Genomic DNA, 144179 nt, shown 5'->3' with positions numbered 1-144179 from the left:
TATTGAGAAATCAGAAGTAGCAGTATTATGAAAATAAAAATTAATTTACAATAATAAATTAACATATTTTAGATTAATGAAAAATGCTATTCTATTATTTGAGCTGAAATTACGTTCTCGAAAAATTTGTATTTTTGTATTTTGCAAACTTTTTATATGTTATAGAAAATATAAAAAAATACAGATTAGAAGAGGAAATAAAAGAAATATCTCCCCACTTCTATCACCCAATGATGATCTCTGTTCACATTTTGGCATGGCTGATAAAATCTACTTATATGGTTCATAGTCTACTAACTGTATTTTAGCTGGCCCTTAACAGTAAATACTTTGCATTATTGAATAATCCTTATATAGCATTGATTTTTAACATCATTTTACTTTCTGGTTTATTATAATATATTTAGCCATAACTCCAGATCCTTAAATATGTGTGTGTTTATATACATACATGTATGTTTATATATACTTGCATGTATTATGCATGGATTTTATTTAATGAAGGACCATTGGTTTATCTTTGTTAATATTTTGACAGTATAGAATTCCCCCTGGTCATCTTTGCTCTCCCACCACCAGTCTTTCAGTATAGTTCATAGTGCTCCCTCTCTGCTCATACTCCTGCCCCTGTGGATACTTTAAATCTATGACCAGCTTTCAAAGGTTGCTGTTAATATTTGGTTTTGTCTGACTCTGTTTGGTTTCTCTATATTCCACAAATATTCCACCATCAATATTTATCTTTCTCATTTTGGTTTATTTTCCATAGCATAATCTCTACCAGCTCCACCCACATTGCTGCAAATGGCATGAGTGTATCATTTTTGATTCCTGAGTAGTACTCCATTGTCTGTATGTTTTTTTTTGACCCACTCATCTGTTTTAGGATATTTAGGTTATTCACTTATCTCAGCTATTGTAAATAGTACTGTAATAAACATAGGAGGGCAGGTTTCCTTTCAAATCAGTGTTTTGTGTTCTTTGGGTAGATACATAGGAGTGAAAAGACTGGGTTTTATGATAAGTCCATTTTTATTCTTTTGGAGAACTGCCACACTGCTTTCTGTAAGGACTAGACCGACCTACATTCTCACCAACAGTGAAAGAGGGTATCTGTTTCTTCATATCCTTGCCATCACTCGTTGCTTCTGATCTCATTAATACAGACCAGGCTCACTGGTTTGAGGTAGACTCTCATTGTAATTTTGATTTGTATTTCACTGAGAAAGACATAATGAACATTTTAGTAATGCACCTGTTAGCAACTATTTGTCTTCTTTGGCAAGGTGCCTATTTAGTGCTTCTGCCTATTTTTTAAAATTTGGGTTCTTTGATTTCTTCTTGTTGAGCTGTATGAGCTCTTTTTGACAGATTCTTAAATATTAAGACTGTATATTGGGTGCCATTTTGGGCTGCACATCATCACTTCCAGTATTTTTGGGTAACAACTCCCATATTGTTGTTTGAGGAAATTTTGCAAACATATTGAGAGTGTTTACAAACAGTTCTGTCCATCTAATCCCAAAATCAGGTGTGCTTTCGATTAATAAATTAAAGTGATGAGTAGTGAGCATATCATCTACAATTTAATAATGACTCAACAACAAAAATAAATAATGACATGTTTTCTTACATCAAAGCCATTGCTCTTTCAAAAAGTGTAAACTTTGATGTTATACATGATGTCAAGCTAAGTGATTCATAGATTTCTTTTAGGATTCATACTGTAGTTTACTGTGGAATAATTTAGAGAAGTAGAGAAATCCAGGAAGGCAGGCAGAAATTGAGACGGAAGGAAAAGAAGAAGGTCAGATAGGACGGAACACCAGGAAAGAGGAAGGAAGGGAGGGAGGAAGGGAGAAAAGGAGAGAGGGAGGATGATAGGGACGGAAGGAGGTAGGGAGGGAGGAAACAGGAAAGACCAAATGAAAGATCAAAATTCATTAACTAACTTTGTTTCAGAGACATACCTTGCAAAGCCAATGTACTTCCTGCCCTGTATCCATCCCTTTATTCTTATACCTGTTCATTGTTTGAAACTGTCTTAGTCAAATTCATGAAATAAATTTAAACTTCATGAGCAGATAAGAAGTTCATGGTAATATTCTTTGTTATATTGTGCCTCTTAAAATAAAGCACTAGCTTCTTTTTATTCATTTCTAAATCCCAGTGTGATATTTCATTTTAATGTCTTCAAATTATACTGAATAAAAAGGCTTTGGTATTCTTCCCAAGATCCTAAATCTATTTTTATCATGCAGCTACAACTTTTTTCATGCCATTTTATATATCTTAAATGGTTATTGTGGTATTGGCTTTTTGCCAAACAATACACTAAGTACTGGCAAACTCCCAAGTGTTCCATATATTTGTCCCCTAAATTTTATCTATTTTCCCCATGAAAATGTAATCAATTACCATATTTGACTACTATGCTCTCATAAATAACCCATCATATAGGTGGCGCTCATTGTATTATTTCTTGTGGGTATCAGAAGAGGTAGGGCAATATTGCATCATACTCTGAAATGCACAATTTTTAACACAAAACAGCAAAGGAACTGAGAGAAACTAATGCTCAGTATTTCTGGGTTTTGCTGAGCATGGGACAATAAATGAGATTAAATATTCAACAATTATTATTGCAAACCTAGTTTGCCAGGAGCCCAGAGACAATAGTATTGAATATATATAAGTGATAGTGATAATAATATTTTACCTTATTGAGATAACAGTTTAAAACACTGCAGTATATGTATTAGGGGAACAGCTCATACCTTTTCAGATACATATTGGCATCCCACCCACATCCTTTATCCTAGGCCATCTGGGCACATTCCCTCCTTTGCTCTCAGTCAATCCTCCCTACCCCTGTAGAAGCCTCAACTCATCAGTCGTGTTTCTAGGGTTTATTTTGGGTGAGGTTTTTCAGTTCTAGTTTTTTTCTCCTCCATATTACACATATCAGTGATGTCTCTCTGTATTTTTCTTCTAGTTTTTTTGTTTAGCATATTACCTTCTTGTTCCATCCTTGTTACTACAAATGGCAAAGTTCATCTATTTTCATTTTTTAAAAGATATATTTTTATTATTTTTATTTATTTATGCATAGAAGAACTAGGGTATAAGCCAGAGGTGAGGGGAGTGAGACAAATCATCAGAGTAGAGTGGGGAGAGGAACAGGCAAATAAATGTACTGAAATACAAGGCTAAGGAGAGCAGCAGGTGAGACAGGTCTGCTGTGCCATGTGGGTCAGATCCCTGGAAAGGGATTGAACTCAGGCTGCAACAGTGATAGCATTATAGCTCCAAGACTGACCAATGAGGCCCATTCAATCTATTTTCATAGGAGAGTAGTAGTCCATTGTGCATACATACCATATCAACTTAATTCATTGCTATAGCACTAGGCATTTAAGTTGTTTACATAATGTGGCTATTGTAAATAATGCTGCAATGAACATAGGAGAGCATATCTTCCTTACATTTGTGACTTTGTATCTTCTGGGTAGATACCTATGAATTGGATTACTAGATCACTTAGTAGATAGATTTTTAATATTTTGAGAAACCTCCACAGTTTCCATAGTGAGTCTACATTCCCACCAACAGTATACCAGAGTGCATTTTTCTCCGTATCCTGCCAACATTTGTTTCTGAGTTTTTTTTTTGTTTTTTGGTTTTTTTTTAATGAGTCATTCTCACTGGAGTGATGTGGTATCTCATTGTGGTTTTGATTTACATTTCCTTAATGACAAGTGATATAGCGATGAGTTCATGTGCCTGTTGGTCATCGGTACATCTTCTTTGGCAAAGTGATTATATAGCTCTTCTTGCTCATGTTTGCCCTGGCTTCTTTGTTTTCCTTTTGTGGAGTTATATGTTTTATTTGTAGATCTTGGATAGATGACCCTTGTAAGATGTATGATATGCAAATATTTCTCCATTCATTAGGATGTATTTTTGGTTTAATGAGATATATTGCCATACAGAAGCATTTTAGCTTGATGCAGTTCCTTGTTCATGTTTGTTTGTTTTCTTTGCTATTGGAATTGAATCCCTAAAGACATCATTTAAGCCTAAGTTGTGTAGGGTTTGCCTATATTTTCTTCATTAAATTTTATGGTTTCTGTTATTATAGTCAGGTATTTAATCTACTTTGAATTAATTTTTATGTATGATATGAAAAAGTGGTTATTTTTCTCCAGACTGCATCTGCGGCAGTATTTGTTGAAAGACGTTCTTTATTCTATACTCTCAGTTTCTTTGTCATACTGGCTATATAAAAGTGGACTTATTTCGGGCCCTCCCTGGTGGCGCAGTGGGTTAAAGCACAGCACAGAGAAGCTTAAATCACTTCCGCATGGGTTCGATTCCTGCCTGCCCCGGAGGTGTTCCACATGGCGAGGCAGACCTCTCCTGACCCGCCCGCTGCTCCCCTCAGCAGTGTACTTCATCGATCTGCCTGTTCTGTACCCCACTCTGTCTCTGGTGAATCCTCTCACCCTCCGCATCTCTGGCCGGTACCCCAGTTCTGTATGCACAAATAAATAAATCTTAAAAAAAAAAAAGTGGACTTATTTCTGGGCTCTCAATTCTATTCCACTGGTCTATGTGTCAATTTTTAATCCAATACTATACTGTTTTGATCACTATAGCTTTATAGTATAGCTTCAAAATCTACAAGCATGATGCCTCCATTATCTTTTTGGTCAAAATTGCTTTGGCTATTCAAAGTCTTTTGTGGTTGCACATAAATGTCAATAATGTTTGCTTATTTTTTTGAAGAATTCCATTGAAACCTTGATAGGATTCACATTGAATCTGTATACTGCTTTGAGTGAGATATACATTTTAATGTTAATTCTTTCATTTCATGAGTATGGAATCTTTCCATTTCCTTGTTGTCTTTTATTTCTTTTAACAATGTCTTATAGTTTTCATTGAAAAACTCTTTTTCCTCCTTTGTTAGGTTTAGTCTTAGGTATTCAATTTTTTTGATATTATTATAAATATGATTGTCTTCTTGATTTCTTCCTGCTCTAGTTCAATATGTGCATATGGAAATGCAACCAACTTTGTATATTAAATTTGTAGCCTATCAGTTTACTGATTTTTATTGAAATAAATAGTTTTAAACCTTTTTTTTTTTTTTGGCCTCCTGGTAGCCTACAGTTTAAGTCTCAGTACTATCACCACATATGGTGCAGCAGAACTCTCCTGTCAGTCCCCCTTTTCTGCAGTGTATTTCAGTCAGTCCCCCTTTTCTGCTCTCCACTCTGTCTCTGGTGAATTCTCTTATCCCCCACACTTCTGGTCGACACCCCAGTTCTATGCAAAATAAATAAATAAATCTTTAAAACATTTTCTGAGTACAAATTGGTGTTCATAATGTAAAAGGAAAACACTAAGAATTATAATACATCCTCCACTCCCGAATGAAATCAGAATCCAGTATATAATAAGCAATCAGCTAACTAAAAATGGACTATGATAAACACCATGGGATGAGTTAATAAGTTTCTAGAGTGATCAAAGGAGGGAGTGAGTACATTTGCTGAAGGCAAAGAGCACAGCATTCATCAACAGCATGACCCTGTGTGACATAGATCCAGACTTAAATCTGATCATCTAATTTTACATGAGTGGTGAGGTTTTGGATTTTTATGTCAAATATTCTTTCACGATCTTGGAGGTTTGTTTAAAAAAAAAAAAAAGACCAAATCATCAAACAAATTTACAGGTTGAATTTGGCACACTGACCGTCAGTATGATCTCTGTTTAGGAAATAGATGAGACACTATATTTAGAAATAGTTTTAGAGTAAGTAACACAAATTTTAGAATGTGAAAAAATTTGTAGCACTTAGGATTTTACCCTTAGTAGATAAAATATAGAAATGGGGAGGGACAATTGAGAGGCTGTTAAAAGAGACATGAAATGAAATGACTAAAACATGGTAAGAAAGCTCAGTTCTGAAGTTCAGAAGCAGTATACAGGTGGGTTGGAAGAATGAACTGAAAGGAAAGTGCTGCAGCAGACCAATGAGAACATGATCCATGGCAACTACAATAAAAATGGAGAGAAGGAAGCGGTATGGTTGCAAGAACACAGAAATGCACATGGCATTCATACCATGTGCTTTGTTAACTATTTCTTCCAAATACAATGTAATTCCATGTTAACATTCATACTTTGAAAACCAAGCTAATATAATATACAAGTGAAAATAATTCTTGGCATAAATGACTTTACAATAAGTGTTCAACTATTTAAATACTAACTACTGAAATAGACATTCACTTTTTTTTTAATTTATTTATTTATCCATACAGAACTGGGTACAGGCCAGAGGTTCAGGGGTGGTGAGAGGATTTACAGAGACAGAGTGGGAAGCAGAACAGGCAGATGCACTGAAATACACTGCTGCAGGAAGCAGCAGGTGAGTCAGGAGAGGTCTGCCCGCCATGTGGATCACCTCCACGGCTGGGGATCGAACTTGCACTGGAGCAGCTGTGCTAGCTTGCAGTGCTGCGTCCTAACGCGTTGTGCCACCTGGGAGGGTGCCGCTTTTTTTTTATAGCATATACCCACTGACTTCCCTAACCAAACCTCGTCACCTCCCTCTTTAAAATTGCCTCCTCAAAAAGTAAGACTTCAAATTACATTGTGCCAACATTTACTATCTGGGAGATAATTTCAGTTTTAACCAAACCCTTGATAGGAATACCCCTTGGTAAGAATTACTTCATTGTCCTTATAACTTTGTTTATAATTATTAACTCTTACATAAGGAAAAACAAAACCTGCTCCCTATTAAACACATATGTATATATGCATATACTATATGCATACTATAATTCTACCATAGATAAAATATGGCTACCATTCTAAAGCCTATTATTTATTAGTCATTGTTTATTAATCACTGACTGGCATACTCAGGTAATATAAAAAGGGTGTTTGAAGAACTATCAGAATTCTTTGAACTCAGAAAATTTACAGTCTAACTAATTGAGACAAAACTATCCTACAAGAGACAATAGTAATCAACTCAAGACAACTATAATGAAACATCAAGGAGTTACACATTGTATATGCTGTGGAAATTTAGGCAGGAAGTGGTTTAGAAAGCCAAGGAAAGAGAAGGCTTGTCATGAAAATGAAATCTGAAAGATAAATAAAATGTGACAAAAGATAGTGAGTCAAATCTTCCAACCTAAGGTAATGTGTATCGTGTTGGAGGAGTATAAATAACCTGTCTTATTTTTTGAAAATGAAGATATCAAGTCTGACAAAAAATTGAGCATGTGTGTTTGGAAATACTAATATAAAATATTGGTAGAAAAAGAGCTTACAGTACACAGTAACACACAGTACATTCCTTGAAGAATGATAAATAGAATATTGACATGTAGTGAGTCCAAAATGAAAAAGAACAGCTAGGAAGGAGTTGTAGTCACTAATGGGGTGTTCAGGAGTGAGAAAAGAGACAGTGTCAAAGTCCAATCTGCAGATCTAACTATTAAATGATTTCCTCATTCATCTTCAATCAACGTAAAGATATGTCTAGTCTATCATCTTTGGATCCAATGACAAGATCTTTCAGACACTAGATGTCACTGTTCCACTTAAGCAAAATACAATCTCATTATTTCTGAAGTCACAATCCTAGCTACCTAATTACATCTAGCTGTATGGTGATCTAAGTGTGATCTATTTGGTTGAGATCAATTCAAAAGGCAGCATGAAGAATTTGTACTTAGTATAGTCTGAAGAAAAAACAGCCCTGAAGTTCTCTTTCACATTTTATGTCTTTTTATATAAAATTAAAAAAAATAATTTAAATCACCAGAACAATGAGAGGAAATGAAGCATATATACTGCTGAGAAACTGGAGAACTTCTACCATATATGAAAAGAGTTTGCTAATTTTTAGCAAATGAAATAAAACAAAGCTAAAATTATTTCTTGAGAATGTGTCTACCTACCTCCAGTGTATTTTGTGAACCTATAAAGAATGATATGTAATTTTCTTTTCTCTGTCCACCATCCCTTAAGTAGACATTTGATCGCCTTTTTTGAATTCTTCATTGGGCCTAAACAAAAAGGTTGAATCAGTCCCACACCAAAAACAAAACAAAAAAAAAATTCCCAAGGAATTAATTTGGGATTTTTGATGGTTTAGGTTAAATTAATTGGATACTCTGGGAAACTGAAATTTAAGTGATGAGATCAGGGGTCTTGCTGCAGATATTTCTTTAGAAGTGAGTGTGCTAGCAGACTGTGTTCCTGTGAAGGGGTTGTCTCTACACTTGTAGCTGCTTGCTCTAAAGCCCCTGTGATTCCTGGGTGTTCCTAACCTCCAGCTTCTTGGTGATTCCATTACAGCCTCAACAACACACACATACACATAGACACACACACATACCAACCTTGAAATAAATTTTCCTTTCCTTAGGATCAATTTCTATAGCTTGTAATTATACAAAACAAAACAAAAACCTAAATCTACAGCTTATAAAACAGTATATACCAAGATATTATTAAACTGTCAGCTAAGCCATGTCAGGTTCATACTTGCTGAATCATTATAGTTGGGAGAAATACAAAAGAGGTACAAGGAAATTGCTTTCTCAAGAAAGAAATCTTGTATGTGCCTAGTTAAAAAATACCCTTGATCTGAACCCTAGCAATCTCTTCTAGAAAAGTCCAAGCCCTTACTAGTCGTCAACTTCTAAGAGTCTAGTATTAGGACATCAGTTTCTGAAACCTTAACCTGGTATTTCCCTGAGAAATCTAAAGAAGTTGAAAGACAAAGCAACCGCCTGCTATTTGGCAATGCAGTCTGCTATCAAAGCATCTCCAGAAATTATAGGAATGTCGGTTGTAGTTCTAGAATTGACCCAAGGCCCAGCGGCAGGGAAAGAAAATTGGCTTGGGAACAGTTTCTGCCCCAATACTATATTTTATATTTCTTTATCAGAGGTCACCTGATGTGCGAGAAAGATCATGAACTTTCATTACAGGCAGAACAGAGTTCCAGTCCCAATTTGGCTATTTGCTGTTCATAATAACATCAGTGCTTTACTAATTCTCCAATCCCTGTTTTCTTTTTAGCAATAGGAAACTAATGCGGCTTCTCAGGGTATTCGCAAAGTAGATGTTAAGTTCCTGGCAAGGAGTACACTGGAAATGTAATTTAACTTCCTTTTTTCTGTTTCTGCCCCTAATTCAACCCACCTCAAGTAACCCGATATGAAGGCTTCAGATGTGGATATCCAGAAATAGATGACATAGTGAATGGAGAATGAAAAAGAGTCACACATTAAACATCCTACTAAAGATACAGAATTATTAACTTTTAGACCTTGAGAGAATCGTATTGATCTTTCCCATATGAGGAATACAGAAAATTTTAAGCTTTTTTTCCAAGGTCACAGCTAATAAATAACTAAAAGTATTTAAGTGCCTAATGTTACACATATTTCCAATCAATATTTTTACATTACTAAAATACATGATCTGAAAATCTGACCCATTAAAGGGTATTTGTGGCATAATGACCCTTGCCTAGAGCATTTACAGCTTAAAATAATGACAGAGATAAATACACATATATACAAATATATGTAATATTTGTGTATCATAATTTTTTCCCATGAAACACTCTTACTTTTTCTCAAACAACAAAATGTAGGTATCCATCTACTTGGATAGGTATAACTAGTTGAATCTGTGGAAAGTAAAAAGAGAGAAAGGCTTATTTATCTTCTTTTTATGTTAGTTGGTTGAGGAACTCAAAAGTACAGAAAAATATAATGAAGAATTGCTTTATTTCCCTAATTCCACTACCTAGCAATAATAGCAGTTAAATCATGTTTTCTCTTAGTCTCATATTCTCTCTTCCTTGTGCTTTCCTCTTCTAATATGATTAGTTCACAAAAAATCTGATCACATATGGCATGGTTCACAATCTTTCACACTTTAGAATTATGGAAGACTAAATATGAAGTAAATGATAGTCATCAAACTCATAGCATTTCATAATTTAAAAGTACTTTCTGGTACATTATTGCACTTATAGCTTGTGTCTTTAAAAGTGGGACAGCAAATTATATAGAGGAAAAATAAAGCTGAGTTACATCAATAAGTACATGTCCTTTCTATCCTAAAATGTCATTTTGCAAAAGAAAATACTAGCAAATTGCAAAGAGAAACTCTTTGCTCTTTACATCAAAAAGTAAGATGCCCCTCCCCAAGAAAAATCAATCTCTTAAGGGAAAAGACCCTTAAAATATATGCTCAGGTAAAGGTTTTCAAGTATCAAGCAGAATTTATAAAGCTACAGAATCTTGCTCTCTCACTGTGCTGTACAAATGCGATATTAAATTTCTACAGTAAAATAATATTAATAGTTTCAAAAAGAAGAGTAATTTTAACTCTTTGATGCATACTAATTTAGAAAAGTAGAGGGTAAAAAGCAGGAAGATTGAAAGTCAAAGATATTAATAAAATTTTAAGTATTAAACTATGTCTGGTTGATTACTGGGGTAGGTAGGTCACTCTTTACTTCTGCTTACTGAATCTGTCCTTTAAAATGTGGATCTATTTGAGGAGCTCAGGAATCCCAGTAGACCCATGCAATGGGGTATTTCTCATATCTCTGTGTGTTTTTAGCTCCCAGCACAAGCTGCAATGAAGGAGATACATGATAGTTGTTTAACACATATATTTGACTCAACATTCTCACCAATTAAAAAGAACAAAAGTAAGGCCCTCCCTGGTGGCACAGCAGGTTAAAGCACAGCACTAAGAAGCTAAAGCCACTTCAACATGAGTTCAAACCCTGTCCACCCCAAGGTGATCCACATGGTGTGGCAGACCTCTCCTGACCTGCCCGCTGCTCCCCTCAGCAGTGGACCTCGTTGACCTGCCTGTTCTGTTCCCCACTCTGTCTCTAGTGAATCCTCTCACCGCCCCTGCACCTCTGGCCCATACCCCAGTTCTGTTTGCACAAATAAATAAATCATTAAAAAAAAAAAAGAACAGAAGTAGCTCAAACAGTCCATATTCCAAAACTTAACATATTTAAGACTGAAATGAATTTTTAATTTTTTAAAGCAGGTATTAATAATGAATATGCAGTTGTAATACTGAACTTACAATTGTGATGAACATAAAATTGCTTTGCTTTCTGTTATGGGATATGTAAAAGAAAAACATATTTCTCCTGTCTTCAACGAGCACATTCTCTAGTAGAGAATGTGTCTGAGATGCTGAAAAGTGCACATTTGAAAGCATGTCATGAAGCCATCTTGAGAAATTTCTCAGTTTGCTTCTCAGTAATGGGCATTTTCCTGATCTTAACTTTCTCTGGGATTGTATGACCATACTCTCAGCTTATTTAATGTATAAAAGCTTTAAATTTTTGTTAAAGGAATGTTTCCAGGACTGCAATGGAAAGCTGCATGAACTATTTATTCCAAATGGAACACAAACTTATGATAAGGAAAGGATGGATAAAAACACTGTCTGATGTATATTGGGGGCACGGAGATGCAGGAGCACAGAGAAAATAGTAACACCATACATATTCACTTACTTGGTGATCAATGTGTTTGGATGAAACAAAATGATATAAAGTGCCCAAGGATTTTAGCTGTCACACGGTGCTTGACAGGGGAAATGTGGAGAAGGTACTTTTTATGTGTATTACATAAACTGTTGAAAAAGTTTAGGCTTAGGAATAATTTTGAAAGTTTTTTAAGATTATAGGGTTTCTCATCAATGGAAATTTCTTCTAGCTTTCCTTTTTTTTTTTTTTTAAGATTTATTTATTTATGCTTACAGAACTGGGGTACAGGCCACAGGTGTGGTGGGTGAGAGTATTCACCAGAGACAGAGTGAGGAGCAGAACAGGCAGATCAACGAAGTACACTGCTGAGGGGAGCAGTGGGAGGGTCAGAAGAGGTCTGCCATGCCATGTGGGTCAGCTCCCTGGCCGGGGATCCAACTTGTGCTGCAGTGGCTTCGGAGAGCTTCATAATGTGTGCTTTAACCTGTTGTGCCACCTCAGAGAGCCCACTTTCCACTTTTTAAAAATACATTCATTATCGGTTAGGCTGTGTAGAAGAATAAGCAGAGTACCTAATCTTTTTTAATATAGTTAAGCACTGATGACTCTAAAGTAATGGATTTTTTAGGTACAGTAGTTTGTACTAATTCAGCTCACAGGTAGGTAAAGCTTTGGAGGAAAGTTGATGGAACTTTTGCAGAAAAAAAAAATCAATGTAACAGTGTTATGACACACATTCCTCAGCACACAGGTAGTACAAAGGTCAGATAGATCCTCAGCCAAAGTGAAAATTTTAAAAATTTCCTGAAGGAGCAAGTTCAACACTTAGTTTTAAAATTAAATAGATGGTAATGCCAAAGACTTCTATAGGTTCTGTCAGTGGATATCTCTGTAAAGACAAGCACGGTCAACTAGTTGGTTCTGTTTTATCAGATCTCTTGTTTAATCTATTTTGTTTTAAAATTTTTAAATAGAAAGAATCTCTTAAAATCCAATTTTATCCATGTTCCGAACAGTCCTTGTTGTTTTTCTGTGATACATCTGAAAAGGTGTGAACTTATAATTCCAAATCATATCCAGTGCTATGAACTCAGTAAGTATAATACTATCAAAAAGAAAAATTAAGCATAAGAAATAGTTCACTGCTACTTCCCATGTATAAAAAGTCAGGTCATTATGAAAAACAAATGAGTTAAAAGAAATGAGTTGAATGAAGCCAAAAATATCCAACTGTAGAGAAATGAATTTTGTCCTTGAAATGGATCTTAATGGGGGATAGAGAACCTGATTCTGGCTTTTCCCTCCTAACACTCAAGCTATGTTTAAAATGAAAACTGCAAAGTTTCTATGAAACATGAAAAAAAAAACCCAGCAATGACAAGTCACTAAAATTGTCATGTGAAAAAGGGATAAAAATGTGTATGTTTCATTCTAGGATTCTGTCATATACATGTTCTCATGTAGAGCTGTAACCCTCAGTTCCCTAAACATTCTTCTACCTCATCTTTTTCATCAATGTTCCTGAGTGCAACAATACTAATTTCTAATGAGTTTTTTTCTACTGGGCTTCTCGCCTGATCCAATTTGTCCCTGTCTAACACTGGGATTACAAATATTCTGCTTTGGGTCAAGACACTGCTCACAAGCAATCTACTTCCAGACGCAGAAATAAATGGCCAGGACTACAGTAGGGAAGGATATAGTGACATAACCCTCCAGGGCCCTTAGAGAACACAGACAATACAGTCCTCTGATTCTATTCTTCTCATCCCAAGTGAAATTCTTTACACACTGGAAAATCCCTAACGGGCCAGGTGGATTATCTGGTGTGGTAATCTTTGAAGAATTTAACTGAGGTCAACTCAATGACAGACTTGATATTTATTTATTGTAGACAAACTTCAACATTTTGAAATTAATTGTGGTATCACTTTCAAATGATTTTAAATAGAATGAAACAAGAAGACACCAATCACCATTTATTGCCTATAATGTTGCTGCTGGACACTAGAGCACTAAATATTGGCATAGATTCTACAATATTGTCCGATATGTATACTTACAACTCCCATGTGAATTTTTGATTCTTGTTAAACACATTGAACCTATCATACATTTAAATAAATCCAAGAAACTTGCAGTTCTAATACCATGTTGGGATTTTGTAGTTATGAATAGCTGGTAAATGGGTTATTATGAAGGAATGTGTGGTGAAGAAAATCAGTGGAAGAAATAAGCACTTGTTATTATCCTTTTAAGAACATGCTAAGAAGCACATTCAACCTTTTGAATATATCAATAATTAATTTTGACAACTATTCTTTGTCAGAATTTGAATAATAATCAAAAAGCTTTTTCTCAGAACTCTGCAGTCCTTATAAATGACAATAGTAGGTATCATTTAGTGAACACCTATGTCACAGATAGCACTTTGTATAAATTTATCATATCTTGCTAATTCTCAGTCTTCCACCCTCTAAGGAATTTATGATGAAATACTTAATGTGGTTTTCAGCATTCATTGAGGAAGTCATGTTCTAAGGGGCAAATATGAAAACAGTAACACTGCCACATCAATTGCTAATCAAATGTCACCGTAGGTACTGTATACAACAGTAGAATAATAAAACTTGGCCTTTGCAAACCATAAAACATCTTTTGATAGATTAATCTCAAGTTAGTAAGGACCTCTGAGATAATCTAATATTTCCATATTGCAGATGGGAAAACTAAAGTCCAAAGTATTTGTTTGATTTACACAAAATCAAATAATGGGTAAGTGGTGTGAGATTAAGCATTACAGCATGAGTTCTGAAACACTGATCATTTTCAATGCACAACTTTTTCTTCAAGACTAAGATTCTTCTTTTTATTTAAAAAAACTAACTCAGATCCTCAGAAATTGCTTTCAATTCAATTGTTTTTGTTTGTCAGTGTGTGTGTGTGTGTGTATGTGTGAGAGAGAGAATGGGGGGGGAATTTTACTGTTCATTGAGATCAAAAGTGTCACCAAAAGAATAAAAGGATCATATGTTAGAAAATGTTCTCCTTCAATTTGCTGATACTTTTGAATAGTTAATCAACAAGCTTTTTCTCAGAACTCTCCCCGGGGGTGCAATGGTTTGGGACTTAGCACCGCAAGCTGGCCACAACTGCTCATTGTGAATTCGATTCCCCACCAGGGAGGTGGTCCACATGGCACAGCAGACCTCTCCTGACTTGCCCGCTGCTCCCCTCAGCAGTGTACTTCATCTATCGGCCTGTTTCCTCCTTACTCTGTCTCTGGTGAAGCTTCTCAATGCCCCTGCACCTCTGGCTTGTTCCCCAGTTCTGTATGAATAAAAAAATAAATCTTTAAAAAGAAATCTATTGAAATTCTCTTTGAAGTCTACATTCATCACTATACATACCTAAAACAAATTATATACCTACATAATACTGAGTTCATCAGGTAAAAGGAATACCAAGTATGACTTTATTTCCTTTACAGCCAAATGTATAATTTTAATGTTCATTCAGTTTATAATTTTATTTTGAATGACTGATTGAGGATGGCGGTTTTTTCCTTAGCTAGTTTCTTTGTCTCTTTGTAACAATAAAAGCTTTCTTAATTATCTGATGAGGTCTTCAGCATTACAGTGATTGCAAAGTAATAACAATTTTGTTTTCAAGAAATATGTGAATCTATTAATTCAGCAAAATGATTAAAACAAAACAGCAATAAAGTACAGTGATATTTATTTCTTCATAAACAAATGAAAGTTAGATGGAGACTCTGAAATGACTGATAAGCTATACAAGTCTATTTTATCACAAAGGAAAACATGTAAGCATTAAGTTATCAATGTAGTTATTTCTTTAAAGTGAGTCTTGAGGAGGTATACTACCAGCTTGAGATATTTTTAATGTAAGTAAGTGATAATTTTATAGGCAAGATGATGGTGAAATTCTGTCTTAGGCTGCCTAAAATAAAACTCTTGTTCAACCAGTTGTTCACTGTATGACCTTATACCTGAGCTCTCTATACCTCTATTATAGGATAACACAAGCAACTATTTCATTTATGTGGAGTATGAATTAAGAGCAAACCATTTAGAATAGTAGCTGGCACTTTGTAAACAGTCAGTAAATGCTGGTAGTAATTGTTATTTTTAGAATATTTTCATTAGTGCCCACAATAACATGTGCAATGCTTGACTAAATTTTACACACATTAGAATAACCTGTGATTCACTAGCCTAATGGTGTTTACATTTGTTACAAATAACTTTGAATAACTAAATTAAAAATTGGCCAAATCAAAATTAGTAAGTAATTCAATACATTTGCTTCTGCAACTTTTGGTAATGGTGGCAAGAAAGGTTTTCCTTTTGAACTGGACACATTTTTCCAACTTCTAGGATCCTGGCTTAAAAATTGCTTGTTTTACCCAAGAGCCTTGTCATACCAAAAAAGCTAATCAATACTGTGTCCATGTGCAATGAGATTACTGTCACATTCTTTGAGATTTACTGATCAGTGGTTGTTCTTTCTGGGTGAAAAGATCACTGCAAATTTGGTCATTGACTTAAGGCCTGCGAGGAAACTTCAAAAATTGTTTTCATCTCATCTTTCCAGTTTTTCTAGTAATAAAATCATTCCATCCATTTTCTTAAAAGAATCATAATAATTAATAGCCATCAAAAGCTGATGTGGTGAAGAGAAAAAAAGGCCTGGCTGGCTTTGATGTCTTCAAATAGCCATGAGTATTTTGAAAAAGAAAATTAAACAACAGATAGGAGTGGAAATATTCACAAGAAAATATTAAATCTGTTCTAAGTGATAAGAAAACACTAAAGAATCAGATAAATAATAATACAAATAGAAAGTGAATCACAATCATTTTAAAAAGTAACTTCCGTCTAGCTAAGGAAATCAGAGTTAAAGCAAGATACTCTTCACTATAAATTACTAACGAGCTTTAAGGGTACTACTTTTGAATGTATAGATTTAATAGTACCCATGTTATAAAAGTGGTACCATCAATAGTACCTGGCACACAGCAAAATGTTTTCAAGAAGAAGGTTTTTTAACATACTCTTAACATCAAATAATATATCTATTTCAACCTTGTAATTCCACTTTAAGGAATCTATTTTAAGATAATAAAAAACATGTAGTTAGTTATACATGTAGCATAACATGTAAGTCATACGCAAAGAGCCATCACTGTGACACTTATATTCACCATCATTGTGCCACTTAGATTCATCATTGTAAGATGACACCATCTATTTAAGACCTCTTGCAGCTACCTAATATCTCAGAAAATCTTCCCTTATTTAACTCTACAGTAAAATTTTTTTTTCATGGCATTTTTCTCCCTCTAACTTCGTATATAATTATTTATGACCATTGTTATGTCACTCTGTATCAGAATATCTGTTCTATGACAGCAGAGATCTGCATTTTATTCATGTGCATAACCAAGAATCTAGAAAAGTACATTGCTCCACATATATCTCGTTGATGAATGTGTGAAATACTGTGAGGATAATATGTACAAGATTTGGGTGAGTAATTGGGTATGACAAGTGGACATAGCATGTAGAGTTAAGGAGGAAGGGAGGAAAATATATTTTTGTTGACAAGTGGACATAGCATGTAGAGTTAAGGAGGAAGGGAGGAAAATATACTTTTGTCTTTTCTTATGTTTTTAATATAGAACACTAGTGAAAAACAACATATTCAACTTGTCATGTAACTCAACTTGTCATGTTTATGCTTAGAAATAAAATACCAATAAAATTTTAATCTCCTGGTTAAATCTGTTAGGTTAATATATAGAAAGGATTGATGAATTAATCTCAAGGTATTGAGTTGGAGGGAATCACTAGATAAAACCACGCAGGAATGCTGTTTAATTCTTTTGCACCCCACCCCCATTTTGTACTTCACTCAGTCCTAGAAAGAGGTAGGGACATGTTTTAATTTAATATACTTAATTTCAAAATTAAAATAAAACAACACATAATCTCTGCTCCTCATACTTTCTCTCTACTAGAAAAGACAGGTAGGCTGAAGCATGGTAGTAAGAACACATATGCTGATCTCATAACATTTACTAGATGGAGAAAATATAAACAAGTTTATTATTTTATATTTATATTATTTTATTGAGAATTAGGCACATTAATTAGTAATTGAGTTTCTGTGTGTATGTGTATGGTGATTTAGAAGACTAATGACAGCAGGGATTAAAAGCAAGGGTCTGAAAGAATCAGATAAGAGAGAAAGTACCTTACAGGCAATACTTATGCCTATGCTGTTATACTGTTATCTGCACCAAACATAGGATAGCTTACATAATAAGAATTTAGAAGACATTTATTGAAAGATTGAACAAGAATTGAATTAATCAGAGTATAGAGGTAGTCATATTGACTTCAAGGCCAAATGTCCTCAGGAAGACTTTAAATAACAAATTTAGGACACTGGTGAGGCTGTTTTATGAGGGCAGGGGTATTAGTTTTATTAGTCAGAGCTATTCTTGTATAGCACAGCTTGCAAAGGTATTAAATGAATCAATATCCCAGAAGAAAACATATTGAAGCTTACTAATTGAAAAGTGTTTAATAAAAAAGGATTAAGTATGAAGGTGTGGGTAGGTTTATGAAGGACATTTACAAGAGACAGTGAAGATCCCCAAGGGAACTATTATCACTCTTGGGCCTGAGGGATCTGAGGATGTAACAGTTACTGGAAACCTGGAGGGAATAATTTTCTGGAGAAGACAGCTTGATCGTTATTGTTCCAGGTGATCTGGAACAATAAAAACCCTAAATTTTTGTTCTCATGTTCCCATCGGCTGCCAGTGTCTTCCACTGCTTAAATGCAATTGGAAGCCATGAGCAATAAATAACAGGCATTGGCCTGAGGGCTCAGGACAGGGAGTACTGGGTGGAAGATAAACTGAACTGTCAAATGAAAAGCATCAAGTGGTAGGAAACCACTCATTTCACTAAATATAGTGAGGCTGGGAAGCAGTAATTCTTAGGTCACTGAAGAAAGAAATTCAGTTTCATTGATAAATGCAAATAACCACTATTTCATTGACAACTGTGCATACAGTCTCCAGAAAATGTCCACATGAACCAAAAACCACATTTTTACAATGATAATAAAGCACAGAAACTGCTCAAAGATAATAATTAGAAGCCAAATGAATGAATAAAATCATTTCATATTGAAAATGGGTGATGAAACACTTCCATGAATTGCTTACTATTCTGCATTTCTACAAAAACCCCATTTCCTATAATATCACATGAATATTTTAGGGCTAATTTCACAATTGTAGTTCTATTAATGTGTTGCTTATAATGCTTTCCATTAGCAGAATTCATTTTATGTGAACTGCATTAATGTATTTTCATTTTACTTGTATGCTATAAAACCTTTTTCCCTTATACTCATCTGAATTTTATTTACTTTATTTGTCAACCTGCTAAGTATCATTTAACACATTGGTTGGTTTAATTACTCTTCATAGTACTTTATTCCTCTAGTTTTATCATTGCAGAAATCTCATTTATAAGCATGCTGATAATAAAGCAGTACACAAATACACATATTATTAAAACAAAAACAAAAACAAAACAGTAATGTTTTGGGCCACCCTGCTGGCTCAGGGTAAAAGACACAGCACTATCAAGCTACTGCCACCCACTATAACATAAGTTAGGTCTCTGGATGGCCAGGTAGCTGACCCACATGGCACAGCAGACTTCTCCTGTCTAGCTCATTGCTCCCCTCAGCAGCGTATTTGCATAGATCTGCCTGTATGGCTCCCTACTCTGTCTCTGGTGAGTCCACCCATGCCACACCACTGGCCTATACCCCAGTTCACATGCATGTGTGCATAAATAAATAAAACTTTTGTAAAAACTAAAAAATTAAAAGAAATCAGTAGCTATTACATTGTCTTTGATAATGATGATTTTGTCTATCCTATGGCCTGGATTTCAGGAGCTAAAAGATTAGAATTAAACCTCCATGAATTGTTCCCTTTAGAATCCATCAATGAGAATCTCTTACATAGGATTATAAGTTTAAATTAGAGCAAATTGCAAATTATTGTTGCTCCAGTAAGAAAGAACTGAGGATTTTGTCAAATAGGAGATTTTATAGAAGCTTCTGAATATTCTCTAATAATTGCTCACATTGATGCCACAGTCTCCTATGATCACTACTAGTGTTTCCTATGAATGTTGCAATCCATGGCCTCCTTGAAAAACATAAATTAACACAAAGTTTAGGAGCAGATTTCCATCCTATTTTTCCTTTATATTTTTGAGCACTAAATTTATTGTAGAAAATAGTGTTTTATATTTTGAAATATACCCTGCTTGAAATACTTCAAGTTGTTCCTCGTTTCCTGACAAGATCTACAATGATATAAAAACCAGTTTAAAAAAATAAAGGTTACTGCCAACATAAACCTAAATTATGTGACAATATTTGAAGGTGTGCTGATGGGAGGTATAGCTATTTTTATCACAGAAGTTGCAAATATGGTTGTGTGGTAGATAAATATTTGGTTAGACATGTGATAAGTTGGAAGATGTATGTATTTTAGCTGGAAGAAAGCCAGAAAACTATTTTATTTAACTTAAGTATGGTCTTTCATGCCTTTTAGCAAATCATTTGCTTGTAGGTTTTCGAACTTTGAGCCTATGTTTATCTGTAGAGTTTTCACATGGGTCTCCTAGAGAAAATAAAAAGTTGGATTTTGTTTTATGACTCTGCCAGCCACTCTATGTCTTCTGATTGGTGAGTTCAGACCTTTGACAATTAGTAAAAATATTAGATTTAAGTATTTATCATTGTCATTTTGCTATCTGTTACTGGTGTATCATTTTGCAGTTTGTCTTGGTTCTTTTGCCCTCTTCCCTTACAGTTTCAAGGGTACATTTTTTCATTGTTCTTAGATTCTATTTTTATCTACTTTGTTTCTTCTAGGTCTTTCTTTTCCCCCCAAGGTTATCATGTAGCTTGTATAGATAGGTCTGTGTACCTATAATCTATCTTAAATTGAAATCAAGTTAATCTTAATTTGTTCCACCAGTCTCCATTTTTACTTTCTTCCTCTCCCTTCCACCACCTAATTTCTGTATTTGGAATCTTGCTCCTTGTAAGTAAGGTTTCTTTTCATTTCACAAGAAGCCCTTTTATAGGATCTGAGTTTGTGGAGATGAATTCCTTCAACCGATTAAGAAGATGCAAGACTGGTTCAGAAGATATGAAATCCTTCAACTGCTGTTTGTCTATAAAGATCTTTATCATTCCTTCCATCTGAATGTTAGCCTTGCCAAATAAAGAATCTTTATGTGGAAGCCTTTCACTTTCATCACCTTCCATTCTCCTCTTAAAAAAAAAAAACAAAAAACAAAAAAACAAAACAGAAACAGAGAACTTCATTGCAATTGTCTTGCATCCCCTCTACCACTGAAGAGTGGGTGTGGGTATCTCATTTATCAGCATCTAACCCAGCTTTTCTTTTTTTTTTTCTTTCATTTTGTGCCACAACAGCCTAATTTTATTTTTATTTGTTTTTTAAAGATTTATTTATTTATGCAGCCTCATTCTCATGTTAGAAGTGGCAATGCAATCCAAGAGCAGCAGCTGAAACCAGTTTGCAGGTAGTTTAACCCTCATTAAACCAACTTCACTGCATTTCCTATGAAATACAACAACAACTGAGAAATGTCCTTTTCTCAGAAGTTGACAGGCTAGCCTGTTCCGGCCCCATCCTCAGAACTCAGAAACAGAGCTTCCCATGGTGCAAGGAGTTAAGTCTCACGACTATGAAGCTATCACCAGCCACTGCAATACGAAGTTGACCCTCTGCCAGAAAGTTGACCCCCATGGCACAGCAAATCTTTCCTGTCTCTCCCACTAGTTCCCCTCAGCAGTGTATTTCAGCAGATCTGCCTGATCTGCTCCCCATTCCATCTCTCGTGAATCTTCTCACCATCACCACCCATACTTCTGACCTGCACCCCAGTTCTTGCATGCATAAGTAAATAAATCTTTGAAAAAAAGTAAAGATCATATACTTTTTAAAAAAGGAATATTGTTATTTTACCTAGCCTTTTACCCATGGTTCTGTGATAGCACTTTAATACTTACATTATACTTACATATGCCTAATCCTCCTCTAACCAAAGTGCTCCCAGAGGACAGGGTTGATACATTTCTTTTCTTTTATATATTCTATTCTTTCTAGCACTATGTTAGGCCTCAAAAATATTCATTCAGAGAATGAATATACTCTGAATATTAAAATGTTAAAATCCAGTAATTTTAGTAAAGGAAAAGCCACAAACTAGCATTTGTTCAGAGAAATAAAGGCAAACGCAAAGAGGTAAATTATTTTAATTCATAGTCTATGTGTACTGGTTCATTATGGCTATCAAAATTATTGATCAATTTAAATACTTTTCTTTAAATTAAAGTTACATTATAAAAACATTTTTCCATTCTAAACAGTGATGATGACTTAGGCATTGAAAGCCTAAGAAAAATGACCATCAAGAATTCCAGCTAGCTATCAGTTCACACAGCTGATATATTAATTGGAAACAATAGTGAAGTGTGCATTAAGACCTCAGCACAGAAACAAAAGCAAAGAACATAAGCCAAGGAAACAATATATCTCTGAGCACATTAAAACAACAACAACAATAACATTAGGAGACTTATAAGAAAGTACAAGCGAGCTTATCTGAAGGTAGTATCTAAGGTTGTTAATAAACTTACACTGTGAGTTCTTAGTCAGTTTGCTATACAGAAGTACTTTCAAAAACTCACTAAAAATACTTTATATAAGGAAAGGGCTAAATTTTAGTGCCATCTGAAAAAGTAAAAAGTCCAGTAATTTAACAACGGGAAGATTTTGTATTTTGTCATAAACTAGGATATTGAAAATGCCTTCAAGAACTTTTCATTCTTAACATATGATAAAAAATGATTTGAAGAGAAAATTAATTCAAACTCTTGAATTTCTAGAGAATGTAGGAGCACTATTGCAGTGCTTACATAGTCAGTAAAAGGAGTCATTTTCCCCTAACAATTTTTCTGTTTCCTGGTTAAACAAATAAAAGCAATACTTACTTAGTTTCTATTATGTGATTATGGTTTTCAACAGAAATCTATGACACTGAACTTCATTTAGTGTTGTTATATAAGGTATGTAAGGTGATATTATTTGTGACAGTAGAAAAAAAGTAAGGGAAATGGTATATACACAAAGAAAAAAATGTTGAAGTATTAAGATACATTAAAAAAAGAAATTACATGGTTTTAAAACACACTAGATATAATTTATATGTAGGAAACAAAGCAATATTGAATCTGAGAAAATTCCTTCCTTTATCTGGGCAAACCAGAACAACCACCTTTTTTTTTCTTTTGAAATGAAAAGAGTCAGAGCAGTTGAACACATTTTAATTGGTAAATATTTATTCAGTATTCACAAGAAATGAAATGCTAGGAGAGACTTTGGGGAAAGATCTTCTATGAAAAGGAGTAATGCAATTCATTTGAGATTCTTAAAAATAGTAACACAAATTAAAAATAAGTGAATTTTACCAAAATGCAATAAAAATATCTAGGGGTACTTTCAGCATGCGAGAGACCTGTTTTTCAAGTCACTCCATCTCTCTCTGAACTCAACTTTTCTGTCTATGTAAAGGGGAAGGAATAATGGCTAACTGATATAACCTGTGCAAACTATGTGAGAAAACAGATACATTCTTTGGACTATCATCCAGAATCAATTTCTTTATAGAACTCATGTTGGTTTAGGGTATCTATATTTGATAGAACATACATATTTCTCAAATTAATATTTTTGGCAGATATTTACAAAGAAAAAAAGAAAAACTACATGCCCCAAACTTGGTATTTTAAACAAAATAAAGTGCAGGAAAAGTCTTGAAATAGACTCCAGTTATAATTGTGAGGACCTCAGAATCACATGTGGAAATTTTGAAAACCCAGTGTCACCAGAGGGAATATCCAGTCTTTTTTGACACATAGAGAGAACTGTATGAGAACCGACATATTGATTGGTGACTGTTAAGTGTTTAATTATCTAACTTCCTAAGACAATTGTATTGCTTTCATGTAGCAAGATTGTTTTGTCCTATTTACCTTTTAGGAAAAGGGGACTTTGGATGGACAAGTAACATAATAAAATATTTCACATCTTAAAATATCGGGAAGTAATCTCCCAGTTAGCATTATTGTTTAAAACATCAGATTTTCATGAAATGTGCCACTGAAATCAAGTGGGTAATACATATACAGAGTCACCATGACTGTCAAGTACTAAGGAGTCGAGTATGTGAGGAATCTTACAGTAAACCTAATAAAGAGAAAACAGGTTCTTTATCACTACCTACTTTTGAAAATGTTGTTGCTAAGCAAGTATAACAGTTTATTTTCTAGAACTGTCATTAAAAGAATCCCATGCTCAGAATTACAATGTCACTATTTTTAAATACAATATACATACTTAAAATTCATTTTTTATTTTTAAGACATGTTTTGTCAAAACTATTTTAAACTCCTCAATATTATTGATGGATATGTATAAAACACAATCTTGTGTTATTTTAGTTGTCTGGAAATAGCTTGTGTTCCTATAGAGCTGTTACATTTTCATTTAAGATATTGCAATCTGTTGTCTGATTTTATTACTCATGTGTATCAGCTGTGATTGCCAAGCATCATTTCAATAAATGTTTCTCAAAGAGAACCATACCATGCTAAGAATAACACACTAAGCTAAACAGAGGCTGAAGATTGTAACTGCAAGCCAGTGGTTTTCTATTTTTGGAAATGTTAATGATCACCTTATAATTAGGTTAGAATGTCATTCATTTATTTGTGGTTTCCTGGAGTATTTTGTGATATCTAATCTATGTGTAGTAGTTTATGATATTATATTATAGAATTTTGGTTAAATTTTAAATCATTCCATATATGAATTAATTACTTATTATTCTTAATTATTAAAAATCATGTATTCCCCCTCCTACAAAAATGAAATTTTTACTTAAAGCTTCTCTGAAAGTAACATGAAGAAACAGATTGAATGATAGCTAATGAAAAGAAAAAGTAGAAATGTGATCTCAAGCAATAAAAGATAATCATCAATTATAGGAAGAAGTCCAATATTTTCTAAGCCCCAAATTCCTATTATTTCAACATTCATTGAATCACATCCACTTACACTTTATATAATTATCTTTTTGCACAAATTTTAAGCATTTGGAAATAATGGAAATACATGATGGAATTTAGAAATGGTATGCCATTTAATGATCACCAAGATATTAGTTTTATTCATCTCAATACTTCATAGTAAGTATTTAATCATATTTTTTGGTAAATATGTTAAACAAATCTAGCTCTTGTTCCCTAGTCATTTTTTACCTGTTTTCCTTCAGGAACACAGGAAAATGGTTAAAGCATGCATTCCTGGGTAAAAGGAAGAGGCTACTCATGGCCTAGAGCCACTGGACAAAAGGTCCTGGCCAGCCTACACTCTGGCCTACTACCTTGAGGGCTAAAGCGTCACATCTTGATATACCTATAGCTCATTCTTGGCATACCATGTAAGCAGCTCACAGCTAACAATTTTGTAAAAGACCTATAAATATGGATGATATGCTGCTGGCCAGTGAAACCATGAGAAGTTAGAGTAAAATAGAATGGGCTTTTAAAAGAGAAAGGTATTGAAAAAAGGTACATGAAGTTCAAGATATTGCAAGACAAGTATCTACAGCTATTATTTATATGCCCAGGATAATACTAGTCAAGAGATAAAATTGGCCAGTTCATGGGTCAGCTGTAAAAGGGGCAGCTGAGAAACTAGATTTACCCTGATTCATGCTAAAAAGAAAGAAGAGTGGATCACCCTCATTCCAAGAAAATCTACACATTACTTTTCTGCCAAATATTTCACACATCTGGATGGAGAACTTGAAAAGATGTCCAGTGTCCATGACACCACGGTTTCCAGTGGCATCATGGCTTCTAGTATGGGGCTTTGCACACTTCTTCAATCACCAGCAACCTTCACATCCCTTTATAAACCAGGGACTTTGTAAATAAAACCAAGATTATCACATACTTGTGTATCTCCAATGTCACACAATTACTTTATAGGCAAGAAAGCAGGCTAGAAGAAATAATTTGCCTAGTCTATTCCAACCATTTAGTGGCAGGAGAAGAACTGGAAGTCAGATCTTCTAAAACACAGCTCCAGAGAGGAACTGGAAGAGACAATCACAACTATCCTGCAAAAAGTAACACCACTTCCAAAGATTAGAGTTCTAGATACTCATTTTTTAATATGTTCTATGGAAAACTTAACCAAAACACTAGAATGAAAGTATATTTTTTCCAAGTGACTTAGAGATATTTAAGTATTTACACCCAACTGCCCCAAAATAGATAACTGGATTAAGAAGATATGGTACATATACACAATGGACTATTACTCAGCAGTCAAAAAAGATAAGCTCACACATTTTGTGACAGCATGTATCGAGCTGGAAGGGATCATACATAGTGAAATACAACAGAAAGAAAAAGAACAATACCAGATGATTTCACTCATAGCAGGAGTGTAAGGGATCAGGAAAATAAAAGCAATTGTAAAAAAGTAAAAATGAGGCCCTCCCTGGTGGCACAGCAGGTTAAAGCACTGCACTGAGAAGCTAAAGCCACTCCCACATGAGTTCGATTCCCGCCTGTCCCGGAGGTGACCACATGGCGTGGCAGACCTCTCCTGACCCGCCCGCTGCTCCCCTCAGCAGTGTACTTCCTCGATCTGCCTGTTCTGCTCCCCACTCTGTCTCTGGTGAAGCCTCTCACCGCCCCTGAGCCTCTGGCCTGTACCCCAGTTCTGTATGAATAAATAAATAAATCTTTAAAAAAAAAAGTAAAAATGAAAAACAATGAACAACTATAAACCAGAGACATTGTATGGGAGTAGAGAGGAGAATAGGATCAAAACTGGAGTGGGAAGGGTGCACAGGACTATGATGATGGCACACAGGTGAAGTGGTGGTGGGAAGTCCACGGGGGTTACAACCAAGATGAAAAAATGCACAAAATGATGATTATATAAAAATAAATAAATAAAAATAAATTTTTAAAAAGTACTTATATATTGTGTTCCTGTAGAAATTAGCCTTAATTTATACCCAAATATATCTTAGTTATTAGATGAAATCAGAGATATCTTTGGCATGTGCTTGTGAGTACATAATTCCTTTAATATCACAGGAATTTACTGTGTGATCTGGCTGCCATTTGACTTTTGAGTATCAGATATACTCCCTGGATGTTTGATGAGATTCTGTTTCACACCCCAGATTCACTGTTAGGACCTTACTTACAACCTTACGTACTTAACCAAATTAAGTAGCTCATGCTGTGTTCCATGACTGCTAGAATTGAATTTAGGGTCGTCACAATATTCAAAATTTCATATTTTCCTTGGAGTATTTTTGTTCAATAATTGGAAGCATCAATTTATCAGTAAAATAAATAAGACTCCTTCGCTAAAATTCATCAATCATCATTTATGAACAAGGCATAAGTCATTGTTTCCTGAAATGAAATTTTACATAAGGGTGTTTCCTTTATTATATTAACATTTAAATAATGTGCTTTCTCCATATAATCATCAAAGACAAAATCAACATCTAACATGTTGTCAAGCTTGCTGAGCAATTGTGAAATTATGCATGAAAGTATGGAGTGAAGCACTTACATAACAGGAGATAATTTATCAAATATTAAATCAGAATATTTGTGGCAAGGGTGGGAATCAAGTGAATATGAACTGGTTTGTGAGGAGGGGAAATAAATTAACTAAGAAGGAATCAGTGGAACATCTTGGATCGGCAATATTCTGACTCATGTTACAAAAGAGAACTTCCTAATTCTCACACTCCACCCTTTTCCCTCAATCATATACCACAGTAGATATTACGTGGAGTTAATACATTGATTCATTTTTTTTAAAGATTTATTTATTTATTCATACAGAACTGGGGTACAGGCCAGAGATGCGGAGGGTGAGAGGCTTCACCAGAGACAGAGTGGGGAGCAGAACAGGCAGATCAACGAAGTACACTGCTGAGGGGAGCAGCGGGCGGGTCAGAAGAGGTCTGCCGCGCCATGTGGATCTCCTCTGGGGCAGGCAGGGATCGAACTCATGCGGAAGTGGCTTAAGCTTCTTAGTGCTGTGCTTTAACCTGCTGCGCCACCAGGGAGGGCCAGATTCATTTTTATTTAATGAATATTACTCTCTATTATGTACTCAGAAGCTACTAAAAAAATAACAAAGTTTGTGTGGTTATGAAGTTTTTGTCCTAAAAATGTAATATGCCAATTGATGATAAAGAAAAATAAAACACACTAAAGGAACAGAATGATACGTAAATGTGAGAAATTGAAAAACTTGTCTTCCCTTGCTCAATTTTTCACAGGAAAAAAAAGCATCACAAGTATGGAGGAGAGAGAGACTGCTGGAAATTTGAATATTAGGAGAAAGTGAGAAGATGTAAAATAACTGAATTGACTTGTGGGAAGCAGGAAGGTTTCTGGACAACCAGGAGGACCCACCTCATGTCTGGGATCATTTTCAACTATGTCCCGTCAGAGGACAACCAGGAGTTGTTCTCTAGTCACATGAGTTGTTCTGGTGCAGATGGCGTTAGGCAGGTTTGCAGTTGAGGGTAAGAACTGCGAGAGAGAGGAACAGGATGTGAGGGTGATTGTAATGCCAGATCTGAAAGGGGAGACAAGGAACTGAGAGTAAGTAGGGGGGCTGGTGAAGAGGAGATTGGGCAATGGGTTAGAGACCCTAGTAATCCCAGAGCATTGTCTAGGGACTTGAAAAGATAGCTGGAAATTCTGTGCCAGAAATTTCAGAATTGGCCTTGAGAAGGTTTACTCAGTATAAACATGGCAATAAAGTCTTTCTCATGAGTACTCTGTGAAAACTCAGGAGAAGCAAGCAAATAAAATAAACAAAACTGCTTTACCCAGAAATATATATATGCTTTGTGCTGAGAGGCTGAAATAAAAAAATTTACACTTAGATTTCCGGGTGAAAATTCCTTCAACAATGAACTAAACTGTAAAATAGTCTCTGCATCTTCATTCTCACTATAAGTAATTGTTCTGGGCAGATAACATCAGTGAGCCTGATGGTTGAAATTTCTTATCCAGACTAAAATATCATTGTTTGTTTTATATCACCTAACAAAACAATTTTCGTCTTGTGATTATTGGACCCTGGCAATGGAAGTTTATCTTTTTTTACCTCGTTTAAGTTTTTTCTCAAATTTTATGTCTTGAAAGATAATTCTGACATCAAGGTTTTGTTTAACAAATGGAGGTATGTCTCTGAAACTAATGAATAAAAATAAAAAATAGAATGTATGTTTAATTATGATTATGAAAATGAGGATTTCTGTAAACATTCTCAAGTTGGGTGAGATACATATGAAATACAATAGAACAACAGGGGACAATTCATCACATACCCAATTCCTCAAATAGATAACTTTAAAATAAGATGTTCCTCTGAAAGTTGGACTAACTGTACAGAGTGAATAACCCAGGTTTGACTAAACATATGAAGCCATAAGGGTGAAGCCCCTAAGACAGGATTATTGCCTGTAGTAAGAGACCAGAGAGAGTGTCTTCTTTCTCTACCCTATAAGAATACAGCAAGAAGGGGCCCTCGCTGATGGTACAGCAGGTTAGAGCACAGCACTAAGAAGTTAAAGCCACTTCAGCATGAGTTCGATCCCCACCCCGGAGGTGACCCCTACGGCGTGGCAGACCTCTCCTGACCCGCCCGCTGCTCCCCTCAGCAGTGTACTTCATCAGTTGGCCTTTTCTGCTCCCCACTCTGTCTCTGGTGAATCCTCTCACTGCCCCTGCAACTCTGGCCTGTACCCCAGTTCTGTATGCATAAACAAATCTTAGAAGAAAAAAGAAATAATACAGCAAAAAGGCAGCAGTCTGCAAACTAAAATGAAGGCCCTCACCAGACACCAGGCTTTCTTAACTTTGGGTTTCTCAAGTCCCAGAACTGTGAGGAAATAACATTAATTAAGTCACCACCACTATTAGTTACAGCAGTTTGAACTAAATAGAAAGGAACATATTTCTAATTCATTCATTCATTTTTTTTTAAAGATTTATTTATTCGTACAGAACTGGGGTACAGGCCAAAGATGTGGAGGGAGAGAAGATTCACCAGAGACAGAGTGGGGTGTAGAACAGACAGATCAATGAAGTACACTGCTGAGGGGAGCAGCAGGCGGGCCAGGAGAGGTCTGCCTTGCCATGTGGATCTCCTCCAGGGCAGGCAGGGATCGAACTCATACGGAAGTGGCTTTAGCTTCTTTGTGCAGTGCTTTAACCCACTGCGCCACCAGGGAAGGCCCTCATTCAGTTTTTAATTGTTGTAGTATAATACTCCTTATTATGAATAAATCACTATGTATTTTTCATCCTTTATGATTAGTGTTGGCAGATTTGGCAATTCTACTTCTAATGGACAGTTATATTAATTACACATTTTTATACTTACATTGCTTTAGCATATACATTCTTTCCACCATGACTGAATTAGTTGAATGTAGAACAATTGTTAAAAAAGAACAATTGGAGGGAAATGCACGGGACTATCGTGGTGGCACAGGGGTGATTTGGAGATGGGAAACCCGCGGGGATTACAATCGAGATGGAAAAAAAAAATGTGCAGAATGATGTAAAAATAAACTTTGTAATAAAAAAAAAAAGAACAATTGTTCAGGTGGCCTTCCTGGTGGCAAAGCAATTAAAGCCTCAATGCTATCAAGCCATCACCAGCCACTGCAGCCAGTGAGGTGACCCACATGGTGCATCAGACCTCTCCTGTCTCACCTGGTGCTCCCCTCAGCACTGTACTTCAGTAAATCCACCTGTGCTCCCCACTTTGTCTCTGGTGAATCCTCTCACCCTCCCCCCTCTGTCCTAAGCTCAGTTCTTGCATGCAAAAATATAAAATCAATCTTTAAAAGAAGCAGACAATTATTCAGTTTTCATATGTTAATATCTTACTAAATATAAATTTATCAGTTTAAGTATATGAATTCCGTACACTGGGTATGACAAAACTGTTCTCCAGAGTGTTTTTAAGTTATATACTAATAGAAATAGTTCAGGTTCCTATTTCATGATATCTTTACTAACAGTGATGTGAATATATTATTATTATCATTGTCATTAGTTTCCATCCTATTGGACTTGCAAAGGTAACTATTTTACTATTAGTTTGTCCTCCCTTGGCTGTTAGTCCAAATTACACTTACATAAATTGATGCATTAAGTTGTTCTTAGTAATAATTGCATAGGATTCATATCAGCATGTTTCTCAGTGGTTCCTTTATCACGTGAGTGTTGTAGTGATTCTGGATGGAGAGAGAAAGTCATTGTCTCCAAGCTTCAAGTTGGCACTGAGGTTTTGGGGATGATGACTAAATGAGAACCTGAAGAAAAGAATAAAAATATAATTATGAAGATTCCTTCAACTTCCCTAATAACTTCAAAGGCCTTTATGACAGTGTGAATGGCCTTACTGAATTAATTCCCAGGTTGTACAAACTATTTGACTAGTCTTATTGCAAAATAAACATTAATAATAAATGGACTGCTACTTTGGGTTATAATAATAGAGATTCTAGAAGAGGACAATGGGCTTTTACAGTTTACCAAGACATGGCACACAGAAGGTGGTCAGTGTGTGGGATGCCATCCATATACCCTGGCTCAGTCTCAAGTTCGATTTTGAAGATTTTGTTCTTATTAAAGTCAACAAGTGTGCCTATATATGAGTCATAAAATGGATGCCCCCTTGTTAGCCAACTAAATTGTCATCTTAGTTTCCCTTCTTTTTCTAGCCACTGCAACAGAGACTAAATCTGTAACATAGGTGCAATGAGGTCACACCATATATCAAGTCGAGAGAGGTGTTTAGCTTTATATTTTGCCAGATGGTGACTGCTACATATAGTTTATCTTCCTCAGAGTCTACTGCTGCCCACTTTGGAATTATTGGCCACCTATTTAAAAAAGCCATCAGCATCATAATTATCATCAGAAATATACAAAATGTTGACTTTTCTAAAAATGAATAAAAGACATGTTTTTTACTCAGTAAAACAATTAGGAGTTTTCACTTCATGTGCTGGATTTCGCTTCATATTGTTCACCTTTCTTTCCACTTCATTTTTATTTTCCAGTTGTTTCTATGACATTCTAAGTTAAAGTTTAATCATAACTGACCATCCCCCATGGTGCTGTCACATGTTAATAACTGGCTTCCTTAGTGGAAACAAACAAATGTACAATAAAATAAATAATAATCCCAGTGACATGATATGATATTTTAAGATTGCTACAAAATATGCCAGTGGGTATGGGTAGGAATGGAAGAATCTAAATGAAGTTAGATCTGACATTTATTGACAATGGTTAAACCTGGGTCAAAGGGTACCTAGAGGTCCATCACTTTTTTATTACTGTTGAATATGTTGGAAATTTTCTACAAGTAAAAGTTAAAACAATATTTTAACTTTTAATAACATTTAATTTTGTTTGGAAATAAGAGCTTTATTGAAATCCTTGAAATAATTGAAGGCCTACTGGAGTGTTGCAAAACAAAGACTGAAAATTAATGTTGAAGCTTGTGAAACAATTGTTCACAATAAGAACTTAAAAAAATTCTAGTAGTGAGTAGATAGAAGAATGCTTTTTCTAGAGATTGATAGGAAAATAGTACCAATTTTCTCATCACTTTCAATTTGTGATAATTATGATTAATTCCAAAGTCTTCCCCGGGTGTTTCCGAGGTGATTTGACAGCTAAACTGAACTCAGTCTCAGATACAGCCAGTTACCATGGGCAACAGCTTAGCTGTAGCTTGGGTTTTAGCTCTCTGAGAAGGCCCTGTGTTGGACAAGGCACACATGGGTAGAAGAGTGCTGGAATGAGGTGGAATGAAGATTGTCTGTGAGAGAGAAGTGTATCACTGAGTTCAACTGGAGGAAGTCAGTGTTCAGAGGCATCCCAACAAACCATAGTGCCTCTGCTTGTGTTGGAATTTCTTGTTGTTAGCTTACTTTCTGTGTCACAGGTGTAAGTTACTTTTCTTCCAAGTCTTTTTTTTTTTTTAATTTAAAATGAAATGAGAACACATATTACAAAGAGGCATTATAAGGGTTAAGGATTACTTCTGCAACATTCCTGGAACTTACTAGGCAATACAGCAAATGGTAATAATTTATTCTAACATATATGCTACTCTCTCTGAAATGGGCTAAATTATGATGAGTTAAGTTCTGATTCCATGAAGATCATAGATGCAAGTAATAGGAAAACTGGCATGCTTTTACAAAGTGAGTGTTTTCAAATTACAACTATCCCTTTAGCAATAACTGAGTGTACCGTGTTAGCTTAGATTCAATCAGGCAGGTTCAGAGATAGCTGGGATGATGTCTAGCTATGAAACTTTTGGATGGTTTAAGTAGAAATAATTATTGAATTTAACTAATACACAGATATTCAATCAAAAGTATCTGAATTTTACAGAAAAAAATAAGATCTGTAATCATACACTTGCGCTACACTGGTCATTTGAATTCTGAAAATAAACAAAAAATAGAGTTTTCCAAGTACACTGTACATTTGAGGGAAGCTCTCATTTAATGTTTGATTCCCCAACTTTTATAAATATCTTACAGAAAGTACTAAAAGTGCTCTAATCTCTCAGCATGTTTCCAGTCAACATAAAAATAACTTAATAGAAAGTTGGGGAAATAATCATTATTCAATAATTATGATAATACAAATGTGTACTTACCTACAAGCCTCTATATCACACTAAATGTTGATCAAATAAACTAATGAGGTCTTTTTCTTATTAGAAATCAATAAAACTGGGATCTTTTGACTACTAGTTTTTAGAATTTTCTAACATCAATTAAATTAAACTATCACCTCGAAAATATGGTTTCTAACTTCAGTTCTGCTGCTACCTAATACCATCATTTTGAAAAAAATTCATAACCTGGGACACAATCTTCTCCTCTACAAAAAGCAGACATTAAAAATCTGATGTGGGTTTTGTTTTGTTTTCAGTTGTAACATTCTTTGCTGTCTATAGAGAATGTTGGTTCTCAATTTGGAAAATTACAATTCACAAATTCCCATTGAAAATGTATTTGTTGTAACCTGACCAGATCTACAAATAGTTGTTAGACTGTCAGATTAGATCTACTTAATTATGTTGAAATATATCATCCATGAAAATGTATACCACAGATATGCACTACAAGAATGTATGGAATATGCTAGAATGTGCAAAACAAGACTACTATTTGACGACTAAGCTTAAGCTTAGCTTTACCTTTTCCTCCCTTTCTTCCTCTCACCTCCCTCTCTTCCCTTCTTTTTTCTGTAATAATTAAGCATCTACTCTATGACATCAGGGACTTAGAAAAACCGAGTATTATTAGGTAGTTCGAGAATTTATCTGTTGTTTGCTCTGTCCTGATGGAATGTTAACTCCAAGAAGGCAGGGATCTTTGTTCAGTGATGATCTCTGCTGACGCCTTTGTAACTATGCTTTAATGGCTTATTTCTTAAATTAGTGCCATGAGCCATCTTCTCTATGAATATCATCATTTCTTCAAGTTTCAAGGATGGCTTTAAGGCCACATCACCAACTTCCCAGGTAACTGCTATTACTCAGATCCAAGAGTCCTTTCCCATGACTTCCTTACATATAGGGAAAATTCCTAGCCAAATTGTTTTTATCCACTAAACTATCTCTTTTTATTATTGGGTGGTTCTTAATATTTTAAAGGTCGTTGTTCACAATGCTTAACATTTAATTAACAGTTTGGGTTATATTCCCAGAAAATGCATATATTCATATTCATACACACACATACATGTTGGCTTTTTTTTATTTCAGGGATTCATTGAATGCCAAAAATCTCTGTACCATGCAACTAGGATTAAGAAGTTCTAATTTAAAAGTACTGCTTTTATTCTGTTGAACACAACAGAAAGAATTTTACAACTTGCACACACACACACATATATAAAATCAAGGTATATTACTTTCATCTCATTGTATCAAATGTCTCCTGTTTCTGATATAAATATAATGTATATTTGTAAAAAATATATTTATAATATAGTAACATAAAATCACTCCTTGAAGAAAGTAAAATTGTTCAATACATATTTCAACTTGGACATCTAAATAGTTTAGAAGAAGTAACTGTTAACATTTACAGTTAAAAGTTATATCTACATCTGCTTTGACGGATGTGAGACATATTTATAGTTGCACAAGTATGAAAGTGATATTGTCTGAGATGCTCTGTTGTACCATATCCATTTAGCTTGAAGCTGTTTCCTTCTAAACTCCATGTTGGACACCTGTAAATGCTTCTTGTATGATTCTAGAATGATACTCCATCTGCTCTAACTGATGATAACAACAGTAACAACAACATAGTTACCATACAGTAAGTTTCTCCTGTTGTTCAGCCAAGGTGTGCTGATGTTTTCATAGTAACTTTCTCCACTGTTTCCATGTTCAACCATCCCCACCCATTAATGGTACAGTGAAATTCTTTGCCTTATTAATACTATCCTCCTTGTCCTTACTGATTTTACTGGCTTTTCTTTGTTTTTCCTCTGTCTTTCCCTGTCTTCCATATCCTGATCTCTTTCTCATATATCTCTGTTCCCACTTGGGTACGAATTTGTGTCCCTTCTTAGCCACAAATGCTATTGCCTTTGTCTATTTTCAGACAACAATCATTATCTGATTATATAGAAACATGTTTGTAATAATTATATCAACAAATATTTAAATATTATACATGTTAAATAATATAGCTTCATTTATATATGTATATGTATATACACATATGTATGTATGTATTCAAACTCCAGCAGAAGTACAATCATCTTAAAACCAGTTTAACTAGCAAAGTGATACATCATTCATGAAGTCAGATTGTCATGTTGCCAGGGAACCTGCAAATATGACCAAACTCAAATCAAAGGATTTGAGGAAGCTCAGGAAACACTACACATGTCATCATCACCTCCTGTAGAACCCAGTTAAGTGTCATTCAAAAAATGACATATACTTTGGTTAAGATCAGGAACTTATGGTAAATTATTATAAATTTGCACTCCTCAATTTCACTTAAACCTTCCAAGAAAAAAGTGATCAAATTTGATAGAAGGTTAATACATGAGAATTGTCCATCCTGGTGAAATAGTAAGATTATAATTATAAGACTGATATAGAAGTTACACAGCAAAGGAAGTTATAACTTATTAAATTTTAAAAGCTACTGGTAACTTGTGGGTTGTTTTGCCTGATTAATATTTTAAATTGGCTTGTGTAATGATAAGATCAGTGGGTATTTGCAATCTATAGAGGCAGTGCTAGAGTAAGTTCTGAATTAGTAGACTTATTTCTTAAATTCAATGAAGCTTCAAATAGTAATACATAATGATCATTAAATGTTAAACAAAAGTAAGCTTTGATAAAATTGAAATTTTATTACTAGACTTCTAATATTATGCTTTTCTTCTGAAAGGCTACAATTTATTGATTCAGAAGGTTTTACATGCCCTATTTTTTGTGGTCTAAAACCTTCTCTTTTTACATTACCCAATCCTTTATTTCTGATGCCTTTATTAGCTACTGTATTGACAGAATAAAAATTGCATTACAAATCTTTCTTCTTAAAGAGAATCTCTTCTGTTTTTTATCATCTCTAGTATGCATTGCACATCATATCTCTTTGCCAATAATTCTAGTATAGCTTTGACTATTCACTTTCTCTTTTCCTGTTTCTCAAATTGATCCCTTAGCACCATTTCCTTGGTCCTATGAAAGAACTGTAATTCAAATAACAGTTGGTGGATTCTCTCAAGACAGACTCCATCTTGTACTCTCAGGATCCCATTAATATGGATTTGTAGCTGAGCTTCTAAGAGTTTGTGGGTGAACTTCAACAGTCCAAAAACATACCTTGTATCATATATTAAATTTTAAGTGTATGCTGACATATGCATTGTAGTGGCAGAAAGAATGGTACCCCATTATCAAAGGAGGTATAGCGAGAGGAACACATCTAGGACTTTAGATAGAATTGCAAAGCATTCATGGTAAAGTAAAAAAAGCTGATTTTGTGTCAAAAAAGCTAGCTTTAAAATGCCAAGTCTTTTTTTTTCCATTACAGTAACACATGTGAGAAAATATATAGAAATTATGTATCCTATTATAAATGTTAGACTACACTAATGATTGATATTCTGAAAAGTGAAAATCATGTACCATGCTGGTAGGTGTGGTACTGTAACATACACCTGAATAGGTATAGTCTTGGCCTTCCCTGGTGGTGCAGGGGTTAAAGCCTGAGCATTATCAAACTATGGCCAGTCACTGTGACAAGAGTTTGACTGGCCAGGAAGCTGACCCACAGGGCACAGCAGACCTCTCCTGTTTCACCTGCTGCTCCCCTCAGCAGCATATTTCAGCAGATCCATCTGTTCTGCTCTCCACTCTGTGTTTGGTAAATCCTTTCACCCCCCAGCAACTCTGGCCTACATCCCAGTTTTTGTATGCATAAATAAATTAAAAAATAAATCCTTAAAACAAAGAGTTGGGATGATATGTGTGTGTGTGTATGAATCATATACAGTGTTTTAAAACAAAACTACACTAATAAAAATATTTAAAAACTAAATGCAGTAATTCAACTTAGAAACTGCTGTTGGTATACATAAATTGCTCCATAATATCCCTCTTAAAGAACTAAAAAGAATTATTTGTTTAAAGGGAAAGTATTGTCTGTAGGAGACAATAATAGGAAAAATTAATTTTGGGGATGAGTGAAACATTTAATATGTCTTTTTTTATAGGTATTTGGAAAAGTCCTAGGTTATAAACTTTAACAAACTTCTTACATTACAACATGTGATTAGCATTAATTGGGCTTATCAGGTTCTCAATAAACAAAGGTACTCAGGGATCATCAAATTAGGTGTTGTCTCCCTTCACATGATAAACTTCTTTGGCACACTTGAAGAATAATTTCTCTCTAGGTACAGAATGAGATTGCATTTCTCAAGTAAATGAAAATTTTCTAAAATATTCCTACAAAATACCACACTTAGATACTAAATCAAAAGAAAACCATCCCTAAAATTTGGTGGTATCTCAGTAGATAACTTAAATGTGAAAAAAATAAGTAGCTAAGGAGAGAGAATGCCCAAGAAAATGATCAGTCAAGGAGAAAAAAACACATTGTGGAAATATTACTTATATATAACAAATATTCCTCTGAAATGTTTATTTGCCAGACTATTAAGTTAATGTTTTGTGCAGGTAATTCACCACTAAACTTAGAACTCCACACAAATAAATGGAAGTAGTTTGGAAGGAGAAAACTCTTGTCTGCGATCCCGGGGACTTCCAACACCTAGCTCAACACGTCTGTAGGGGTTTTAAGCACAAATGAGTGACTAAAATTTGAAGTATGGTGGTTGGCATTCATAGGAATTTCCAAAAATCCCTCTATGCCATTACTAAACCCCAAGGTTTTTCTATTACAGTAACACATATGAGAAAATCTATACGTATTTTGTGTCTCTAACATGCTGGGAGTCTTTTACACATAAAGTATTGTAATAGGTGCTGATGATATAAACATTTACCACTATATGTCACAAAAGTCTATGTGAGGCAGAGCTGGAAACAGAAGGAAAACTGGATACTGAGAATCCCATTTACTAAACAGAGCTGGGCAGGGAGACTGACTTTGTGGCAGCCAGCACATTTGGGGTGGTTGACTCAGGGGCTGAGTCAGACTAAATTAGCTCTCTGCTGGAAAATCCTGACAAGAAGTGAAGACTGAGAAAGCATGGTAATGGTGCCAGTGTTCCAGCTCGGGCATGACAACTCAAGCTAGCCTGGGCTGAGAAAGATAAATACTTGATCAAGGGGACTGCAGTTGTAAGAGAAAATCAGAGCACAACAGACCAAGGAATAAAAGCAGAAGGCATTGGGTCAAGACGCACAGGGAGAGTAAAGAGAGGATGTAAGTTTTTGCAGCCAGGCATGTGGTCAGCTAACATTCAGTGCAGCATTCTTAACAGGGAGCAATCATACACAATGGAAGTCCTCCTTGTCTTAAAAGAGCCACTTTGTAAATGCAAAAGGCATCTTTACACAAATTTCTAACAGTCAATCGTCAGTGCCTTTGTTCTCAGAGAACAAATCCCAGAGATGAGATAAATACATTAAAGCTCAAATGAAAAATGTTACTGAGCTTATATAGCATATAAGACATCATATTAACCCTCACAAAATACACAAGGATGAGATTAACAGGGTCTTTTAACATTGCCCTTAAAAGCTTTTGTACATTAATGAAAAGATACATATAAAGACTAAGTTCACAGCTGCACAGAAGTACCAGGTGAATAGAAGTATGAGGCGGGGTCGAAAATGATAGAACTGTGGACCCGTAGGTGACTATCATGACACTTAGATCACAATGGCAAACAGTACCTAACACAGGGTTAATCATTGCAAGCAAATGTTTCCTTCTGGGAAAGGAAAGTCCTGCCAACAGCAGATGGAGGCCTGAAAAGATCGCCCATTTAGTTAAGCAGTAATGGAAGCCAGTGCTGTTAACACATCACCTGAGTCACACCTACACCAAGAAAAATGACACCTGGGTACAGTGTGAAAGAAGCACGCGCGCGAGTGAGTATGTGTGTGTGTGTGTGTGTGAGAGAGAGAGAGAGAGAGAATATTCTCAACAAGTAACAATCTTCTTTAGATACTTCCATTCCTATTCTCATTATTAATTTTTTTTTCTTAACCTCTGATTTTAAGAAGTAAATGTCAGTCTTTTTTTCTTAGAAGGAAAAAATTTCTACTTGAAAAATCAGAAGTCAATCTTCCTTGCTATTTCTCTACTTCCACCAAGGAAAACTATCTTTCTCTTCATTAAAAAAAATACGTTCATTTATGCATATAAGAGAAGTGTAGGCTAGAGGTGTGTGGGGAGAGAGGACTGAGTGGATTCACCAGAGACAGAGTGGGGAGCAGAACAGACAGATCCACAGAAATACATTGCTGAGGGGAGCAGCAGGTCAGCTAGGAGAGGTCTGCTGCACCATGTGGGTCAACTCCAAGACCAGGGATCGAACCCATGCCTCAGTGGTTGGCTATAGCTTAACAAAGCTGAGACAACCCCTGCACCACCAGGGAGGCCCTGTCAATAAAACTGTAATGTACCATATGAAAATAAATGGTGTCTAAATAAATAGTAAGTTCTAAACAAAAACTGTACTTTCCTGCTGGCTTTAAACTATACTAGTCAACATTTATTAAATAAAGGTTGGAAACTGGTAAATATGATTATATTTAAATTACTGTTCCTTAAAGATTAGTCTTTAGAAAAAGAGTCCTAAGAAATTGAGTGACAGCAGTTGTGCTATTATCAAAAATTCTTCTAGAATATACACATAAGATGGAGAGCATGAGAAAAAGACCTAGAACTAAGTTAACAAAAAATGAGTGAGTTGAATTAACTTTCATAGTGATATATTCACATTTACTTCCCGCATTTAGCTAACGTGCTAACGTGCTTACCAACTTCCAATTCGTACCTCTTGAACTTTTATTTAAATACAAAGATAAAATTTTAAATCTGAGTTATCTCCTCTTGGTCTTATTATATGAATTTTTTGTTTAAGTAAAGGTACATCTATAAATAAGAATAGATCACACAGAAATATATTTTTAAAATATATTCCTTCAATCACGTTGTCATCCAATTATATCAATGAATGATTAAGGGTGGCTGAGTAAAATGACATTTTTTTTCTCAAGTTTTATAATAAAGGAATATTCTTAAAGTAACCGAACAAATTACCCACATAACTTTACATTCTTCTCAAATACCCAATCATTCACTGACACAATACTAATGTAAAGTTAGGCTAAAATAGGACAGTGAACAGTCCGAACTTCTTTTTACTTGAATTCAAAAGAGAAGGTTGCTTAACCACATAGAAGGTAGAATGGTAGGTTAGCAACATAAAACCATAGTTGGAACATTTGCCCAATGCTGGGCAACAAAAATTTGGCATTTGATATTGACAAGATAATATACATGATTGAGAACGGACTATATTGTATAAGAAATAATTTATGAGATTGATGTCTAGAAAAGGAATATAAGAACTATCCTCAGACATTGAAGAGCTATTTTATGAGAGCTGTCCAGCTTTTTCTGGCCCACACCCAGGTGCCCAGGACATGAGGTCAGAGTATTGGATCACTGGATTCTGTAAAAACAATTTAGAATGTAGTACTAAAGTTGATATAGACAAAATAAATGTTTCCAAAGCTTAGAAATATAGATGGGCAACAAGTACATGAATAGAAACTCAGTATCACTAATGATCAGGGAAATCAAATTCAAAATCACAATATCACCATCTACTTGGTAGACTGGCTATTATCTAAAAGGTAAGTGTGTGTGAATACATATATATTGGCTCATAAATGGTGAACTTGAGGAGATCTGGGGTAAAGGACAGCAAAGGGAAGAAAGAAAAATTACAAAAGACAGGCTTTATATAAACTTCACCATCATAACCTGGGTAGATTCCCTGAGCAATGCAGGGTATCTTTCCTTGGTAAAATAATCACATAAAACAAGACAATGAAGCACCACATTAAAAACAAAAATGTCACGCCCTCCCTGATGGCGCAGGAGGGTAAAGCACAGCGCTAAGAAGCTAAAGCCACTTCAGCATGAGTTCAATCCCTGCCCCAGAGGTGACCACATGGCATGGCAGACCTCTCCTGACCCGCCTGCTGCTCTCCTCAGCAGTGTACTTTGTCAGTCGACCTGTTCTGCTCCCCACTCTGTCCTGATGAATCCTCTCACCACTCATGTACCTCTGGCCTGTACCCCCAGTTCTGTATGCATAAAAAAATGAATATTACAAAAAATGTCTTCCACCCAGAATTAGTCATCAGCACTGGTAGAATGCTGGCAGCAAGACAATTTCAGGGTGTTTTTAACTGTTCTTTTAATTGTTGTGTTTTCTGTTTGATATCAATTTGGGGCACTTTTTCCCTTTTTATCTATTGTTCTCCTTAGGGTACTTGTGATCATAGAACCATCCTCTGACCAAAATCTCCCCTCCCCCCCAAAATATGTTGTGTAGTTTTGGGGCAGGAAGATACAGATATTAGATATTCAAGAATTATGAAGGAGGAAAATACTTTGTTAAATAGCATAAAAAATAGTTTAAAAGAATTTAAGTGAGTCTTTACAGCCACTGATGTGGCTTCCAAAGATGCCTGTCTTTGGAGACATTTAAATAAAGTCTAATATAATAAGAAAACCTAAGAGACTAGCTTACAGGGTATATTAGTTTAGGAAGGATAGGCAGGTAGAAACGACTTTTCAGCTGCAGCTAATTTTAATATGAATTCTGAGACCAATGGAAGAGATTAAATTATATACCGTTAGGTTTATGGGCGGCTAATCTTTGACAAAGGTGCAAAGAAGATACAATGGAACAAAGAAAGTTTGTTCAACAAATGGTGCTGGGCACACTGGGAAACTACATGTCAAAAAATGAAACTAGATCACTACCTCGCACCATCCACAAAATCCAATTTGAGGTGGATTAAATATCTAGCCATAAGAATGGAGACCATAGAATACCTGGAAGCAAAGATGGGTGAAACACTACACGGCATACACCCCAATAACATCTTTGAAGATACAGCACCCAACACAATGTAGTGAAGGAAAGGCTAAACAGATGGAACTATATCAGATTAAAGAGCTTCTGTACAGCAAAAGAGACATTACAAAAAATAAACAGATCTATCCCATTGATCGGGGAAAAATTTTCTCACACAAAACTAGCGATAAAGGATTTGATCATAAAAAGATCAAAAAGATATACAAAAAAATGATGAAACTCAACAAAAATAAACAACCCCATCAAAAAATGGGCAGAAGAGCTAAAAAGACACTTCTCCAAAGGGAAAATGCACATGACAAACAAGCATATAAAAAAATGTTCAACATCACTTGTAATAAGGGATGTGAATTAAAACTTCAAGAGATACCACCTCACACCAGTGAGAATGACACATCTTAAAACAGCTAGCAATAACAAATGTAGGCAAGGATGTGGAGAAAAAGGAACTCTCCTGCACTGCTGGTGAGAATGCAAACTAGCACAACCACTATGGAAAACTGTTTGGAGGTTTCTCAAACTGCCAAAAATGGAGCTTTGATATGATCCAGCAATCCCACTCCTAGGTATCTACCCAAAAGATACAAAAACACTGATTCAAAATGACACCCACACCCCCATGCTTATTGCTGCTTTATTTACAATTGGAATCAACCCAAATACCCAAAAGTAGATGACTGGATTAAAAGGATGTGGTACATATACACAATGGAATTTTACTCAGTGATCAAAAAAGATAAACACATGAGCATGGATGGAGCTGGAAGGGATCATGCTTAGTGCAATAAGCCAGAAAAAAAAGGAAAAATACTGGATGGTTTCACTCATAGCAGGAGTATAAAGGACTAGGGGAGAAAAATAATAATAATGATGAACAACTATATACCAGAGATATTTTACGGGGATGGAGTGGGGAATGGGATAAAAAATGGTAGGGTCGCGGGAAGTGCACTGGACGATGATGGCACATGGGTGAACTGGTGGTGGGAAGCCCACAAGGATTACAGCTGAGATGGAAAAATGCACAAAATGATGTAAAAAAGAGTAAATGTATACCCTTGGCATTGTGCAAAAAAGGGTCATATTCATTCTGTATGGTCAAACTGAAAAAATCCTAGCCTACTAGGTGGACATTATAAAAAGGCTGACTTTGATTAATAGAAACAGCTTTTATAATTATGGAATTAGAGCCTGTGGATTTTAAAGACCAACCCATTCATGGTTTATAGGCTCTGACAATCCATAGTCCCAATTCTAGTGTTTTATCTCTAACAAGTCTCCAGAGGAGAAGTTCAGAAAATATGGGTCCCTTATTTATGCAGGCAGAAATATTATAAGAAGCAATTCACATAAGTGTGTGTGTAGAGGCCTCCCTAGTGTTATTTCATTGAGACCGTGGTGTTTAAAAAAAAGAAAAACTATTAAGGTCTGAAAAGCTTTATTTAGCATTAAAAGATGCTGGTCTAGATGAATTCCATTAATGTCTATGCTTCAAAGACAGATGATTCTGATAGTTACTTTATAGCACACTTTATAAACTTCAGAACTTACATTTAAGTTTAAAGTGCCCCAAAGGGTGAACTATAGACTGATTTCACTTATGGCTACTAATAAAAAACTCTGAAAAACAGCTCATCAGTAAGTTGAATCTAGTGGTCTATAACAAGGTACAAGATTAAATAAGGTTTTCTTGGGATTATAGAAGTATTTCAGTATCAAGAATTTATCAAAATTATTCTATAATAAAATTACAAAGAAAAATCAAATGAATACATAGCTAGATGTTGAAATTAGAAAAAAAAATACAGCAGGTTACTCAATATAACTGAAATAGAAATGCGATTATTCTATTACAAATGAATATATGTTAATAATAACTAAATAAAAATTGTTTTCACTGTAAAATGAAAAAAAGGGAAATGTAATGAAATTACATACACATGAGCCATATTTACACACTGATCTGTTGGAAAATTCCTTATATTTATAGTATTTGCTCATATTTATCCTAATTATCCAAGATTTCATTACCTAGTAAAAATTCAGAGAGACAATATATTTTCCCATTTACCTCAATTTTAAAAGGTAATAAAACTATAGAGGGGAGATGCTATGTTTATGGAAAGCCTGATGTGATACAAATAAAAAAAAAAGACTAATGAAAGTCTCAGATGTAAAAAAAAAATCAATGAGGGTTATAAGTATTCTTGTCTTGAGGTTAAGATGCAATCCCACGTGAAATAAATATCCTTGTATTAGAATATCCCCATAAATATATGTGAACAACCTTGAAATCTTTTCTAACATTTCCCTCTCATTAACTTCTAAGAGTCTTTGGCATTAATGCAAATATGAAGGACTGTCACACCCGGTGCTCATTCTATAGCCATTGTACAAGTACATCCAGGAGGGCAAAGAAACCTGTAAAGTACTTTTATTAAACCGTAGGAAAACCCTCTTGTCAATCCTAATGCAATTGAATGTGCTGCTGCTGGTGCTTAATTTAATTCAATTTTTTCTTGACTGATTTTTGTTCTATACCACTGGTATTTTGATGAACCACTGCCATATGAAATAATTCATAATCTGAATTCTCAGCAAGCTCACAGTAAAAGCTTTTGCTTTTATTCCCGCCCCTTAGCGAATAAACGAAAAAAAAATTCTTAAAGTACTTATGTCTATAAACACACACAGACATACACATACATACATACATAGAAACAGAGACATTTCTAAACTGGATCACTTAGCTAGCCAAACACACAAGTTAATGGAATTCTTTTCTACCTACATTCAAAATTTCTAAATTATGTTAGGTCAACAGGAAAGCAAAATGATGTAACTAAAACCCACATGTAAAGAAAAGCTTCTGGGTTGTTGGCATTTAAAATGTGTATTTTCCAGGCCTCCCTGGTGATATAAGGGGTTAGCTCTGGGACTGTAAAGTTATCAGCAGCCACTGCCTGTCCATCCCCAGCCAACAGGAGACCTGTCCTGTCTTGACCTATACTCTCCTCAGTAGTGTATTTCAATCTGCCTATTCTGTTCCCCACTGTGTCTGGTGAATCCTCTCACGCCCCCTCCCCTAACAACTCTGGTCTACACCCAGCTCTTGTATGCATAAATAAATAAAATAAAACTTGAAAAAATAATAAAATGTAGAGCCCTCCCTGGTGCATCGGGCTAGGACACAGCATTGCAAGCTAGCGGCAACGAGAGTTGCCGCTTCAGTGAGAGTTCGATCCCTGGACCAGGATTTGACCCACAGGGCGCAGCAGACCTCTCCTGTCGCCAGCTGCCCCCCTCAGCAGTGTACCTCCTCCATCTTCCTGTGCTGCTCCCCACTCTGTGTCTCGTGAATCCTCTCACCACCTCTGCATCTCTGGTCTGTACCCCAGTTCTGTATGCATAAATAAATAACTAAATCTTTAAAAAATAATAAAATATATATTTTCAACAACTGTGAAAAATAAATATTAACTTGTGAATACAAATGCCAAAGCTCCAAGAATGATGTTGGGAAAACAACAGCACTGTTTTCATTATAGTCAATAGATTTTCTTGCACTCTTAAGAAAAAACAAGGTTTGGATATTCAATTTTATGTAGAACTTTTTAAAGTATTGCCTTTGTTACATTAATTTATACCTACCAGTTGGAAAAAAGTATGTCAGTTTTGCTTCAGAAAATCACCTTTCTTTTTATTACATGTTCATCTTATTGTCAACTGAACTTGCTCAAGAAAAAAAGCTTTCAACACATTTATTCTTAAACCACACAATGTATTTTTTTTTTCAACTGGACAATAAGAAATCCAGACATAAACATTCTGTGAGAATTAAATTACCCATTTGTGCTGCCTAGTACAAAGTTTCTATTCTCTAATGCTGACATGCAGATGGTGTTCTTTTCTGCTTTCTTAAGGATCACTGGTGTAGGAATAATTCTTTTTAAGAAGTATTTTAAGCTAAATACTTTTATGATACTCAGAACCCTTGCAATAACCTTGTGAATGGGGGGAAAAAACACCAGGAAACAGAAAGGAATCTTTGAATCCTATTAGAAGGATTTAAGCTTTTACTAACTTGATAGTGCTTTTCAATAGCTAGTATACCGCCAATGACTAGAAGACACTGCCTCCTTCCTAATAACCACTCATTAAATGACAGCTATTATAGTTACCATTTGTTGAGTACTTATAATGTACTACTGTATTACAGAACACTGCAAATATTTTAATTTTGCTCTTCCAAACACTAGTGTAGGACACCCCTATTGTATCTTGTCTACATAAAACAATAGAGGCTAAAACACAAATTGTTTGAAATTTCACAGAAAAATTATGGTTAACTCTAGAGTCCTAACACAGATGAGATTACAGTTCTTTTCGTATACAAACACATGATAAGCTAAGAATTAAAATGATCTTAGGTGATAAAATAATTATTAGTCTAACCATGATCTATTTTTGCTGTTGTTGTTGTTATTTAAGGTAATTTTTCTTGTGAAATATCAACTTCTTTCATTTAGGAGATGAGATTGAGACTAGACTTTTGATACAGAGGGCTTGGACCCAAATCCTTGCTCTGCCACTTTGTGACTTGGACAATATTGAACCTTGTGGTGACTTTTGTCTCCTGGGGGTAATAATATTATATTCCCTATAGTGCTGACAGAGAGTTGACCAGTATGCCAAGTGCTTAAAGTACTGTGGAGCAAATAATAAGCCCTGGATAAGCATTACATAGTACTACAAATACTTAATGTTGTCCTATGTTTTGGGAACTCCACCTGTCCCACCTCCCTAACCAAACAATTATTTTGCCTGTATATAATCCACCTGGAACACTAGTCTCTCATGTAGTTATCTGGCCTGAGATGATTAGTAGTTCAAGATTCTGAGGTATAGGAACTCTGGAGAATTACTGTCATTATATAATGATTATGGGATCAATACCTCAGGAAGATATAACATTCATCATCATAATTCAGGGAACTAAAGAATAATGGTAAGAATAGGAAGTTAAAGAAGATAAGCATTGGGTCACTTGGTGCAAACTATAGTGTAATATTCAAGATGTATGAAAAATGCATGAAAGATATACATGCTGCTTTGGTCTATTAGAAGGCATATACCTATAGACCTCATTCAAGTGCATGTGTATACGCTGATAATAATTACTCTGCTCATTATTTTTAGTTTTTAATTAATCTCTATATATCTACATATCTATCTATCTATATGATTTGTTTCAATGTACAAGGATATATACTTATGTTGTATTGCAAATGGTCTTCTGTGCTTTCTCCAGATCCTAGCATGGCCCCAAGAGAAAGAAGAGAAAAAACTGTAATCAGCATAAATAGATGAATGTCAATCATTTTACTTCAGACATTCTTGGAAAATACTGTATTTAAAATAGATTTCAAAATATTCACAAAATTGCAATCTATGAACTGATTGTCTTTTGCTTTAAAAATGAGCCTTCCAATTTCTCTATTTTGTATCATTCAAACTGATTCACATCAAGATGCTTCAAAAATATTTGACATCTCTTTTAATTCTGTGTGTCCACTAAGTTGGGCAATGTTTCACCTCACTTAAGCCAAAACTACTGATCTCTCCAGTCATCATCTTGGAGGAAAGCCACTCACATGGAATTTCCAATTGCATATGCAGTTCTTAGAAGCCATTCTTCACTTTACTCATCATTGCTGAGCTCAGAACTACCCATATATTATGTGGAAACAGAAGCTTGCATACTTATTAAGCACATGTGTCAGTGGAAATATTTCCAAATTCAACTACCAATCATTACTGGAAGTGACTTCTTCACACAGCACAGCCTGCCTTCTGAACTTGCCTTTCGAATTTGCGGAGGTTTAATGTTTGCAAACTGTATTTCCAGATTCTACCCAGCTAGAGTCTCTTGGTGAGAGAAACTCTTATGAGAATTGAAAGTCAGGAGAAAAATAGAATCCGTGGTTCTTAGGTGGCATTTGCTGTGGATGTTGTCTATTGGAAGAGCTGACAAGGGTTTTGTCCATGTTTTCTTGGCAGTTTCCCAAGGACCCCAAGTTGGTTACTGCAGGCAGCTGAGAGTATTGGTCCAACTGCTCTCCACTTCTGACCTTCCACATTACCTGTTACATCTCCTTCCTACTGCAAATCGCTAGGATGACTTTTGCTTTTCTTAATTCAAACTAACTTATACATTAAACAAACAGTCACATGTTCAAGCAATAATTCAAATAATGTTCAGTTTTCTTATATAATATTACAGTACATTTTATTAATTAATATACAGATTATATATTATACAGATATGATGCTGTACATTAGATCTTTAGAACTGAAAATTTGTGGCCTTTAATCTACATCACCCTATAACCTGGCAACAACCATTCTATACTGTTTATATGAGATAAGTTTTCTTTTATCAGTCTACATAAAAATAATACCTACATTACTTGTCCTTCTCTTTCTGACTTATTTCACTTAGCATAAAACCCTCCAAACCCATTCATGTGGCAATACTATATACTTAAAAGAAGCTGAAGTATTCTCACCACACAAAAAGAGTTAGGTATGCTAATTATGTGAAATTATGGATGTGTTAATTACCTTGATTTTGGTAATCATTCTATAACACACACATGTATGTGAATATATGTGATATATATATATATATAGAGAGAGAGAGAGAGAGAAGTCTACATTTTAAATATATACAATTATATATATTTATATATAAATACATGCAATAATATTTGTTAATTATTCCTACTTCAACTGACATATATCACAACATATCTTCATTGAACTTTAAATATTCCTACCAAATATATGTATTTGGTATTGATTGCCTTATTTAACATGATATATCTATATATATAACATGATATATCTAGATAAATGTCTAGATTTATCAAGACATATCTGTGACATTAAGAAGGGGTGTAATTCCTTTCTAAATATACGTTTCTTTCCTTTCTTGATGGTGTTCCTAATAAGTAAAAACATATAAATTGCAATTCAACGAACAGTCTATCATTTTATCTAAGTTCTATTTTTTAATCACTATGAACAACCCCAACATGGGAAAAACCTCTTTAACTAATTTTCCTTTAAGTAACTCACTGGGTTAGCTTTAACTAGTAATTTTCATGTCTGTAAATAGTGACCAGTATGCACTGCACACTGAGTGATCCAGGAGCCCACAAGTTATGTTTTTCAATGATCACTTGTGTCCATTTTAACCCTGTTTTACCAGCTGCACCTGCTATTAGAATTATGTTGTTTAGTAGCTATTACATTAAGTAGCCAACATTTAGGAGCATTTACAATGTTCTTGGCATTGTTACATATGCTTTTTTTTTTCATTACAAAAGTTTATTTTTACATCATTTTGTACATTTTTATTTTCCATCTCAATTGTAATCCCCGCGGGTTTCCCATCACCAAGTCACCCGTGTGCCATCACCATAATCCCGTGACATATGCATTTTTTAAGCAATTTTTTCTTTTTTTAAAGATTTATTTATTTATGTATATAGAATTGGGGTACAGGTCAGAGGTGCAGGTGTGGTGAGAGGATTCACCAGAGGCAGAGTGGGGAGCAGAACAGGCCGACTGATGAAGCATACTGCTGAGGGGAGCAGCAGGCTGGTCAGGAGAGGTCTGCCGCACGATGTGGATCACACCCCGGATGGGGATCGAAGTCAAGCTGAAGTACCTTTAGCTTCTTATTGCTGTGCTTTAACCCACTGCACCACCAGGGAGGGCCCTATATATGCTTTTTATAAAGTAATTCACTATATAACAATTTTATAAGGTATTTTTACTATCTCGTTTTATAGGCGAGAAAACTGAAATAAAACAAAGTAAGGACTGAGTTCTTTTCCAGGCACACAAATAGTAGGTTGAGGATTTCAATGTAATCTAACTCCTGAATCCATTCATGGCCTTAACTGCTGCCCAAATTGGGAGTGCAAAAGGAAGGTGCTATTTCTATTAATCATAAAAAAGTTAAACAGAAATGTTCAAAGCAACACTATTCATAAAAATCAAAAGTAAAAACAATCTAAATCTCTATCAAGCAAGCATGAGAAAAACAAAATATACCAATACAATGAAATATTATCAACCATAAAAAATCATGTAATACAGATACATGTTACCATATAAGATAAACCCTGAAAACACTATGGTAAGTGGAAAAACTAGGTACAAAAGTGACATCATATAACATTTATATGAACTCTCCAAAATAGGAGCAAATCCACAAAGACAAAAAGCTGTGGTTTCTGAGGGCTGGAGGCTTAGGGACAAACGGGGAATGACTGCTAATAATAAGGATGGGAATTCTTTTTGGAGTTGTGAATGTTAATTGATTGTGGTGATTATTGCACAATTCAGTGGACATAATAAAAGTAACTATATTTTAAAAAAATACCAACTAAATTAATTGCTTTGGAAAGAGTCAATAGAGATGAATTGTTAAAAGAAATACAAAGAAAAAAGACAAAAATCTTTAGAGAATTCTGCAATTGGAATATTTCAAAAGTCTTCTTGCTTCTTGTGTTGCTTGAAAGAAACTAAAACTGAAAGCCATAAATGTTGTATTATGGGTGTAAGTAATACAGGAAAGGAAAATCAGAAGTCCAACAGAGCTGTACACTAGGCAGTAGGGAAGCCTTGCATAGGGAAGTGGAGGAAATCAGGGAACATTTCAAATAAAGAGAAATACTGGGATTCAGCTGTCATCTAAATAGTGCTCACCAGACACTGAAACATGCAGATGGTTTACCAAGCAGCAGTATGAAAGCCACAGGAGCGTGGTATGGTGAAAAGCTTTCTTTGTGTATTGGGGTTATAAGACAGAGGAAGAGAAGGAAAGGCAAAGGGGTATAACGGAACAGGTAGGTCAAGCTGAAAATATCTTGCTAAGGACTCTACACCAAATTTTGTTAGTTAGGAGATGTGACAAAGATGTTTAATTAAGGAGCAAACAGTGATGTGAACTCTTCTATATTGAGGAGCAAGGACTCAAGGCAGCTGGAGACTGATTGGAATGGGAAATGACAGAGGAAGAGACACCAACTTTGGTGTTATTCACGATCAGAGCAGAAAATGTTGTGAACCAAATCACAATGGCTGTGACTTCTAATCAAGTTCTTTTACCTGTAATTGTTTCTGAAGGGACTTTTCCAGCTGTGAGATGCTTGGGTGAGGATCTGAATATTCAGCCAGGGACTCCTTCTTTAATATTTTTCTCATAGATGTAACACAAATCTAAGAGTTCCACTACAACTCATGTCCTACTTAAATCATTTGTTCTCAACATCAACAGACTAACAGAACACGCATTCATCAAATAATTTTATCGACTGTCTACTCTGTGTTAGCAATTGTGTTGAGTGTGTTAGTGACAGAAGTAGGTAAATCAGGGATCATTGGGAGAAAGTACAAAGCAAGATCACAGCTGCCACTGTCAGCCTCCCCTATGTCTTTCATCCATGTATCACTTTCAAGTGTCTCTACATACATCTCCTCCATTTCCTCCATGTCTCTTTCAAGTCCCCAAAGTCCATGGTGCAAGTCAAAGTTGAGAAACAAGCAAGTCCTTCTTCTCTCCACTCCTCCGCATGAGTTCCCTGTGCTTGGTGTTAAATGAATTCATCTGGCCACTCAGCTCCACCCCACTAAAGTGGCAGCTGTGTGTAGGAGGGTGCTTTACCACGATGCCCCTGTAACAAATAAAGAGAAAGATGGGGTAAAGAAGGAAGGGAAGTACAGAGTCCTTCGCTATACTATAAAAACATAGATTAGAGGAAGCAAGAATAAAAGGATGCAGGCACAAACAGGAGACATTAAATATTCCAGGCTAAAAATGAAGATGATCTAGAGAAAGGAATACCAGTGGAGATGAGAGAATTAGAATTTAATAAATGTTTTGGAGATATAATTGACCAAATATGCTGATAGATTACTGGAACATGAAGAGAACAAGATAAAATATTCCTAGGTTTTCTAGCTTAAAATTTAGATTTCAGGGCCCTCCTTGGTGGCTTAGTAGGTTAAAGCACAGCACTAAGAAGCTAAAGTCATTTCAGCATGAGTTCGATCCCCACTGGTCCTGGAGGTGACCCACATGGCTCTCCTGACCCGCCTGCTGCTCCCCTCAGCAATGTACTTCATCAGTCCTGTTCTGATGCCCACTCTATCTCTGGTGAATCCTCTCACCGCCTCTGCACCTCTGGCCTGTACCCCAGTTCTGTATGCATACATGAATAAATCTTTATTAAAAAATCAGATTTCAGCAACATCTAAAGTTCCAACAAGAATAAATTGCTGTCTACAATTTATTGTATTCTGCACCTAGGTGAGTGTGCTCTCTTCTCCAGCACACTTCCCAGATGCTGGGGCACTCTAAGAGGAGGCTGCTTTCATTCCCCAGTCTCCTGCCTTCCCTTTGGAGCCAGATCCTATTTCCAATATAGTTGTAAATTTGCTATGCATAAGGATCTCACTATTCTGGCCATCTTGCTCCTTCCTCCACATGCTAGGTTATGTGTAAAACAAAAGAGACATAAATGAGATAAACCATTTGTTAAATTTATTGAACATCTTTGAAATCTACTGTCTAACTCCATTAAATCAGTGTATAAATTAACTTGCATTTCTTTTAATCCAAAGAGTTCATTGAGTTTAACCTTGCAGTCCATAGTCTAGACTGCCAGTCTTTCATCTATTGCAGCAAAGATTAAGTACCAGATATATGGTCTTCCTCTTCTTTTTATATGCATCTGTTGCTTTATTGATATTATTTCACTGTTCCTTCTCAGCAGTCTTATTGTACTTGTACCATCATTTACTTATAAGAAAACCAAGGTTCTATGATATGGAATATTTTACCAGTCATTTGAGTTAATAAGTGTGGAATTAAGATTCAAATCAAAGCCTGCTGATTCCAAACTGCTTTTTCTTTAATGCTCTTTTGTTTCTGATGGCGTGAATTATCCAAACTTCAAAGTAGTACATGTGCTCACATTTCTGCCTTTTTTACCTTTAAATGCATTATTTCATTGTTTTTACAATACTTTGCTTATATTTAGATTAATATTAAGATATTAAACTAATATTAGTGATTTTTTCATGAGTGAATGTTACCTAAACACGGTGGAAATGAGAGCAAGACCAAGGATAAACTTAGCCTTGAGATTAAACATTGGCTCTGATTCTGATAATTCTTGAAAGAAAAAAAATTAAAAAACACTATAGCTTATTTCTTAGTGCAGTCCACATAAGATAATGCCATCTTATTAAAGAATTTTCTCTCATGATCTGATTATAGAGGAGAAACTATTGTCATTTAAATAGATACTCTTTTAATTAGGAGCAAATGATACTTTATCATGTTATTTTCACCTCCAGTGGCTAAATGTCTATAAAAAGATATTTGATTGAAATATAATAGCTCAGTCTAAAGACCAGTCATTGTTTATATGTATTTTATGCTACATATATAAAAGACAAAAGAAAAGAGTTTCTTTTTCATTTGCCTAGGGAAGTAGTGTGATCTGATTTTATCCCACTGGATTTAAATTAAAATGTTTCAAATTCAGAAACAACAACAGTAGTGTAAAGCCCTGAATATGTAATTTTTCACTCAAGCTCTATAGATTTTCAGTCTCACCAAAATCAAGCACAATTAATAGAAAGCTTGAACTTTGACTTTAAATCTGAAAGTTCCCTGAATCAGTTGACACTCTGCTCCTTTTTACATACTTCCGTGATGAATGTTCTATACCATCCTAACACATTTATTACTTTTAAGTGCATATTAATATTAAATGACAAAAGCTGGATGTCTGAATACTAATCACAATATTCACTATTCACTGAACAGAAAATAAAAGACTGTTTGAAATAATTCATGTTTGCATTGTCTCAAGTGATATCTGGATGAATATCCCTTTCATGAGTGGAGATTGGAAGGAGGGAAAGAAAAAAAATTATCACTACTTGTTAAATAAGAGGTAGTATTTAAATTGCCAAAATACCCTATTTCTTTTGGTTATTACAGACATGCCTTAATTACAATGCAATAAGCAAGGAATCAAAAATCATAAGCATGTAGCAATTTGAAATTATATTGGTGTTCTTTCATCTACTTCTTATAAATAAAACCTAAATATGTGGGAAAAGACTTTAGATTCCTAAAAGTGCGTGTAAATATTATTCCACAAGGTGGCACAAGCATGCTACTTTTTTTTTTTTGATATAGTATAGTATCACAGTATTTTACTGTTGAGTCCTCTTTATTCCATTGTCACAGTGTTTTTTGCCATGAAGAGTTCACATTTCAAAGAGCCCTCTTTTCTGAGGCAGTGCTATCTGGTGCACAGCTATGCATGTTACATACAAAATTATAAAAGAATCACATCAATTCTAAGCAAATGAAATTTCAAACCTCTTTTAAGAGACTACAGTTATCATTTTGACTTTATTGTTTTGGACTCTCTGAATCCCACTGCAGCAAATGTTTTTGCATTTCCAGTTTAAAGCATATTTTAAAAAATCTATTCAGAAAATTCTCCTTCACCTGTGTTCCAAAGTGATAGTGTTATTTTCTAATAGTAAGTGCAAACCACAGGTCCTCAGAAGTTTTGTGATAGGAAGTGATCAGAATGGACAACTTTATTATCAAAAAATTCATCTGTATTCTAGCTAAGGGTGATAACGTGCCTACAATCTTGCTTTTACGATAACAATTTTAGGCTAAATATTACCTTCTGTTTTTGACAGTCTTTGAAAATTATAAGCACTTCACCAGGATAACACTAAATCTCTAGCACTCCACAAACTGTTTTGTGAGTTTTTTTTTTTTTAATTACTTAAACTCTGTGTATCCATTCAGATACCTTCCAGAAACCTTCCTCAGTATCTGGCATACAGCAAGGAGTTAACAATTGATGACCATGATAAACAACTTGGCAAGTTCATTATGAGAACTTTTGTTGGGTGACTGAGATGGGGCAATGGAAGAAGAGAAGGGGGCCAATGGCAAACATAGGAGAAAATATAGTTTGCTGTTAGTACAGTAGTGACCTGTGCACTATAATGGTTTTTTACTGATAAGATGCCTCAGCAATTCATTTACAATCCCCTTAAACTTTCACTTTGAGATCCTTTGTGGTTCTTTATCTCACATCAACTACTCAACAAGATGGAATCCTTTTCTGGGAGGTTGGGGGGGAGGGTAACATTGGTTTACAGCATTGTTTGTGTTTTAGAAATATGCCTCCTTTCCCCCTCAGGAGTCCTTACCATGATAGTCCAATATGGTCTCTCCCCACCTTGAGTTTGCCCCTAGATATTCTACATATAAGTGACACCAGCTGGTATCTGCCTTTCTTCCTCTGAGTCATTTCATTTAGCATAACCCCTTCCAGTTCCATCCATGTTGTTGCTTATGGCAACAATCATACTTTTTGATAGCTAAGTAGATTTCCACTGTGTATACATACCACATCCTCCTGACTCACTCATCTGTTTTTGGTTATTTACATTTTTTCCATAGCCTTGATTGTAAATAGTGCTGCAATGACCACAGGGATGCATGTTTCCCTTGAAATTAGTGGGTTTTTTTCTTTTCTTTTTTTTTGGCCCTTCCTGCTGGGTTAAGATGCAGCACTGCATGCTGGCCATACCTGCTTCAGTGTAAGTTCAATCCCTGGCCTAGGGCGTGATCCACAAGGCACAGCAGACTTCTCCTGTCTTACCAGCTGCTCCCCTCAGCAGTGTACTTTGTCAATCGGCTGGTTCTGCTCCCCACTCTGTCTCTGGTGAAACCTCTCACCACCCCAGCACCTCTGGCTTTACCCCAGATCTGTATGCATAAATAAATCTTAAAAAAAAAAGAAATTAGTGTTTTTTTATTCTTCAGATAGATACTTAAAAGTGGAATCATGGATCATATGGAGTTATTTGCGATTCTTCCACACTGGTTTCCATAGGGGCTGAGCCAGTCTACATTGACAGAAACAATGTTCAAGGTTTTCCAAACCCTCCCCAGCACTTGTTCTTTCTCGACTTTTTGAATGGATCATTCTCACAGGTGTGAGATGGTATTTCATTTTGGTTTTGATCTGTATTTCCCTGATGATAACGATGATCAGCATTTTTTTCATTAGCCTGTTAGCAATCTGTATGTCCTCTTTAGAGAAATGTACTTTGGCTCTTCTACCAATTGTTTGATTAGGTTTTTACTGTTGAGTGGTATGAGTTCTTTATAGATCTTGGATATTAGGCCCTTGTCAGATGTAGGGTGAGAAAATGTAAATTTTCTATTTAGTAGAGTGTCTTTTTGTTTTGGTGATGGTCTCTTTCACTATGCAAAATCTTTTTAGTTGTATATAATGTCAATTGTTCATATTTTTTGTTTTCTTTGTTGTTGGAGATGAATCCACAAAAACATTTCTGAAACTTAAGCCATGGAGTACTTTGCCTGTGTTTCCTTCTATATATTTAATGGTTTAAAGTTATAAAAACAACTCTTATCCAATTCAAGTTGATTTTTATGTAATATATGAGGTAGTTTAATTATTTTGCTGCAATTTTCCAGTTTTGACAATATCAGTATCGAAAGAGTCTTCACTTGCTCCAGTATATGTTCTTGGCTTTTTTTGTTGTAAATTAACTGTTCATGTAGGTGTTGGTTTATTTCTGGGCTTTTAATTTTATTCCAACAGTTTATATATCTGTGTTTGTTCTATTACCATGCTGTTTTAACATTATAGCTTTGTAGTATAGTTTGGAGTCTGTGGTGTGATACTGCCATACTTCCTCTTTTATTTCTTGTGATTTCTTTAAAAATTTGTGTATTTTGTTGTTTCACATGGTTTTCTTTTTATTTTGTTGTGATTGCTTTGAAAATGTTGGGTATTTCGTTGTTCCACATGGTTTTCAGTAATGTTTGTTCTTTATCTTCGAGGAATGCCATTGGAACATTGATGGAACTACACTGAACTGTAAATTGTTTTGTGTGGGATGACCATTTTGATGATGTTAATTCTTGCGATCCATAAGAAGTTGATATCTTCCTGTTTCATTGTGTCTTCTATTTATTTTGATAATATCTCACAGTATTCTTTCCATAGGTCAAAGTTTATTCCTAGGTATTAGTTTATTTGGGGTAATTATCAATAGACTCATTTTCTTAATTTCTTCCTTTTCTAGCTCATCAATTTGCAAATAGAAAGGCAAGTGATTTCTGTTTCTTCATTTTGTAACCTGTCACTTTTGAATGGATATAGTGTTTCAGTTAGGTTTTCAGTAGTCTTTAGTGCTCTTTATGTACATAATTACATTGTCTGCAAATAATATTTTTACTCCTCTTGCCCAATTTGGATTCCTTTATATCCTCTCCTTGTCTAATTGCTCTTGCTAGAACTTCCAATACTATGTTGAATAGTGGACAGCCTTGTCTTGTACCAGAACTTAGTGGAAAAGCTTTTAGCTTTTCACCATTGAGAATGATGTTAATGGTGGGCTTCTTATATATGGCCCTTACTATATTATCATATGTCTCTATAGTCCCAGACTTTTGATGTTCACATCACCATATTAATAAAAGCAAGCCTATATACACTGTGCTTTTGCTGTGCCCCATAAGTTCTGTTATTTTTGTTGATATTTGTATTCAATGCTAGAGAATACCCCGTGTGCAGTAAAAAAAAAAAAAAGTTATTCAGATTTTTGGATGTGCAGTGCCTAATAATGTCTATTAAGCCCACATAGTCTAATTCTTTGTTAAAAGCTATTGTATGCTCTCACTAACCTTGCACCTCTGGCCTGTTCCCCAGTTCTGAATATATCTTTAAAAAAAAAAAAAGCTATATGCTTATTTATGCCTATTTTAATTAATTCATTTTCTTAAATTTAATTAGACATTTACAAAGCCACATAATTTTGAGGGTACATTTTCACATCTACGCATGTGTACATGCTTCACTCACTCTCTAACAAAACACTCCTAATGATGTCCTAGCCCTTCCTGCCCCTCTCCCTTCTTCTTTCTCCTGTATGCCTCTGGCAACCAGCATACTTTTCACAGAAGAAATAAAAGGATAAGTAAAAACTTATCTGGGGCTCTCCCTGGTGGCACAGCAGGTTAAATAAATAAATAAAATAAAAACTTATCTGGAAACTAATGAAATGGAGAGACAAATTACTAGATTCTGTGGATGCTCTAAAGGTATGAACATGGCAATACAGATCTACCTACATGGAAGGAAAAATAAAACTTAATATAAGTTTATAACTGAAGGAACTAGAAAGAGAAGAACAAATGAAGTGGAAGATCAGTAGAAGGAAGAAAATAACAAATATTGTAGTGGAAGAAAATAAAATAGAAAACAAGATTTCAAAAGAATAATGAAACCAAAAGCTGGTTCTTTGAAAGGAAACTTGTCATTTTTATATCAAGTTATTATTTTTATTCAGTGATTTTTGAATGGTAGAAGAAAATTAACTACTAACATTACATAATTAAGTTGGTGGCAACATTATAATCCTGAAACTAAACTTGTTAATCAGGACTGAGTCACTGTATATGGTATGAAGTGCACAGGAACCTGGCTGGGAGCTACTGAAAGATGTGCTATTTCAAAAGAATAAAATACACTAGGCCACAATTCTCAAAATATGCTCCAGGGGCTTTGGAGTCTCCAAGACTTTGGGGAGATTCACAGATGAAAGTTATTTTCCTAATGATATTAAACATTGTCTTTTTCTCTGTCACAAACATACAAAGAAATTTTTCCAAAAGCTGTAAGATATGTGTTTATATCATCACACTAATGACCAATTAAGGTACCTGTTTAAAATGTTCTTGATTTTAATTCCTAATGTGGTCAATAATAGCAGACATAAAATACATGAATTATAAAAACTTTATAATCTTCAAAAATCAAAGTAAAGACCGCTGAAGTCTTTAATAACTACAAAGTGAGAAATATTCCTGAGATCAAAATGCTTGAGAACTATCACTCTAGAACATATTTACTTCTACAGTATTAATGACTATGTTATTAAATCCATAAATTAAAATATATATAAGTTAGAGTCTAAATTCTTATTCCTGATTTATTAAAAAAAATAATCAAGTCTAATTTTCTAGTGAATGAAAGTTGCACTTATTCAAAGGAATTTTGAAGAATCCCATATCCAAAGCTTTCCCTCACATGAAAATTACAGAAGCTCAGGATTACACAATGCCAATATAGCATTTAGAAAGGTATTTTATAGTCCATGTTTCTGATTAAATAATTCATATTGTTGTTAGATGAGATACTAAGCTGAAATACTAAATAGAACAGATAAAAATACAGCAGTGTTAGTAGATAAATCCTGGATTTAAAAAGCACAATATTATTTCCCTATATTAAAATACATGTACCCAAAACAACTACATTTAGTAATTCAAGATCTATGCAATGTTATAAATACCATATCATTAAAGACATTATGGTCAAGGAAGGAATGAAAGTGAAGTTCAAGGACAAAAGGTATAAATGAGGAAATACATGTAACAGACTAAGCTAAAAAGAGTGAACCTTAATGGAGGAGCATGAATAGTCACATTACTGCTGAGGTACAAACAAAAACAGAAGAGATGAAAGAAAATTATCATGAATCTGCTATTCAGTGTTAACATCTTGGTGCTCATCTTTATAGTCTTATATTTTTTCATTTCTTTCTGCTATACAAATTTCCCTGTTTTTTTTTTATACATACGTGATTAATATATGTCCTATTAAATTTCTATTGAGACAGCTTTAATCACTTATGGCATTCTACATAATCATCCATCATTTCAAATTGACAATTATTTATTTCTAATATTTGTTACTTCCAGTAACAGTATACATGCATAGCTGTATGCCTTCTTCTCTAGGATGAATAACACTAAACAAAGTATCTTTCTAGGGAAGAGGGAATAAATTTAGCTAAAATTCTAGATAAAAAAAATATTTCTAGAAGGATTGTATCACTCTTACTCCCACCAGCAACAAAACAATGTCATCAGATTTTACTCTCACTAATTCTAAGTACTAACTTTTCCATTCCACTCCAGTTTCCATTTCCACGCCATCCACATTCTATTTCCATTCCAGTTTCATCAGGAAAAAAAGATGGAAATCAGAATGCCTTTTGTAAGTTTTATTTCTTTGATTACTAATAACAAAGTATTTTATCATAGTTTTATTGGTCATTTGCATTTCTCTTCTTAAGAATTGGCTATATACAACAGAGTAATTATTTTCCATTAGGCATGAAAATCAATACAGTTTATATAACCTAAATTTCGGACAAAAATCGTTGCTATATTTAAAATATAACGCTAAAAAACTTTAAAGTTTTGTACTGATTATTCGCCATTCGCCCACTGCCCATTCAGATCATTCTATATCTACCTCAAAGAAGTTGGTGGCTGTGAACAGGGAAGCTGACTTCCACAGATGTATCATCTACTTCCCCTTACCCTCTGGCTTCTAGTTGGGGTTGGCCAATAAGAATTTACCTATAGAAGGTCAAAGTGAAGGAGAGATGTTTAAATGTATAATATCCTCATTTATTTCTTACTTTCACTGGACTCTGGCATAGAAGGTCCTCTTTCAGGCTCCAACTCATAACTGAACTCATTAGCTCATTTCTTACCTAACTGCTTGTCCACCCTTTGGCATACAGATTCTTGGCTACTTTTAATTGCTAGTGTCTCAACTATTCTTGTTTTTTTTTCCCCCTTAAATCTGACTGTCCTTTTGTAAATGACACCTTCATAAAAAGATTTCTTCAAAAGTCCTCAATGAAGAGGACTTTGTTCTTGCTAGAACCCTGATATATATACCTATTAAATTCACTCTTAGTTGTGTTTAGGACCAGGACTAATTCTGATATTTGATTCATCCAAAATATTTACTCAATATTAATTGAGTATTTATATTGAATCTGTCCCAGTGGTAGGGTCAGTACATACATAATTCATCCTTCCTAACTTGGGCAGGTTTATTAAACTACAAAACAAACAAACCAACCATAGTATTTTCCAATTTCCACAGCATCAACTGTGATGACTCACCAGGCATTTAAAACTCTGTATTTTATTCCACTATCAGTATCTCTTCAAGAAAACAAAGACACTCCTAAAATTCATTGCAGGACTATTTACAATAGCCAAGTTATGAAAACAAAGGACAGAAAAATGGATTAAGTAGAAGTGGTATACATACAAAATGGACTTAAGAAAAATGAACTTCAGCCCTCCTTGGTGGCGCGACAGGTTAGGAAGCTAGCCACAGCCACTTTAGTGCTACTTGGATTACAGGGCCTGGAGGTGGCCCACATGGCACGGTGGACCTCTACTGATCTGCCTGCTGTTCCCCTCAGCAGTGTATTTCAGTCAGTCTGGCTGTTCTGCTCCCCAGTCTGTCTCTGGTGAGTCCTCTGACCATCCCTGCACCTCTGGCCTGTAACCCAGTTTTGTATGCATAAATAAATAAATCTTTTAAAAAAATGAAAAAAATGAACAAGGATGAAACTGAAAGGGATAATGTTAAGTGAAATAAAACCATAAGGAGACTATAAGTATTGTGTGACTCCACTTACATCTGAAATATAAATAAGGAAAACAAAGATTCACTCAAACCAAACCAAAAGAAACCCTAGAAATTCCACTATAAAACTAAGTCTAATGAAGGGGCAAGATAGAGAAAGAATGGAGTAAAGGACACACTGGATTAAGGTGGAAGACTAATGGGCGCCTGGGTGGTGGGCATGGTTGTTAATATACACATGAAGAATCAGGATCCTATATTTCTGAATCAAATACCTACTTCATAGGCACCTATCTTAGCTGAATCTTTAACTCCTTGACATGTATCCTTGTTTCACAGAGCTCCTCTCTGTCCAATGAATATATCAAATTTATTTCCTTTTATATATCTGCTCATGAAGTTCTCTGTTCACTTACTAGGACAATTCCAGATTGCCTTTCTTTCTAAATCTGACCAAATTCTCAACACACTACTGCTTTCTCCCTTCTCTATCAAAGATAAAACATACAGAGATGGTTCTTATCTTGAATGTTTTGCTTTCCAGCATTAATTGGGAGTATTACTTAAGTATAATAACATGTTCATGCCTATATGTTAGGTGGCAGGGAGTCTGAGACTTTTTTTTTATTTTTGATCATCTTTATTAAATATGACACATTAGTAAGGATACATCAGCATCCACAAATACTTATTTAACTAATGCTAGAAAGGATCCAGCTAAATTATAAAATAGGAAGAGAAAAATGTTAACCCTGTAATAATAAATCAGTATTTAGAGGAAAAATCTAAGGAGGTATATTGTTGCTGGCATACATAAAGAATATCATTTTACTTTCAATGGCGCATGCCATCATGTTTTGCTTAAAATGATTACTAAAGGAGTATTCTAAAGTTCTCAAACACAATTAAAACAACACACATGTTATTGATGTGTTTATTCATATGGAAATTGACTAACATAATCTGGAGGTTATTTAATAGGGTTATGGTTCTAAAATTCTAGTGAGACAACAAAAATAGCGAAAATCCCCCAAGTAGTTTAGTCTTATTTTGTTGTTGTTGTTTTTCCTTCAACTTTCAGATCAGATACCTCTGAGTGTTCAGAATATGAAGGTTACTAGAGTCTCATATTCACCACTGGATCCTCACTGAGGCCAGGTTCAAGCAGACAACTACCACCAGCAGCCTCTGCAGCTGCCTCCTCATAATTTCCTAAGTAACTCTCACAGCTGCATAGTAAAATGTTGGAGGGCTCAAGAGAAGCACAGCTGTGCTCCAACACACAGCTGTGCACCAAAAAATTACTGGGTGGGGCTAAACTGAGTAAATGACACCCATTGTTACAGGACCAAACTAATGGGACCCAGTAACTTGGTCTGCATGAGCACAGTACCTTTGTGGCTAGTCACGGAGGGCTTAATCCCCCTAAATTGCATTATGAGCTGCTATCCAGCTTCAGAAAACAGGGCAATTTCTCTCTCCCTTACACAATACACCCCTCACACACACACACACAACACAAACACTTGCTCTTCTGTTTGATTTGGTTTGGTTTTGCTTCTTTGAGGATTAATTTTACTCACTTGAGTTAAGTGTCTTTACTTGAGATGACACTAGTTTGAGTTTGCATTGACCCTGAAGGAAGTTTTACATGCTAATCAGCTATACCAAAAAAGTAAATAAGTAAAAAACACAAGTAGAAAGCAAACTTAAGCTTTCTATGTATGTAACCAAGAAAACACAAACAAAAACCGCACAAATAACCACTAACTCTGCTATGTCTTCCAGATAGTTGCTAAATCAACATTCATTCAAAAATATTTATTATGCATCTACAACATGCAAAAGATAGAAACAAATCTTAGATTGTTTTGTTTTCATTAATGAGAAGAAAACAGCGTTAAAACAATGACTGGTAGGGGCCCTCCCTGGTGGAGCAGCGGGCTAAAGCAAAGCACTGAGAAGCTGAAGCCACTTCTGCATGAGTTCGATTCCTGCCTGCCCTGGAGGAAATCCACATGGCGCAGCAGACCTCTCCTGACCTGCCTGCTGCTCCCCTCAGTAGTGTACTTCGTCAATCTGCCTCTTTTTCTGCTCTCCACTCTGTCTCTGGTGAAGCCTCTCACCCTCCGCATCTCTGGCCGGTACCCCATTTCTATATGAATAAATAAATAAATCTTTAAAAAAAAATGACTCGTAAAAATTATATCAGTGAATTTTAAAGCATAATCTGTGTCAGTTTGTGGAAAGATACCTTCCAAGTTCATTTTTTTATGTTTTAAGTAAAGTTATTTAATGTTTGAGTTAGCAAACTTTCAATTCATACCTTTGCTGTTACTAGTGCAAAAAGTCTTGCACTTCCTTGGGAAATTTTAAAATAAATGCTTACAGATTTAACTTACTCTGTATTTATAAAAGCAGTGAAATAGGGCACTCCTTGGTGGTGCAGAGGATTAAAGCACGGCACTAAAACTTGAAAGCCACTTCTGCATGAGTTCGATCCCTACTTGCCCCGGAGGTGATCCACATGGCTCGGCAGACCTCTCCTGACCCTGCCGCTGCTCCCCTCAGCAGTGTACTGTGTCCATCGCCTGTTCTGCTCCCCATTCTGTCTCTGGTGAATCTTCTCACCACCCCTACACCTCTGGCCTTACTCAATTCTGTCTGCATAAATACATAAATAAATTAAAAAAATGAAATAGTTGAGACTAATATTTCCTTCATAAGAGAATCCCAATCATGAAAAATTGCTATTGATTTTCTCAAAATTCATTTGATGTGACAAATTTAAAAACCACTTAATTTATAGGTAAAATGACACAAGTAAGGCAAATGAGTATTAAAAAGTAAATGGGGAGACTGGGTTAGTAAGATTTAAAATTTAAAGCATGTAAGATTTGCCCTTTTTTTACTATTTGGAAACAATTCCACATGTTTTTCTAGAAAGCTATTTGGCATTCACTAGCCTCAAACTGGTGTCATGATAATTACTAGATCTAGCTGGCTGTTGGGTATACCAATGCCTCCTCTAGTTTTTATTTGAGGTGCTGCATATTAGTGGGTGGAAGGCTGTTTCTATCAAATAACAAAAGAAGTCTGTGTATAGAATTACTTACCAATATCTATTTAAAGATGTATGCAGGGAGTGTCACTTTAAAAATCAAATCAATTTTAAAAATAATGATAGTAACTAGTAAAATATTCGTTTTTATACACAGAGAAAAACCTTTATTTGGCAATGACCACATTTCACTTGCCTCAGTTGATAGGAGCTTGTTTTTTCTATTCTGTACACGCGTTAGGTAGTGTTGTCATTATGAGTTCATTAGTCATTCCATTAACAAAAATATTCTCTTTCCTGCTTTTTCCTGGCATGGGCTTCTTCCTCCTCCCTTCCCACATATGTACTCTTCCAGTAACTAATCTGTACAACTCTGGCAGTAAGAATCTGAAATGTTTAGTGTGAGATTTAAAAGAAAAATGGAAGCATATGTGCCAGTTCTTTTGCTTGAAAATACAGAATTAAAAACATATATCATTCCTTCCTATAAGTTTTTACTCATTAAACGTATTTAAAATATAACTATTGGTACTAGAAAAACTATGTTGCTACACATCAAAATCTAGATGATATTTAACAACCAGACTTGTATAACTTCAGCAATAACTTTAACTACAGATTGCTCTATGAATGAGAGCATTATGGGGATGTATATTTTGTAGCAACTGAAATTAAGAACCTTGAACTTTTGCCCCACTCATCAAGCAACAGATTATTATAGAGGGTAGGGAAAGGGATTATTATAACTGAATCTTCATTTAGAAGGAAGAAAGTGAAAATATTTACAATGAACCCTCTTTAACTAGAACCTGCATAACAGTGACTTAATGAAATAATTAAGCCCAGTTGAGAGTCTGGGACTTAAAACCACATTTGATGCCCAATTCAGCATTAAAAACAGTTGAATTATTAAGGCTATAATGTTCTGAATCACAAGGGTCAAGAGAGAAAAGTAGAAGCCTTTGCAGTCCATTGGGCCCCATGACATTTTAATCCAAATGGCTTGGTCACTTGAGGACACACTTTCCACACTTGTTTATAAGAAATCCAGAATAAACTCAGGTAATTTAATTAGTGTACCTGACTCCTTAGTCACCCAAATCAACACGCACACATTTCTCAGTGGAAAAATGAAAACAACTTCTGATGGTTAAAGGTAGCATGTAAGTCTGAAAGTTTCCAGCCAATTCTTGGTGTCTTTCACCCTAATTCATTACTAGTTTGCCAACCACTATTAAAACACTTTCACATCTAAATGCAAAGGCCCATATCCTGACATTGATTCAAGTGCGGAACTCCCATTGAAGTCGATGAGAGTGCTGCATAGAAATCAATGACAGGATATGGACCTCAAGGCTGGACCTTCTCTCTCCCCTGGAACCTTTTTTCATTGACAACTCAGAAATTTGAGAGTATTACAAGAAACGAGATACATAAAGCATAACATTGCAGATGAGCTACATGGTTCTCTGTTCCTTGTCTGGCAAAGTTTTCTGCAGGTTAGTGGCCAATTGTATTTCAAGGAAGGAGGGGGAACTGCAGAAGTGCCAACTTCAGCGATGTGCTTGACTAGAATTTCATCTCTCATTGTGCAGGTGAACAGGCTTTGTTTTAATCACAGCCTCTGTTTTGGCAAAGACACTGCAGTTCATACTGAACAAGTTCTTTTACCAGCTCTAATGTCTGAATTGACAATCGTGAAATGTTTTACAAAGTATTTTTTTTAAAAACTTGGATAATGTGAAACATTTCATAGTCTAATTTCTTATAACAAGATACATGAATTATCCTGCCATGCTATAAACACTAGAAATAATCCTTAGGATTTAAATTAAATCTTTCTTCCAAGGAATGCAAAGCATTTCAGGCATATTACAGGTAATTTTATTTTCATCTTCACAAAGTCTTGAACACAGATTTAAAATATATTTAAGAAAATGCAAACCAGGCCTAACAGCTGACACAGGGGTTAGTCTCAGTGCCATCAAGCTATCAACAGTCACTGCAGTATGAGTTCAATCCCCCACCAAGGAGGTGACCCAAATGGCACAGTAGACCTCTCTTGCCTTACCCACTGCTCCCCTCAGCAGTGTATTTCAGTGTATCCACCTGTTATGCTCCCCACTCTGTCTCTGCTGAATCCTCTCATCCCTCCCCCACCTTTTGCATACTCCCCAGTTCTTGTGTGCATAAATAAGTAAAATAATTTTTTTAAAAAAATGTAAACACATTGAAATAAAATAAACTTAAAATTCCTTCCTTTCTACCATTATTGTATTCCCACTCCCTTTTTCTAATAATATGAAGAAAATAGAAAACTGGCACAGCACTAAGAAGCTAAAGCCACTTCAGCATGAATTCAAACCTGGCCTGCCCCAGAGGTGACCCACATGGTGCAGCAGACCTCTCCTGACCTGCCCACTGCTCCCCTCAGCAGTGTACTTCGTCAGTCGGTCTGTTCTGCTCCCCACTCTGTCTCTAGAGAACCCTCTCACCGCCCACCCCTGCACCTCTGGCCTGTACCCCAGTTCTGTATGAATCAATAAATCTTTAAAAAGAAAATAGAAAATTGTGTGTTTGGTTTTCTTCAATTTTAAATAAGTAAAGGACTAGTTTTCTAAAAGAACCACCTTGATTTAACACAAGCCAAATTATTCACTTTGGTCTTGATTTCCTTCTAAGCCAATTGAATGAATGAACTGTCTTGTCAGAGATTCTCAGAATTTAGTTCACTTTAGAATTACTTGGAGGACTTTTTCAAACACAGGTTGCTGAGTGTCACCCCATAGTTTTTAATTCTGGGGGACAAAGGAGAATTTTCATTTCTAGCAATAGTCAAGGTGATGATGATTCTGCTGGACTAGGGCCACATTTTCAGACACACTAGTTAAAGGACATCAATCTTCAGCAGGTATAAGAAACAGGAAGTTTGTTTAAGTTGCTTTTCCCATCTCCCTCCATCTCCACTCTAGATTGAACAGGTCTGTTTATTTTGTTTTTAAGGGACACTGGAGCAAATTCTGATGTATTTGATCACAACACAGTGAAGAATATCTCCTTTCTTGGGCACTTCTATCAATAAAGTAGCTAGAATAAGTTAAGTTAGAAAGACTTAAGAAGACAAGGAAAAACAACAACAACAGAGATGATGTCTTTGTTATCATAGAGGTAATGACACAGCTGGGCTGGACAGATAACCCTTTGATTCTTTGTTTATTGCAAAAAACAAAGACCAGAACATCTACCATCCTAGATTTATCCTTTATAGCAGCATTTCATGGATTTATAGCTATGTAACTTCTTATGTACAAATATATAGTTAATGTCAATCTTGTTCATAACAATAAGAGTTCATCATTATTCGCTATTATATATATCAGATCTACCATATTTTAACAGATTGAAATAGTTACTTTATTGAATGGAAATAGTGGATTCCCCCTTCCTACTTTACAGAGAAATCATATAGGAAGAAAGAATTCAATAGGGTTTATAAAATTACTTTTGATATTTTGACTGTGTTTCCCAAGGTATGATGCACCTATATACTTCATTAACAAGATTTTATAGAGATGTTAGGATTACAGAATCCAATGCTCCTAAGTTATTATCCATTACATCGAGAAAAGCTAGTTCGAGTGAATAATATCAATTTACCTCATCAAGTGTTCTTGTTTGCAAAACTGAAGAATAATTTTACTTCCTTGGCCACTTTAACACTTCACATGAGCACTGTTGGTGAAGATCACAGTTTTTGAAGTAATAGAAAAATAAAGGTCTCCTTCCAAATCCAAGTAATCCATTCTTTATGTAAATTACTGACACTAAGAAAAATAGCAAAACTTTATGTGTTCCAGCTTTTCATTTACAAAAAGAAAACATTAGATTAGGTGATTTCATTTTGGCTTCAAAGTTTTGATGATTTAGAAAACTAAATGAATGCTTAGTGTATAAAAAATTCCATAATGATACATAGTTTATATTTAAAATTCAGTTGACATTATAAACTATTTCATTCTCATTCAATATCCTAGATGGTTTCTAATTTCTTTTATCTGAAGATATTACTCTGAGGGTAGATGTCATATCAAATGTTCTTACCACGAGGAAAGTACAAGAAAAAAGTAAATAAAGTATTCCTCAGTTTGACCATTTACTAGCAATCTGCACATTATGATTAACTAGTTATTCATTTTTTATTAATTAAAAGGGTTGAGTGTAAGAAATTAATTTCTCTATTTGTACATTTTATACTACATAAGTCTCTGTGAGTGCTATAATTGTAACCCTTTATAATTGGCAGACATTAATTACTGAAATTGTACTAGAATTTCCATATAATTTTATATCAGAGCCAACATGAATACTTAATACATCCATCCTGTTTAGAATACCAAGAAGAGAAATTAATTTCTAGTTATTAAAATATGCAAGAACTGGTATGAATGTGATAAGAATGAGACATGCAGATTCCTGAGTTCTGTGTCACAGGTAAACTATTCAGATGCATTATATCTATAGCAATTGTTCTCCACTAAAATTAATTGAGTTCTATTTTAGTAAAGGTTTCAAAAGAACAGAAAAAGGAAAGAACCAAATCAGAAAAATCTCCTAGCCCAAAGCAGACACATAATCACAGTTGCCTTCAACATGCTCATCTTTGCAGTTCTCTCAAATACTGGGCTATTAACGTTACAGATATCTCCAGCTCAGTGGTCCAGAGTGTCTACTCTATAGATTCATCCTCCAGATGCTTACAGATCATGATTTCTTAACTTGGGTTTTTTTTTTGCATGTTCCCCTTTGTGTCTATAAATAGCATGCCTTGGTGTAGACAGCCTTTCTGAGGAATGGTTCCATAATGTTCATCAGTTTCTCAAAAGGTCATCACTCCAAAAGTTTAAATACTACTGGTCTAAACTATTTCATACTTTTTCAATTCTACTGCCATCAAGCCAACCATGTTTAATGTTCCCTTTCTGGACAATCATTTTTTTCCCAGCAAGTCTCCAGTTTTTTGAAATCTTAAGCAACCCCAATGCTATCACCAAAGTCATCACTTAAAGTTCATAATGGATTATGTTGATTCTCTGCTCACTGACATTTAAAGTTCTCCTATTGCTCATTGCATAAAATCCAAACTCCTGCATACAGACACTATGTTTTGTTTTTATATATTTGCTATTTACCTGGTTGAATAGATTCTTGTTTTTGACTTTTCCTGTTTTCTAAGTGTCCATATCTTTCAGCAACGGCCTGTCTTTCCAGTATTAATTGCTGCTATTTTCTTCATGCTGTCTATACTTTAACTAATGCAAACATCTGACTTCTGTATCATTTCTCCAATCATACACCATATTTTGCTCCTCTTTGCACCTTTTTATCTTGTCTTTCCTCCCTTTTCTTGGGATACTTTGCTAACCTCTCCCCTCATATCATTTCATCCTAACAAACTCTCACTATCCATTAATATTTTAAAAAGTGCTCCTTCATGCAGTCTTCTAAGCTCTATCTCCCTGCAAGAAAAAAAAAATCCCTTTTTGCTCTAAATCCTTTGTATATTGCTGAGAAATTTACATTTAATAAGTGCATAGCACTAGATTTTAATATTGAATAAAGCTTTTATAGAGCTCATGTATTATATTACAAGGTAACTCCTTAAAGGCAAAGACTGTGTTTTATTTTTCTCTTCTCCACAATACTTAACACAGTATCACGTTATAATGCTGACCACAGTTTACTAAAGAAATGAATTAAAGAATAAATGAACAAAATATTCTCTTCATATGTTGATCAGAGGTCAGCACTGGTAAATAACACGATGTTCACAGAGGCAGGAGAATGGCATAAGATCACAGAGCCAGTCAGTGACTAAGTTGGGCTGTACCGCAGACATTTGTATGTTCTTAAATGGAATCTTTGTCCAACACGAAATGGTTCCCTTTTGGGGCAAGAATATATACTGTAATGTGTATAAGAACTGTAATCTTTTTGCACATAAAATTCTAAATGTTGGCTTTATCATTCATTATCACTGGGTATTTTATTTAGCTTTCTCCTCTAAAAATTGAAGATCAACATGTTATGCTCACAATGCTTCCTTCTAGTTATGAATTTTGAATTGCCTGTGTCACATCATTGTTCTTTATTTCCAACAAAGAAGAAAACTTCCCCAGGTTTTCCCATGCTTTAAGATTCTATAACTCCTAGATGTGTTCTAAATGAAACATGGTTATCTATAAATAATGGCCAATACATTAGATGAGATCAGGCTTGATAAATATAAAAGTTCAGAAATTTTTTAAAATTAGATGTTATTGAAGATATATAAAACTTTAAATAATTCTGAGGCAGCAAGATTAATTCTATACTGTGGATCTGCTAGTTAACCCATGAGGTTCTACTGTGGAAAGTTTCCATGTTTCTTCATTGTGACAAGCAATTACAGCAAAATAAAGTTTTAATCCAGATGGTACTGAGTCCCACCCTAATAATTGGTAAAACTACTTTCTTTCATTAATAATATTCCAAGCATATAAATTAATTGATAATTATTACTCCCCCTGTTTAATGGGGCAAATGACAATCCATTCTAACTCTCTTGCATGGATATGTTTTCTAATGTGAATATCTGCTGACAAGTTGTACATAGAACCTATAAGTTCACTCTAATTATATTTTGTCTCACACGTGCTGCAAATGGTTTCTTTCAATTGATATTAGCTACCCTAAAAGGTAGTCTCACTCCAGACAATACCAACACAAAGTCCTGGACAAATACTGGTATAACCACTGGGTTCTAGAATTCCCTATTGTGTATGGTCCTTTCTCTTGGTAAATCTTGCAGTGAGACACTAACATCTTTAAAATGACCCATACACTTTTCCCTCTTTAAGGGTACCAGACACCCAAAGAGAAAATTACAGTGATGTTCTAGTAAGAGGTAGCAAAATCTAATAAGGAGAAGTTATGGGGTTGAGATGAACACTATAAAGAAATAAATTGGTCCAGTGAACACCTTCAAGGTCTCTACATTTAGAAGAGGGAGCAAAATCTCATGCTTTCTAAATTTGTTTCACAAATTTATTACTTTCTCTCTCAGGACACATTGATTTTCAGTTGAATTGATACCAGGGTCTTTAAATCAAATATAACTTATTGTATATTTCTGTCATGTACAAGACTGAAGAAAACAATAACAGGTGATCATAAGGGAAATTAATCCTCAATGTCATTTAAAATACAGTTTTATAACTCATAAAACTGCCCCTTTGGTAGTAGTTGTTTTGCTATTGTATTATCCCAGAAAAGCAAACAATGAAGATAATATGATAACATACTAAGACAGAGTGGCAAATAATATATATACATGTGTATATGTATATATGTTCTTTGAATATATACTTAAATGTGTTTTCACACACATATGCATATATAAGGCATACATATATACACATATAAGGTACACATCAAATATATGCACACATGTGTATGTGGACATATAATCAACATAGTGCTTATAAACTTGTGCCAACACACATATCTCATAGTTTTTGTTTTTTTAAAGATTTATTTATTCATACAGAACTAGGGTACAGGCCAGAGATGTGGAGGGTGAGAGGATTCACCAGAGACAGAGTGGGGAGCAGAGCAGGCAAATCGACGGAAGTACACTGCTGAGGGGAGCAGTGGGCGGGTCAGGAGAGGTCTGCCGCGCCATGTGGTCACCTCCGGGACAGGCGGGGATCCGAACTCAAGTGGAAGTGGCTTAAGCTTCTCAGTGTAGTGCTTTAACCCACTGCGCCACCAGGGAAGGCTCATATCTCATAGTTTTATACTCTTGATTAGCCCTATAGCGACTGATGAGGCCCTGTTCCTACTAAGCCTTGATTTACTGTCAATGTCTTACCAGTTGTTACAGTTGCAGCACAGCAACTTAATTTTGATTTGTAATAGAAATTGTATGAGAAGTAAGATGTTACTGTCAAGTGACATCAGTCATTAAATATGTTTGTGACAATCACATAAAGTAACTCTTGGAGTTTTGGGGCGATAGAGTGGAGGGTCAAGAAACCTAAAATAGGTGGGCAATGTACAACCTAGCAGGCCCACAGCACAGACACATAAAGCAGCCTGCCCAGCCCAGTGCCCTGAGGAAACACAGAGACTTGGGAATCCTCCTCTCTGAACTTCCCAACCAATGTCCTCTGATTCTACCAATTTCTTACAGTAAAATATGGCTCATATGAAATGTGCATGTTGCCATACTCATTTTTATTAAGGCTCTACAGGACTAAACCACTACCAGATATCTTTAAGAATACTTTGGTTATAAAAAAAGAACAAGCATATCATCAGTTCAATAAATCAGCAAGGATTATGCATTTTATGTAAATTCTTAGGTACTTTTAAAGCTTCAGACATAATCTATTATATAAAAATGGGCAAGTTAGTTTAATTCTATCAAAGTATTGGCTGGTTCCTTTTACTGGTGGTGTTTTGTTTATTATTTTTCTCTTTTTTATGCAAATAAATATGACTCTCCCCTTAGCACTAAAGCAAGTTAGGCAGGGAGAATGATAAAATTGTCCCAATCATTCCAACTGTGACTTTCAGTGAATGCAGTGCTTATGCAAACTAGAAAAATGGAGCTGAATGAAATTACAGGAAGAATACAAGGAGCTCAAAGGAGAAGCCACATCAACTGACTTCATGATTATACATGTGATCTTATATATATATATATATATATATATATTCTTTCACAAAACATCTGTCCTCACTGTTTCCTTCCAAGTCTATGTCTACTACCTACCTCCTTTTGCAGCTGTTCCCCACAGGCACCCTTTTTCTATTCCTTAAATCTCCCAAAGCACTACTTAAAAAATGCTACTGCCAGTAACCAAAGTTTCCTAAAGAATAACAGAAAAATGGGAGCACAGCACAAAGTTGGATATCAGACAACACTGTGCTAAAAATTCATCATTTTTTCTCTGTGGGAAGAAAATTCTTTTTCCTTTGTCTACCTTTCTTCCTTGTTCATGCCCATATCTATTTCCCTCTTCCCTCTGCTCCCTATTTTCTCTTCTTCATGCAAATTCAGTTCTTCACTCACTGCCTCCTTCAAAATGACAAAAGGAAAAACAGCTATCTCTGTGTATTGACAACATTGTAAAGGTGTGTAGTTCAACACACGACTATTTTAAGCTTCTCATGTTTTCATGTAAGGAAATAGCAGGCATTTTTTAATTACCTGATTAGATTTCCTTTGTATAGTCACAATAAAATCAGAGACTGATGTAGCACAACTGAGGACAAGCTCAATTTCCAAGAATTGTAGATCAACACAAAACAGCAATTATAAAAGCATCACATTTATTTTTATCACTCAAAAACCATCATTGTCAATTTAACTCATCACACATACCACTATCTCACCAAGCCCTTTATTTTTCTTCTCACCAAATGTATGACACCTAGAGATGCCCTTGGGTCTTTCACAAAATAAACCCCAAAAATCTTTCCTGGAAGTCCCAGTTCTGGTTAATGCCCTATACATTTATTTTCCTTTTTCTTTTCTCTGCTTCTCCAGTTCTCCTCCTATGTATATTCATACAATTGCATATCACAAGCCCAAATGAAATGACCAGGAACACATGAAAGAAGAGAACAACTATTATCTTCCCTCTGAAACAGGAAGTCAGTGACTAGAAATCCCTCAGCATAAAACTAATGATACCCAGAACCACCTAAGAAATTCACAGATCTAACAGAAGGAAGGCAAAATGATCAGAAGCCCACTGGCAAAAGGACCAAGAACTACTCAGCCAGCAGTTATGTCAGAGCAAACACACAAAACATATTCGACCCAGTAGCAGACCAACCTTAAGTCATTAAGAAATCCAAGGAACAAAAGAAAATTCTAAATGATTGTCCAGTTCTTGATGTTCTCTTTATAATCACAAAATCAAAAAAAAAAAAATCTGCAAGGAGGATGGGTGGAAATTTTCCTGCTGCAGAGGAATTTGCCAATTTTAAGTGATATATTCAATATACCCCATATTATTCTAGAGAGAGAAATTAGCAGTGGACTAACAGACATTTCCACCAGAGCCTCAGTAGAAAGAGCATTATAAGCCCTACTGAGATCAAACAACTCTCCATTATCACCTCAGCATTATACAGGGAGAAGTGAAGAGAAGACCCAAGAAGTGAAATCTGGTATAAGCTGCTACAAAATGCAGTGATTGTGATTAGAGACCATGTGAAGTTAGAACTTCCATGACAGTCATTGTTAGGGGATGGTAATTTTAAGAATGGAACAGTAAATAAATGCTTATTGGAGTCCCTCAGAGCAGAGAAATTGTAAGGAGGGAGGTCTGGGGAGACCATGTCAGAATCCCAAATTTGTGAGGTGACATTCCCATAGAGAAAAGAGTTTCCATCTCTTAAGGAAATTTCTAAAGAGAGAATGCCTACTGGAAATCAAGAAGAGAACAACAGCGTCATGTGACATAGGTTTTCTGTGAAGAATACAGGATAATTCTGAACCTGTTTCATTTTCTACCACTCCCAGAAGACTCCACAGTTAATGGTTTTGTGTCAATTAGAGGAATCAAGAAAATGGAGCCAGTACACCAAGTAATATTTACTCCTACATTTCAGTTTTCTTTTTTTGTATTCTCCATCTTTCTTCTTTATCTTTCCTCTCTTCCATCTTGCATTTGCTTAGAAGGACGATGACCCATGGTGAGGTTGCCTACTACTTCTCTGGCATGGGTAGCACTACTTCAGCAGCATTTTGCCTGCTGAGATCACAAATGCAAAACATCCCCCAAAATGTGTCTGCTTGCATTCAATTTCACCTTAGCCTAGACCATCAGCATCTCTCACCTGGAGTTTTGCAACATTCTTCAAAGTCATCTGTTTTTCTTTTATTTTTTTTTAATTTAATAAGGATAGAATTAATAAATACATTAATCACTTCAATATCATCTTTCTACTTCTAGTCTTATCCTTTTTCTATCTCCTTTTCATGTCATAGTAAAAGTAATTTTCTTAACAAAATGGATCTTGGCCTTGCTGTCATCATGGAATATAATCCAAACTCCTTGCCTTGACTTAAAAATACTCAGCATGATCTAGCTTCTGATTCCTCCTCTGACCTCACCTCTTTGTCCATCTGGTTTACTCAGCGCTAACTCTCCCGGGACTACTCTCTGTACCCTGCTTCAGCCACAACTTTCTAATTTGAGCTGTTGTCACTTATTGTGAGACTTATTCCTCCCTCAGGACTTATGTTTCCGTCAATTTATTTCCCATTTCACTCTCTTTGTACAACTGACTCCTCTTTTGGGAGGGCGTAGTAATGGCCATTGTCCCAGAGACAAAGTCCATATCTGCCCAATATCAAGTAAGTGTCTCCTACTATTTTCTGCCACAACATCATGGAGCCAGTGGAGGGAGTGTTTGTTCATAATATTAATCACAATTTTAACTGAATGTTGTGACTTAAATACATCATATTTGTTAAGTTTTTATTTCTTATCTCTAATAGTTTACCTCTATTTAATTTAAATAAATAAACTAACATTGTTAAGAATTTTAAAGAGATTGTGATTCACTGACTGATGAAGAAAGGTTCCTGAGAAAAATGTGATACTACTAGCAGTTCTTTAATATGAATAAAGGAGAGGAAAAATAGTAGTTGAAATGTAAATATGCTTTTCAAATGAGAGTAGTGGGAAAGGAGAAAGAATGTAGGAGGCGATCCTGTCCGTCTATTCATTGACAGGAAAGTAAGAATGAATATCAAAATAACAAAGCCATTCTCACTAGTGTGAGGTGGTATCTCATTGTGGTTTTACAAGTGATGATGGCACATGGGTGAATTGGTGGTGGGAAGTCCACAGGGGTTACAACAAAAATAAAGTTTTTTTTTTTTAACTAATATAATAGTTTATTTTTACATCATTTTGTGCATTTTTCCATCTCAGTTGTAATCACCGTGGGCTTCCCACCACTAAATCATCTGTTTGCCATCACCGTAGTCCAGTGCACTCCCCCCCCCAACTGTTTTTAATCCCATCCCCCACTCCACCCCTGTAAAATGTCTCTGGTATATAGTTGTTCATTATTATTATTATTTTCTCACCTGATGCTTTACATTCCTGCTGTGAGTGAAACCATCAGTATTTTTCCTTTTCTTAATGGCTTATTTTACTAAGCATGATCTTTTTCAGCTCCATCCATTTTTCTACAAAAGGCATGTGTTTATTTATTATTATTATTATTTTTTGGTTGTTGAATAATATTCCATTATGTACATGTACCATATCTTTTTAATCCAGTCATTAACTTTTGGGCATTTGGGTTGTTTCCATGTCTTTCCAATTGTAAATAAAGCAGCAATAAACATGGGGGTGCAGGTGTCTTTTTGAATCAGTGTTTTTGTGTCTTTTGGGTAGATGCCTAGGAGTGGGATTGCTGGGTTGTATGGAAGCTCCTTTTTTAGCAGTTTGAGAAACCTCCAGTCTTCCACAGTGGTTGTACTAGTTTGTATTCCTACCAGCAGTTGAGGAGAGTTCCTTTTTCTCCACACCTTCACCAACATTTATTGTTGCTAGCTGTTTTAAGATGTGCCATTCTCACTGGTGCGAGGTGGTATCTCATTGTGGTTTTAATTTGCATCTCCCTTATTACAAGTGATACAACACAACTAAATTTTAAAAAATGAATAAATACAAATTAAATTAAATTAAAAAATAACAAAACACTGGATTTCAGGAGGATCAAAGAGGTGAACAAAAATTGCTAAGACAAATGAAAAAGAATGCTGATTAGGCATATTCTTCATTTAGTTATCCATTTAATAAATATGTGTTGAGGTCCAATTCAGAACCAGGAACAATACTTGTTTCCAGCATCACAAAAATAAATAGGTACTCACTTGTGAAAAATCCCCTCAATTTGAATGTATAACATGCCTAATATCCAACAACCTCGCCACCTCATTTTGTTACCTTGGCTCTGGTGAGAAATAAGGACCAGATCATGGTCTTTGCTCACAGTGGATTCTGTATTTCATTAAAGTACCATGCCAGAACCTATGAATGAGCTTTTGAAGCTTGAAGATTTTATAAAATATCTCCATTGCTCTTCCTAAATTAACCTCTCCTACCATTTCCACAGTGTAAAGGTGGCCTTTAGGTACATGGCATCCTATGAAGAGGAACAATTTAGAATATCTCACAATTTTCCAACAAAGATAATATAATAGCAACACTTAATTCATAAAAGTAAAACAATTACATATGTAATTTTTTAAACGTATAGTGCTGATACAGATTTTCCATAATCTGGCCACCACTTCACCTGCTTAAACTAATCATAGATTTGGTATATATAAGCCAGGTTAACCTGTAGACTTTTATACAACCTAAACTATTCCCATGGCTGAGGTCCTTCAGTGCCACACATAAATTCTCTCTTCCCTCCTCTTTTTCTTTACAAAGATTGCCCTTTTTTTCAAGGTCTGAATGTTTGAGTTTCTAACCAGTTCTAGATTATCTGGGAATTCTAGCACATAGAGAGCTATTTAACATCCCCAGTAATAATTAAATTTTAAATGGATGGCCCTGATCTTAAAAGACAAACCTTTAACTTCTAAAGCAAAATAAGCCCCAAATAAATAATTTAAAATAATCCCTTGAAAATCTAAGACTGTAGATATAATCTCAAACTGAAAAATAAAATGCCCAAATCACCTAGACTTTAAGAGGGAAAGGTACAGTTAGATCTCATGGCTAAAATGGAAAGAAATGTTGGAGGTTGTGCTATTAAATTTATTAAAAACTTGTGAAAACTTATCAAAAAATCTACACCAGTGTTCAGAAAAGGCTGGGGCCCTGTTGACTCAGATGGCTTATTCCATCTCTCAGGAATGCAAGTTGTTCATGGCAGCAGGAGAGATGAGGTGACTACCCATAAACACAGGCTCTGATTCAGCCTGAATGCTAGTGATTTTCATGCCAGACACATCCACTTTCAGCTGGAGGGTATTTGTTGGGAGCTGCCGTGGAGAATGCCCACACTTAGAAAAAAATGCACACTCTTAGCAACCACTAATGAATAAAATACAAACCCACTGATCAGGATTTGGACATTGAAAAAAAATATGATTCGATACTCAGAATTAATTTCAGGCATACAAACAAACACTGGCTCACAGTAGAGGCTGGATTCTACAGGTGTTATTCAAGGTGCTCATCCTTTGTGACTCTTGAGAATCATGCCAAATAAGCTCTGGCCCAATATTTCTGACTTCTCCTACTTGGTCACTTATCCTGGATGGAGATAACAGAGTGATGTTAAAGAAAAAATGAGGGAACCCTGCTTTACCATGAGCATAAACAGAAATCCTGGCTTCTGAGGCATTGGGCAAGGGGAGAACTCAGGGTCAAGTAGAATAGAAAAAGCCTCAGAAGAATTAAGGGAGGCTCCAGAGATAAGAGCAACAAATTCCAAAGGGGACTTATCAAACACCCCAGGAATAGGGGCAACAGGACATTTTGGACAAGGACAACAAAGAAAAATGACTCTAAGATGAGGGCTGGGACACAGAGACTTAGTGCTGGGCACAGGGACATTAAGACAGTGAGTGAGACCATCTAACCAATCACAGAGAGACAGGTAGAACGTTAGAAAAATTAGGGAAAGAAGGTCTAGATTCCCTGAGGCACAACTCCACTTCAGCTTCCTTGCGCCCCCCCCCCCCCCCAGGCCTGGCTCCACTGGCCTGGGAGTCTCATTTTATTTCTGTTCCTTTTCTCCTCAATAAATATTTTCTTGTTCTAGACAAACCTGCCTCTTCACTTGCTTGTCTGAACATCTGCAAAGTCCCTGCAGTGTGGCTTCCTGAGGCACCCCCCTGTGGTGTTCCAGTAAAGGGGACTCAGTGCTGTGTAACTGCAGCCTGGGACCCGTTCCCAGCTGGGCCTGAAAACCTGACACTGTGGCATCACTTCCACTTGGATTTCCACCACATAGGGGATGGAAAATCAAGCAACTGGTCTTACTGAGGGGTGACACTCATTTTTCTAGACAGGTAATGGCACCCCAGTGTGAACTGGGCCATATGCCTGTGGGGCCTCACCAGTGTGCTTAAAATTCAGTTGTACTGCAGACACCCACAAAAAGGTCAATAATGGGTTTGTTTACAAAAGGAAGAAAAGAAAAGGAAAAACCCAGGGAGAGAGAGAGAGGGATACAAGCTAACTAGAATATCTTACCAGTTAGGTTGACTTGGAGCTCTAGTAACAAACTAACTGATAGACCCCAGTCACATGGTCCCGAGAGCCGTTTCCCGAGGGAGAGACCATTGGACAAAATGGCTCCCTATTTATCCCCCAAAGTCCCAGAATGTCTGCTTAGCTCTGCCCTTGGGTCCTCCCAGTTCTCTCCTTGGTACTGCTGGGAGTTGTCGCTTCCAATCACTGGTGTAGGGGGTAGAGTCCAGAAAGCTGGAGTAGGGGGTGGAGTCCACAAAACTCTGCAGAGTTCCTTTAGGACATCCTTCCCCTTAACAGTAAAACAGGGGCAAAATGTGTTGAGCACTTCCAAAGTGTCCAGGCAGTAGTGGGAGGTGTGGTAGGGACAGTCACTATTTTTAGGCAGTTTACCATTTATTGAAAGAGAAAAACAAACAACTGAATATACAAATAACTTGAAACTGCATTTACAGATTGTCATGCAAAAAAGGGAAAGGGGAAAAAAGAACAAAATAAAGAACAAAAACAAAAATAAAGAACAAAAAAAAAAAAAAAAACAGGGAGAAGTCCCTTAATCCTGGAGGTCAAAGAACATCTCCTTAGGGAATGACATTTAAGAAAAAAGGGTGGGAAGGCAGGGGGTGGAGAGAACATTCCAAAACAAGGGGATAACACTTGCAAAAGCCCCAAGGCAAGGAGGAGTTTGATGTGGTCCAAGAACAGCAAGAAGACTCTTGTGGCTACACTGAGGGGGAGCGTTGCAGGAGATAAGGCTAAGTGTGTTGTTACAAGAATGAAAGAGAAATGTGTGTGAACATGCTTAGCAGAGCACAAAGCCCTGTACCACAGTGAGAATTAAGTACCTTCTTCAGTGCTTCAGGAGTCTTGCTCTCAGCACCAGAAGTAGCAGGACAAATAGATAAAAGCCTCCATCCTTCCTAAAATGACTTTTTTGCCATTTTCAATTTGCAATGACACCAGAAATTTGAAAACAAGGTCTAATTATTTATTCTCCATGTATCCAACTAGGTTTCTTTAAGCTAGAAGACAATAGTGCTGAAACCCATTTAAATCTAAGCAACTGAAATAAGAGAAACCTTAAGAAGTCAGGATTCCTTTGTATTTCCATTGTTCCATATAGTGCCTGCACACTCCCTCTGTCCAAGGAGTGCATCATCATTGCCACTCATTTCCTAGTGAAATGTAAAGGATGGAACTGGGAAGAATGATGGGGGCTTATTTGCAACAAACATCCATTTATGCATTCCAGTAAATAATTATTGAGTGTTCATGTCTGCTAATGTTAATATGAGGATTCTGGAGATGCATTTTTATTATATTAGTTTTCTGATTATCCAGAGGAATCAAGGATCTGCACAGATTCCCATTTCTCATGTCAACTTACCTTTCATAAATTTTGTTAACCCATAAGGATGATTTGGGTGTAGCTTTCTGGTCAATAACTCAGAAACTTACTCTGGCATCAAGGTGATAAAAGGTAACGGTCAAGAATGGAAGCAAGAGGAGGAAGGGAGGAAGAGGTGAGGCCAGATGGGAAGAGACCACAGAGCCTAGGGTAGGGTACAGAGTGAGCAGTGATGCAGACATAGGGGACACTGATGACAACGTACATGGACAGTGTACTTAAATGTGATCTCACTTCTCTTCTCTGAAGAGGGTATCAGGAGACAGCCTTGCTTGGAAGAGATTCTTAAACCAAAGTCATCAATAAAGCTTGTGCCTACTTCAATAAGTGCTGTCTCCAGACCATTTTGTCTTCTGTCTCCCATGTACTGAATATCTTGGGAAAACTAAGTTGACAGTGATGCATAACAAGTTAGAAGCAATTGTAGCAATGAGAAGCAGAGTGTAGGGATTGCTTCTGCAGTCTTACATTAGAAAGGCTACTGGAAGAAGTATGAGGAATTATAGTCAAGATGGTTGAGGGAAATTGGGAATGAGGTGCTATGCCTGGAGGTAAATATGAAGTCACTTGGGTACGTGCCCTATAGTCGGTCAAGCTGACTTTCAATTGAACTGTCTAGAAATCAATAAAAAAACAAAGAGATTTAGAATTGTTATATTGTAACAGATACAGGTTTTATGGACTCTACCCCCACTCCAGATACTCGAACACCAAATCCCATCAATAACAAGGAGAAGCACTCTGGGACATGAGGGTGGAGCTGAGCAGCCAGGTTGTGATAAAACCGGACATGTGGGCTCTGGGGGTCTCTTGGCCTGGTGGTTCACAGCTGGCCGTCTGGCTCTTGATCAGGTTTCAGTGTGCTATTGGAGTTGAAGTCAGCAGAACTGGTAGGGTATTCTAGTTAACTTGTATTTCTCTCTCTTTTTCCCTGGGTTGTTCCTTTTACCTTTCTCCTTGTAAATAAACCAATTATCGAACTTTTTGTGTGTGTCCACAGTACGACTGAATCTTAAGCGCATGAGCGAGGACCCACAGATAGGCAACCCAATTCACATCGGGATGCCCTGTAACAATATCACAGAGAAAAGTTTCCAGAAACTTAGAAAATCTCTTGATATAAGTTATCAGGTCAGGTTAGCAGCCAGTTAGATTCTGTATAAACATGGGGCTGGAGCTAATGGGGATGAAAGTTGTTAGATATCTAATCAGGCTTATTATAGTTTTGATTTTTCCATAAAGAAAAAACAAGTACATGGCAACTGGGAGGCTGTTAAAGAACAATGGCAAGTTGGAAGCTAACTGGCAGTTCACTCACTCTTAAAAAGGGCTAAGGGAATATTTCACACAGCATCAGAAAAATAGAGTATTAAAGGAGACACAAAAAGTTTATTGCAAATAAACACCTCACATATACATTGCAGAACTCCCTTCCTGGACACACTAGGAAGAACACAATCAGAAATCCAAAGAGAGCAACCAATAACTGTCCCCCTGTTCCTCCCTTGTTTTGCCATATTTGCCATATCAATGATCAAACTCTTATTTTTGCTTAACAATCCCCATAGAATTGCGCTAAGGACTCTGCTACAATCACTTCCTCTGTCTACTCCAATTTAGAATTTTTACACCCCAAAGTTAAAAAACATGGGCCCTCCCTGGTGACGTAGTGGGTTAAAACAGCACTAAGAAGGTAAAGCCACTTCAACAGGAGTTCAATTCCCGGCCTGGGAGGTGATCCACATGCAGACCTCTCCTGGCCCACCAGCCTGCTGCTCCCCTCAGCAGTGTACTTCATCAGTTGGCCTGTTTTGCTCCCCATTCTGTCTCTGGTGAATCCTCTGCACCTCTGGCCTGTACCCCAGCTCTGTATGCATAAATAAATAAATCTTTTTTAAAAAAAAAAAGTTAAAAAGTATGAGATTAAATGTTCCCTGAAAGCAACCACCAGCATCATCACCATCACGACCACAGGTATGCCAAAAATGCTCTCAATAAAATTTATCAAGTTGACGCTAAAATCAGATTAAAGCTATGTGAAAGACCCAAGTCCTTGCGAATAGAAGGGAATTGAAATTGTCCATCTCCTTTGGATACATATTAAATATTTATCTAATTGGAAGAGCCAAATTGCTTCATATTTAAAACCTCATTTTTATTGTATCAGCTATTAGACTTGAGAGATCCCTGTCAGACATGTCTATAAAGCAATTTCAAGTGCTCATTCGAGATAGCCACGAGTTGAGTAGAGAAAAATCACCTGTGTATATTCATATAAATAGCAATCTTACCCTCAGAAAGTAATGTGGATGCAACTTCTAAACGAATCTACTGATTAACTAGATATATTCAAATTACAAAAGGAAGTATGTAACAATCCCTCCATCTTTTCTACCCAATCAATGCAATCTCATAATTGAAATAAAGATTTTAAAAAATGTGATGTCAATTATGAAACATAAACCTGTCCTCTTTCATCAAAATCTAGCTTTTCCAATCAAAAGGTACATATCCTTCCCAAATCCCAAGGGAATTATTTTTCTGATTTACAAATCAAAATGATCTCTTAATTGGTTTCTCTTCTTCTAATCTGTCTCTACTTAATGTATCCTTTGTAGTATCAGGATCTATATCTTCCTTAAAGTATATATATATAATTTAAGATTATTTCCCTCATAATATTCAGGAAGTGTAAGTATTCAACAGGATAAAATCCAACTTCTGCACACAATATACCACAAAACTACTCCATCTTGCCTCACTCACCCTCCCACTATCATCACCTTTCTGCCATTCAACTGCCCTCCTGAACATTCCATTCACTTCCAAATGATTGCATTCTGCTCTTGCACCACTGCCCACTGGGAATAGCTACTCACCTGCACCTCTCAAAATCTTACTCCTTCACTAAGAAGGCCTTTGAACATCTTCCTTATTCTCAGGGGCTTCCAGATGTTATTCTCTTTTGTATAGTTTGTTTTTAAGCATTTTGGATTTTATTGGGGGGACAAGTGAGGAAAACCTTAATTCTCAGTTTGCCATATAAAAAGAATCCCGAAAGCATCTTCTGCATACCTCATTTAAGGTGCATTATCTGGGGATTTTATATGATTTCTATCCATATTTATCCCCCAGGGAAACTTTATGATCCTTGAGATTAAATTCATCCCTTGTGTGTCAACCCCAGAGCTGGAAAAAGGTTAAGTACTCAATATTTGTTGGATTTCATTGATGTGCAAATATCAGGATTGGCAGATGGTCAAATTCAAACTGATTCACATCATAGTATGCTCCACAGAAAAGTTCTTGAAGACCACCCAATATAACAGTTTTCAACTTTTTCTGTTTCTTGTTTTCTTGTCTTTGGTTTTGGTAGAGCAATCTAATTTTCAACAAGGAGTTTATCTGAAAGCCCAAGATATAACCACCATTCATGTTAAAACTTGAAGGAACTCATCTAAACACTTTCACCCCATCCCTGTCATTGCAGGAGCTCTGAAGAACACAGTTTAAAATCTACTTCACAAATGTCAGAAAACACAGAAAGATATTCACCTAAAATTTGAATACCCAGACCTTATTTCTAACTTGTTTCAGAAGTAGACAGCATACTCTACATTTCACCAAGGGAAATGTGTTCTTAGAACATGAGATCAATTTTTATGACTTTTCAGGAAAGGTAAAAGGACTCCCATTGGGCGCCAAACTTTTACAGGGCAACCCAATGTGAATTGGGTGGCCTGTCTATGGGTCCTCACCTGCATGCTTAAGATTCAATTGTACTGTGGAAGCACACAGGTTTGATAATGTGTTTATTTACAAGGAGAAGGGAAAAGGAACAATCCAGGGAAAGAGAGAGAAATAAATACAAGTTAACTAGAATGGCCTACTAGTTCTGCTGACTTGGACTCCAATAACACACTGAAAGCTTATCAAGAGCCAAACGAGCAGCCACGAACCACCAGGCCAAGAGATCCCCAGAGCCCACATGTCCGGGGCTCCACCCTCATATCCCAGCAAGCTTCTCACTGGTGTTGATGGGATTTGTAGTTCTAGTATCTGGAGTGGGGGTAGAATCCATGAAACCTGTATCCATTATAATAATAGCTGGTCTCTAAAAGTCCATTTTATAATCATCCTACATAATGACTTACTTAAAGTCTTCCCAGCTCTGGAGTCAGGGTGCCTGATTATTTTTTTATTATCCCAGTTACTGTATGAAGTAACTCAGGTGTTCCACTTCTTCGGATTCTTATTGATAAAATATGGAAAAAAAATAGGAATAGGAATAGGAATTGGGTAAGTTTTCAATAAGCCAAGTATGATCTTTGAATGGTTACAGTAGATAGTAATTATCTAGTCAATATACAGGTTTATTAAGATCCCTAGTGAGAAATGCAATTGGCCAGGACCATGAACACCACTGACAGACTTTTAGTGTTTATCAAAGAAAGGATGCCTATAAGATGATACGTATTCTCATTCTGCTTATAGATTGTACCACCATTTTATTAACCTAAGAATTTTCCAATTGATGAGCTATTCTCTTCTTTAAAGTATCAGGAATAATATAAAAATTCAATGAAGGTAGGTTCACATTTTAGCAATTAATTGATAAGTCCTGCTAAGTAACAACACAGTTATCCAAGTGCTTGCAAAATGCTTCTTTCCTTCTCATGCATATTTCAGTCAGTGGACTCCACCCTACCTTAGGGAAAGCAATTCTGCAGATTCTTCAGCACTATCTGGTCTGATTTTCATCACCTCAAAAGCAGTTCTAAAAACTCAGTGGAGCAACTGTCTGTCAGGGTAAAGTAGGAATCCTAACGAAGGGCCTTAGACAGGCAGAGGAGCAAATCTACTCCAAGTAGTTAGTCTGCAAATGAAACACCCTGCTGATCTTGTCCTCACGAGGACGAATAAAGGGCTGTCTCAGAGCTCCCTATTCTATCACCTCACTGGCCTAGAAAAGCAAAATGCAGATGTGGCTAGTAAAACTTCAATCAGTCGGTGTCACCATCACACACATTTTGAAACAGTTCAGAATCAGCTGGAGATAAACAGGCAAAGTCCTTTCTGCCTTTAATGGCCAGACTCCCTGCACAGTACTGGGGGTGTGGTAAATCTGGGTGTCTGTCTGGGGTGTCTGTGAGACCCAAATAATGGTGAACCAAACTTGAAAAATATCTGTTCCAGCAGGAATTAAGACAACGAAGTGCTTTCATCTATTGCGGAAACCCACAAGCCAGTGGTTTTCATATTTAAAAATCCAAAGGAGTTGCCATGTAAATTTATTTACATCCATAATCCTTGCTATAATAAAGAGGGTGACAACTTTTAGATCTCAACTCTCACCCCGCCTCTTCCACATTTGAGCAACTAAGTCTAGTACACCCATGTGCCACTTATTCTTCAAAACACACAGAGAAGGTCAAATCTCTCAAACTATTACCTGTGCTTCAAAATCTCCTGGTCATTCAGTAGCCACTATCAGGGTTTCTTGACTCAAAATAGACTAAATTTGAGGCTTTCACCTTGAACAATCCTTTTATTTTTTGCTATGTGACTAAAACTTTGTTTCATATCCATTAGTGCTTGTGTGTCCTTCAGCCTGACATCCATAAATTCTTCAGCAGGGGCTGTTCAGTGTCCAGCAAGATTCCAGGTGCCTAAATACATTATTGGACTAAATACTAGAGATTCTGACTCAGCCAATGACTGGAGTAAATGATTGGGTCCAGGACCACTAACCAACAGTTGAAACAAGTAGCTCAGGTTAATCTTTTGCCAGTAGTTCACACACTGCTTAAACTGCCCTCACGCTCCTTTTTGATCTCCATTCAAAATTACACTACTGTTCTCTACCTGCACATAGATACTCCAGTTTTCATGGTACACTTTTGTGACCCCTCTTTTGTCACTTCATCAATCCTTTTGCGGTCTTTCTACAAGATAGGTCCCAGACAAGACCCGAAGCAAAAAGAAATGGACTGACAGAAATCACCATGTGCTCTGCTGTGGTCTCATTTCCCAAGAGCATGATACTGTTGCCCTTCAGATGCTTCTTCATAGACATATCTCCATCTTAAATTCTGTAAGAATGTAGTTTTCTGAGATTTAGCCAAAAAAGTGATTTTACAAGTCTGCTAGATGGAAATAATTATCTTAATTCATTAAAATATAGCAGAGTTCCCTGGCAAGACATAAAGCTTAGAGATCCAGTGAACTGTCCAACAGCACCACAAACACTATGATAGTGCCGTTTTTGCAGGAATTCATTTCTAGGGATGTAGTTAAGGAAAGAAAGGTCACAAGATGTGGATAACACAAGATACAGATAATACTTGGAAAGGGAAGCAACAGCAAAATGAAACAAAATATTAAGGCTCAGCCACCAGTCTCACCCCTATTAATAAGAGAACATTTATCCTACTTCTGTTCAGATCCATAATGCCTCTGGAGTAATGACACCTATAGGTAATACAAGTTCTTGGTGTCTGATGGGTTTTAGGATTTTTTGGTCAAGACACATTCCTTTGCTTCTTGACCAGCATGGTGGACATCAGTAACTTCAAGTAAAGCACCAAAAACTTCACTTTGTTGGTGATAGATATGAACAGTGTCACCAGACATGAAAAACTTGTCTGTGCGTCTATGTGGCGAATCGAAGCTGACATCTGAACTGATAGCCATGGTAGCACCATGTTAGTAGCATAAACATACCCCCAGAGTGTGTAAATGTTATTTGTCTCATTTATATATCTTAATGATTTTGAGTGCTGTGCAATGTACATAAAACCTGTATGTACACAATATAAAAGGAAGACAGTCTTTACTTCAGCAGTCTCAGTCTTTTAGTTTTTATCAACAGTTGGCCTGATGCAATTAATCTTGATGAGATGAGGAACAGTCTAAGGTACAACATTATCTCAAACTTTTATCTTTGACATAACCAAAGAGCCAAAATGGACTAACATTTTAACTCCTCTACAGAAATAACTTCTTAAAGAGCTACTTTGATTTCATATTCTCACTTCTTTCCCAGTGAAGTATTGATATGACCATATGTCTATTGAAATGTTGATCAGTGAACTTTATGTAAAAACTGTAATGAAATGATTGCAGAGTTAAAAAAAAAAGTCAAAATGAAAATGGTAAATCCACAAAAATTGCAAATGTGCAATATTGTGTTTGGTTTAATTTTCTTCACCAGATGTTAATGAGATAAACACTGTTATACCCATTTTACAAAACAGCAGAGCAGAGCTCAGGTAAGTTACAATTTGTTCAAAGTTAATTGTGAGTAAAGGAAAGAAATCATCTTTCCATCTTCACTGTCCATCCTACTTTTTCATTGTCTCCTTGAGCAAAACTTTCTGTTTTCCTGTACAAATTATGAAAATGATGGAAGCCCTCTGGCTTTGTCTTTTTCTATGTCTGTTAGGAAATTTCTATCAAATACCACAGTTGTAGGTTTCTAGTATAATTTTTACTCTTATTTTATGAGCTGTTGTTCTTGTATATTTTTCCATATATTTCCTAAAATATTTTCAGAAAACAGGGAAGTATGAGTAATCAACAATTTGGTAAGCACTTGTTCAGGCATAAATCTCTATTTTTTAATCTATGCTTCAAAGTAGAAAGTAGGAGCTATATATAAAAGATAGCATGTAAGTTCCTTTAAGTTGCAATTTAAATATACACTTCACTTTTGTTATCTTTATCTATCTTTCCTAAATTTCACCATGTGTGCAACTTCATCTAGGCACTTGAAATTATCTGGAGGAATAAATAGAGGTACAAGACAATCAGAAGTAATCTCAAATTCATATTCCTACTTCCTCACAAAAAATTACCCAAGAACCCTGCCTGGTAACTGGCTATCAGGTACCTATTTTTCAATAACAGAAAGTAGAATGTTCTTCTCCAAACTGCGATTTCATTGCATCACATTTGATATGTCTTTGCCCATTATAAATAACACCTGCACTGGTAGTTGTAAATCAGTTTGTAGGCAGTCATCAGGATTTATGTGGCAAAGGAGCCTGGCTGAACAGTAGACAATACCAGAATTCAGCTCTACATGTGATAGCTGAGAAATAGGTCAAAAACAGTAAGGCTGACTAGGGAAAAACTAGTCTCGAACACCAAGGATGCATAATCTAAGAATTTGAACTCAGTGGTAAGTGTGATGCCAAATGCCTCCTGTAAAAGCTGAGTCACCCTGAAAAGTTGTACAGAGAACATGTCTCCTGAGAGGAATTTGGACCTAAAGTATCATAAAAGTTTACAAGAGTCAGCTGAGCCAAAGAATATATTCTCCTTACCTGTGTGTTAATAGCATTTCATGAACACCTACGGGATCACTGGTGGCAATGTCCACATGGATTAAGATGACTTTAGAAACCACTCTTGTAGGAAGAGGGCTTCCTTGAGTAAGACAAAGATGACTAAGACAGAGATGTCCAAAAGGATTTTTCAGGAAATTAGTGAGATAATGCTTTTTCTTGAACAAGAACGCTTCAAATCAGAAATAGAACTTGTTTGATAACAACAGGTTTAAATCTAAAAATCGAGTTGTTTTATAAGCCAAGTTATATACCTTAGTATTTAATAAAAGTAACTGATCTTTAAAAAAAAAAAAGTACAAGTCCTTTGAGGTAGTTTATTATATTATATAAGTTGAAAATAAAATATATAATTTAAATTCTTTTTTTATTTCAATAAACTTGTATTCCTTTCTCTGATATAACTTTTGCTTAAGAAAAACACAAGTTTTTGAAACTTTCTTCACTATTATAAAAAAAATGTCAATGATAAAAATTTTGGGAAAAGGTTGGGAATAAAGATGGGTAGAGAAGGGGGAAAGTGACTCCAGAGGCTTATGCTACTTGGGGAACACACAGCATGGAGACAGAGAAATTTCTGGATTTTTTCTCACCTACTTAGGTGTGCTGCTCCCCCTGTCAGCTTTAATCTCTCAGTCTGTCTCTGTGCAGGACACATGTGTGAGCAGCTCAGAGCTTATAGCCCAAAAGCTTATAACCAGAGAAGATAAGAAGCCTTCACTTCTGTATCTAATTAGACAAATGTCAGGGAAGAACCCTGAACTACTTAGTTTGGGTCACTCACTCATGATTAAACCAGTTGTTATGGCAGACTCTGACACTAAAAATCATACTGCGCTGTGGCCAGAGGGAAAGTGGATTCCAATCAGCAGTAGAACCACATGATTGATCAGAGCTGAGTCAAAGATCTGAACAGGCAAAACAGTAACTAGCCCCCCCTCAAATTATTTATAGATAACACTGAGATTACCCCAAATATGTCCTTTTTATTTAGTTAGTTCTACATACGAGTTTTATAAAATCTTGCAAACAAAGATAAAGTGTATATCTGGCAATAAACACATATTTTAAAAAGATGCTTTTAGGGTTCTCCCTGGTGGCACAATGGGTTAAAGCACCACATTATGAAGTTCTCCGAAGCCACTGCAGTACAAGTTCCATCCCCAGCCAGGGAGCTGACCACATGGCATGACAGACTTCTCCTGACCCATCTGCAGCTCCCCTAGCAGTGTATTCCAGTGGATTTGTCTATTCTGTTCCCCACTCTATCTCTGGTGAATCTTCTTACTCACCACACCTCTGGCCTGTACCACAGTTCTGTAAGCATAAATAAATAAATCTTTTTTTTTAAGTTGCTTGGGCCCTCCCTTGTGGCGCAGTGGGTTAAAGCACAGCACTAAGAAGCTTAAGCCACTTCTGCATGAGTTCGATCCCTGCCTGTCCCAGAGGAGATCCACATGGCGAGGCAGACCTCTCCTGACCCACTCGCTGCTCCTCTCAGCAGTGTACTTCGTGGATCTGCCTGTTCTGCTCCCCGCTCTGTCTCTCATGAATCCTCTCACCCTTCGCATCTCTGGCCTGTACCCCAGTTCTATATGAATAAATAAATAAATCTTTTTTTAAAAAAAGTTACTTTTAAAATATTTTGAAAGAATAAAAAGGTAGTCTAAAATATTCCAAACTGATGTCTGAATTCTAAGTTAAGGAGATACAATAAAAAACCTATGTATAGAGCAGAGGGCTCCGTAAATCCAATTTCAGCTGTATTGAAAGATGTCAAATTAAAAGATGACACACAGGCTGTCATGATCTTCCCAGTGAGTCAGACTGCTCCGAGCAACCACTAGAACTCTGTAAAGCAAGTTTGGACTTCCTCAACAAGAAGTATAGTCCAGACTTCAGGTCAGAAGTAGGGACAATTGAAAAATCTTCTAAACCAATTTTACACATTGAAGCTGGAGGTCAAAAGACACTGAATTAAAAACAAGGGAGGTATTTAGAGTTAGACATAGTTCAGAAACTAGAGATCCATGGAGAAAACAGCAGCTGGGAGAGCAGAATAGAATCAGGAGAGAAGTGCCTTGCTTGGAATATCATTCCTACAACATGAGAGATGAACAACTCACCTATGCATTATGCAATCAGAGTATTTATAATAAACAAGCACAAACTTGATGTCAGATTTCCTTTGGTTGAAAAGCTGAAGTAGCTTCTAGAGGTTTTCTCCTATCTTTTCTTCTGTATTATGATACAAGTCTTCTGTTTGTGTTTGGACCAAGGCAACAGGGAAACTGGGAAGGAATGCAGGGCACCAAATGGCAAAGAGGGATTAAACAAAAACAAAAAAAGTTTGGCTTCCAGCCACTTGCACCTGGTAGAGTGTCAAGAAAAACCACAGATTTATGCCTGAGGCTGAGCAAGTTAAAAAAAAAATCTATTAATTCTTTCAACAAATATTTATTGAGTATCCATTACCTGTCAGTGTGCTGGGAGGTAGGGATGCAAAGAGGTGGAAGATGTATCTCTTCCCTTGAAGAGATTACCATATCAGGGTGAAGCCAGCACGAAAAATTAATATTATGAGTAAAGGTTCAGCCCAGGTATAGATTACTATGAAAACCTAGTTGAATGAGCTTTTCTCTCTAATTGATGAAAAGGGAAGGAGAACCAAAACCATGCCATAAAGAATGACACAGGATACAATACAAAAAGGAAGGCCAAGTCAAAGACTAGATTTAGAAACTACCAATAGGTAAGGAAATCATGTCCAAACAGATTCCTTATAAATGTGGACTACTTCCTGCTGTAGGATGGGCCAGAAATATCAAGATAACAAGTTGAGTATTTTCTGCTGAAACCAGGAAGTAAGAAAGCCATGAAAACTAACCCCACAAAAAAATTAATGAAAAGAACACTTAAAGAATTTAATCCACAAAACGACAGAGTGAGACAAAAGGAAAAAATAGTTATATTATTCATTTGAGCCATACCAGTTCCCTAGCTCAGTTTACTGATGCCGTCATTCCTTATTCAGCAAGTTTTGCTATACAGAGAGTTTTAAAAAAATAATTCTTCCAGGCTCCCCCCTCTTCTCTCCTTCCATGACCTCTTGTAAGTGTTTGATCATTTGAAAGGAATGTGTGGGTGGTGTGTAACCTTTAGAAACGTTTTTCTGCCAATTTACTAGAGGGAAGTTTTCTTTTTCTTTTTTTCCCCCTTGCCCTAAGTTCTGCACAAAACCGCGTCTCGCTGCATTGTGCAAAGCTGCTCAGAGGCGTCCTTGAAAGACTCCAGTGAAAAGAGAAGAGAGTGAAGGCTGTGAAACCAGACAGCACCCCTTCAAAACCAGATTATTGTGGCCCCAAACAATCCTGTCTCTTTGTGTGGGATGGCTGGTGGTTGGTGAGTCATGTTACCAGGTGTATTTATAGACCATGAATTAAAAATAAATAAAAGCACTATCGCCTCTTAAGAGTCTTAGAATGAGCAAGGCATAGCCATAAATGCTTGAAAATAAAAAATGGCATTATTATGAGAAAGCAGGTCAAATTCAACAGCTCAACCTGGGATGAAAGAGTGTCTTCAAAATGCAGAGAATTGGACTTTTCTTTTGTATCACCCACAATATTCTTCATAAAATCCCTTGAACTTCAAAGATAGTAAAACTACGATAGAATCACTAGCAATAATCATCAGTGACCAAGTTGATTATCATTTGTCTCAAGCATCTATTTCTTATATCCATTTGAAATATGCATGGCCTATAAAAATGACAGCCCTTTTACATTTTTTAAAAAAATATTTATCGCATATTAAAGTCGTTTTATAAAATCTAATAATTGGACCTAAGTTAACAGCTACACCAGGTAAAGAAGAACTGGAGCTGTCACTGATAACTGGCATAATTAACCCGGGATCTGAGCTGAGAAAGGTCTGCTTATTTTTGAAGTTCAGAACCACCACTCACTCCTCACCTGATTCCCAGAGCACGTTCGCTCCTCAGGTGGGCAGCCAGAACCTAGTAACAGATCCAAAATTTCAGTTTTGAAATCAGAGAGGTTTGGTATTGGTAGAAAGATGGATGAAGGTATTTACATTTCAAAAAGAGCTAGTATTAACCATGGAGGCCACTCACTGGTTTCTGCAGATGGTTGCTCACAAGGCTCCCGGGTGGAATGCCCTTAACCAAAGGATGAGCAAGATCACCCACTTCAATAGGGAGGGAAAAAATCAGAACTTGGATTTACATGTATTTTGCCTAATAAACCAAATTAATTACATGTTATTAATAATTAAATCCAAAGAATTTAGGGTCTGTATGATCAGGTATCTTTTCCTGAATGGCTTTTGATAAACACTGGCTTTTGGTATCTTCTTGTTTATTTCATTGATGCTTCCCGAGTTTTGGAAGAGTACTGGGATATATGAAAGAATTGAAAACAGGTTTTGAATGAATTGGAACATAGCTGATGAAAGGTTGATTTAAAATGAAGTGTGAAGATTTTTTTCCAAATGATTAAATCAAGCTCAAGCTCAAGCATCAATTCGTGTCTCTGCTTTCTTCAACTTTAATATATCAGAAGGACACACATTCATGATTTCATATCACACAGCACGTCCTCCAGTCCTTCAGATGAGGAAAGGATTAAGGTAATAATCCTGGCCTAATAAAAGCCTCTCTGCAAGACAGAGAGGGAAGCATCTCCTGGATTCAGACACAAGAGAGCCAGAGAGGCTGATGAGAGAGGAAAGTCTGTATGAGTTTGTGGATTCCTTCAGACTCAAACCAACCTCACCAAACCCCAACCAACCTCACCAAAAAGATGTTCAATTACAAGGAATCCTCATTAAGCCTGATGAGAAAGGTTCCCACCTCTGTTTAATTTAAAGGAAAAGGAAAACTCTTATGGCCTGACTAAAATAAACAGTGAAACAGAACTTCCACTAAGAAGCTAAGAAAATAACATGGATTTGTGACTCTGTAGTACTGCGTTTAAATACCAGATCACCCATTTGTTACCTGTATTATTTTGAGAATATATATTGACTTCTCCATCTCACTTGTCTTATTAATTTAAAAATCTAAAAAGTCACTAATGCCTTTCTCAGGTTTGTTGGGATGATTAAATAAATTAATGAAACATTTCTCTAATCTCAGTCTTTTTTTTTTTTTAAAGATTTATTTTATTTGTTCATACAGAACTGGGGTACAGGCCAGAGGCTCGGGGCCAGTGAGAGGCTTCCCCAGAGACAGAGTGGGGAGCAGAACAGGCGGATCGACGAAGTACACTGCTGAGTGGAGCAGCGGGTGGGTCTGGAGAGGTCTGCCGGGCCATGTGGTCACTTCCGGGGCAGGCGGGGATCAAACTCATGCGGAAGCGGCTCCAGATTCTCAGTGCTGTGCTTTAACCCGCTGCGCCACCAGGGAGGGCCCTAATCTCAGTCTTTTTTACAGTGTTTCTGAACTGCCACTGTGTCTAATGCCAGTAGTATTATTTTACTATTTATTTTTTCTTTCACTATATTTATTTTAAAAGAAAACTTAACACCACTATCATAAACTACTACTTATCAAAAACAGAAAGCATAACAAAGATACATACTTTTTAAAAAAATATTTATTTATTTATGCATACAGAACTGGGATACAGGACAGAAGTGCAGGGATGGTAAGAGGAATCACCAGAGACAGAGTGGGGAGGCAGATGGACGAAGTACACTGCTGAGGGGAGCAGCGGGCAGATCAGGTGAGGTCTGCTGCACCATGTGGTCACCTCCTGGGCAGGCAGGGATCGAACTCATGGGGGAGTGGCTTTAGCTTCTTAGTATTGTGCTTTAACCTGATAAGCCACCAGGGAGGGCCCACAAACACATTTTTAATTGCCCGGACAGTTTATTCTTCTTATAGTCCTATAATTACTAAAAAGGGCAAAAGGTATCACTTTTCCTACTTCAATATATTCCAAAATGTTAGGAAATTACATTCTAAATAAAAAGTGCTCATGAGAACACACCAAATACCAAAAAGGTAAAAGAAAAACTGGGCTTTAACAAACTAAAGCAGATACAGGAAAATATAAGCTTTGTAAAAGGTTAAAGAAAATTTTCAAGTTAGCTAAAGTTCTGTGCATCCGTCCTCTGAGGCGTTCTGAAAACTCCTTTAGAGGAAAATACCTTTCCAAGTGAACCACTTTTGAAAGTGGTTTTAAATTTTCTGATGTGTTGCTACCTAAATCAAGAAAATACTTCCTTTGCCTGAGTACCAGTAGGTGGTTGAGAATGTAGAAAGCACAAGGTTCCAAGGGGAAGGTACTTCCCCAAGACCTGTAGTTCTAAATGCTGGCTGTTTACCCATGAAAAGGTAGTTTTAAAATAAGCCTAGACATTTTGTGTAAAAAGATATCCTGTTTTTCTTTAGAACAGGAAGAGAAAAAAATTTCAAAATATTCTTAATTATAAATTGGGATCTTAGGTATACTTTAGTTTCTTTATTATTGCTGCTCTCTTTCAGGACATTTTCATTCAAGGTTAAATTGATGACACTTCTAAGCAAAATAAAGTAGATATGAAAGGAGATGAAATTTATGGTTGACCATGTTACTTTTATTGCTAAGATTCAGTCATTTATACAATTACTGTACTGTTGGTAATTTATTGTTACCTTCTCAGAAACACTTCAACTTTAAAAGAAGCACCCTAGATTTAAATTGACCTAGAGCTTCAATATAACAATTATGAAAATTTTGAAAAGGATTTCTTGTCAAAACTAGCAAGCTAATTCTGAAAGTTATTTGGAAATGCAAATGATTAGAACTGCCAAGTTAATATTTAGAAACAAGTTGAAAGGACTATATTACCTGATTTCAAGATTTAATATAAATCCACGTGATCAAGAAAATGTAGAAATAACAAAAACTAGACACATAAGGAACAGGATAGAAAATCTAGAAATGGAAACACACATTTAAGGTCATTTGGCTTTAAAAAGGTGCTAACGCAGTTTTTTTCAATAAACTAGATGAATTTCAGCTCCTTTTATATCTACTTTATTTTGCTTAGAAACAGCCTCCAGGCTCTCCCAGGTGGCATGATGGGTTGAAGCACACACTGTGTAGCTCACACAGCGGTGAGTTCAATCCCCAGCCAGGGAAGTGACCCCCATGGCATGGCTCTCCTGACCTGCCTGCTGCTCCCTTCAGCAGTGTACTTCATTGATCTGCCTGTTCTGTTCCCCGTTCTGCCTCTGGTGAATCCTCTCACCACCCCTGCACCTCAGGCCTTTATCCCAGTTCTGTATACATAAATAAAATAAATAAATCTTAAAAAAAAAAAAGCAGCCTCAATGTAAGCTTGAATGAAAATAATAATAACAGCAGGTGCCTTAGACCTTTAGGAAGCTTTGGTGTCTCAACCGTCCACTTTCAGTTGAGTCTGTTGGTTGGATATTTGCCTATCAGAAAATGGGCAATTTTCAGAGTTTTACTGTGAATATGTTACTTGAAATCCTTTCTTTTCTCTCTCTGTGTACACCAATTCTGTTAAAGATCTTTCACACTAACAACTTTTTGCCTCTATGTGCAAGGATAGCTGGACCCTTTTAAAATGTGCACCCATTAACAGTTTGGGGTCCCTGGGTACTCCATTCTTACATGCGTACAGAAATATAATTACAAACACAAAGAGATATCATCATAAAACCACTAGAATGACTCATTTTAAATAAGTGATAGCACCAAGTGTTATCAGTGATGTGGAGCATCATTGTGGAACTTTATACACTTACAATGGTACAACTACTTTGTAAAACAAACCTTCATTTTTCTCTTTAAAGTTAAACCTGCCATATGATCTTGTCATAGGACTCTTGATTATTTGTCTAAGAATGAAAGCATTTGTCCACAAAAAAGGCTTAATGTATAAATATTCATATCAGGCGTGTTCATAATTGTCAAAAACTTGAATAACACATCAAACAGATTTGGGAATAAACAAAATATGGTAAATCCACTTAATGGAATGCAACTCAACAATATAATGAATCACTGGGTATATGCAACAGGTAGCAAAAGTTAAATATAATTACACTCAGTTAAAAATCTAGAAAAAAAGGGCCCTCCCTGGTGGCGCAGCAAGTTAAAGCACTGCACTAAGAAGCTTAAGCCACTTCCGAATGAGTTAGATCCCCGCCTGCCCTGGAGGAGATCCACATGGTGTGGCAGACCTCTCCTGATCTGCCTGCTGCTCCCCTCAGCAGTGTACTTTGTTGATCTGCCTGTTCTGCTCCCCACTCTGTCCCTGGCAAATCCTGTCACCCTCCGCATCTCTGGCCTGTACCCCAGAGATGAATGTATGAATAAATAAATAAATGAAAATCTAGAAAAAAAAGAGCACAAAGGTGTATGATTTTATTACTTAAAATTAAAAACAAACAAACATCCAGAGACAAAAAACAGAGTATTGGTTGCAATCAGAAGTGGAGTAAAAAGTAAACTTTTGGTAAAAATAGGAAGGAAATAAACTTTGAGGGATGATAGAAATGTTTTGCATCTTGATTCCAGTAGTGATTTCATGCGTCTGCAAAACCCCAGATTTGTTCAATTTAAACAGACACTGTATGACATATGTAAATGATACCTAAATAAAGTTGATGTAGAAGTTTTAAGCACAAGAAAAGAACAGAATTGTGGACAATAGCAATGATTCCCTGATTCATATATTCATTTATATATTTACATAATTCACATTAATTCACTCATAGCTATGTGTTTACTCATTCACTTATAAATAGAAATTCCTCCCAAGCACTTCTTTACATTACAAAAAATAAATCACTGATCACTGCTTTGATCACCGCACTCATTAAAGAGGCAAATTAGTAAATATTAGTCAACACATTCACAATATGAGTCAGTCACAATGGAGAAAAACTCACATACACACACCTCCTGCACTATGTAACCAGAGTAGAAAACATTTCTTTTGCCTGAGTTTAAGATGTGGGAGGATGAGAGAAGGATGAGAAAAGTCAGATAAGTTTAAATCAGATTTTAAATTTTTTGAACCTAAGTTAAATCTCCTTAAGATCCCACTGCAAAGCCTGGTAGTCTAGATACCATAAGACAAACTCTGGGAGGTTGTGGGGGAGGAGTTTCACACATAGCAGATTATCAGAGGCAGAAGTGGGAAAAAAAAAAAACAAAACTCAGAGAAACTAAGAGTGAGGAAAAGCGTAGTAGTTAAAAATATTATATGTAATAAAATATATAATTGTTAATTTCTCTAAGTCTTACCTGTCCTGCTCCTGGCTCCACAAGTGATTAAGGAACCAATTTTTTTTTTTTTTTAAAGAAGGGAAGATTTACAAGGAAATTTATTCTGATGAAAGTCTCAAAGTTCACATTTTAGTTAATAATCCTAAGTGTTCTCTTTGGTCTTCATTAGAACTTTTAGTGCCAAACAATCAAAGTCTACCCTAGATATTGACACTAAATACAGGATCACACAGCCTATCAGTTATTTTGTTTTCAGTTAGAACAACATACAGTAATTTGGCAAGGGTTAAGAAATTCTGAATTACAAGTGGATAGTGGAGATTGGGCAGATCCTTAATCACAAATATTTCTAATTGTCATATGTGCAAATCAGGCACTGGATTTACAGAAAATGATTTACCTTTCATTTCCTTTTTAAAATTTGTTGTGGTTCCATAGTCAGTGATACATAACATTTTTCTTTTCTGTCATTGCTTTATTTTTATAAGATGAGTGGAAGATAGAGCTCACTTGAGATTCTGTTACTATCATTGCTCTTTCTCACACACACAGACACACACACACACCAAATGTGGAGCCCCTAACATGTCAGTCAGTACCTGCGACTCCTCCAACCATGCAGTGTTATTCCTATTTTATTTCAGATCTATATTTAGCATACTGAGCTCATGTGTGAATGTTAGGGCAACTATTGGCATAAAATATAATCATTGGGATGCAAATAAACTGAGTTTATAGATTATGAACTTTTTTGACACATTATAATCTAATGTTTACTAAACTGCTAACAGTTGGTACTTTGAAACTACAAGAACAATTAAAAATTAGATTTTTCAATCTGTCCTTTTTCAGGTGTTTTATTTTATTCATTGGTCCTACAGATACCATACTACCGACTTAACAATTGCTACTGTACTAAGAAATTCTGTGGGCTCCCAGGAAACCCTTGCATGGGCAGCCCAGGACAGCTCAGTCACTACAGGGAGAATGCAGCACCAAGCAGAAGCCCTCTGTCCCATGGCCATGCAGAACTGCAGAGCGATGGCAGTCACACACCAGGCATCATCCAAGTAAGGGTCATGCTGGAAGGAATGGGTGTTCTGAGCTAGAAGGCTCTTTTCAAACCACAGCACACCTGACAATGCATATATATCACAAATGTATACATTAAGAGGTCTATATGTAAATAAAAATTTCCAAGGGGACTTAATAATCTATGCATTTCCGAACCTTGAAAACAAAGGTGGTTTCCAGTGGGGCTGGTAGTAAAATGACAAGGTATTTGCACATAGGCCCTGTTTTCTCATGTCTACCAGAGAGTCCCCTGATGTGTCCGGGCCTCTTTGCAGCCACTGAATCCCCACAGGTCACCCATGAGCAGCCTTTATCTTCTGAAAGAGCAGGAGACTTGCCCTGGGGTTCTTTTCATACATCTCCAGCTCATCCTGGTGGTACCTCCAAACCTAGGGGCTGACCTACTGTCAGAACAATTCGTGCTTTGCCAAAGAATTCTGTTGACCTTCCTCAGCGAGTAGGGGTCTTCTGGAAACACTCCTCCATCAAGCCAGTGGGCTGCTCTGTGGATTAGAGCACAGGAGACAGTCTGATGGCCAGAAGGACTGAGCTTGGTGGGACCACCGCTCCCAGCCAGCTACAGGGGACATTGGATTGCTCTTGGGTTCAGAAGACTCGCCACCCATGTATCGAAGATCCCCAGTCCTCTTACACGGAGATTTGCTTCGGTAGATGCTCGCAGGGAGTTCTTTGCCCTGTACTTGTCTGTGGGAGGTTTCTTTTTGGCTGCCTTTATACCAATCAGGGTAACTTTTCTGTTCTCCATTCCTTGAGAATCCATGATCATAAACTCATGGGTTTTGATGGGCACTTTCACCTCCTCAAGCTCCAGAATGGTACACTGACTGTACCAGCTGCTGACCCTCCAGATGTCAGCAGTACTTCCTTAACCCATTCCTGGGACTTTTAATATACTTAAAGAAAAACAAAAAACAAAACTAGGTAAGAAGTCTTCCTAAAGTTGTTGTTTTAGCCATTTCAGGTTGCTGTGACAAATTAACATTGGCTGGAAGTTTAAAAATCAAATACCTATTTTTTTTAAGATTTATTTATTTATACAGACAGAGCTGGGGTACAGGCCAGAGGTGTAGGGGTGGTGAAAGGATTCACCAGACACAGAGTGGGGAGCAGAACAGACTGAAGAAGTACACTGCTGAGGGGAGCAGTGGGTGGGTCAGGAGAGGTCTGCTGCTCCATGTGGTGGCAGGGGATTGAACTCATGCTGAAGTGGCTTTAGCTTCTCAGTGCTGCGCTTTACCCACTGTGCCACCAGGGAGGGCCCTCAAATACCTATTTCTAAAAGCTGGGAAGTTCAAGGTCAAGCAACCGGCAAATTTGTTGTGTGCTGAGGATCTACTTCCTCATTTATAGATGACATTGTCCTTAGATGGCAGAAAACAGAGCAAGTTCTCTGGCGTCTGTTTTAGAAGGATATTAATCCTATTCACAAGGCTTCTTCTGTCATGACCTAATCACCTCCCCCCATCATATTAGGGGCCATGATTTCAATAGATTAATATAAACACAAATACCAATTAGCAATTGGTGACACAGTAACCATAGTATGGTTCCTATCATTTTAATTTAGGTAATGAATTAGTTATAGGTCTACCAATCCTAAAGAGTGACACAAAGAAGGAGTCTTTAAAAACTTACTGAAGACAACCATGACACTAGCAACTTTGTAGTTTTCAAAATATGGGAAGGAAGTTACTCATTAGGGGATCCTTTGGAACTCCTAATGGCGAAGTAGAGAGCAACTCATCCTTTGATGAGTTTTATTCCACAGACTGGCTGATAAACTATGCCTGTGAGTATGTGTAACTTAATAACTATATTAGGAATTTCAACTCACCTCTATCAAAAGGTGGTATCAAAAGTATATTAGAGTTTTAAAAACTAAAAGCTGCATTGATGGGCTAATCCTGTAACAAGCCAGTTCTTTTGCATCCTCAGTTGGGCTTGCTCTGGGAATTTGGATGAGATGGGTGACTTTATATATTGAAAGCCATTCTGGCCATGGATTTTGCCATATGGAGCCAGACTTGTTTGGAAACGAGGTGGCAGTGTTTCTCTAACAGGCTCCCAGGTTGTCTCTGACTGGGATTATTGCCCCTCCTGGGCAGAAACTCTGACATGGGGCTCCAGTGATTTACCAGAAGCAGTAATTGTTTAATGTGAAGGTTGTCAAGTTTCATTTTCCTGGTGCTGCTGTGCTTGCAGAAATTTGGCTTGTGAGTTAGAGAAGAAGCCAAGTGGGAGAAGAAATCAATGCTGCTGAGTACCACGTCCCATCCCCCAAGACACTTCTTAAAATGCTCTGCCCCTTGGCTTTTTGTTATTTTCTGTAACTCTTTTCTTCAGCTGTCTTGTGCTTTACAGCCTTTAAAGTCCCACTGAGTGCTTCCAAAATGCACAGTGTTTCCAAAATGCAGGTAGACAGTGTCACGTGACTGCCCCACCAGATTCTCAATTTCAATATAAAAAAGACTAAAGCCCCTACCTGCTCTGAAAAATCACCCCCTTTCCTGACTTCTATATCCTTCTAATTGCAGGGACATATATTCAGCACTCAGACATAAGCTTTCAAAATAACTTTTGGCAGGACAGAGAAAAATATTTTGGTACAGTCAAGAACGCTGCATTCCCAAATAAAATTAAATCACACAAAACATAGGAGACTGTTTACATTTTACTCAATCTAATAAATATAGATTGTAAGTAATTGTTCATATCAAACTATGCCTAAAGTTACATAAGAAATTTAACATATTTCTCAAATATCTGTGGTGCTAGTGAAACAGAAGGTTGGTAGAATAAAGAAATATGAGTGTTATAGAGTGGGAAATTGTCAATTTTTTACAATGCTATTGACAGAAGAAAGAGGTACCCCGAGAGTGCTCTAAATGGCTTGGTAGACATCTCCTGACAGTAGAGAGGGATGCATTAATCTATCACTCTCTTACACTTGCTCTTCAGACCATCAAAGCTTCTCCTCCAATTAGGGGTATCTTTGATAATTATTTCCACATAAACTTAACATAACAGTCCAAAACTAGTGGAAACAATACCATCTATAGCCAGGTATTAAAATAATGTAACTGGGAAACCTGGATAAACTGGACTAAGAGTTGCACATGCTGATGTGTGGCATAAACAGCACATGGAGACTCATCACAAACAAAATCTTCACTATACTTGACTGCCAACTCCACAGTCAAGGCAGGTGCTAGAGGGTTGCTGAATACTGTGAAAAGACAAGCAGAACCACAGATCTTTGTGTTTCACTAAAATCGGTATCAACTTGATATTTCACCATAGAGTCACCTCTACCTCTGGATCATTTAAGGACTTTGGGACACACATGGGATCAGAAGGTAGTGGTCTGGGATTTCAGTTATTAGGAAGGTAGGTCCCTGGATCTCTCCATCTGTTGCTGCCATCGCTGCCCTCACTGTACTTTGCTACTCAATGGGAGGGGCTGGATGCTACTGTCTGCCCACAGCTGCGATTCTGAGTCCAAGAAAAACGACACCTAGGCAAGCCAGGTCCTTCAAGAGAAGAATGTTCTCAGGTACCTCTGCTCTCTCTGGACAGCCAGGCTCCCACAGCAACGGGTGCCCAGTTCTTTCAGTCACATACACAACCTTTTTTGTCTTGGTCCCATTGCTCATCCAGCATAGGTTCAGACTTCTGCCCTAAAGGACCTGAAACCCTTCTCTTTCCTCCCACTTCCCGCTCCCATCCCAGCGACAGACTGCTTTTGCTTTTTGGCCACTTCCTTCTCTTTCTATGGTAATTGTCTTAATTCTTTTCCATGTTGAATAATTTTCATTTCTTAAGGACAGATTGAAGATTTTCCCTACATTGGTGAAAGTCAAAACAAACAACAACAAAATTACATACACACAAGTTAATTTTAAACATGTCCTTTTTCAACACATAGAAAAGTATCTGATATTAATTTCTAAATGGGCCAAACTACTGCTGACAGTTAACAGAAGTTAAAGTGTAGGGATAACAGAAGAAAATCCACCATGGATAAAGGATCTGGCTCAGATAGGGATTAAGCATCAAGTCTGAAGTGTCGGGGTCACTGGTATTTTGGGGGACAGCTTGGAGTAGATCTTGACCCATTTACTGACTTTTAACCCTAGGGGCAAAAACGGGGGTTGTGTGTTCACTTTGTTCACCATGCAGCTCAGGCTGCTTCCTGCACTACTGTCATCCTCCCCTTTTTCCTATCAGCATGATACTGGGTGCCTATGTATGCTAAATGTCACATGCATAAAAATATGAGAGGATCAAAAATATGAGGCTACATGATCAGAAAAGATTATTAGATATTCACTGAACCATATAGTCCTTCATTCAGAAATGTAGTTGACCCTTCAAATCTATATTTTAGTGACTTCTTTCCAACTCTTTTCAAATGCCCCCCATCATTACCTATAAGCAGAAGATTTGAAGACAAAATAGTAGCAAGTTCTCCTATTGGCTTCCCACACTATTGTCTTTTTTAATTTAGATCTTTCCACTAGTTTGACAATATTCTGCAAATACCATGTTGATGACTCACAAGCAGATAATTTAGCATGGACCAGGTGAATCAAGTCAACATTGAGTCATGGTTTCATATAAATTGTATTATGCCTAAAAATCCATTTTAGTACCAATTAGTTCACTATCATTTAAAGGTGTTAATGGAAAGAGGGCACCATTTAGAGTTTTATAAAAGGCAGATGCAATTGAGCCACAAAACATTCCATCAGTATTTGTGCACATAAGAATTCTATAAGCCCTCTACAATCTTGGTAAATTCACTTTTCTTAATAAGTAGGTGGCCCTCCCTGGTGGTGCAGCAGGTTAGAGCACAGCACTGAGAAGCTTAAGCCACTTCCGCATGAGTTCGATTCCCGCCTGCCCTGGAGGAGATCCACATGGCGAGGCAGCCCTCTCCTGGCCCGCCCGCTGCTCCCCTCAGCAGTGTGCTTCGTCAGTCTGCCTGTTCTGCTCCCCACTCTGTCTCTAGTGAATCCTCTCACCTCCCGCATCTCTGACCTATACTCCAGTTCTATATGAATAAAAGAATAAATCTTTAAAAAAAAATAAGTAGGCAAAATATAAAAACAAACAAACAAACAAGTTGAATAACCAGAATTGATTATGGTTGTGAGTCATCAACATGGTGTTTGCAGAATACTGTCCAAGTAGTGGAAAGATCTAAATTTAAAAAGGCAATAACGTGGGAACCAATGGGAGAACTTATCACTGTTTTGTCTTAAAATTTTTCTGCTTACAGATAATTATAGAGGGCATTTGAAAAGAGTTTGAACATATATATCTCATAAGCCCAGACTCTAGAAGGAAATAATTTTCTTTCCTAGTCTACTTGTTCAAGTTATACAATATTTGACTGTAAAATGCCACACATACACACAGCCTAAGCTGCTCTTGGTTGCTAGTAAACTCACTAAGGTTGTTATGATTTGTCATAATATAGTGTATACTGGTTTACTTATCTAGAAAATGGAGACTAAAAATACGTACTTCAAAGAGTTACTATGATGATTAACTATAATCATCCATATTAAGCTAAAATGTGGCCAGGGTTAGTACATGATAAGTGTCAGTTGTTATTATTATGTGATAATCTGCATTTATGCCATATTTTGTCTATCTAGTATAAGCTAACACAAACATATCAATCAGGCTCAGTCAAGAGCCTAACCTGTGAAGAATAAAAAGATAAACAATCATAGATTTAAAATGCTGTCACAATTTTCCAAGACCCAAACATTTCAAATTTCATTTTAGTTTAGAACATATGACTCTGCCGTAGGAACGGTAAAAGCAACCATTTCTGATCTTGAATAAGATCCATGTGTAAACAGGCCTAATGACCTTGAGTCTGAACTTAGAAAAGCATCTTTGAAACGTGAAAGGAATAAAATTTTAGCATACTCTCTTTTGTACATCTATGACAAGTCAAGCTAATAATGTGCAACAACACATCTTAGCATCCTATGTTTATCATTTTATGATCTTGTACTTGGTTCTTTATGCTATAAACATTAACCCTAAGTCAGCCCTTATTTTCTCGTTTTTGGAAAATTACAAATCTGTGGATGACTCACTGAATTTTTTCACTCTCTCAATATGTTAGGATAGGCACAGCATAAAGTTCCTAAATGACTTACTGATAGGTCTAATAAGCATTTAACTAAACAATTTATATTCCTGATAGTCACAATGATACCTTTTTAAAAGAGAGCAAGTCAAAACATTAAAAAATAAAACTTCCATTTCCTCTTATTATTAATTGAAATGATTTTCATTAATGGTGATAGAATAAATGCACTTACTAGTTAGACTGTTAAGTATCCATTATCAAGTGCTGATAAGCTTCACAAAATTGCCCTTCCTAGTGCCTTGTAACCTGAATGCTTTCCACACTTCCATCAGTTCAGATAACGTGCACCAAATTATCTTTCCAAGTACAGTTGTGTCACCTGAATGCAATTAACACCTTATTAAGTGTTAAGGCATTTCTACAGGTAATAAATTAGTCATGGCTCAGTACCTTGCAACACTTCTTAGTACAGTACTTGATACACTTACTGTAGGCTGTGGAAAATGCTAAAAACAATTAAATAAATTCTTTAGAGTAATACAATTACAGGGATAATTTTATATTCATCTTAGTAAGCTGATTGCACAAGCAGTCAGAGGGTGAAAGACAACAAATCAGATGTCTCTTCTTATGACTACAGGGTATCATTTGGATTCTGGCAAAGTTTGGTGCTAAAAAGCTGACAACATATTTCTGGAAATTTTTCATTAAACTTAAGTCACTAAATCATTCCTCTGTATATTTTCATTTCCACTTTTTCCCCTATACTGAAAATCTCAAGATATCAAAAATTAATTATAATCATTTTAATTAAAAAATTGTAAGATGAGTGTAAAGTTGCTCTTAATATTTAATGTGTAAAGGTAATTAAAAGTTTTTAAAGCCACATTATACATGTAAAAAAATAGGTTTTACACAAACAAATGTTAAATTCTACTTGTATTTGTTTTGGGATTCAACTTTGTTTTCTCTCCCTTCCCCTTAGAATCATTATCAATGGCAAGTCAAACCCAGAAGTCCTAATCTGTAACAGCATCAGTTCTTCCAAGGGAACCAGAGAACCTTTACTGGGTTCAGGTGATAGAAGTTATAAGATATTTGATTTCTTTACTAAACATGAGCTCTAGTTCTGCTACTACAAAAGTAAGTGTGCAGAATATAAACACATAGTGGTAAAACATTCAAAAGTTATTTGCAAGTAGACATTCTTTTAGAATTTGCTTGCATATCTGTATTTAAATGTAAGTGATATGATTTTTTTTTCTTGTCAGAAAAGGAGGCACTAGTATTAAGTACCACATTAATAGCTAATTGGATGGAATGATCAGAAGATTACATAAGTCACTTCTCAGATAGGAACCTCAAAGACAAGTTACAGAGGAATGTGGGTCAAATGCTTAACCACTCTTTTCTCTGCATATATAAAATTAGTACTGCTCAGTGAACTGTCTGTAAAGGTAATTTCATGTCTAGAAATAAATAGCATGAAAACCAAGATGTATAAGAGATTTTTGAAAAAAAAAAAAAAAAAGACATTATCAAAAATAGACCAAAATGAAAAACAAATAGTTAGAATTGCTAAGTAGATCATGGTATACAGTTCTATTTTGTTACTTTTGCTTATGATTAAAACTTCCCTTAGAATTCATATTACTTTTGCCATTCTATATGAAGGCTTTAGAAATATTTTAAAAAGTTCTTTGACAAAAGTAAAATCAAAGGGTTAACGAGAACCACAATATTATCACCATTGTTGGGTATTGTGCTGTGAATGTTTATTCACACTGACATGATGACACAGACTGTATTGTCCAAGAGGGCCACTATAACATATCTCATCACATGCTCTACCTAAAACATGACATCTAGTACTGAGTTCTAAGTAACCCCCTCCTGAAGCTTAGCTGAAATTTGTGAGGAATTCCATCAACACAATACATTGAAATCAGAGTACATTAAGATCTTTATGATTTCCAGGGTCCAGGGTCCAGACCATAAAAATGTCCACCTTGATACTTATGTTTTTTTTTATATATAATATATTTTCTTTGACTTCTGCCACTGTACCATGAGAAAAAAACTAACCCATGTGGCAATGTCACATGTGGAGACCGCCTATAGATATTCTAACCAAAATTTATCTGAGGTCCTCCAAATAGTCACCATCAACCACCAGACATTAAGTAATTAAGCCTTGAGATTAATTTATTTCCTAACTCTTAAATTACCTCTCTAAATGCCCCAATTCAAGCCCCAAATAAGTCATCCTTACTTTGACTTTTTTGAATTCCTAAAATACACAATCTGTGAGCAAAATAAATATGTTTCATTTTGCAATACTAAGATCATTGAGACAGTTTTACTCAATCTATATTTAGCACATATAACCCCCTCAAAGAGAAATAATTACATTTATAAAAGAAAAAAGAGAACTCTTTAAAGAATTCATTTCTTCAAATATCCAAGATGATAAATGAAAACTTCACAAAACTCACAGCTAATACAAATAAAAATGTTATGTTTAAAAAAAAAAAACTGACCTCATCTTAATTTGTGGTTGTGGCTAGCTTGTGGTGCGGTGCTTTAACCCATTGCACCACCAGGGAGGGCCTGCTACATACATTCTTACTTTTAGATGTAAGAAATATCTATAATGGAATAAAACATAAGAGTTCCAGAGGATGCAATTAATTTCAAAAGAAAGAAAGAAAGAAAAAAAAAAAACTTCAGGGTATAATTTTTCAGTTACATGTCCTGAGGAGAAACTGGTTAAAAGGCAAATAAAATGCATTTTTTAGTACTACCATCCAGTGACCATCATATCAATATAATCAAGAGTTATTTTTTGCTTGGAATGTGTCATTTAACTCTCTGTGACCCTAATCTGAGTCTAACTTACTTGTTCCTTTGGGGTAGTGGTTGTTATCCCATCTGAAACCATAAATGCCAGAGGAAGAAGACAAGACTAATTACATAGTTTTTGCTGTAACAGAGTTGTAAGCTGAAACATCATTAAATCATTCATTCATACAGTAAGATAAGCATTTGATAATGTGTAAGTATAGGATATTAAAAGACATTCAACAAGTTTTGGGTCGGGGATAGAAAGGAAAGGACTAGGTTGGTTTCCCAAAAGAGTTTGTCTAAGCTGATTCTGAACAGCAAAGAAGACGGCATTGAATATAGAGACAAGTAGTATGCTGTTCCAGACAGAATGATAGCTAACAAACTCAGAGAAAAAGATGATCTACTTAGAAGCCTCCAAGCAAGGCTGTTTACCTGGTGCTTAGTCTCTGAGGGCAGGAGCAGCCTGCAGTGAGATGGAATAGGGCACTAAGGTGGGAAAAGATGTACCCCACACATCATTCTGCATTAGGTTTTATTCTATTACTCTGAAGCATTTCAGGTAAGGAAGTGTCATGATCAGATTGTTTCCTACCAAGATCTCTTAGGAAGGAAGCAAAAAAAAAAATCAATTAGAAGACTGAATTGATCCAGACAAAAGACAATATTATCTTCAAGTAAAATAGGGATAACATAAATAGGGGAAACAGAAAGTGGATGGATAAATTCAGGTGATACTAAGACAGAAACATTAATGAGATTTGTTTATTATTCTGAGTGTTGAGGAAGAGATCAGGAATTGAGAATGCACCAGAGAATCTGGCTTAAAAACATGGTGGTGACAATCTCTGAAACAAGAAATAGAAGCAGGTTATTTAGGTAGGGAGGGATTAAGAGAAGCATCAAATTTTAAACATGTTGACTTTGAGATGTCTACAGAATATCCAGGTAAGAGAGTCTTGGATCAAGAGCTCAGGGAATGATTCATTCTAGAATGAGTGAGTTGGAGACCAATTATTTAGAGATAATACTTGAAACACCATATGTGCGATCATCTTGGAAAAATATGTCAAGTGAGAGTAGTAGTAGATTAAGTATGTGGAAAGAAATGCTACTTATGGGTGAGGTAGGAAATAGAGAATATTCAAAAGGTGATAAAAGTAATAATTATCAAGGTATAAAATTCAAAAAGAATGGTATCATAGAACTCAAGAAAAAAGAACTGTTTAAAGAATTTGTCAGTAGTTGAAATGCTACAAAAAAGTCTGCTAAGTGAACAGTGGTAAATAGCCATTCAATTTAGCTTTCTTTTTGCTAGTCACAAGTATTCACTGTGATTTTCCTCATCTATAGCTTTAGCTTTCCACTAATTTTATAAGAACCACCTGCTTAATTACAACAATCATACATGTGGCAACATTTCAGATAAGTGGGAATTTTTTGTTTTAATATTATGATGTAATTCAAAACACTATTTTGGGAAAATGTAACCCATTTTATCCCCTAAAATTGACTCTTATTTTCACAATGAATTTAATCTAATGATTATTAATATACCATACGTTTCTACTTTGAATAAAGGTAAAACAAGGCACAGAGATACTTAATGATCTCTTGAAGTTTCTTTTAAGAAAATGATCAGCAAGGACTCCAGTATTCTAATTCAGAGTCCTGTGCACAAGCCTCTGAAAAACATACTGGCAAAGCAAATAATTTTGTTAATTTCCTGTAGAATGTTTTATAATATCACCTTATTCAGTCTTTATCATTTTTAAGTAGACAAAAACAACTTTAGAGGATCATATAATTAAAACTTTTCCACTTTGTCTGTGATTCTTTAAAGCTTTCATCAGTTTGTCAATTAGCAAACAAACTAAAAACCTCATTTATTCTAGTTATGCCTGGAAGCTGATGTTCCTAATAAAAAGACTTGTTACATAAATAAAAGTAAATGCCTTAAAGAATTGACTTTCCACAACTTCCAGAATTATAAAACAGTTACTGCTCTTCCTGAGTACATTCAATACTTTCTAAGTGCAAAACAGAGAGGGAATTTGTTAATCCCTCCTGCACTATAATATCTCTGTGTTTAACCACACTGATCTATGCGCTACTTCAGCAGGTGAACAGCAATAGTAGGCAGGCAAACCAAATTGACTCTCACAAATGCTGCGGATACTTGCTATATATTTGTCAAAGCTCACTCACCACATCCAGCGGAAGATAAATCCATGGCTGGGTCCACAAAATGCACTCATATGCTACAGTTCTGCCTGAGCAATTAAAAGAAATAGTTGTTAAAAAAGGAAGCTATTTTTTACTGCTTAAAAGTTCAACCTGTTTAGCTACAAAAACAAAGTAAAACCCAATCAAAAAAATGGGCAAAGAAACTAAACAGAAACTTCTCCAAAGGAGACATTCAAAAGGTCAGCAGGCACATGAAACCATGTTTACATCACTTATGATTAGAGAAATGCAAATCAAGACCACAATGAGGCGCCATCTCACACCTGTGAGAATGGATTATAAACAAGTGCTGGCAAGGGTACGGGAAGAGGGAACAATCCTTCCCCGACTGTGGGAATGCAAACTAGTACAGCCCTTATGGGAAGTAGTATAGAGAGGTCTCAAAACACTAAAAATGGATCTTCCATTCAAACAGTAATTCTACTCCTACGTATCCACACAAAAGATTCAAAAACACTAATTTGAAAGGAAATTTGTACTCCCATGTTTCTTGCAGCACTATTTATTGTAGCTGCATTATGGAAACAACCTAAGCCTGCTGGGCCATGTGGAGCACCTCCAGGACAGGTGGGGATTGAACTCATGCTGCTGTGGCTGTAGCTTCTTAGTGCTGTGCTTTAACCTGCTGCGCCACCAGGGAGGAACCAGAAAATATTCTTAAACCTCTTATGTTGAATTTCGTGTTTTTCCTCACCAACTATAACTGCCTCAGATACATTATCACATGTGCTTCACAGCATAATGCAGATAATTCATTTTCCAGTGTGGAGTGATGGGAAAATAAGTCCAGGGAGGGTGGCAGAGGTAGCTCTCAGCCAAGTGAAAAAGCTAAGCCAGGCTAAGGCTGCTCAGGGTAAGCATCCAGAAATGAGTATCCTGTGCCAGGATAACTGTCTTTGCTTCTACCCCAAGGTAGGCACAAAGTAAGGAACAAAGGATAGATAGCAGCTGTTGACTTTGAAGAGGATTAGGAATGCAGATAAGATACCTCACACCTCCCCTGTTTCCACTGGACTCCTCCTTTCTCATGTATACCGAGGAGTTGAGTTCTCTTCAGTCACCACATCTCCACAGTTCAAGGATTGTGGAGATGTGACTATACTCTGGCTATTACCTTCCATCCAGTCTGCCCATTGCTTCTTCTCAATAGGAACATCAAAGAATTGATATTCTTCCTGGACATAAATAAAGGTTGGTTTCTCTTTGAGCTTTGGTAGTTAGAGAGGTCTATCCTTGACCTGTGTTCTACATGGTCTTCATCGAGCAAGACCAGAGCCATGCACCAGACTTCCAGATTGTGCTTTTCTCCCCCACTGTATCACCATCCCTTGCCACACTTTGTATTCTTATGATTGGCAAAATCCTTAACTCCTAAAGAAAGCACAAAGAAGGCCGTGTTTTTCACTTTGATGGCTAGGTTTAGTTTTCAGAGTAGATTGTACTGATCAGGGTAAAGGAATTTTCTGTGTCATTTATTTATTTTGGCAACACCTCCTTCACACATGTCTACTTTTTGTAACAACGCAGTCACATCCACTCCTGAGGATCATAGCATTCATTTATTCAGCAAAAATTTCCTAAGCATTTACTAAAAGTCAATTACTATACTAAGCATATAAGTATATCAGAAATGTATCACTGCTGACTTCAGTTTTATACCTAACAGGAAATAAAATCAATGAAAAATTAGCACAATTAACATGTAATTATAACACATGCTAAAAAATAATAAGTGCTATGGATATATATATATATATATATATGCATACACATATATCTGTATCTAAGTATATAGGTATAAATAACACACATATCTGTATATAAACATGATATGAACATCTATAAATATGTAGATATGTTTATATAATAGATATAGTATATATAGATATGGATATATATAAATATATAAACATAGATATAATAGGGTAAGAGGATTGGAATTACTGGATTTGGAAATGTGCAAATTAAAATTTCAAAACTAAACTAATAACAAAAGAAAGTTTACCTTTCCAGGGAACAAACAGAAACATTTAAGAAATTACTACAATGCATAAGACTGATTAAAAATAGTTTTAACAACAAAAGGTTTATTTGTATTTTAGATGCTTTATCCTGAAGTTTCTATGCCCATGTCCAAGGAAGAGAAAACGAAAGAACTGAGCCAAGGGAAGAGCAGAAAAAGCAACAAACCTGTAGTGACAGCAAATGAATAAGAGGGTTGAGAGGGTTGAAGAAGAAGAAAATCTAAAGGACAGAGACCTGGTGGGAAAATCCTCCTACATCATCCAATACATGCTCAGAATAACCTGAGGGGTGATAAGTCAAAGGAAAACAGATCACGTTTGCACCATTTTCTAGATTCTGCCAGTCTTCTTGGTTGACTATCAGCCTCCTTTGTTGATTCTTCCATACCTTCCCAACTTTTAAACATTATAGTGACTCAACCCTCAGTTTCTATACTCACTGCTGAAAAACTGTAACTAGACAGTTTTACACACTGTCTCTATGATGGCCACCAAGTTCCTATCACCATGCCTGATGTTGGCCAACTACCCTCTTTTTCTACATGGATGTTTAATGATTATCTCAATTTTAAGATGACCAAAAATAAATTCTTGATTTTCCCTCCATACCTGTGCTTCTCTAGATTTCCCCATCTTAATAAAAGGCAATTTCATTCATCCAGTTGCTGAATCCAAAGACCTACTGTCATAGTTCTTTAGCTCCTCAGGCAGAGTAAGAATATCCTTCCTCAGGGTCTTCATTTGTGCTGACCCCTTTGCTTACAACTCCCATCTTCCTCTCCATCTCAATGGTGCAGACCTTTCTTTCCCAGGTATCTCTACTCAAATGTTTCCTCCTTAGAGAATTCTTTTCTGATGCCTCTTCTAAAAACAGGACCTTCCGTTATTACCTAACTCCATGCTTTATTTTTTTTCACAGAAGTTTCACTATTTGTGATACTGTCTTTTCAATTACTTATTTATTGTATGTGTTTTCTACTAGAAATAAATCTCCTTAAAAGTGGGTAAAAAAAGTGCTCTTCCTTGTGATGGAGCAGGTTAAAGCACTGCATTAACAAGTTCTCAGAAGCCACTGAAGCATGAGTTCAATCCCCAGCCAGGGAACAGACCCACATGGCATGGCAGACCTCTCCAGACCTGCCTGCTACTCCCCTCAGCAGTGTACTTTGTCAATCTGCCTGATATGCTCCCCTCTCTGTATCTGGTGAATCCTCTCACCCACTACAAATCTGGCCTGTACCCCAGTTCTGTAAGCATGAATAAATAGTTTTTAAAAAGGTGGGTATTTTAAATGTGTAAGTCTCTGTGACCAAGAATTGTGTCATAATTAGATCTTCAGTAAAGAGTAAAAATTTTTAGAATGAATAAACAAGAGAAATGTGGTTATGCAATGTATATAAATGATGTAATGATGTAACCAGGGTTAGGCTGAATTTCTACTGAGATGAAGATGGTCCCTGTATATTGTTTTCTTAAAACCACCTAGGAATTGTGAGTAATTGTAACAAAAAATACAAGTGAAGTTTAATAAATCTAACAATCTTCAGGGCAGTTTCTGACTGGATCTCTAGCTTCCAACATGGTAGTCTTTAGTCACATGTGATGATTCAAGTTTAAGTTAATTAAAACCAAATAAGATTTAAATTCATTTCTTAGTTACATTCAGGAAATTCAAGATCTCAATAGCCACAGATCAATAGTGTCTATAATATAGGCAATTTTCATCACTACAGGAAGTTTATTCGATAGCACTGCTGTAGATTGACACAATTTTGCCACACCTTAACTTTACAATTATTAGCACTTTTCCTCCCTCACAATCTGTGAATTTTTTTGATATGTCATTGCTTTATTTCTGAAATATCACAACATTTCAAAGGACCCACTTCTATAACAGTTTGTGTATATATAATAAAAAGCACACATGCACACCTATGAGGAAACATTTTTGTTTGCATCTTGGTATTTTGCAAGTTTACCTCTTGGAATTATTTAGTTTTTCTCCATTGAACTTACAGGTAATTAGTTAATGCCTCCTATATTAAGAACCACAGGTTTGTCTCTCCACTGAAAACGAGTATACAAATAACAAAATGTGCAAAATAGCTTTTGGAAAAGGGAACAAACGGAGATAGTAAAACCAATTATCCTGTAGCCAATGACCTGAACTAAAATGATGGTTTGAACAAGGAATCAAAAACATTAGCAAAAATTAAAAAGCCCCATAAAGGAAAAATCAACAAGACGTAAGGACTAATTGGACATAATGACACAAAGGAATAAATGTAGGTAGTAAGTCTTAAATTGTGTGGGTTCCTACTATTATGCAATATGCTGGCATTAGAAGCAACCAAAGATTAAAATAAAGTGTTACTTACAAAAACAGGCAAGTCAGGTATGAAAGGAAAATTGTAAGTGGGATTAATATTCTTTTAAAACAATAACACGGCCCTTTCCTGGTGATGCAACAGGTTAAAGCACAGCACTGTGAAGCTACCCACAACCACTTCAGCGCAAGTTCAATATCCAGGGGGTAGGTGACCCACATGGCACAGCAGGTCTCTCCTCTCTCGCCCACTGCTCCCCTCAGCAGTGTACTTCATCAATCTGCCTGTTCTGTCCCCTACATGGTCTCTAGTGAATGCTCTCACCACTCCTGCACCACTGGGTTATATCCTAATTCTGCATAAATAAATAAATCTTAAAAATTAATAACAGGGGCCCTCCCTGGTGGCGCAGCGGGTTAAAGCACTGCACTGAGAAACTAAAGCCACTTCTGCATGAGTTCGTTCCCGCCTGCCCCGGAGGTGACCACATGGTGCGGCAGACCTCTCCTGACCCGCCAGCTGCTTCCCTCAGCAGTGTACTTCATCGATCTGCTTGTTCTGCTTCCCGCTCTGTCTCTGGTGAATCCTCTCACCCTCCGCATCTCTGGCCTGTACCCCAGTTCTGTATGAATAAATAAAAATAAATCTTTAAAAAAAATTAATAACAGTTAGATATACTACTGGAAATATCCCTCTGACTATTGGACTAGTGGGAAAAGGTTTGGAAATTACTTCTAAAAGTCTATGAACAAAAATTCCAAAAACAAGAAGCAAAACATGAGCTTTTTTTCCTTTTCATGAATACACTAGCATTTTCACATATTTTCAGTCTATATTTATGACCTCTTTACCATTCCCAAGTGAATGTTTTGCCACTTTTCACTAGGTCTCTCTCCTAAGCTGTCATCATAAGTCAAACTTTCTATGCAAAGCATTATGGTATTGTACTCTAGTGAATTCTCATAATTTATCTACTTCTTTGTACAATCTCTTAATTACCTTGATGAACAGAAAAGTATTTTTATACTGTGCAAATGTACATGCAAAGTCTGTATATTTTGGAATGTAGCCCAGTTAAACTGTAATAACACAACCCACTAATGTATAGTTGTTTACAAGCATCTCAGGCAATCAAGGGTGTCTTTCAGGCTTAGTGAATACTACAAAAGCAACTGTGCATTATTAGTACCATAACCTCTGTGGAATGATGGTTGCTTTTGATGTCGAACCTGAGAAACAAAGCATTTCAAAAAGGAGTAAGAAGGTTAAAAGTCTCTATTTTTGCTAAAGACAAATAATGTGTATACATAGTTCTGTGCAGTTGTGACAGAGCAATTTAAGTTTTTTATATTTCTTTGTTAGTATGTGTTTCTATGTACATTTTTAAATTTAATATAACTTCATTTTAAGAACCAACGTCAGCAGTACCAAGCTTAATAGGATGACTGGTGTGACCATGGTCTACTTGCAAAGAAACAAAATAATATAAAATTAAACAAAATCTGAATACCATTTAGAAAAATTGCATGAGTAAGATTACACATTGTTAAATGACTATTTCATTTTTATAGCATAAATATGAGGGACCAAGGAGCTACACAAAAAGGAAGATGCACCTAGTCTAGAGCACCAGGGAAGGTGAGTGCTGAAGGATGAATAAACAATCCAGAAGAAGATAGAGAACAGGCAAGAGATCCTAGTTCCATGACCTGCCATCCTTAGAAAAAAGTAATAAAGTAATTATGTGTAGTTTTTTAGAACTTTATATGAGCTACAAGAAAAGCTAAATAACTAGTATGAAAGTGTGTGATTCTATTAAAATAATATGCAATTTAAAATCTTAAAATAATGTTAAGTGTGAAATCTGAGGATTAAATAACCATTTGGCACTGATCAACCATAAGACTTTATTTTCTACACACTTGATCACATTTACTACTCAAAAACTAAGATCATCACTAAAGGACAAGGAAATAATGATAAAACGACCATCTTTCCCCAAGGAAAAGGTTTCCAATGACTCTAAGATCTATATGCTCCAGCTTGAGAAACACGATTCTCTAAGCGCGAGAGGATTTGACAGATAATTCAAACACTAAGTAAACAGTAGCACAGAAATTTTGTAATTTTGAAGTCATTTTAGTTGTTTTACTATGCATCAGGTGATAATGCTATTGTAATCTTTCAGCTGAATCAAGATCACCAATATGATTGAAAAGTATTTTTTGTAAGATTGATTTATTTATGCACATAGGAACTAGGGTGTAGGCCAGGGTGCAGGGACATTGAGAGGCTTCACCAGAGACAGAGTGGGGAGCAGAACAGGCAGATTAACAAAGAACACTGCTGAGGGGGGGCAGTGGGCAGGTCAGGAGAGGTCTGCTGTGCCATGTGGATCACCTCCGGATGGGGATCGAACTCATGCTGAAGCGGCTTTAGCTTCTTAGTGCTTTGCTTTAACCTGCTGTGACACCGGGGAGGGCCCCAGAAAAACTTTCATATAAATTTAGGCTGGATTAAATTCTGAAAATTCAAAATGACACTCCACAGGCAATCACCCTTATTTTCTACTGGTGGTTATTTATTAGTATTGAGTTAGTTGGAGCTACAGTTTTAGTGGAGAATACAGTTTCTTACATGTAGTTGAAAATTTGTAGAGTACTACCAAGGGATATCAAGAGATTGTAAATGTTTGTCATTTTGCTGGAGGTCCACAAATTTCTGATTTGTTTCTCATGTAATTTATATATTAAGTTCCAACTTAAGACTTCTCATAGCTAAGTTTTAAGTATAAAAGTGAACCCATTATTTAATCAGTAATTTTACTGATATTTACAAATTCTATGATTTTATACAAGACAAAGTTTACACCAAAAGGTTGTGAGAAATGATTTTAATGACAATGTTCCTTTTTAAGACTAAGGAATAACTAACCTTACTCCCATTGTTACAGGGCAGGGAGAGAGAGGGGCACCTCTGAACCCCTAAACCTGCCTACTCTAAATAGATTCTGCCATCTGCCACATCAAGACAAAACATATAAGACTTTAATGAAAAGGAACTTTAATACAATGAGTATAAAATACAGAAGGCAAAGAGTATAATTTCTAAATCAAACACCTGAAGTTACCCATCCCCTTGTGGGCAAAAGTCCACCCAAAATGGATTGGTCCAAAGCAAGGCCTGAAAGCCCGCCACAAACCTAAAGCACCCTTTGGCAGGGACCCATAAAAAAGGGTCAGAAATGACCAGACATATCTGAGAGGAAATGAGCACAATCAAAATCACTATAAACACTGCCATAGTCAACCTCCCCACGGGTCTCTCATCCACAAGAAACAAGCACGGTTTCTTCAGCACATGCTCTTTGTTCCATATGGCTTCCCTGGGTCTCCTTCTGGCTCTCCATTCTGCTTCCTTCTTCTCTAGACTCCTTCTTTTCTCTGCTCAGCTCCACACTCCTTCTGGTTGGGGCAGGGAACCCGGAACTTCCCCTTTTCTTAGGGACCACCGTGTTACACCATTACCATGAATACTTACATATTCTTTTCCTGTGAAGAGAACTTTTAAGATCTACTCTCCTTTTTATCATAAGAATAAAAAAAGTTGATAAAATTAGAGATAATTATATATCCACTGATTCCACATGGTTGCCATTATATATACTCATTATACAATGAAACTGTTCAAAATATATTTTTTTCTATTTGGTTTGTCAATAAGGCTACAAGATGAAAATAATTACTCATATTTTACAGATTAAGAAACTGAAACTCAAGGGATTTAAGAAATTTGCTCAAGATCACATATTAATAAATGAAGAAATAAAATTTAAATTAAGACTTTTATTGCTCTACAAATCTAAGCTCTTTCTACCTGTAAGATTAGGAAAAGAATTTTAGTTTTTCAATATTTTGGTAAATAAGGTGCTATATTATGGCTGCAAAATCAAAACCTTTAAAGAACTAATACACATTTGTTGTTATCTTAGTAAATTTCTATGCTGTAGAAAATTAGAAACTAGGTCTGAGTTCAGAAGTGATTCTAACCAAAACATATTAGGTAATTATTAAAATTATTTATTATTACATAGTTATTACATATAATATGTATGTTATTTTAATTGTATGAATTTCAATAAGGTGATTAACTTGGGGGGAATTTATTACCGATAATCTAGTACAATCAAAATTTTAAGTCTACCACATACAAGAGATATTCCAGATATTTTTGCATGTTTTAATTTCTTCAATCTTTGAAAATCATACAAATAATATATGTTAATTGATAAGGATATGTAGCAATGAGCATCTAAAATTAAACTAAAATTTCTTCTCTCAATCTCTAGTCCCACTCATCAAGTAAACAGTAACATTTAGTATATTTTTAGAAAAACTCTATTTACTCAGTCTTCAATAAGTCATAACACATGTAAAGCTCACAGTTATACAGTATAAAATGAATGTACCCATGCAATCATCACTCAGCCTCAGAGATGGAATATTAAAAGTTTCTCCAAAGTGCCCTTCATGTCATCTGCCAAACACCATTCCCTCTCTCCTCCTCAGAGATAACTATTATTCTGAATCCTAACAACATAAATTAGATTCCCTGAAAAACTGGGGTGTTTATTTTATTTTTTTGTCTATTTATACTCAACACTATTTTGTAAAATTTATCCATGGTACTGTGGTTATCAGTGGTTTATGTATTTATCTTATTACTATGAAACATCTACTAAAGAGAAATACAGATGTACATAGAATATACTATATTTAATTACATAAACATATCACAATGTATGTAGCCATCCTACTGTTGATGGACATTTGGGTTGTTTCCAAGTTTGGGCTTTACTGTATACTGCTGCTATAAACACTTTGTTCAAGTCTCTTCATGCTCATGTCTGAATTACTGTTAGGTATTTATAGAGAGGTGTGATTTCTGCGTTGTACCATCATTTGTTATGTTTAACTCTGGGAGGTAGTGCCAGTTTTTAAAGTCTTCTAGACTTTGGCTCCTGAACTTGGATCCTATCAGCAGTGAGTGTGACATTACCAGTTGCTCTACACGCTCCCTGACAGTATAAATCTTGAGTTATAAAAACATTTTAGGCCAAGGGACTAAAGTGATGGCCCACAGTTACTTTGATGGTGGGTGCACTATGAAAATAGCATAAGAGGAGTATCCTATACTCCCCAAATACAAACAATGAAGTAAACCAACATTACCCCAATTAAAAAAAAATTAGACCATTTTGGTGTGTATGAAGAGATATTTCACTCTGATCGTAATTTCCCTTTCCCTATCTACTATTTTTTAATGCTTACTTTGCTTGGATATCTTCTTGGGAAATACTTGTTCATGTGACCAATTCTTTGTCACTTAAAAATTGTTTTGCCTATCACTTTGTTATTATATTACAGGATCTTGTACATATTTATATCACTACCTGTGAGTACTACAGAACTTCCCTTATCACTTTTCATGATGTCCAATTTGATGATCAGAAATTTCTCCATAAAATTAAAGATTAAAGATTTGTTAATCAAATCACATTAAAACTACCATTTAAAATTACTGTATCAGTTAAAATTGCACTGTACAAAAAAAACTACCTATGAATAAATCTAACAAAAGCTATAAAAGACCTATTTGAAGATGACTATAAATCAATACTAAGATAAATTTTAAGACTTAAATAAATGGAAAGATAGACTATAGTTATTATATGATAGGTTCAATATTGGTAATGTGTAATTTCCCCCAAATAATGCATAGAGTCCATGCAATCCAAATGTTAAAATGAGTAAGCTGTATTGTGTGAGATTGACATCAACTAGTTATATAATTTTTATGGCAATACAATGAGCCAAGAATATTTCAAGCCTCTTCATGACACAGAGAGAAACTTACATTGTATACCAAATACTATTATAAAGCTAATGTAGGTAAGGAAATGTAGTAATGGCGCCTGATAGGCAAGCAGAATTATGGAATGGTAGAGTGAGTCCAGAAATAGTCACAGATGTGGTCACCTTTAATTTCGGCAAAGTTCATAAATCTGAACTACAGACTAATTTGGAAAGAAATGTTCTTTCAATAAATGGTGCTTGATCAACTGTCTATACAAATGTGTACATGCTGTTTTAAATTTTCCTCTCTTTCTACTTAACAATATATTTTAGCAGCCTTTCCATATCAATGCTTAAAATCTGACATCTTTAATAGCTATCTAATAGTTCATTGTATGAATACATCTCAAATAATACTATTCCCATCATGATTGCTACTTACCTTCTTTCTATATTTTTTTTCCTGTGGGTATCTTTGTAAATATATTCATACTATAATAGTATAGAATAGAATGGTAAAGCTAAAAATGTGTGAATTTAAAGTTATTGACATATTTCCCCCAAAAGACCATTACTGCTTATGCTTTTCCCAAGAGTTTATGAAAGTGCTAGATTGGGCCCTCCCCGGTGGCACAATGGGTTAAAGCACTGCAAGGGAGCCGAGGCCACAACAGTTCAAGTTTGATCCCCAGCCCTGGAGGCGACCCACATGGCACAGCAGACCTCTACTGTCTTACCTGCTGCTCCCCTTAGCAGCATTATGAATAAATTTAATCAATATTTAAGTTAGAATATAAGTAATGCCAACACAACAGATATTTAAAGTTAGGGTTAGCAAAGCAAATAGGGTGAACCACACTATAAGCTGTATCCAAAAATGGTATTAGAACATGAATAGTGAAAACAGAAACATTCTTCTCAAAAAAGAAGGCTACAGGACTAGAAACCAGTCTTGGGCTCAGTGGAGAATGCTAACTCAATAGGCAATGTGCTGACGGCAAGTAAAGTATCCTCAATTGCTATTGGGTATGATTAAATTACACCCAATTGTAAAAGATTGAGTAAATTGTCATGTCATAAAGGAATGCTGTAGTATTGAATATTGTGTGGTACTTAAGTAAGTGGGTCATCTACTGGGGTGCAAATTCCTCATTAAAGCTTTTCATCGAAATGGTGGTTTTGTAACTGGATTGTACTTTATTAAACCCAAGCAATTTCGCTTGTGCTGTCTTCCTTGAAAAAATGCCTCCTTCTCTCAAATTATACAAATTCTCATCTCAAGCCTGATTTTCCCCTGAATACTGTCTTAAAACTCCATTCTATAGTGTCAGAATTTTTCTTACATCACAGGTGCATTTTATCAAATGCAGTTTTGTACAATTCTTTCATTGCTGCATGCCTAAATGCATCATTCGCATACATCCAGTTTGTCAAATTTTACTGTGAGAGGATGAGATGGGAGTGTACTTTGCACTTTCATTGTGTCACACATTTTTAATATAATATTTAATTGTAGCAAATGCTTCCTTAGGTATGCATTAATATCCACATTTTCAGATGAGAAAATGTACTACTGTGTTGTTTTCTTATCTCTCCATTTGGTCATAAACCTACTTAAGTGGCTATCTTGGATTAAAATTTAAATTAATTGTATTTAAAAGTTGATACACTATCTTCCCAAAGAATCTTTATGTTTGCATGTGTGCTTTAGAAATTACATCAAGTTCCTAGAGGCACTTGGAACCATAATATAATATAAATGCCACCACCATCATTAAAGTAGAAAGGTCCTGGGTTTCAAGGACCAGAAAAAAATGTAATCCTGATTGTGCTTATCAGCCTCTTCCCTTCTTTTTTTATTTTTATTTTTATTTATTTATTCATACAGAACTGGGGTACAGGCCAGAGATGTGGAGAGTGAGAGGATTCACCAGAGACAGACTGGGGAGCAGAACAGGCAGATCGACAAAGTACACTGCTGAGGGGAGCAGCCGGCAGGTCAGGAGAGGTCTGCTGCGCCATGTGGTCACCTCCAGGGCAGGCGGGGGTCAAACTCATGAGGATGTGACTTAATCTTCTTAGTGCAGTGCTTTAACCCGCTGCACCACCAGGAAGGGCCTCTTCCCTTCTTGAGATGAAAAATGCATATAAAATCTATCGACATTAGCACAGATATAATCAATGTGTAAGTAGTTGGGCTTTAGCATGAAAAGAATATAACTTTAAATTTATATTTAAATTTTTAGATTGTGATCTGCCAATCTTGAACAATGGTAGCTTCAGCAAGTTATTTACGTTCTCTAACCCACATAAGTAAAATATAGGTGAGAATCACCATCTGGAAACGACAGATGTTGACAAGAAGGAACTGAGAATATAACTTGGGGCATCCTCTATGGAAAGCAGTCTGGAGATACTGCAACAAACCAAAAATAGAAATAACATTATCTAGCAATACCACTTATAGGTACTGAGCCAAAGAGTATGAAAACACTAATATGAAAAGATTGATGCATTCCTTTGTTCATAGTAGCTTTATTCACAGTAACTAAGTCATGGAAACCAACTAATTGTTCATCAACAGACAGCTGAATAAAGAAACTGTGTAATATATTCCTATGGAATACTACCCAGCTATTAAAAAAACATTAACATTGTGCTTTTTGAGGTGATTATGATAACTGAAATAAGTAAGAAAATGAAAGACTGCTAAAAAAATATCTTTATTCAGCTGAAGAATATAAATAACAAATGAAAACAAGCTTGCATTGCTGTAAAACACAACAAAAATAACTCTAAGTTTCCATAAAAAAAAAAAAAAGGTTACGAGAGGGGCTGAGAAAGAGGGAGAGGAGGACAGGGTAGGGCGTGTGGCCGGGATTGCCAGGAAAGCTTCAGTGGGGGAGGAGTGAGAAGTACACATATGAAGGAGTGAAACTGAACTCCCAAATGTACATAGTTATGAAAATGACTAGCAAATCAATACAATTTGAGAAGAAAACAAATGAAAATAAAAAGTTGTACCAACTAAAGAAATGCAGTGAATCCATCTCTGTCGAAGTCATATTTCAGATTTTAAAAAATCATGATCTCAATAGATAATAAAGATTAAATGGGGTTATATATGTAAAGTAATATGTAAAATATTGCTGGCCCTTACTAAAGGTTTAAAAAAAAACTCTTATGAGTAGTTATTACCACTGGATTAATAGAAAATAAGCATCTATGCTATAAGTATACTAATAATTATGCATAAACACAATGATTACATAATATCAAAAAAAATGTCCTTTATTTGGTGTATGAAACTTAGTAGGTCCATAACAGAGTACTAATTATTAGGATATGGTTATACTTCATGTCTGTGCAGTCAAAATCATTTTTGAAAATGTAAGGAAACTGAATTGACTGGAAACTAAGTTAATCATATGAAGTTAACTCTGTCATGTCTTTTTATTTTAAGATTTACTTATTTATGTACACGAGCACTGGGGTATAGGCCAGAGGTGCAAGGGGTGACAGAATTCACCAGAGATAGAGTGGGGAGCAAAACAGGCAGATTTAGTGAATTGCATTACTGAGGGGGGCAGTGTCAGGAGATATCTGCCACACCATGTGGGTCAGCTCCCTGGCTGGGAATTGAACTGTGTTACAATGGCTGAAGACAGCTTCATATCATTGTGTTTTAGCCTATTGTACCACCAGGGAGGGCTCACCAGGGAGGGAGGGTCTTTTTATTGAATCACAAAATTTCATAAATTATCAGTACTAAGAAGCATTAGGACTCAAATCATAAAAACACGTAAGAACTTTTGTGTTAGGTGACTGGTTCAAATTATATTTTTTTTCATTTTTTTCCTTCATTTAAGCAATACAAATAAAACCAGACAAATCAAGAACCAATATTACTAACTCAGGTAAAAATAATGAACATTGATTTTATGCTAAAAAAATCTTCAGGAGAATGCATTACCTTTTATTTTTTTTAAGATTTATTTATTTATTCACACAAGAACTAGTGCATAGGTCAAAGATGTAGGGGCTGAGATGGCTCACCAGAGGCAGAGTGGGGGACAGAACAGGTAGATTGATTAAAATATACTGCTTACAGGAGCAGAGAGTGAGACAGGAGAGGTCTGCTGTGCCATGCAGGTCACTTCCCCGGTCAGGGCTTGAGCTCCTACTGCAGTGGCTGTGGATAGCTTCATAATGCTGCACTATAACCCCTATACCACCCTTATTTATTTTTTTTTGCAAGTTTATTATATATTTTTGTTTTTTTAAACTTATTTTTATTTATTGATTTTTTTATATCATTCTTCATTTTGTACATGTTTCCATCTCAGTTGAAATCCCCATGGACTTTTCCACCTCTAATTCACCCATGTGCCATCACCCACCATAGTCTCATGCACTTGTCCTACCCCAGTTTTGATCCCACTCCCCTTCCCACCCCCATAAAATGTCTCTGGCTTTATAGTTGTTTATTTTTTTTTAAGATTTATTTATTTATTCATACAGAACTGGGGTACAGGCCAGAGATGCGGAGGGTGAGAGGATTCACCAGGAACAGAGTGGGGAGCAGAACAGGCAGATCTACGAAGTACACTGCTGAGGGGAGCAGCAGGCGGGTCAGGAGAGGTCTGCCACGCCATGTGGTCACCTCCGGGGCAGGCAGGGATAGAACTCATGCGGAATTGGCTTTAGATTCTCAGTGCTGTGCTTCAACCTGCTGCGCCACCAGGGAGGGCCCTATTGTTTTCATTTTTACTTTATTAAAATTGTTTTCCTACCCCTCCCAACCTCTGATCCCTTATGCTCCTGTTATGACTGAAACCATCCTGTACTTTTCTTTTCTTTCTGGCATATTTTGCTAAACATGATCCCTTCCAGATCCATCCATATTTCTGCAAAAGGCATGAGTTTATCTTTTTGATTGCTGAGTAATATTCCATTATGTATATGTTCCACATCTTTTTTAACCCAGTTATCTACTTTTGGACATTTGGGTTGATTCCATGTCTTCCCTACTGTAAACAAAGCAGCAATAAACATGGGGTGCAGGTGTCCTTTTAAATCAATGCTTTGTGTCCTTTGTGTAGATACTTAGGAGTGGGATTGCTGGGTCATATGGAAGCTCCATTGTTAGCAGTTTGAGAAACCTCCAAAGAGCTTCCCAAGTAGTTGTACCAGCTTGCATTCCTACCAGCAGTGCAGGAGAGTTCCTTTTTCTCAACATCCTTGACAATATTTGTTGTTGCTAGTTATTTTAATATGCCTTGCACCATTTTTAAATGAGGCTCAATATCAACCTAACATCTCTATGATGATCTGCAATTGAAGTGAACATTCTTTACTAATGACAGTGTTAATGTGGACACACACATAAGGAGGAAATACATCAATGTATCTTAAGTTTTCTTAAACAACATGGAAGCATCTGAAGTATGCAAAAGCAAAGAAGTCAAACTTCACCCAAAAAGCTTGTATACTTGTTTGCAAGGAACTCATTTGAATGCTGGCCCATCAAAGGTCATACAAAGCTATTTCAGAAATAAAAAAAAAAAATGGACAGCAGGAGTTAAATTTGATGTTCATTAACATGAAGGGAAATTTCTTGCCCCATTTAACTAATATCTTAGTTGGTACAGTGTGACAAACAAATTTGAGTTGTTAAAATCTATTATACCTGCTTTAAATTGCATCTCTGTGTAGCCAGAGGCTCAATAGTTGGTTAAATTCAATTTGAGTTGCCAGGGGCTGTTAATGGGTACGTTTTTCTATTTATTCTCTTAATTGTTCTCCATTTAAATGATCACTGATGATGAAATCTTATGCACACTACATTCCCACATAATCAGAAGGTCTAAATAATTTTTCCACTTCAGGATAATGATATGGAACTAAAGACCCATAAAAATCTTTAGGGATAGTTTGTTGTTGTTTTTATAATGTGCTACATTTAATTTCAAAATAAATAATTCCATTTAGGCTTCAACAGCATTAAAACAATATGGAAATAATAAGAGTCATGGTAAGCTCTTAATAAGCATATCCATATGTGCTAATGGACTCAGAGGGTATTTGTAGCATTAGGATACCCTTTGAAACTTTTAAAATGCAAATTGTTCTGTCTAGAGTACAGCTTTATAATTAATGTGTATGTCATGACATTGATATTTCATTCTTTACTTCGTTCCTGAGTTTGTGATATAATAGCCACAGTAAAATGCAAACAATGAATTGGAAGAGAAAAATCTATACCTATCATTTCCAGCAGAGGTCTCTAGAGAGCAACTAAAGTTATGGAAATAAACGATATATGTTCAGTAATTTAAATAGAAAATTTAACTCTTCAGCTTTATGTGAACCTTTTCTTTTCACCCACGCCCCTTTCTCTTTTGATGTCTGTGCTCCTTCATCAGATAAAAGGCTGTCTAAAAAACTGATCAGAAGTAGACACCAGAGAACAGGTTAATCCCAAGTGCACCGGTGTAATGTGTCACAAAACAGACAATGTAATTATCTCAGCAGCCTGTTTAACCAGCTAATTCGGCAGCTTTGCATACCAGGGGTGAGCTCATCTGTTCACTACATTACCAGCCAGGACGTTTTTCACCAAGATCACTACAGTTTTACAAAAGCTTGTAAAAGCCAGAGGATTGAATGTTTCCTTGAAAGTGGTATAACAGCTTTTAGCAATCTTTTATTTATGGGGAAGCAACAGCCTAACAAAGAGAAGAAAATGTAGATTAGTGTTGCATAACCAAGAAATGAAGTCAATGATATAAATCTCTGTGCATGTTCATTTAAAATGAAATACCTTTCTCTTTATGGGAATCTCTGGAGAAATGCTAAATGACTTAACAGAAATGTGATTTTGATGGTAAAGACTTATAAAACCTAGTTTTGCTTTTCTAGAAGTAAATTCACTTGCTCCAAATGCATTCTACATTTTACTAATACTAGCATTGTTTGGGGGAGTGGGCTTTTGAGTTAGATTGACTTAGAATTAAATCCTGATTTGTTATTTTTTTAAAAATATTTATTTATTTATGCATCAAATAACTGGGCTATAGGCCAGAGGTACAGGAGGTCAGAGGACTCACCAGTAACAGAGTAAGGAGCAGAACAGGCAAATGGACTGCAGTGTACTTCTGAGGGAGCAGCAGGCAAGACAGGAGCGGTCTGCTGTGCCATGTGGGTCACCTTCCCACATGGGGATCAAACTCATGGCTGCAGCGGTTGTGTGATTTATCTTGAGCAAGTTTCCCCCACCATTTCCTAATCTTTAAGAGCTGAATCATACCTACATACTGCATGGTTACTGAGGGGCTTGAATCACATGGCAGGGAAATGCTTGGCATACGTGAAACAGCAGAGCCAAGAGTAGCTGCTTATGATATAATATACACATGGGTGTACATAGATATAGAAACACATATACTTCATTATATGAATATATCTATATACTTAGAGACTGCATATGTATATATGCACATATACACACACAGGGACATATATGTAAATATGTTACATGTATACGACTCAATATAAAATAATATTAACCCAAACCTCAGAAGAAAACATTCACTTACTGTTCCACATCTTTTGCTTAAGTTGACTATCCACTGACAGTGACACAGTACTTTGTATGTTCAATATTATTCATTGAATCAAATAAACTTGATAGAATGGGGGAAGAAAATCACTGTGAATACATAAAATCAACAGAATTGACAACATTTTAAAAGTTATGTTTTGCTATTAAGAAGAAAGTTCTACATCAAGTAGCTTAGAAGTAGGTCATGCTTTTCTATGTCACATGTCTTATCATTTGACACACTTAAATGAAAACTGTGGCAGGAGAGTCAAAGTCTTAAACTATAATGAAAATAGTCTTAGAGGTGAGGCAAAGATAAAGGAAAATTCTGGTTCATAGAAGAGTTTGCAAATGCCTTTCACAATGTGAAAGTGATAGAAGACACACATGGATCCCACTAGAGATGCAAAGTGCCCAAGGTGATGATGTGGAAAAACTCCATAGAAAAAGACGTGGTGACTAAATAGACTTAAAAGGGAGCCAGTCACCCTCTCCCAAAGTCTCATGGTGTATGAATCTCATGTCTTCAGCAACAAGTTCAAAGTCAAGGGAAAGAACCAGAAAATCCTCATGCCTTTGGCTTCCATTTGATTCCCATTATAACTGTTCTCCACACATTCCACTGAAAAGATAATTAAATTATGCAGCTCCCCTCCTTTGAATTCACCTGCATATACTGCCATGACGGACGCCATTACCTTTCCCAATTAATTCGAAAGCACTCATTTCAAGTCTCTGCACTAAGATCATATTGGCTTTACTGTCATGTTGTTTTTCTTTTACAAAAGCCTCAGGCATTCATACCTGCTATTAACTGTAGCTGATTTGTTTGTCTTTCCACTCCATTCTGTTCTCTCTAGGTTTATACTGCACTGTGATTGTGAACTTCCATGTTCTACAGCCACCATTAGTCTGTCAGCTCCTTAAGCAGGGCAGCAACTAGATCAACTCTGACTCTAGCGTCTTGTATACCCTGGCACCCAAAGAAATAAATTTGTCTACTATACAAAAACATCTTAAATGAAGGGAAAAAAGATATTAAAATTAGGGAAGCATCTTTCAAGTTGAGAATCATAGTGTAGTTCCAAAAGAAAATAAACATGTTAAGTGCACTGGACTATGGTGATGGCACATGGGTGAATTGGTGGTGGGAAGCCCATGGGATTACAACTGAGATGAAAAAATGCACAAAATATGAATGATGTAAAAAATTTTTTTTAAAACCTAAAAAAAGAAAATAAACATGGCAAAATAATACTTTGTGATATTAAAAGTGACCTAGTAACACATAGTTCTGTTTCAATCATTCATAAGTACCAGGTGTATCTTGTAGAATGTATCTTGTAGAATTATTATTATACCTCTTGAAGGGTCCTACATCTAACATATAGATGTAGAAATTGAGGCAAGTTGTTAAGCACCTTGCTCAGAATCATATATTTGATAAAGCATAGTAACAACTCACTTTTTGAGTCCTTCACTCAGATCTCAGTCATTCAAATAGTGTTATGTCCATTTCCTTTTTCATTGATAACCCATTTCCTATTCCTCTTATCTAACAAACTTGTTAATATCACTATATTAAAACTTAAACCTTGAAAGTTCAGTAAGATTTGGATACCAAACTCTCAAATACACTTAATAATAAGTATGTATCATTCCGAAAGGGGGTGGGGGGAGAGGGGCTAATGAATGCTAATGTTGCCCTTGGAGTGGAAGAATTTAAATTTCATGAGTCTCCTGAATCTATTTAACAGAGGAAAAAATGCTGCCATCTTTTCATAAAAGCTGCATTTCAAGGTACTTCTATGATTTATGAATTTCACTCCCATAGAAAATGAGTGATATATAGCTGGAGTCTAACTCATTCCAACTCATCATAAGTATTTTGCAACTCCATATCATCTTCAAAATCAATAGGCATTTAACACTGAGATGTATTTAGGTTTGAAAGATGATAAAGATTAGATTGTTATTCCTTGTATGAGTGTTTATTGATGTATTTTCCTATGTTATCATATCAAACTCCTTAACTTTTTTTTAGACTCATTGCCTTCTGTTCTTCAGTGCCCACAATTTACTATTACACTATGCTTGCAGACAATATTATTTTGCATGGGTTAAAAAGGGCCAATGGTTTATCACTAAGAATTGTCTGACCTTAGGCAAATATAAATTATTATATTTAAGTAGTCACTATATAGCAAATTAATAATCAGTGCCTCTACAAACCTTTTTTTAAGTTTTTATTAACTGTTATCAAATAGTTTATATAGTTTTGCTGACAAAACTCATCATTTTAAAGTACCTTTATTTTAGTCACATGTCTATTGATTGACCCAATACATACTTTTGAGAGCATATGTAGTAGGTCTCTGATTGCACTAGGAAAACAATTGATACATAAATATACAAAACAAGTGAAAAATAATACAAAAGTACCTTTAAATACCTTTATAATGAAAAAAAAATTAAGTGAATATCCACACGTTTAGCCATACATTACATGCAGGATCAGGTCCTGTGTTGGAAGGGAATATTGTAGCCCTGAGAGTTATATCATCTCTTGCCTAAGGTGTCAAAAGCACATATGTGGTAAATATATTACCTATTTCGATAGTTGAGCACACAAACTATAAGTATAAATAGATTGCTCAACATTTCACTATGTTACTGAGGCATATTTAGAATTTATTTCTATGGAATCTTTTTAAAAAAGAAATTATACCCTCCCTAGTGGCGCAGCGGGTTAAAGCACAGCACTGAGAATCTAAAGCCGCTTCCGCATGAGTTCGATTCCCGCCTGCCCCGGAGGTGACCACATGGCGTGGCAGACCTCTCCTGACCCGCCCGCTGCTCCCCTCAGCAGTGTACTTTGTCAATCTGCCTGTTCTGTTCCCCACTCTGTCTCTGGTGAAGCCTTTCGCCGCCCCTGAGCCTCTGGCCTGTACCCCGGTTCTGTTTGCACAAATAAATAAATCTTTAAAAAAAAAAAAAAAAGAAAAAGAAATTATAATTATCTTTTGGTGATGGCTTAGGTTTGCTTGAGATAAAAATCAAAGGATAAATTCAAAAGTCCTGTGTTACATGTAGAAGGAATCATGAGATGAAGTAAGGAGTCTGTGTGTCCAGAGGTGGGTATAATGATAATGTTGAAAAATAGGAGGAGAAAATGCTGAGAAATATTATGGCGGGTTGTTGAGTCCTGTGCTTGGCAGGTCAAAGAGTTGATGTTCTTCTAAAGAGAATAGCATGATCAGAATTGGTCTTGAAAAGATTAATCTGAAAAATTAGAATAAGCAGGGAGAGGGGAGCAGAGAAGAAGGACATAGGCTCAAGGAAGTCATACATGTTAAACACAAATAAGGCCTAAGAGCTAGAAGAGTTGAAGTAAGGATGAAAACACAAGGAAAGGTGTGAATATCAATGAATATCAAAAGCACCTGGAAGTGGACTGGATATGAACTTGAAAGGGATTTACACACAAAATAGAGCAACTTCATGCGAATTCATCTCATTAAAGTTTCTAATTTGAAGATTCAATACAAAGAATTTTAAAGTCTCTTTACCTAAGATAGCCACTAGATAAACAGAATTGCTATTGTAGGAAATGTTAATATGTATTACTAATAAAATGTATATTACCACATGCTAAAAATTATACTCATGTATTCAAGTGACTTAATAGTAAACTGTCATCTATAGCATACACAGAGATAACACAAAAAAGACACTACGTACATTAACTATCTAGGTTAAGCCACAATAAACTTACAAGCAGGTACAGTTATAATCCCATTTTTGTAAGTGAGAGGATTGAAAATAAGAGAACTAAGCCAGAACTTGAACTCTGCTCTTCCAAACTCAACATGAATACTTAGCCAAAGAAACAAGTGAAAGAATAATTTCTCTCACCCAATGACCACAGAAGCTAAACATTCATCTTACCTACTTATCAAAATGAACATCCAAATATTTTGTTCAAATGTGACAAATGTCTACTGTGTAGCTACTAACCTCTACCTTAAAAGCCTACCAACAGAGTTTAGGTTCTAAAATCCCACATTATTACTAGGATAAAGACAAGACATAAACATTAAGAGAATATTGTTTCCATTCATACGGCTCAGCCTTAAAACACTCTGAGTCTGTGATTACAGGAAATGGGGTGGGGGCAGGAAGAAAATTAGAAGTTAAGAGGCAAATGTTTTACTTATGAAGTGACATGGAATTGCCACTGAAGACAAAAATGGTCTTCAAGGGCTAGAATGAAGAAGTAAAGGTGGTGTGAGCTGGAGGATTTCAGTAAAAGAAAACCATTTATGACGCTTCACCACTTTAGGGAAGATGAGTTCCAAGGAAAAGCTTTAGGAAATTTTTCTCTGTATTGTGTAATCAATCTTAAATGTTCTCGAGAAATATTTAGAGGAGATACATACTATATTTAAAGACTTTGGAAGACTGATATTTGTTACTTATGAATGCATCACTGTGATAATCAGCATAGACTTAGATAAAGCAACCACTTTTTTATATACACATTATATGTATCATGACTACTCTGAGAAGTGATCCGAAATAATCTGATTTCATTAATAATTAAAATATCAACATTTAGGCCCTCCCTGGTGGCGCAGCGGGTTAAAGCACAGCACTGAGAATCTGAAGCCACTTCCGCATGAGTTCGATTCCCGCCTGCAGCCTGCCCCGGAGGAGACCACATGGCGAGCCAGACCTCTCCTGGCCCGCCCGCTGCTTCCCTCAGCAGTGTACTTCGTAGATCTGCCTATTCTGCTCCCCACTCTGTCTCTGGTGAGGCCTCTCACCGCCCCTGGGCCTCTGGCCTGTACCCCAGTTCTGTATGCACAAATAAATAATCTTTAAAAAAAATCAACATTTAAAAGTGAGTGCATTTCTATTCCTTTGTAAATTATAGCAAATACGAGAATATTTTTATAATACTGTTACAAATTCAATTTCTGATTTTTTTTTACAAGAGTGACAATGAGGTGGAGGCAAAACTAGCAGAAATAAACAAATGATGTGAATGATCCCGAATCAAGAACAAGGTACTTCAAATTTGGTTCTAAAGATGTTCCTCTTGTTATAGGTGACCCTGACTGCTTTGAAGAGTGAAACATTTTAAAGGCTAATTTTAATCACTAATTTTAACAGGTGAGAGCTACAGAATTATTTAACACTCATCATTAACTTTTAAAATCATTATGTATCCAAATGTGTAACATATTTGCCTTCCATCCATATTAATACATTCTACTACCAAAGCATGTAAGCATCTTTGCTTATAATGTTTGTTCATTCAGAAAATATCCATAATTTAATATGAACTGAATAGTTATCATTTACTCTATAACAAAGAACTTTGTTTTAGCAAAATTTTTGCAAGTGACTTTCATGCAATAGAATGCTAAATGCTGTCATTTGCCAAGTGATGTGGATACTTTATACCTTTCAGTTGTGTCAGGAGTGAGTACATAAGGGGATTAAGAGAAAAAATTGTTGACTCCATTTCTAATTTTTGTTCTCATCTTTGCCAGCATTTCTGTGCTCAGTACATTAGGTGACCTTATTTCCTCACTTTACTCTAACAGTAGACTCTTCGTGTTCTACATAACCATACAAGGGCTAATTGCAAAGCTGTAGGTAAAGCTACACAAGATCCTCTGTAAAACGTATGTATAAAGGACAGCATATTATAATTAAGACAATTTCCACAGCCTTGAAATCCTTGAAAGGCCCCAGGCTTGCTTGGTTTGGTGCCAGAATATATCAGGTTGACAGCCAACAATCATTGTTTTGTTTTGTTTTTTTTTTTTTAATAAAGAGAACCCTTCTGGCATAATATTTCTGCACGTTACATCACCACACTACCACAGGAGACTGATGGGTTTCCATTGATTTAAGCCAGGACTCAATATAATATGATACATGCTGGAGAGGACAGGCATTTTTAGTTTGGCAAAAGAAGGAGGAAATAATGTGATGTTAGTTTCTCTTCAACAATGCAGTACTATCTACTGCTTTTGTTTCTATTAACTTCTTTATCGATAAAATTCTAAAACAATAAAAAGATAGCATAAGATCTGAAAATATCAATGTATTTAAAGAAGACATACATACAAATTACCAACAGATATAGGAAAAGTATTCATATTCCACAATCATGAAGACAGTGAAAATTAAAGCCACAATAAGATATCACCTCTCACCTATTGGAATGGCTATTATCCAAAATGTTGGCAAGGGTATGAAGGAAAACCTTGTGTACTTTTGGTAGGAATGTAAACTGATAGATCCATTAGGAAGACAGTATAGAGACATCCCCCAAATTAAAAACGGAGCTGCTATATGTCTAGCAATCCCATTTCTAGGTATCTATTATCCAAATAAAATGATGTTTGCACACACATGTTCACTACAGCATTCTTGAAAATGGTTTAAGTGTGCAAACACTCTAAGTAGTGCTTGATGCATGAATGGATAAAATAAAATGTGATGTGTATTTTATGAATTTATATATAGTTATGAAATGGAATGTTATTTTGCAATAAAAAGGAAATCCTGCCATTTGTGACAATATGAATGATCCTGTTGGACATTTTTGCTAAGCCAAATATGCCAGATACAGGAATACAAAATTTTTATGATCTCATTGAAATGTCAAATATAAAAAGTTTATCTCATAGAACCAAGGAGTCGAATGGGGTTTGCTATGGGTTGAGTGTTGGGGGAAATGAGGAAATTTTGGTCAAAGAGTGCAAACTCTCATTTATAGCATAAATAAATTATAGTAGTTTAAAGAATTACATAGTGACTATAGTTAGCGATAATGGATAGAATGCATGAAATATGCTCAGAATATAGATAAGTATATTATTATTAATACATGTTATTAATAATATGATATTTTATATTATATATAGTATATAATATATTACTGCTCACACAAATGGTAACTATTTGAAGTGATTCATGTTGATTTATGGTAACTATTTCACAATGTATACATATGTTAAATCATTACATTGTACATTATAAACAATCACAGATACATATTAATAGCTCTCTCCATCAATAGTAAATTGTTACTTAAAAAAGAAATAGACTTAGAGCCCTCCCTGGTGGCTTAACAGGTTAAGCACAGCATTATGGAACTTTCCACAGTCAGTGTAGCATGAGCTGGTTCCCTGATCAGGGAGGTGACCCACATGGTGCAGCGACCTCTCCTGTCTCGCAGGATATTTCACTCAGCAGGGTATTTCAGTCATTCTGTCTGTTCTGCTCCCTGCTCTCTCTCTGGTGAATCCTCTCACCCCCCACACCATTGGCCTGTACCCCAGGATATTTCACTCAGCAGGGTATTTCAGTCATTCTGTCTGTTCTGCTCCCTGCTCTCTCTCTGGTGAATCCTCTCATCCCCCACACCATTGGCCTGTACCCCAGTTCTTGTATAAATAAATCTTTAAAAAATAAGTAGAATCAGGGCTAGGAATCTCAAAAGAGTTAAATGTATAGGAAGCCCACAGAAAAAGGAGTCAGAGAAACTCAAAGACAATCATAGAGAGCTTTGTCATGTAAGGCAAAGAATATATTAAAAATGGCAGAAGAATATATTAAAAATGGCAGAGGTAACCTGCTCAAAAAAAGAATTCAAATATGAAAAGACTTGAAAGTGACGATGGCAATAAGAAAGAATTATTAACTCCTTCATAAAGCAGTTTTAGCAGGTAAAGGCAGAAAAAGAATGCTATGCAGTTATCTGACTAGAAAAGATCTGGACTCCAGATGTAAATGGGCAGTCAAGAAAATGATGAGGGCAGTTGAAAGGAATTCTGTTGAAACAAGGTCAAGGAAAACTTTTTTTTTTTTTTTAAGGTTTGGAGAAAGGAGCATATTCATTACCTAAATGGAAAAAGCCAATAGAAAAAAAAATCAAAATAAAAACATATTTGAGAAAGGAGTGCCAGGTCCATTTTGAACACATAGGTCCTACCTATGTGTTATGCTATCAGTTTGATTTTGGAACTAATTCTTTCTTCAAAAATAATGCTAGAAGTTCTAGAAACATCTATGTCTCAAATCACCCCGCTTCATCTCTGTTACTTTCTGACTTCCTTATAGGCCCTAGTTCTTGAGCTTAGGTTGTATGATTTGTAGTCAAGCCCTTCATTTGATTCCTAATTCATACAAATTATTTTCCTGTTCAATGTTCCCACCTTGATTTCTCCCCAAGAATCCTTATTCCTCTCTCCAGAATTGAGATGTTCAACCAATGATCCACTTACTTCTCAGATGTGATATAAATACTGTTAATTGCACTGCCTATTTACAGCAATTTCTACCTTCTTTCCTCTGGTTAAGTTACCCCAATTATGCTCAAGTTTAAGTGACCAAAGATATTTAAGGGGGCTGAGCTCCTTTCCATGCCCCAAAAGGGAATCACAGCTGTTGTGTAAATTCTATTCCTCTGGATAACAACTTGTTTTCAGAGGAGGCATATCAAAATTCTCATCAGCAGCTGGTTCTAAGTAAGGAGAAGCTCTGGAGGAAAGATCTCAATTTTTTTTTTTCTTGAATGCCTAGCACGTAGACACAGTGAGAGAACAATAAAGAACAAGAAAGACCTGCTGAGCAACAAGAGGGAGAGAATCAGGGTAACTGCAATATTGTAAAGATTCTGAATTCATCACCCGAGAACCACATACCTTCATTCTTCTTTTGTGAAATAATGTGCTTGTTTTTTTTTAATGTATCTTATTGGGTTTTCTGTTTCTTTTACCAAAAGCATCCCAAGGGATATACTACAGACTTAAAGGCTTTCAAAAAAGGGTTTAACTGAGGTCATATTATATGATGCATATTTTGAGTAAGTCTTGACACAAAAATCTAATATGCATCATTGTGGTTCTCTGACTATTCTAATGTGCATACATCAAAATAGCTTCTAGACTTTTCAGATAAGTTTCTTAAACTTCAAACCTTTTTCTCAGGAATATAATATTTCTGAAGTAGAGCATGGGGCTCTGAGTACAGAATGAGAAATAAGATAGACTGTTCAAATCTTACCACATTTATTAGCTGGGAAACTAAGATTATTCAGGTCCTAGACTCTACTATATCTGTTAAAGATAATAGTAATACCTAGCCCCAAAGGCTTACTAATAGATATCAAATTTATTTCATCTATTTACTTTAATGTTTACATTCATTTAGGAAATATTTATATTAATCATGTAAAAATGTAACCATGTGCATTAGAATTGCTACTGTAATATACAGTGAATATTTTTTTATTATATCACAGAAGTTTAGGGCTAAGATACTATAAAAAGAAAGCCTTGTAATATTCTTGCTATGGAAAGGTAAAGTCAACCTTATTAAGAAACTAGCTCAGGCCCTCCCTGGTGGTGCAGCGGGTTAAAGCACAGCACTGAGAATCTAAAGCCGCTTCCGCATGAGTTCGATTCCCACCTGCCCCGGAGGTGACCACATGGCGTGGCAGACCTCTCCTGACCCACCCACTGCTCCCCTCAGCAGTGTACTTTGTAGAACTGCCTGTTCTGCTCCCCACTCTGTCTCTGGTGAAGCCTTTCACTGCCCCTGAGCCTCTGGCCTGTACCCCAGTTCTGTATGCACAAATAAATAAGTCTTAAAAAAAAAAAGAGGAAGAAGAAACTAGCTCAAAGCAAAATATATAAATGATCTTTTGAAGAGTTACTTTGAAATGGCTAAATAGGTTTAAAAAATAGCTACATGTAGTATTTACATTACCATTAAAGTTATAGCAACAATCATTTGAAATTATGTCCAGCTAACTAAACATTGCCACATTGCTACATGAAGGAAGGAAGGACAGACGGCACAATTAGGTAAAATTTAAGAATCTGATCTCTTCATTTGTCTTAACAAACCTGGCTACCTGGCTGACATTGTGTAGTGTATAATTAAAAGAATACTGAACTTGGAATAAAATGTAGCTGGGACAAAGCCTCTACTCCATTATTTATTAAGTCATAACTTTGTGCAAGTCATTTGTCATCTGTAAATCCCAACATCTTTAGCTCTAAAACGGAAGTGATGATTTAGTTCTTTATCTCACAGAATGGTTCTAAAAAATCACAGTATATGCAGAAGAGTTTTAAACATAGAAATGTGCACTACACCTATGAAGATGATTTTAAAATGTGCACTATACCTATAAAGATAATTTAAGTGCTGCACTGCAAGCTAGCTGCAGTCACTTCAGCATGAGTTTGGTCCCAGGCCAGGAAGGTGACCCACATGGCATGGCAGAGCTCTCCTGTCTCACCCAATGCTCTCTCAGCAGTGCATTTCAGTCAGTCTGCTGTTCTACTCCCCACTCTATTGCTAGTGAATCCTCTCACTGCCAATAAAAAAAGAATTTTCAGACTGTATTCTATAGCATACTAGGTTTTTTTCCCCCCTTGGGCTATTTACTCATTAAATATTTTGAAACATCAGCACCCTTTCTGAAACCACACAGTACTATCACAGCACAGCACTATGGACCATGGAGGGATGGAGTTTCAACCAGAGCCTTTTGATGCTGCTGCTCTTTGAAGGTTTCCCATCTTATAGAGCTGCTCTCCCTTTGCTCACCATGGTTAACAGAATCAAACTACAAGCTTAGCATGTGATGGTAGGTTTGATTCAAGGTTGGAAATCACTCAATCAGAAAACCACTCAATCACTCTGTCTAGAAAACAAATGGATTAGAGAAGAAAAACCAAGATGACTCAGACCCAATTCTGAAAGTGTTTTTAATGGGGCATTGATTCAGCCTGTACTGAATGTTTTCTAAAAATAAAAAATAATATTGGCAATGCTCTTCATGGAGTCTTCTCCAGACACTGTGACATGAGGAACACTTGGAACATTGCATATAAAAATTCCATAAATAATGACATCACCTTTATACATGATTACTTCTCTTTTTCTAAAATACCTTGAAAAAATGGACTATTTTTTTCAAGAATATCAGAAAGTTCCAGGAATTAGTAAATTGGGCACTGCTGCTCACTGATTTATTATTACAATTTTCAGTGGGTATGAAAATTCAGAATGCCTCTTTCCCATAGAAATTCTACTTTAAATGCTAGCTAGAGTTTCAGGCTAGCCCAAAACTTGAGCACACTCTCAGTGAGAGGAAAAGGGAAGAGGTTTCTCAGAAAGCAAAGATAACCAATGACAATACTGACAGAAGACTCTGTCAAAGAACCAGAACACACAGGGGCAAAAGAGCCATGTGCCAATTTGAGGGGCCATTTTGGAGGAAGAATAGATCCAGAAAAGACCATATGGAAACCAAATTATTTCTCTTTGCTTTCATAGTCAAGCATTTCAAAGAATAGTCTACACTGATGGAGGATCATCATATTCATTGAAAAATCTGTGATATAATTGACAATACAAAAGGAGATAACTAAGTCAGAAGTAAATGCTATAAGCTATATTATATTACTAGAACTTTAATGATTGGGTTTTAGAGAATGCAAATATATAACTTTTCAAGAATATATCAATCTATTTCCTGAAGTTATTTCACCAAGGTGTTATCCTTCAAGTAATATGTAAATATTCACATACTTTTCTCTCCCTCCCAACACTTGATATTATCAGATGTCTTAACTTTTATCAACTTAATGGTTAGACAATATATGTCTATTTTCCTATTAGGTCCCTTATTTTTCATTTTGGGGTTAGAAGTGCTGAAAACTTAGCAATTTCAGCAGCTAGCTTCCACCATCTATGGACTGGATTGGTTGAGAAATGCCCCAGTCACCCATGATTGGAATGATTTTGAAGAATTTTTCTACATAATCATTTAGAGGTCCCCAGTGGAATTAGGCTTAGTGATGGTGGGTAATCTGGTCATTAATGCATCCTTTGTTGGCTTTGCTACCTTCTATCTCTTGTATCTCTTATACCTTTTTTAAGACAACTTCTCAAACAACTTCTCAAGGGACTGTTTTGAGAGAACACAACTTAAGACAATTAGTATTAAAAAAGGACTAAGAAGTAAACTTTAGAACTGGACTTGAGAACCGAACCATTATCAGGTAGATGTCAAGAAGAACCCCATTTCTGGTGACAAGTGGAATGGTTCTGTCTCCACATTCTGTAGCATCACTATTACCTAGTAATTCTTTGATCTCATTTTTGGTGAATTGGGATCAAGTAGAGATAGGAAGGAAACAATGATGATCTTAATGTTAATGAAAACAGAATAGTTACTGTGCACAGTCATAGAAGCCCTGAATGAAGAAAATAACACCCAGGTTACTATCAACATAGCTAAGGGTATAAGACAAAATGCTTCAAGTTAGCAATGGAAAGTACTTTGACCTTTCATTACCAGAGGAAAGACATTGCTTTAAGCCAGACCCAAACTTTCATTATGAGATTAAAAAGTTATAAAAGTGGTTGAAGACTACAAAACATGTCTATGTTAATGTGAAAGAAGGAATAAGATGATAGGATGTATAACACAGGTATCTGAGTTAAAATGCTTACCTACTGGCTATAAGAAAACAGATTTTTTATTCCTGAAGTTTATGTAAAACCTTCCTCTGCCCTATGACCCGCAAGAAAATGTTTGATACCCCTGCCTCACCTCAATGCTTCTGGACCAGAAATTTGAATCATATTTCAACAGTTTCTCGGTTCAGAACAACTGTACCCACCAAGAGAAGAAAGCAAATAGTCACCAAAAGAAAGAGAGGGCCTGGTTAATGCAGCAACTAGGTACTGGATGGGATGATGGATGGGACTTAGAAGCTATAATTAAAGATACTTAGTAGAATTTTTTGATACGGGAGACCTCTTTTGTGTCTTTAGTTTACTATCCTATAAGAATGCCTGAAGATGGTATTAATATTATATTGCAACATCCATTTGCAACTTATAACACCGATGGACTACAGGATATAAAGCAGAGATGTCAAATAGCTTTGATAAAGAAAGGGATCAAAGGTCTTAAGAGATGTGCAAATGCTAGGATGAATTCAATACAAAAGATGAGACAGTCTAGTATTTTTCTATGAGGACAGGAGTAGGGCAGAAGAAACTCTCTTCACTGAAACAATAGTGAAAGAAATAAATGCAAAGAGTGGGCAGGCTACAGCATCCTTAAAAAGTTTTGTTGGGTTGTTTTCCATAGGCCAGAATTGGTGGAAGGAGATGCTCCAAAGGAATTAGGCTGCTGTCAGTGGGAAAATTGGGATTCTGAATAGCCAGATTACAGTTATAATATTTAGCAACAAGGTCAAAATAGCAAGAATGAAGCTTGACTTGCAGGTATTTGAGGCAAAAGGAAATAAATGATTGGTGCTCCTAATAAAGATGTAAGGAGTCCGCCACTATGACCAAAAAGAGCAAGAACAACAAATAGACTGTCAGTTACAGCAATGGGGAACCATGACCCTCACCAAGTTTCCATATTTGAGTTTTCTGACCCAGGGTCCTATGGCAAAGGATAGGGTGGTTGCCAGAATACAACAGCACAAAGACCTCAGAATACAATAGCCTTTCCTTCAATCCTTTCTTAAAGTGACCTAAGCTAACTTTCCAAAGTCACTGTATATTCAAATATTCTGATTGTGACTGAACACAGAGCTGGCACTAATATAAAGGGAACCAATGTGCCATCATGCCCCTTCTAAAGTGGAATCACTTAAGGATCAATTATTTAGAGGGCCCTCTATGTGGTGCATGGGGTTAAAACATAGCACCATGAGTGCTATGTTGGATATCCAACATGAGTTGGATATCCAACAGCGCGAGTTCGATCCCTCGGCCAGGGAGGTGACCCACATGGCACAGCTACTGCTCTTCTCAGCAGTTTATTTCAGCAAATCCAACAGTTCTGCTTCCCACTCTGTCTCTGGTAAATCCTCTCACTCCTCCCCCCCATATGACGTCTGGTCTGTACCTCTTCTATGTACAAATAAATAAATCATTTAAAAAAAAAAGATCAATCATTCAGAATCCCAGTCAAGTTCATTTTACTGAGTCCATTGATTGTTTGGTCATTTACTAAAATCTTATGTGCATAATTTTGTTGAGTATATTTGTTTGCTGGCAAAACCTCCATATTAATTCCCTGACATATAGAGTCAGTCATTATTATGATAAAGGTTGAGTAAAAACCCTTGAAATTATCCATCCTCCAGGTCAAGACTGAATATTAAAAGCAATTTATTATATCACACTTGTGGTAGAATCACAAATAATGGCAAAGTATTCTGCCACCTTCAACACACAGACGATTCTCATTTAACATTCTGATGTGATCACGAAAATTAAATGGATCAATAAAGATCTAAAGATGAAAGAATATGAGATACCAGAATACACCCACCGTACATACATATGCAAATACTGTTTGTAACCTCAGTGTCTGGCATAAAATTGCTAAAACTCTTGTTAATTCTTTAAGACAGAAGAGTTTTAATACCTAATAATCATTGACCCTATTTGCTGGTACAGA

This window comes from Condylura cristata, unplaced genomic scaffold (assembly GCF_000260355.1).
Source record: "Condylura cristata isolate star-nosed mole 26May11 unplaced genomic scaffold, ConCri1.0 scaffold00002, whole genome shotgun sequence".
Classification (NCBI taxonomy): Eukaryota; Metazoa; Chordata; class Mammalia; order Eulipotyphla; family Talpidae; genus Condylura; species Condylura cristata.
The sequence above is the reverse complement of the archived record's forward strand: the minus strand, read 5'-3'. Positions refer to the sequence as shown.